At 38.6% G+C, this 144,179-nt stretch overlaps 5 protein-coding genes across 6 annotated transcripts in view; 2 read left to right on the top strand and 3 right to left on the bottom strand.

The window, feature by feature from the left end:
• The window catches only part of LOC140238659 (uncharacterized), a 5,341-nt gene extending 4,217 nt beyond the window's left edge, over window positions 1–1,124 (bottom strand). The window contains exons 1-2 of the mRNA XM_072318559.1: window positions 1,104–1,124; window positions 44–271 (exon numbers count right to left, since the gene is read on the bottom strand). Coding sequence (XP_072174660.1) covers window positions 44–271; window positions 1,104–1,124 — 249 coding nt within the window. The remainder of the gene's footprint in view (window positions 1–43; window positions 272–1,103) is intronic.
• A 13,398-nt stretch (window positions 1,125–14,522) lies between these two features.
• Window positions 14,523–19,669, top strand: LOC140238658 (uncharacterized). Its single transcript, XM_072318558.1, has 5 exons — window positions 14,523–14,543; window positions 15,898–16,083; window positions 16,810–16,956; window positions 17,697–17,807; window positions 19,538–19,669. The coding sequence occupies exons 1-5, from the start codon at window positions 14,523–14,525 to the stop codon at window positions 19,667–19,669; spliced, it is 597 nt and encodes a 198-aa protein (XP_072174659.1).
• Window positions 19,670–45,787: 26,118 nt separating this feature from the next.
• LOC140239229 (ryncolin-2-like) lies at window positions 45,788–58,995 on the bottom strand. The gene is made up of 6 exons (XM_072319107.1): window positions 58,899–58,995; window positions 55,862–56,050; window positions 50,754–50,855; window positions 49,888–50,027; window positions 48,788–49,049; window positions 45,788–46,389 (listed from the first exon to the last, which is right to left on the bottom strand). Exons 2-6 carry the CDS (start codon window positions 56,019–56,021, stop codon window positions 46,154–46,156), a joined length of 900 nt encoding a protein of 299 aa, XP_072175208.1. The 5' UTR covers window positions 56,022–56,050; window positions 58,899–58,995; the 3' UTR covers window positions 45,788–46,153.
• A 3,708-nt stretch (window positions 58,996–62,703) lies between these two features.
• LOC140239157 (uncharacterized) lies at window positions 62,704–113,556 on the bottom strand. 2 transcript variants are annotated; one of them, XM_072319041.1, is made up of 6 exons: window positions 113,218–113,556; window positions 80,166–80,310; window positions 79,684–79,787; window positions 74,579–74,734; window positions 73,102–73,252; window positions 62,704–70,730 (listed from the first exon to the last, which is right to left on the bottom strand). In XM_072319041.1, the coding sequence occupies exons 2-6, from the start codon at window positions 80,245–80,247 to the stop codon at window positions 66,532–66,534; spliced, it is 4,692 nt and encodes a 1,563-aa protein (XP_072175142.1). In that variant the 5' UTR covers window positions 80,248–80,310; window positions 113,218–113,556; the 3' UTR covers window positions 62,704–66,531. The 2 variants fall into 2 exon arrangements, with proteins under 2 accessions (XP_072175142.1, XP_072175143.1); XM_072319042.1 differs by lacking the exon at window positions 113,218–113,556 and adding an exon at window positions 112,580–112,865.
• Window positions 113,557–134,194: 20,638 nt separating this feature from the next.
• The window catches only part of LOC140238904 (phosphatidylinositol N-acetylglucosaminyltransferase subunit P-like), a 12,593-nt gene continuing 2,608 nt past the window's right edge, over window positions 134,195–144,179 (top strand). Inside the window, exons 1-2 of the mRNA XM_072318802.1 lie at window positions 134,195–134,333; window positions 142,616–142,688. Coding sequence (XP_072174903.1) covers window positions 134,255–134,333; window positions 142,616–142,688 — 152 coding nt within the window. The 5' untranslated portion in view covers window positions 134,195–134,254. The remainder of the gene's footprint in view (window positions 134,334–142,615; window positions 142,689–144,179) is intronic.

Here is a 144,179-nt window from a genome sequence, read left to right as displayed (position 1 = left end):
TACACGAACGCAATCTTTATATTGATATCAAACTTATACTAACTGCATCATGATCAAGGATCTGATCGTGAGGGTGACCACCGTTGGTTGGCTGCTGACAGTTAGGACCCCCTTTGTGGACCACTGCAGTGGTAATGGCGCCGGCCACAAGAAGAGCTGTAACGAATACAGCGGTACAGGGAATCCTCCAGGAGGAGAAATGCGAGGCTCTTGGTGGCGCCGTATCTGCCCCCATCTCGGCGTATGCTGGTAGAGCCGAAGAGCTGTCGTACTGAGGTATGATAGGCGAAAAAAGATTTGAAATTTGAAATGCTGAGGTGTGAATATTAACTGAACAGGATCAAACCATAGGAGCTTTGAATGCACGAAGATCTGAGATGTCGAAAAATTACCAGTGTCGATCTAATTTCATTGTAATGGATGCAACGGTATATTCGTCATTAATTGTCATAACTGCCTTCATTAAATTTGTGATAGTTGGGAGGAACTGTTTATTGCTGCTGTTTGTATTTGGGGAATTATCACGAAATCCGACTCGCAATGAGGACACACTCTTCTAAATGTACATGTTAAAGGGATGGTAAAGTATTGGTGTAGAGAAGAATTAGGCTTTAAACTTTTTGCGAGATACCAAGAAAACGCTTATGATACAGAACAGAGCATACCATTTTAAGAGGAATTAAGTTTATTTGATGAAATAATCGGGTTTGGAATGACTGAAACATTGAAAAACTAAGTTAAAACAAAGCGATTGTAAAAAAGTGTGGGTCACACACTTTATTAGAAGTGCTCTTTTTGGATATCTCAGCTATTTCAAAACCAATTTTCTTCAAATAAACGTTGAATTCCTCGTAGAATTACATGCTCTTTCATATCTCTTAAGAGGTTTCTCATTATTTCACCAAAATATGTTGGAAACCTGGAATTAGATCTCAACCAAAACTATACAATCCCTTTAAGGTTTGTGGGATATTCTGATAAATCATCTTGCATGCACATCAAAGCGGGAAAATTTGCAATGAAATCAATATAAAACAAATTTGAAAATACAAATAGTCATAAAGGTTTATTGCTATAATGTTAAGTTAGTCTCGACAGCTTACCTGTGATCCTGATTTCTTCATGGTTGATTCGTAGTTGATGGAAGACTGTCCGTGGAAGAGGTTACAGTAGAAGTGAGTTGTAATTCTGCTCACCTGTCAGTCGCCTGATGATGAATACACTGCTGGTGCACATAACTTATAGCAAAACTTTGGGGCGTGGGTCAACACGTATCCACTTTCGCACCGGAAGGTGGTCTAATTGGTAGGATCAATTCAAGGGTGCGCTCATCTGATTCTGGTTTTCATTCAATGATTGTTTTTTACTTTTACTCTATACTGTCCTTTATAGAAAAAACAAAACAAAACAAAACATAGACGCATAGACGCCTCCTCTTACACAACTTACTTCCAAATTTCATCATCATTCATTTTGTGTTGTTTTTCTCTGTTCTTTCCTTCATTTCTTTATCTTATTTCTTTATCTGAATAAATTTTGTTTTTGTTCTTTTAAACAATAACAAAAAATCTCATGACAGTTTCCTTGGTTTTACTCTCTTTTTTTTTTTTTTGCCATAATATCATCTTTACTTCAGTCATTCATATCCTCCTACAATAACCACCGAATATTTTTGTAATGTTTGTAGTATCACATATCCCCACAATGTATATAGTCATGAGCACTAAATTGAACCAATTCATCAATTTCATTATTTGAACTCTATGTCTTCACTAACTGCCAAATTGACGTCAAATTGTATTACTTCGTTCAATTGAAGAAGTACAATATCCAGTCAAGTGCAATTCCATATCAAATTTCATTTCATTCAATTTCATTCTAATTTTCCATACCCAAATAATATTTTATCAATCATGCCATTACACAATACTCATGTACGCAAACAGGTATGAATGTCAGTATGAGTTTACAATCATGATATAGTTATACATAAATTAATCTGCGTGTGTGTGCAATTCATTTGTTACAAAATCATATGAACAAAAAAATGGTTGGTCTAGAGTTTTCATCAAAACTTGAAGAAAGAATGTTAGAAAATTTGAAGTGCTTCACACGTTTTCCACGAGATACAATGAGTCATGCAAATTAAAGAGGCGATGTCATCCCTTCACCTCTCCCCTAATTATTCTTATACAAAATAAGCATAGAAGCATATCTTTGGTCAATGATTTAGCGTTTTGTTAGTTCTTTCCCCTAAAAGTCATTGTTAGTAGGTTATATAATTCTACGAAATTATTTGGTTTGAAATGATGCGTCTAAATTTAATAGATTTCTATTAGATTCCTATCTAAACATAACGCACATTCTATGCATCGGTGGTAATCACAATGGTCAATTGCTAACGTCTTTCTTGTCACTCCTATAAATATCAGCAACTTTCAAACTAACAGAACTTAAATCTATGAGACATAGTCTGGTCCAAACGTCTGTAAATCATTGCCTACTGACATAAGAACTATAACACAATTAAAGTTCATAATTCATACAAAATACCTGTGAAAAACATATTGCTCGGTTGCGATCAATGTGTTGCCATCAGTGACATGCACGGTGAAACTAGGTAAAGGACATATACAATGGAAATGCATACTGACATGGAGTTTATTGATATTACCCTGATCATCACATGGTCACATGAATATCTACAATTGTATGTGTCATACATAGTTGGATATTTTCATTGTTATATTTACGAATAAAGAAAAAACTCCGGTCAAAAAATCAATTTCATAAGAAAGATGAAAAATTCCCTGCAGAACAGTTCACAAAAAGATCAAAATTAGAAGAGAAATAAGGAAGTTGTGATATTCTGAAATTTCATTTTTTCGGAAACACGCTGCTTGACTAATCGGAATGAAAATTCAAATCAACAAGTTAATAATGTCATGCCCTGCATTTTTTTTTTTGTTCTTTTCATATACATAAATGACAAAAATATTTTAGCTGTATGAATACAACACTTGCCTTACAACCACCCAAAGTAAAAAAAGAACAAATGATATATTCGGATATGGGAATATGCTTTTACTAGTATTGGCTAAAAATATTATTTTAAGGAATTTCATATATAACATCATATGTATGAAAAATTACAGGGTATGACATCAACTCGCTCATTTGAATATTCAAACGAACTGGTCAAGAAGCGTTTTTAGAAAAGATGTTAATTTTTTTCAAAATATCATATCTTCCTTATTTCTTATCAGATTATTGTCATTTTTGGAACGCTTTGTATGGAATTTGTCTTTTGTTTCTTTTGGAGTTAATTTATTTTAGGGAGGATTTAATCTTTAAAAACGGCATTGCATGGAAACATGTAGTGAATAGTAAGTTGAAGGGAAGGTGTATATATTCCATTTTCTTTAAAAAGACAAATCCTATTCGTACTGCAGCCGTGATTGGCAATATTTCCATCGACAAATTCTTGGTGTGAACGTGTGGGCATAACATCCACGAAATCTCGAGGAAAATTCAAAATAATTGTCAAGAATAATAATGAAACACGGGAATACTTTTTGGGGCGCATAAGTGCTGATCAGGGTGTCATAAATGATTACAAGTCAATAGGTATTTGCATTGCATACAAAGGTCCTTTGATATGGCCTTATTTGAATGTACTATGCGTCCTGATCTTTCATCACTTTTTTTTCAACCGGTAGTTCTTTTAGGACAAGGGCGGCACTCTCATCAAGACTTCCGTCAGGCATAGTCATTCTGTGCATTGGACGTTTTCACATTCAGTTGAACTCTTTAATTCAGATTACAGAAATCATGTGATAATTCCATTTTGATTGAAGCATGTTAATAATGATGATACAGAATCTGGTGAATCTAATCAAATTATACCAATATCAACATAGCCCTAGTTTTCACACTTAATAAATCAATAAGCAATTCAGGAATGTCTCAATATTGTATAATTCATGAAACACGCAGAATGTCAGAGCAATATAATGTGTACACTGGGTAGACATGGTTACTGAAGATTAGAGTCGGGCGATGTTGATTTAAATGATATCCATGTGATTATACAGTACTACCAGGTACAGGGGTATACATTCATTTGCTCTTGTTTAGTCTTCTGTTTCAGAATAGAAGTATGCTTTGCATAGATCATAGACACCCCTTTTAGGCAATTACTTTAAAATTAAACGCATCAGGTTTTGACAGAAATTGGCAAATCTAATCACAAACTGCCTTGAACAAGTACCAATATACAAGAAAATAAAGATGTGATTGATAGGTGAATGAACTAAGTTTGTGTGTGAGAGTTACCAAAAACACTTCATCGTTTAATAATAAATGCTGAATAAGATAACAAAATAAACATTGAAAGTTTCACAAGTGATTTAGGACGACTTTCAGCACGTAGGAAATAAAGGGAAAACCCCTTTCTACTTTCTGAAATATTTTTACATCATCCAGTGTCGAGGCTGTTCAGGTCGATGTACTCTGTGAAGAACGTTGTTGTCCAATCAGTTTTGCAGATGGATGGTTTTGATATTCGTAAAGCTGATCTTTGTCCAAAACTCGCTGCTAACTCTGGAAGCTGAATTTGTCTTTTAAGGGCAAGTCCATCTTCACAGACATGTGGATTGGGTGATTGCAGCAATATCACTAGACCATATCAGTGAAAGTTTGTGGAAAATCGGATAATCCCTTCAAAATTTATGATTTTTTTTTTCTGCTCAGTCTCTGCTGGATTAGAAGAATACCACAGCTTGTGATGGCTTGCATGTGTAGAATGATACAAGGAAAAGATAAAGAAAATGCAACATAATATTATTTTCACTTCTCTCACATAATAAAGGAACACTTGACTTGCCTCTTTCAGAAGGCAGAGCGAATGATTTATATTACCTTAACATTATGTCAGGACAAGTCGAGGAAATGAGATGACCTCTGCGCACTTTAAAAAATAATGATTAATTAAATTTGGGGAAATTCTTTTTAGCACGAGTCAACTGTAATAATCCAGCAGTGTTTTAGAAAAACTCCTCAATACTCAAAACGCTCCATTCAGATTGTTCATCACGTTAGATAACTGTCAAATACCAAAGATATATTCTGTTATAGCAAAATTTGAATAGTCTGCGATTTGAGAATATTTTAGTCATGAAAGTGTAGTTGGAAGGTTGGAATCGAAAAGACAATAATTTCCCATGATAGAATCACTGTAAACTTTCAATTTAACGGTCGAAGATCGCTTCACTTTTTTCCTAGGTCTATATTCAGATAGGACTATTTAGAAGTAATTTTGGATAAGGTGAAAGTGAATGGCCAATTAACTTACATGAATGTGGTGTTGAAGTATCGAGCTCGAATATGAAATGACAGGGGTTAAAGGTCAAAGGTGAAAAGCGATAAACTGGAAAATGTTTCCTTTGTCCATGCAGGGTTAAATGGTAGTAATTTGTCAGCGGTCAAGATCAATGAACTTTGTCTAATGGAAATACCGAGACCTCTTGATATATGAGAAATTATGTCCGACTGTGAATGCGTTAGAGGCCGCCTAGTTGTTTGCAAATAGTCCAGTCAAAATAGGGTTTCACCCACCACTAATTGCAACAGTAGGAATTCCACTGCAGTGCAACTTGTTATGGGCTCCTAAACACCATACTAAAAGTCCCAAGAAATCCAGTGGGGCAAAGTGGCTAAATTTGCATAATATGCAAATTAGCTCCATAATGATAGAAATACAGTGTTTCCATGAAAACCAGGTTTCTAGGTTTCAGATTGGAACACCGAAAGTTTTAAAATCTATGTTTACAATGTCAATTAGTGCGATGGAAACATTTCTGTGTACATAATCTAGGCCTCATTTGCATAATATGCAAATTAGCTCCCATAATGATAAAAATACAGTCTTTCCAGGAAAACTATGCTTCTAGGTTTCACATTGGAACACCGAAAGTGTTGAAACCTATGTTTACAATGTCAGTTGGTGCGATGCAAACATTTCCATGTACATAATCTGGGCCTCATTTGCATAGTATGCAAATTAGCTCCCATAATGATAAAGATAGTGTTTCCATGAAAACTATGCTTCTAGGTTTCAGATTGGAACAACGAAAGTGTTGAAACCTATGTATACAATGTCAGTTAGGGCGATGCAAACATTTCCACATAATCTGGGCCTCATTTGCATAATATGCAAAGGGTACCGAGCCAACAGAATATCCAAATGCATAAAAGTGCCCGATATAAGCATTTCAAGAGTGTTCAAATAATAATTATGATATTTCAATTTCTCTTCACCAAAAACAAACTTTACAGCATTAGTTAACCTAGCATGATAATATTATGCAAATTAGAGTTTGTTATCAGACAGATAATGATAACTTATCCATTGATTACGTAGAATCAATGTACGAAATTAAACAAGTGTCAACATCTATAACTTGTCCAATTTGTAATTAATGAACTCTATTTGGAGGGTGGTTTATTCGAATCTTGATGATTCAGCTCTTGCATCCTTGAGGGTTTTGAGATATCGAAGATGGTACAGTCAAAGGAAACCCTGTGGGTAGTGCCCAAAGTTACCCCTATCGATCATGTTATCCCCACGACCATTTACAAAACATGCATCAACCAACGCGATTTCCGTTGTTCTAAGCGTACAAAATTTTTGATTTTTTTTTTTTAGTCGTTTGGCCGTTTAACAAAGACTCTTTGATTTCCATGAAATAGAATTGGCATTGACAGCGGAGACATTTTTCTGCAATGTGTATGTGGTGCACAGTCAAAGCGACTCGCAGGGAGGACTGGTACCCGAATTCATCCCTACACCATCATGGCCCGGTACAAAACATATTAAATTATACACACGTGAATACAGCTGTTTGAAGCGGAAAAACCTCTCTAAGGTCTTTTTCGTTTCATTTCCATTAAAATTCAATGGAAGTTAAAGAAGAATTGTTCTACAATATCTATAAGGTGAAAATGGTTCACATACGAAGGCAACCACGTGGAGGGTGCCCAAAATTAACCCCCCCCCCCCAAGGCAATCTAAGAAATGCAATAATCATGTACCAACGCAAATACATTTATGTTCTATGGGTACATGCCTTTAAACAGTCCTTCTGGTTTTCTAGCAAAGAAACTTTTATTTAATGAAATTAATTCAATGAGGTTAGCAGAAGATTATATTGCTCTGCAATTTTAACTTACACTGACATAGTTAAAGTGGTGATCATTCGAAGGGAGCCTACTATATGGGAAGTGCCCACATTAATTGCCTCCATACAAACCATGACCCTTATAACTCAAATAACAACGCAATTACAGTCGTTCCAAAAGTGCATGTCTCAAAAAAGGTCGTTCCTTGAGTTTTATGACTATGTGTATAATTAATGTAAGGTGTTACAATCATTGTACATTCTTTTCATCCTCATAGTTTTACGTACCTCATTTTTTGTTCCACAAAAAAAAAAAAAAGTGATGTCTATATGTTCTTGTCGAAAATTAAATAAAAATTGAATTGAATTGTATTGAACTGAATTCCTGCCATATCAACATACTTTTATTTCTACAAAAATTGCCGGGGTAAAGATAAAATAACAAAATTGATCTACAATATCTATACAGTCCAAAGGGTTCACTTGCAGAGACCACCTTGTGGGAGGTGCTCAAAGTAACCCCATGCATCCTAAAGGCAATGAAAAACATGCAGTGTATACAACCGCGAAAACTATTCCATGGGTACATGCCTCTGAAAAGTTCTTCCACCTGTCTAGCACATACGCTTTTATTTTCGCAAAATGCAATTAAGGTAATATAGGAGACGTTGCTTTACAATATCTATTTTGTCAAAAAGGTGGACATTCAAAGACAAGCCCTTAGGAAGTGCCAAGATCACCCCAACCCCGACCGTCGTTGTCCCAAAACAGGTTAACAAAACATGCATTATATGCCAGGGCAAACTCAGTTGTACATGCATGTAGAAAGTCGTTTTGCCGGGTGGTAAATAAAGACACTTTATTTTTCATGATTTTTAATGGTAGAGACACTGCTTGAATATGTTCCAATTTTCCATGTCTTCACATAGTCGTAACGGTTGTACAGCAATTGCCCTTTTGTTTTCAAGAAATGGAATACAATTACAAGAAGAAAAATTTCTGTGCACTAACTAAATTGTTAGAAGGGTGAACATTCAAAGGCAATCCCCTGTTTAGGAAGTGTCCGAAATTACACCTCCGCTCAAGCCCCGTAATTACAACACTTTCATACTATGAACGCAAATACCGACGTTCTTTCGTGCATGGTTTTAGAAGTAGTTCCGGCAATACAGCTACACACTTTTATATAAATGAAGGTCGCGGAAATGATAGAAGAAGCGTTGCTTCACAATATCTATTCAGTGAGAGGATGCACATTAAATGCCAATCCTGTGGGATGTGCTCCAAAGTACACCACCCTCATGGCAATATAAAAAACATTGAATATCATTAACGCGAATATACTATATATGTTTCAAACGTACATGTTTTCAAACTTCGATCGTGCCGTACATCAAGGGCACTTTTGTTTTCAAAAATACATTGCAGTTAATAGAGGAGACATCGCTCTACAATATCCATATTGTCAAAAGGGTGAACATTAAAGGACAATCCCTGGGAAATGGTCCAAATTTACACCTATGCTCACGCCCCTTAAGACAAAACACAGATATTTGCAACGCAAACACCGTTGTTCTAGCGTGGATGGTTTTAAAAGTAGTCCCGGCAATACAGCAAATACACTTTTTATCGATGAAAAGTAATGGAAATGATAGAATAGACGTAACTTTACAAGATCTACACAGTGAAGAGGATGCACATTAAATGGCGACCCTGCGGGATGTGCCAAAAAATATTCCATCCTCACGGCAATATAACGCGAATATATACATGTTCCAAACGTACATGATTTCAAAATTCCATCTTGCCGTATGGCAAAGGAGCTTTTGTTTCCAAAAAAATACAACTAATTAATAGAGGAGACATTGCTCTACCATAACTATATTGTCAAGAGGGTGAACATTCAAAAGTAATCCCTTGGAAAGTGTCCAAATTCACACCTACGTTCACGCCCCCTTATTGCAAAACAAAGATATTAGCAATGGAAATACCGTTGTTCTAGCGTGAATGGTTGTAAAAGTAGTCCCGGCAACACAGTAAGTACAATTTTCATCGATGACAAGTAATGGAAATGATAGAAGAGACTTAGCTTTACAAGAACTTTGCAGTGAAGAGGGTGCGCATTAAACAGCAAGCCTGTGGGATGTGCCAAAAAATATTCCACCCTCACGGCAATATAGAAAACATATAATATCATATAACGCGAATATATATATATATATATATATATATATATGTTCCAAACGTACACGTTTTCGAAATTCCATCATGCCGAATAGCAAAGGCACCTTTGTTTCCAAAAAATGCAACTAATTAATAGAGGAAACATTGCTCTACAATAACTACATTGTCAAAAAGGTGAACATTCAAAGGTAATCCCTGGGAAGGTGTCTAAATTTACACCTACACTCACGACCTTTATTACAAAATATGGATATTAGCAACGCAAATACAGTTATTCTAGCGAGAATGGTTTTAAAAGTAGGTCCGGCAATACTGCAAATACACTCTTATATAAATGAAAAGTCATGAAAATGATAGAAGGAGATTTGCTTTACAAGATCTACACAATAAAGAGGATGCTTATTGAAGGGCGATCCTGTGGCGTGTGCCCCTAAAATGCCCTTTATCCTCTTGGCAATATACAAAGCATATAATATCATATAACGCGAATATATATGTTCCAAACGTACATGCTGTCAAAATTCGATCGTGCCTTATAGCAAGGGTACTTTTGTTTCCATGAAATGCAATGTAATCAATACAGGAGACATTGCTTTAGAACACTTATATAGTAAAAAGGGGTGCACATTTAAAGCGGCCCCTTGGGAGGCGCCCTCAACCCCGCGTTCCCATACGCAAAGCGTGCATTATGCCAACGTGAGTACTGTTGTTATGAATGTACTCTTACAGTTACCGCTAATTTGCATTTTATGTAAATTAGTTTCGTATGACCAATTCGAAAAGGCATCCATTGTGTTCATTGACCTACAAAATATAAGTTTATATATTTAAATCTTTGAAATTGGATAACGGGAAGCTGAGATCTGTCAATTTTCTCTCATTACGGGTGCTAATTTGCATATTATGCAAATTTTACTATTTTGCCCCATTTGATTTTTGGGGACTTTTAGTATGGTGTTCAGGAGGCCTCAACGACTTGCACTGCACTGAAATTCCTACTGTTGCAATTAGTGGTGGGTTACCCCCTAAAAAGCGCTAGATTGACTGGACTAAAATGAATTGCTCGAGTTAAACCTTTTCTGTGGAAAATGAGCACAAATTTCACACACAAACCTATGGATGAGAAACTAATGTGGCAGGCAGAGGATTAATAAAGAACGCATGCAAATTATTTTCAAATTTGTGCGTTTGAATTCTAGAAATTAGTCACACTGAGTACAGAATTTCAGAATTTACAGTGACCGTGATGAGGAATAAGGATATTTCAAAAATTTATAACAAATATTTCAAGGGACAAGCGTGATGAAATAGCAATTTCATTTGCCAAATTCAAGTACTTTACAAGAAAAAAAAAATAGTTAGACAGGTTGACTGTGATTTGTAATCTATTTTTCCCCATTTGTCGCATATTGTTTCAAGTAAACATGGACAGTAACAGTGTAGACGACATGCTTGTCTCGCCATTCAGGGACGTTACATGCGTGGCCGCAAGTGGCCGCAAGTGGCCGCTTCAGTAATAAGCAATTTTGTGACGCAAAATTTGTCCTTGTTTGAGGTTTGCTGCTCCCCATCATTGGTGTTTATTCAAAGGCAGTTAAGTCTGAAAAGGCAACTCAGCCAAATATCATGACCGAAATGACGGAAACTGTTCTTTTGTCGGTGACGATGCACGATTACACAACCGTCATTGTCCAAACGTCTGAATGTACTCATTAAGATGCATATATTCAGGTAGCATTGGATCAAAGAAAGGCCTCCGTTCACAGTCCATGGTCCATGCTCCTAGCTACTAAAACGGTATACTACACCTAAAAAATACAATTTGTTGTTTGTTCCCTTGTTTGTATTTTACATTCCCATTAGGTAATGCCACGCGATCTTCCTGTTCTCTGGATATTGACGGGTTCTGTTCTGTATGAGGCAGCGCACTACAACCCTTGTCACAAGGCCTGCTGGTTCAACGGAAATGATACTTCATTAACCCTGGACTGAAGAAAAAGGTACACATGGGGGAAATCCCTCCATATTCATTCATCATATTCGACCCTGCCAAATTACCAAGGTCAAACAAGTACAGGTATATACGTTCAGAGCTTTTGTACAGATAAATGAGAACGCTCAAACTAAATCTAAGCCAAATTGGCCGAATTTTGTCAAAAAAAAAGTGTAGTTTTGAAACTGTATACAGATGACTAGATCTTATGAAACGATGGGGATCGCATGAAAATCAAATCTCACCTTTTTATGTTCTTTTGAATAGAAATCATTGCTGAACTTAAACTTCTTTGATCCTGACAACAGATCTGACCAGTGTTACAAAGAGCTAAGCTACGATCGGTCATGGGTCCAGTAAATTAATCACCATGCAGTAATGTCTTTAGCTAGAAAAGATCAAAGAAATAAAATAAGTAATCAATGACAGGTATTCCACCTAAAAAATAACAACCGTGGATTGGAAATGTGTCAGTAATCATTGTTACTTCCTTGTGTCTTGCGGAAGCGTTTACTGGCAGCCAATGGTCTTTTGGCCTTCAAGTCAAGTACACGTATCTATGAAAGTTGTTTTTTGTTCTCAGTGCCAACCAATCAGGATGCGCTGATAGTGCGCAGAAACTTTTTTTAAAGTTCACAGTGCGCAAGAGAGACTCGGTCATATCAGTGATACTCCTTCTATCGCTTCGTGATTGGAGCGCACCACGGACTGTCGTCCGAATACCGTCATGGGCATCGCAATGTTTCATTTTGCAATTAAAGGATAAATTTACCCAAATATATGTGTGGATTAAGTTAATGCAACAACATTAGTAGAACACATTTGTAAAAGATTTGTGGAAAATCAGACAATCATTTGTAATTATTGTTATTGTTATTGTTATTATTTTATCATTGTTTTTATTATTATTTTATTCGGCATTTCAGACATTGTACATGTACATGGGTAAACACATTAACATGAAAGAAAAAAGACAAATTATAACACAGAGACAAAGCACAAATGAGAAAAAAAAAAACTAGATTGTGACATAGAAAACCGGGCTGCCAGGGGCAAGAAAATGTTAACTTAACCATGACCTGCAGGTCTTCTACCCCACACCCCATAAACTATGTCAAAATACGTACATAAAATAACACTTACATTGTATCAGTCACAGTAAATCAAACATGCAGTCATACAGGAACAAAATGGGGATATAAGGAGGCAACATAATTATGCTGTATTAATTGGGTTTTCATGACCGTCACTCTCTGGAATGATATCTAAACTACAACTTAAACCCTCTATATACAGAATTGCACTTTTAAGAACTTGTAAAGTATGTGACATATCTCCATATACAATATCGATTCTCTCATCTGAAGAGAGGCTTTCCCAGATTATTGGAAACCTATGGATTGCTGTTTGTCGTAACTGTTCTGTTCAGGCTTTGAGAAAACGAAATCTGACATTGTGCTCTACATAATATCGTTCACGATACAAAAGTTATGAACTTTTTAAGTTTCAGTGGCGCAATTGCTGAATTCGAATCCGAAGACTGCAACAGTTTGTGAGATCACTTTAGGACAGAAAAGAAAATATGAAAAGAATTCTACAGCATCTCATTTTTTTTAAAATAAAAAGTACACATTCCCTCGATTTATTGATGACACAGAGAGTAACATTGTTCCCCTGCTTTTTGAATGAGGTCAGTCAAGTAAACTTTCATTTTTTTAAAAGAAATATGAGAAAATGTTGAATTCTGTTTACATTTTCTTAATATCATTTTCCTGTAGTGACGTCACAAACTTCTTATCCAGCGATGGCAGCACTGAAATTTTGGAAATTCATAACTTTTGAACGGATTGTCCTTAAACTTCCATTTACGCGTTCTACTATTAAAGGTTGATACATTCACTCAATCCACATGTATATTTGCGTGAACTTGTCCTTCAAGGCGTTGTGTTTGCTGCTCGCATACACTAACTAATTAACAGTAACTAATTACTATCATTACATTTTGTGTGTGATGAAATCTCTTCTTATCTTATCCGTAAATGGTTGTAGTCTGGTAACCTATTATTGAAGGCCAAATATCCAAGCTTCACGCACACACACACACACACACACACACACACTTTTATATCAACAACAGCTATACGTCCCGAGTATTCACCAGACTCTCTCTGAATTAAAGATCAAAAGAGTTTTCTTATAAAACATATACTGCCTATAATTACGCAGCGCCGTGATAACATTTTGGTTTTACACATGTATGGCTCAAATAATGTGTTTTTGTCTACTATTCTTCTCAAGAATGTCATTGATTTTATTGTTTTTATTGAAAAGAGTTTTCGGTGGCCATGTTTGAAAGACGGTAAGGACATTATTTTCTTTATTGCATTGATATGAACATCTTAAAATATCCCAATAAAGAACTAAGAAAAGATGAAGCTCATATGCAATATTTTACCAAAAGTATTTCTGTGAAAGGAACAAACGAATGATACGAATAGTGTAACATGTGGATGTTAGATCATTGGAAATGAAATCATCATTCTCTATGTTACATTATCTCGTTGAACGCTTCTTCATAGCAATGTTAAAAGTCAGGACGTTTGCTGTCATTGCGTAAGGGGACAGTTGGATAATTTCGCTTACTGTTTTTATCCCCGATCATTTTCATCACCTGGTTAGTTTCCTAAACAAGAGTTGTGCCAACTGATGGTATCAACAACAATATCAAAGGATAGTAAAAAAAAAAAGAAATTAAAAAAAAACATATACCATAGGGGTATCAGAGCAGAATGACATCCATGCGAAATTATTCCATTGAGAAAAAAAAAACCACAATAAGTTGGTATTGATTTGTCATGGAAAACTGTCCAGTTATATCACGCGAGACTAAATGAGCCAATTTTCGAGTGGCCTTCGAATAAAGTACACCTTTTAGTATGACATTGTTGATTTTGCACTCCGTGCCAACCAATCAAAATGCTTCTGGCCGAGAATACAGGCTGCAATGCGTAAAACCACGCTCACGTTTTCTTTTATAAATAACGTTAACCAATGGCTAAACATCAGGCATCGAACTCCTGGAAGAAAAGTCCGCTCTTTTTCAGAGGTCTTCGATAGAACCATTATAGACTTAAAATCGACAATAGTCCCCACTTTCGCCTACAAGAATGGACAAGTCAGCACTGCTGGTAAGTAAATTACTTTTCATAGTAACTTTCATATTAATGGAAATTAAATATGCCATAGGGAGTATTGTTTGATTAATCAATGATTTGATTCTCAGTTGATTTGTAATTATATTCTTGCAATCCTATCGGACATAAACTCTTTGGTATGTGTTAATGTGCCAGATAACTAAATAGTACACAATGTCATACCGCATATTATGACTATCATTTCTGAAATGTTTCAGAGCAGTCACGAACCTTTTATTATCCTTTATCTCGGTGAACCCACCAAGAATAGTGACAGATTCCCTTTAAACGGAATACTAAATCATTTTTTTTTCCATCCAACAAGAGAATATTTTTCTTAAACATTTTCTCATCTGCGTAAGTTCAATTGGATCGACGTAGGGTTCATAATGTAAAAGACCAGAACTTTATAATCGCTACCTTTGTTTTTTCACGTTACTGTTTAAAAGAATACAACATAGCGATTTTTGAGATCTATTCTGAACATGATTATACAAACTTACTATTAAGATTCGATTAGCTTCGTCGAAGTTACAGTCATCTTGGTATATTGCGTGCTTCTCTAAAGCAAAATTCTTGAACCCGTTACTTAAACAATGGACCCTGTCCAAAATGTTTGGAAATTTAGAGACTTGTATTGATGGATCAGCTATTTCGTATTATTATGTTTCTCTTTATCTCTAAACTTTTCTCTTCTGTTCGGTCTCTATCTATATAAAAGGTGGTTTGTAAGTAAGCGGCATAATAAGCCCACAACAGGTTTTTAGCGGGAAACATGTTTAACACGAGCGTCTTTCAAATTACCGAAAAGCTCTCAGATCCTGATTTACACAAGGCAACTCAGGAAAGTCTTCAGATTCATTTTCTCCTCCAAGAACCCCTATAAATCTGAATATTGATTGTCAGTTGTATAGATATGTTCGGTTTGGGTGCGGGTTTTTTTATGTTAATGTCTTTTTCAGCCATAAAGGGGGGGGGGGACTTCAGGATGCCTAGCAATACATGTAGTTGATATATACACTATGTACGCGCAGACACAGCAATGCACCTGCCTCAATGCACAAGCAGACAAAGCAATGCACCAGCCTCAATGCACAAGCCATTGAATCATCTGTTCTTATTTCGAAAGGCACCAGTAATGGCCGACATAATTAAGTCAAAGTGTTTTGAAACCGAACAGGTCTGTACGCCGCGCGGAAAAAGAAGGCACCTTACATGTTGATTTTGTGTGTGTGGGTGTGTGTGTGTGTGTGTGTGTGTGTGTGGAATTTCATGCCTTTCTCCAGGTCCCTCCTCTCTCTCTCTCTCTCTCTCTCTCTCATTCTCTCTCTGCACTTACGAACTGCAGTTTGACAACGAGATGGCCCTCAAAGTATCACGTGTGCGATCCTGCACTGCCATCGTGGTCGCAGCCCTGCTGGTTGGCGGCGCAGTCGCAGTCACGCTCATCATCCACAGCGACCACCGGGCGACAACCATGTGTCCCACCTCTGACTTGGGGCACACTGGAAACAGAATCATGGACACTGACGTGGTAAGGAAGTAACAGAGGAGATATTGGCCCAAAATAGATAACAATGATGATGATAATAATAATAATAATGAGAATATATTAATACTATGAAAATACATTATTATACTAATGACATGATAATGGGGAAAAAAAACATCAACGAGTCCATGCATTGTAATGGTTATCAAATACGTTAGTCATGTTGATAGTCGAATGCATATTTGAATTAATTTGTCTACTAATTTTTGCTAGACCTCAATTAATTTTGCCATTTTGCTGTAGGTTGTGCCTGAGCACGTCTGCTTGCGCTTATGTATAAACGGGGTGTGTTTAAACAAAGAGGTTTAAGCTCTCGGTTTAAATTTCCGCTTCCTTACAAAACAGACATTTAGATCATAAAACATTAGTTATGACGGATTATCCAATCCTACTAACCTGTCTTTGAAATGTTCTTTGGCATAATCTTTTTTTCACGCCTCTACGTTTCCCATCAATCAATTTCCACAAATCCCGATTTTGAATGGACACAAGTAGACGTCGTAACTCTCATGCATCATGCCATAATAAGTTTGTTGAAATATTAGTGCTGGTGTTATTACATTTCTCTCGACATTTCGTTCAACTGACAAAAAACAGAACAAACTCGACTCCTACAAAGAAGCAAAATATAACATATTTGATGGTGACTTATCGTGGCAGACCTTTTGCATTATGAACATTGTGTTTTTGTCATCAACCTTCACATAGGCCAAAGACCTGGAGCTCCGAGACGAGACCGGGAAATCGACTTCCGAGACACTGACTTACAACAGCGCCCTCAACACCGTTCTCCTCAACTCACCGGGCAACTTCAGCGTGGGACCGGCCGCAACCATCGCGATCGACTTCGATCGTGTGAGTATTTGACGTTCTTCTTTCTTTGATTTAATTTGAACCGCGATGACTTAGTCGGGATCACTCGACAACAATAATTTTGTCCCGATTAAGCAATTGTCCCAATAATGACATCAGAAACATATAGGCCTAATACGCCATTATGCCGTGGGCCCATCTTGCCTATCGACTTTATAGGACGCTTGCCATGTCATGCGTTGTCCGCGCTACTGCTGTATATGCCTTCACAAACGTAGTTCACATGGCTGGTAACAGTCTTTATTATGATACATTTTTATTCCCATGTCAATATCATTGTATCTCATTATGAAACAATCCTATTCCTTCCATGTCACGCACTCCTGTCTGTGTATGTGTGCGTGTGTGTGGTATAAGTATCGTCCTCTCTCTCAATACAGAAAAAAAAATCATTCAATAATGTTACCATTGAAATATTTATTGAAATCGGACTATTTAAAACAAAATAATAGGCCTACATTTCTGTCGACGGTAGTAAAACACTTTGTTTGAATATTCCTCTTGTCAGCACCACCTAAAATCAATACTTGAATGGCCACCTTAGACAATATAAAGCAATGAAACTTATTTAAGCATGAATTGACATAAGGCTCGTTTTCATGCGTAAGGGGAATTCTGCCTTGTAAATAAAGGTTTTATCTTATCCTATATAGATAAGATTACGCATATGTTGATTATGTTCATTGCATCACACGATCTAATACTGGGGCAATCTTTAACAGTCTGTGGTTGTGCTGAGTGTCCATGAGGATCGGACGTGCATGGTTTTCGCCCTCCAAGAAGAGCTGGCGGAGATGACTAAGACCTTGGTGCGCAACGACCAACGACACCTGGTAAGTGGTGGTATCGTTAGAACTAACATGGGATTATGTAAGGTGGCAGGAAAGTGATAGTCAGGGTAACGATATGATGAAGACGACGTCAAAGAACAGTACTGGAGAGTCATCATAACCATGATGGTGATTACGTAATATCCAACCAGGGAAATGTTACAACTGCTCTTCCAGAGAGCTCTTACATCATATAGGCATATGATCTACAGGACCGTCGTTGTCAGATACCCATTCTTCCCATATACGCCACATTGGGTCAAACACGTCAAAAGGAACATCGGGAATAAAAGCATTTTTTTTTTCACAAATCTAGTGTAACTTCCCATTCCTTGCATAAATCAATTCGGTATATTGGGCCAAATATGTGGAATTCTCTGCCTCCATCTTTACGCAATATTCAATTTATGAACTCATTTAAAACAAAATATAGGTTTCTTCTTTTGTCGTTTTTATATTTAACGCAACCTCCTGTTAAACATTTTGTATTCACTCACATTCACACACACGCTCACACACAATCACACATTGAATATTTTTGTGCTGTAGTTATTTTTATGTCATATAATGGGTATATCTACCTTTCAAGCCTTATAGGCTTTTACTGATATATCCTATTTCATTTTTCTTTATTATAGTGCACTCTGTTTGTTCTCTTTGCTTCTGTTCGCTAAAATACTTGTCAACATTTTTATACCTGTACATAATATATATGAATGATTGTTACTTTCCAATTTTTATCCGAAGAATGAAATAAAACGAATGAGTGAATGAATGTATCCATGTAAAAATTATCATTAAAAAAATAGTGGTACGTAATCCGCGATTCTGGTCATGTCGAATTTACAAATAGTTTTACGAAATGCGTAATCTTCAGGATACGCATTGTTGCATCATGTTTACACCATACATGACACGCATTGTTCACTCGTTGGTATTCTCATTGCCACGCAAAGAGATTTTACCCAGTGACGATATGCATTGTACTGTGGTTTTGTTTTATTAGTCACGTGACTTGTTTCAACTGGTTTGGTTACTACGCACTCTGGCCAATGATGGCGCAGGAACGGAAAGTTTGCGCATAGATTGCGCAGTGGACGAAGGACTCTTCGCATAGTTCACGAAGGGTTCACGAAAGTTGCCCAAAAATGTATTGATGCCAAAGTTTCAGGCTAGTTTCGAACATGTTTTCACTTATTTCACGCATTGACCGCATTGGCCACCATTCTCCCCGCACGTTGCCACGAATGTTTCCCGAATTGGCACGGAATAGAACGTGCCAATGCGCAAACCATGCGCAAACCAAAATGCGTGCAAGTGTCAGAGTGGGTATTAAAATACCGTATGGATTTCCGTAGACGTAGGCCTAGACGTAGACGTACAAGTTGTTAAAGTTCCATGTTTAATGTTCCAGCCGTGATATCGGTCACAGTCATACTTGAAAAGAATTTGTGATCACCTAAAAGGTTTCACACCGACTAGCAAACATTCACTGAATTTTCATATGATGAAAATGGCTCGAAATGTTAGAACCTTTACTGTAAAATACTGTATAACTATAACGAATTAGTGATGATGATTTTCAAAGACAGAATTGCAAACTGATTTAAAAAACAAAAGGCATTTTATTGAATTAGTGTACATAATAACGTTCTCGCCGTAAACGATACAGGTCTTCGACGTCGTGTCAGATACTGCAATGACTTCCTATGTCGCCGTTGGACCTATTCCAGACGGTTACTTCCAGAATTCAAACGGGCCAATTATCCGTGGCCTCTGCTCGGGCCGTCGTGCTCAGTGGATGGAGATTAAGGCCGAATCAGCGCATGACGTGGAAAAAAGAGGATGCCACCAAGTTTGTTTGAATATCTTTTTCGTAATAAACTTGTGTTGGACATACTGTGATTAGTTTAGATCGGAATCCTTTGTCATACAATGAAACTGAGTATAGAGACCTCTTGATTTGTAGATAACGTGTCGACGGACAAGTTGCATTTGACCCTATTTTAAGGGGTAACTTGGGTCTCGAAATGAATGAAATTGTTTTTAGAATGAAGCTACTTTTATACCAACCAGAATTGAAAAGTGACAAGAAAGCTGATTTGTGGCTCATTTAAATTATTGCAAGGGTATTTGAATTCGTAGCTTACCTTTTTTAACCCATGCATGACCTTATAGACAATCATATAGGCCTATTAAAGTATTGTGACGTATGCTAGCTTTAACCATACTTGATTATGATCTACACTATCGGAAAACAGGCGTATGTTTCTGTATTGTTTATATTAATTTAGAAGCGTATCATAATAATTCCACTTAAGAGGTTTCTTACATAACTTGTTTCGTCGTTATTAATATAGCTATTTCCTTGGTGATCAAATGACTGCGTTGTTATTTTGGCAACCTTGAACGGGCTTGTTTGTCTTTTATGAGACGCATACATTCTATAAAGAAGAACAAGAATAGATGTAAATCTCGAAACATCAGCAACAGCTTCATATAAAACATTGAAAAAGATCTTTGTGATTTTACGTTACGTTATGACTCTTTTCTATTGTTTCTCTCTTAAAACGCTGCTACCAATAATTGACTAATTAATTGCGGCTTGCATGCTGTGGAAAAGGGCAGATTTTTGATATAGTATAATAGCGAACACAAACTGATTACGTTCATCCCTGTCTGATTTCATAGGCACCAGACACAGTTGTTGAATCAAGAACGGTTTTTTATGTGCACTTACGCCAAGCCCTGAAGCTGTAGCAGTTGGAAGCAAATGGGAAGAGATATTGCCCTCATCTAAATTCTTGATAAAATACCCTAGGGCCTGACCAACGCTGTTGTTCATCTCACTTCCGTGTAGTCATGACATATCAATTGAAAACATATTGCATATGGATTGCGATGATGTAAGACAACTTTAACGACAGTAGTAGCAGTAGTATATAGTGTCATGTTATACTCAGGTATAAGGATGATAATGATTGTAAAACAGTCACTATGATATATAGCAGTACAATCAAAATTACCTGCAATGAATAATTAAGTAATAATTCGCTGGTGTAACGATTCGCTTGGTCTGAAAAAAAAAAAAAAAATCCTCTAGCCTTCCTGAACAGTTTGTTTGTAACAAATCAAACGGTTGGCAAAGACAAACCATTTTAATTGCAGTGTCTTTTGAGTGAAACCTGATTAATTCATTGTCAAAATTCGCAATGTAGCACACTGTTTGACATTCAAAAACAAGAAATGGTGCGTAGTATTCAAACACATTGCTCTATATTCACTAATATTCAATGTATTATAATTTCAAAATTTGAAAGTAAAGAGTGATCGCCTGGTCAGGTATCATTGTAATATTTTTATACAAACTTGCAGTTATGCAGTAAGTCATGTGCTGTTCATTATTCCTCAATGGACAGTAAAAAGAGAGACATGCAACATTTCAGCATTACTAACACAGAGGTGTCGATAACACTTTCTCCTATAGTTATCGTTCACGGCGATTAATGTCAAACTCCAACCTCATTCTTTTTAGAATCAAAACACATCTCTCTGTTTGAGCCGTTGTCCATCACTCCTTGTTAAAGTGGCTTTCAATTTGCGTTTTGAGATTTATTTTTGTTTTTGTTTTTGTTTTTGCATACGTATATCGCAAACAGCTTGAATGCACAGGTTAGCTACATGTGGCTGTTTTCTTTTATTGTCAGTACACAATATCATACATCCCTAGAAAATATACCGCAATAAACATTTATGTTACATAGTAAATAGTTACAATGTATTGTTTTTTTATTATAGTCAAATGCCACGATGTCCAGTCATGTGTATTTCGTTTGCAATAAACAAAGTCAATAGATAGTGTTTGTTGTTGTTCAAATGTGAAACGAATGAAGTCTTTATTCATGTTTGAATAATTGAGAAAAGAAATGGGACGTTACACACAAGCCTGCGATGTTCAGTGTAAATAAATTACGCAACATATTTTCACACAAGCATTAGGATTTCAACCTTTGTCTGTTTGGCATTGATTCAAACCGGCTGTCTTGATCAAAATAACTGAAAAAAAAATACCCCTTTGCAAAGAAAAGAAAAATAACCATAACGAGGTGATTCAATGTGACAGCATTTGAACCAACCTTTCCACAACTACTCAATTCCTATCTGATCATGCTTATCCAGTATCTTAAGAACTACAGCACGAGTGATAAATAAAAAAGCACAATCAAATTGGACTGAACTGAATTGAATCGAATAACGGGTTCCCTTCGTGATAGAGAGGCGTGATGTGTTATTGCATTTGTATCATTGTAAGGAGTGAATCAAAGGTGTATATGAACAGATTATTAAATTTTAGCACGGTAGACATAAGATATTGATATAATGTAGACTCCACCTCTGGTAGGCAGTGCGTGCGTGATTGGTTACTTAATTCCTAATATTGTGTTAATGTTTATCAATTGAATATCTGAATATCAAAACGACCCAAGTCAATTACAGAAAATTTAGAACAAAATATAGAAATCCTTAAATAATTTCCCAATATCTTAATTTTTCTATTGGTAAGGTATTTTTTATACAAATTCAAATGTAAAACATTAATATGAGTGGTTATCTTTCTTTGCATGGCTGCGTGAAGGGTCTCCAAAGGAGATTGCCAAATTTGGATTTGGCTCGTTTTTATACTCAAATATTCAATTAAAATATTCCAATAATAAACCTCTAGCACTGTGTAAAATGCATACAGAAAAAGTTTCAAACAATATTGATTACTTTATTGTCCGCACTGATAATTTTTTTTTTTGTACATTGGATATAACAACAAAATAAACATCAAATAATATACGCAGGTACACCACAGACATTTCTGCGACTGACAGACATATTGCAGAATGCGACTGAAACTATAATTCATATTAACATACAATATCATATTCACCAAAACAACATAATACCATAAACCCAACATTTACAACTACACCATCAACAAAATAGACCAGTATCACAGTTTATACAAATATTCAACTCATAAATGTATTCATTAATATCATTTCCTGCGTCAGCACTATACACCAAACAAACTTTATCACCTATACATAGCCCACTTTATAATTATGTTTCCCAATTCTTTATGCACTTCATTTCATTTAAGGCCTAATGAAGTCTTGTTCCTGACAAAATAACATTGAGGGATCAATTAAAAGATAATAATGATAATAAGGAATATGAAATATGGGTCTGTAAAACAAAATAATGTCATAAGAAGATAATGACTGTTAGTATTGAAATGTAAAGTGTTGCATGGAAGTGTCCTAATAAATATTTGAGAAACTCACTGCTAAGAAGATCCAGCAAATAGCGTCAGGTTTTGATATCATAACGCAAAATGCGATCCATTAGACATCCGGAACATGAAAGCATGAAACATGAACATGAACTAAAACATAACTTTGTACATAATGAAGTACATGTACAATCTTCGAGAAGAGTTCAACACAATACGATTTTTTTTTCATATGAAATACAGTCTGTTCGTGTTGCATTTTCCAGGTACTAATGCAAAAGGAGCAAGATTAAATCCACCTCACCCTGATTGCAAGCTTTTTAAAGAGTTAGTATTATTGACTTTGATATTTCATTAAAAGGAAGACGGAAATACAATTTCTTGCTACAGAATATTCCTTCCCCGTGGTTAAATGGTCTTGACACAATTTCATCTGAAAAAGATATTCATCTTGAAATTGTGCACAAAATAACTGAAAGTAAGAAAATTATTAGATATGGATACTCTACACTGTTTGATGAATGTGTGCCGGACAAACACTCTCTTTTTAGAAGGATTCTTGTCCATCTCCCGTTAATTTCACTCTCGATTGGCAAAAAAAATACTCATGCTGAATTTTAAATGCACTATCGATAGTCGTTTGAGATCATTTTATTTTAAAAATTTTCATAAGACAATTGCTTTTAATGCGTTCTTATTCAAAATAAAAAGGAAAGACTCTCCCCTCTGTTCATTTTGTAATAAGGAACCTGAAACGATTGTTCATGTGTTTTGTGAATGCCCAGTGGTAAATCTTGTATGGGATGATCTATTGTTGACAATAAATAGAAAACAGTCCTCCAATAGAATCATCTCCTCTTTTGAAAAAAATGTTTGGCATTCAGGCTGACACATTTTTGACTTTTCTATTTCTTGTATTTAAGTATTATATCCATTGCTGTAAATTTAGTAGTAAATCGCCTAATATTGTGGAATTCATAGCTTCACAGAAAGGTAAACTCCCATTGCTTTTTAAGAAATGGAGATTTGATGTTTAGAGTAATTTTTTTGCTAGTCTTTCATGTCTCTGCTAATCTATCATGGGCAATACCGTGGAAACGTACTACTTATTACAATACCCTTGGTGCCGTGAGGTTTCGTTTCTCATATTAGTTCTTCTGTTTCATAAGTATACAGGTATTTGTACCAATACGTATGGAAATGGAGATCATTTCATAGGGACCAAGGAGATAGACTGACTTGGTCAGATTTTTGTTTTTGTACATGTATCTCTGATTCTTGTGTTCATAGTTTCCACTATAGAACAGTCTGGAAACATTTCTTGTATTCATGTGAAAACTGCTCTATCTAATCCTGTAAATATTTTGATTCTGTATGATTGATTTGTTGATTTGATCAGTAAAGACTTAAAGAAAAAAAAGGAGAGACAATCAAAGGGACAAACACAGTTATACAAATATCGTAAGTATAGCATAACCAACGACCAAGCTTAAAAGGAGTAAAGAGACGGCGAAGGAGGGTATATTTATTTATATGTAGTCATTTATTAATTCAAACATTTATTTATTGATTATTGATTCAAATGATTATTGATTAATCTCCTCAGTTTTCAATAAACCAAAACAAGTACAAGGATACACAATGTACATGATGTATTTCAAATATCAAAGACACTGGACATGCTGGAAACGCAGAAAACAAACGTTATACGAATGAAGATGAAACAATACATCGATAACTTAACACTCTAGGCGCCTATATAAAAAGTGAAGAAGGAAAACATCAATGAATAAATAAGTTATCAACCTTGCAGTGTAATCTTACGGAGTCAAAATGATTGACCCCATTTGGAATAGTTTTGTCCGAGAAATCTTCAATCAATTCACAACGACTGAATAACCAGAAAAAACCGGGTCAATGCGACCCCTCAAAATCTGTTCGGAAATTAAGAATCCTGTTAGACGGTCATTACGCATACTATAGTACATCTTTATGGTATCATTTTGATAGATCAAATGATATTCGTTGAAGAAATTGTTTTATAATTGGTTTAGTAAACCCTAATGAATAGAAGAAAAATACCAGACAGAACGATAATTTTTTTCTTAGACCTAGACCTGTTTGTCTTCTCTTACAAAAGTAAAATTATAAGGAAAAATGCACGGCTAGCCATTTTACAGCTAGCGCGCGAGGATCCATAAGTGTGCACGAGTACTCGGGCCCAGCGCAGAGAGAATCGGTACGGATCGGTATCGTGCAGAAGATATTGGGCGGGATTTTCGATTTTGTATGGTAGGCCAGGCGCTAAGCCAGGCTAGGGTGGTCTGCTCGTATTGTTTGGCGTTTGCAGCAAAGGTTTGCAGTATGTACAGTGCGTGGCGGACGGGCATCATCCATGTATACACGTACTTGACAAATTACAAAGTGATCATACGATAGCATTTTCGATCCTCATCGTATCGTATCGATCGCAGACTACAACGTCATGCATTCATGGCGGAGTCATTGCTTGCCGAGTGAAGATTTGGAGATTGCATTCAAAGCTTCAAAGCAGAGTTTCTTTTGACGAGTGCTTATTAGTGCGTTGATCTTTAGCTAAGAAGGATGCACTTCTACAGAAGAAGAAGAAGATTGTTCCCTTGCACATTTTTTTTCAATGTCAAAAAGGATATGTACGGGGTTGCCCTAAACCACACCGGCGACCCGAACACGTTGTACTGTTTAATGCACTAGTAATACGCTTGTGACCGTGCATCACAAAACCAGCATGGTCAGCATAGTCAATCCTGAGTTGTTTTTTTCTTCTTCTTTTTTATACATGTACAGATTGTACTTTCTGAAAGTGAAAGACGCTAGGCCTACATCATGTTAAAGTTTAGGATTAGAAAATGAATGGGAATTTGTCCTTTAGCAGTTTTTCCAGAAAACTATTTTGGGAGAAGAGAGTTATCCGGTGTATCTGAGTCCCCTTTTCATTTCTTAAAAACCCTTGTTGGTCCTACGCACTCTTAACTTTTAACTCTCAGCTTTTGAAAGGATAATAGTGTCTATACTAAGTCTATAGGTCTAGCGGTCTAGCGGTCTAACTTTGGACGTTGGTATTGATAAGTATATGGGTAGAATGTGTTGACTGCGTGATCAATTTCAGCTTAGTAATATGATAATCCCTTCACTGTTTATGACATGCTGCAGAGTTTCACATCCTGTTTTAGTCCCTTCCACTGCACAGCAACCAGGGGTTTTTTTTTTTTGTTTGTTTGTTGTTTTTTTAGGTTGGGGAAGGCATAGTATTTGTATATGCTGCAAGCCCACAAATTTTGGTAATTCATTTTTTTCACCCTTTTTTGCTAACTACCACCTGTAAGGGGTTCTGTCCTACATGTCCTGACAAAAAAAAAAAAAAAAAAAAAAAACATGGGAGGGGCATTATGTACCACGCTCATCGAAAGCACCTCAAAGTAAATGTACAGCGGTAGTCATCTTTGTGGGGGGGGGGGGGGCATTCTATATTCACAAGGCAATCGCCGAATTGTGTCTCGCCCATTCGCGTACAAGGAATTAATATTTTTTATAACTCCCACAAGTTAATTGACCTGCTTATGACCTTTGACCTTGTGGTGACCTTCAACACCCTAAGGGACATTCACCATCCAAGTTTGGTCACAAATGGACAAAGGGATCAAAAGTAATGAGCCATAATCGAAACGCGCCATAAAAACTTAACATTGGGCCCTAAATATTTGTTGACCCCTTTCTGTGACCTTTGACCTTGTGATGACCTTTAACTCCCCAAGGGACATCTACCGTCCAAGTTTGGTCACAAACGGACATAGGGATCAAAAGTTATGAGCCACTATCAAAACGCACCCTAAAAACATAACATTGGGCCCTTAAAGTTTGTTGACCCCTGTCTGTGACCTTTGACCTTGTGACGACCTTCACCTCCCCAAGGGACATCTTCCATCCAAGTTTGGTCACAAACGGACAAAGGGATCAAAAGTTATGAGCCATAAACGAAATGCGCCCTAAAAACTTAACATTGGGCCCTAAAAGTTCGTTGACCCCTGTCTGTAACCCTTGACCTTGTGGTTACCTTCAACTTCCCAAGAGACATCTACCATCACCCAAGTTTGATTGCCATTGTCGCAACATGTGCTGAGTTACGTGTGATAAGAGAGTCTTGCAAGTAAACTTTAACGTATGACCTCAAATGACCTTTGACCTTATCATGTGACCTCTTACGGCACCATAACATGAAGGTACCCCCAGTGCATCCATCACCCAAGTTTGATTGCCATTGTAGCAACATGTGTCGAGTTACATGTGATAAGAGAGTCTTGCAAGTAAACTTCAACGTTTGACCTCAAATGACCTTTGACCTTATCCTGTGACCTCCAACGGCACCATAACATGAAGGTACCCCCAGTGCATCTATGACCCAAGTTAGGTTGCAATCCAAGCAACTTATGTGAAGTTATTTGTCAAAAGAGAGTCTTGCAGGTAAACTTTAACGTAGAAAAGAGAGTCTTGCACATACTCTTTAATATATGACCTCAAATGACTTTTGACATCATCACATGACCTCTGACAACACCATAACATGGAGATACCCCTAGTGCTTCTATCACCCAAGTGTGGCTGCCATTGCCGTAACAGATGCCAAGTTATGCATCATAAGAGAGTCTTGCAGGTAAACTTTAACATTTGTGACGGACGACGGACGGACGACGGACGGACGCCATTTGGATCCGTTAGTCTCGCCTTCACCTCCGGTGGGCGAGACAAAAATGGCAGAGATGTGCTTTCAACGAACACAAATGGTGGTAATTTATTTATTTATTTATTTATTTATTGCAATTCTTTATCCAGAGTAGCCTGATCAGCATGAGATATATAAACAGGATAAAATATTACATTTCAAAACAGTATAAAGTAATCACACACATCATTTATGGAGTGTTGCAGGTTAATAAAACAATTGGGGTCAAAGGGGACTATGCAACTATTAAATCCCTAGCCGAAAAGGGGGTCATTGGGGGGCATAATAAATACCGGTAAATAATTTGTGGCTATGAAGGGGGTGGGTCATTTTCTAAGTGCATGTAAAAGTGTATCAGTAATGAAAGTGCACCCCCCCCCCCCACCCCACCTCAAAAACCCGGGATTTCTTTCCAAACTGTGTAAATTTCTTTCCCTCTCTCTCTCTCTCTCTCTCTCTCTTTCTTTACCAGATTCTGGCAAGTATACCAGCGGCTCACCAGTTGCCTGTCCCCCCCCCCCTCCATCCAGCTAACCTCAGTCTGTAGAGGGTAAGTTATTTTCTTATCGTCACAATTTATAGAGTAATACCATGTACGTGTGAAGTTGATATATTTCTTCGTTTTTCTTTTTTCTCTCTCCATTCCCCCCCCCCCTCTCTCTCTCTCTCTCTTTCTCTCTTTACCAGATTCTGACGAGTATACCAGCGGCTCTCCTCAGTCATCCTTCCCCCCTTGCATCTAACTTGCCCCCGTCCTCAGAGGGTAAGTCATGTGATATTTGCATTGTCTTAATTCATAGAGTTATTATAAAGTATGTATATATGTTTCGACTGAAATAAATTTGCAATAAAATGTTTTCAAAAATAAACTATCGCATAGCTGTAGATTTGAATGAAATATTGTTTCAAGTAGAATTGCATTAACAAACTTTATTTTTTCCATTTCTTACAGATTGAAATAAATCCTGCAGATTATACAGGTAAGGTTTTTTTCTGTTTTGTTTTGTTTTTTTGTTTTTTAAATTTCATAAATCCATGGCTGTTATTTTTCACATCCGCCACCCTCCATTATTATTTGCATACATTTTCACTTCCCACTTTTGTTTTCCATTTTATTTTGCACCGTTGCTGCACATAATTTATTTTCCTGTCACCATATCTATCCTTTCGTTTATTTTTTTTTTCTTCTTCTTCTTGTATTACAATGTTATTTTGTATGTTTTGTACGCATGCCTACATGAAAATGTAGTTTGGAGGGGTTTCTTACAACCAGACTAGCTATGGCTGGACATGGAGGGAAACGACATATACAGTACAGAGCTTGGTCGCAGGATGACATGAATGCTGCCGACTATAATGTCAAAGACAGGGGCCTACAGATTGCAACAGATGCAAGAAATCACGACGTCCCAAGAAAAACATTGACTGAGTCCATGGAAAGGTCCCTCTTGATGCCCTCTGGGGATCGACCGCGACTTACTGTCATAACGTATATGGCAGCAAAGGCCGTAACACTAACCATAAACCAGGTCATGACATACGCGTGGATTCTCGACAAGAAGTGTGGGGGAAGGGAAGTTTGGGCCGAATGGTCCAAGCTATAGCTGGTGACTTCGTTTCCGTGAGGCCTACCATGATGAGGTGTTGAAGGGCAGGCGGGCCGACAAACTAGATCGATGCCGTGTCACGTCTTCGACAGTTGACAATATCAGAAAGTATTTCACGCTTCTCAGAGGAGTATTCGATCGCTATGACTTTCACAGCATGCCAAAGAATATTCAACATGGATGAGACATTGGTGGACTTGAACAAGTCTACCCAGCGTGTTGTTATCCCGAAGAGGTAAAAGCATGTCCACGCAGTGACAGTGGCTGGCAGCCAACACGTTTCTATGCTGTGTGTGTCTCCGCCTATGGAACGCCGATGCCACCCTTCATCGTATTCAAAGGGGCGATCCCAGGCGGAGACTACACTAGAGGAGGTCCGGATGGATGCCTCTATGGAAAGTCCGACAGCGGCTTTGTGGACGGGGAACTGATGGTAGGATGGTTCAAAAAGATATTTCTGAAGCACTGTCCTGCGGATCGTTCGGAGGCCAATCCCGTTCTACTCATACTCGATGGCCACGCCTCACATGAGGATACCCGGATGATTCTGAAAGCCATGGAAGAACACGTCATCATCTTGGAACTTGTGCCGCACACCACACATCTGTGCCAGCCACTTGATGTGGCTGTGTACAAGTCCCTAAAGTTTCACATTGGGACTTTTGTGAAGAAAGGCCAGGCATTCCGCAGTTCACCGTGGATCTCGAAGGAGATCCCGCGAATGCTGAAGATATACCGTTTGAGGCCGCAATGTCGATGCACAATATCAAGAATGGCTTTGTGAAGACAGGGATCTTTCCGCTCAACCCAAACGCCGTGGACAAGGAGCAGTTGGTTCGCTCACGGACAATCCCATCGGCGGATGTTGACCTCGCAATTCCTCCACAGTACCGTTTTGCCGACGTAGCGGTGCAAGCTGACACGGCACCTGATGGAGAAGACCCCCCCCCCCCCCCCGTGACAGTCGACGGACCACAGAACGAGGAAGACCAATCAGTGGCAACCGAAAACGAACCTCGGAATGAAGAGAGACCACAGGAACTGAGGAAGAGAGCTGTCCTTCAGAATCCGCTGGTTAAGTTCGATGTGGTATCAGTCTTCCTCCAAGAAGAGTACGTCCCTCCTGGAAGGAAACTGCCACCACGAGGCAGGAGTTCTGCAAGGATTCTCACAGTGGAGGAGGCAAAGGAGACTTACAATCTGCAGGTGAAGAAAATTGAGGATGAGAGGAAGAACAAAGAAGAAAAACAGAAAGAAGAAGAACGGAAGTAAGCAAAGAAGAAACAAGAGGAGGAGAAGAAGCAAGAAGAAGCAAGAAGAAAAAAGACAAGAAAGAAGAAGCAAAGAAGAGAAAAGACAGGAAAGGAGACATGAACAAAAAGAAGAACGACAACAAGAAAACGAAGTCGGGAATGAGAAAGTACGGTCAGGTGTACATGAAGCCGAGGAAGAAGTGGAGCCCTTTCGTTTTGCAAATCGGCGGACCGCAGTGGCTGATGTTCATGTTAATGCTGCAACAGAAGAAACAGAAGAAATGGATGTTGAAGAAAGTGAAGATGAAGACGAGTCAGAAGACCAAAAATGGGACACAGGAAATGAGGAGTACGATGAAGATTTTTTGTTACAAATGCGGATCCAACTAGTGGGAGGAATCAACATGGGACCAAAGAAAATGGGCAGGCTGCTCTTCCGCCGGATGCAGACACTGGTCATGCAAAGAATGCCTGCCAGAAAAGTTCAACTATGACGATGACTTCTACTGTGATGACCACAGGAAACCACCACACCAAATGTAGATACAGTATTGAGTCAGAATTACAGACACATGGCAGGGCCGCAAGACAGTTAATTTGTGTCCAGGACGAATGAAAAAAAAAGAAGGATTGGTTTAATTTACAAAAATACTCATCAATGCCGTGAGAAAGGTTTTTCATTAATATTCGCATATCATTTTAACAATGTTATCAGGCCTCAAAATAAGCCGTTGCCCGGTTGCTAAGGGCAACCAAAATGACTATTACGCAACAGCATCACAAATTCAAACTTAACAAAGGTCCAAAGTTGCATTCGGAAGAAAATGTTAATGCTCTTCTTTATTTTTTAAGTAATTCAGCTGAGGATTCAGCTTTTGACCTTTTTGCGAGATACTTGGGAATCACTCTACGAAATGCTAAGAAACATACAATTCTAGAAAGAATTACAAGTTTTTCTGACGAAAATAAGTTTTCCAACGGCTGAGATATCAACAAAACAAAAACAAACACAAAAACAAAGTAAAGTAAAGCAATCCTAAAGGTCTTTTATCTTTTATCAGGATCGCTTTGTAGTGAATATCTCAGCCATTTCAAAACCTTATAGTCATCAAATGAACTTTGAATTCCTCGTAGAAACATACGTGTTTTTTTATTTCCTAACATATTTCTTATTTTCACACAAAAATAGTCGGCAATCTGAAATTTCATCTGAACCAAAATTTTAACATTCTTTAATCTACTGCTTTCCTCTGAAAGAACACATTTAAAACAAAACCAACTGTCAATGTGCAGAAAATGAGTACTTGAATCAACAGATTTCCGTTAACACTTTGTAGTATGTAAACAGGTAAAAAGGTGATTTCTGTTTGCCTAACATACCAGGTAACCCCCCCCCAAAAAACACACACACACACACACACACACACACACACACACACACACACAATTCTAGTAAGAAAGCGGAGTCCTGTTATACGGTTCCAATAAGATACAGGTACAAATTTATAATTAATTTGGTGTTAAATGTATACAATGTATTACATTTTGAGGCATATTATACGCCGACACCGCTGGTTTTTTTTTTCTCTCAAATTTTGCCTAGGACACTGGAATCACATCATCTTATCAATATCAACAATGTAAATATTTTTAAGACTCCATGATTACGTTTGATTAGACTTAACAGTTTAAATTCCGGATTGTACATTACTTACACAGAAAATCAGAGTTTAAGTAGAATTTTTAAAGATTCCACTGTAAATCTGAATCACGTGAATTATATAGGTAAGAAGCTAAGTACACTGATGATAATTCAACACCGATAATTTGCCAAGACATATTAATCTGCAAATAAGTAACACAACAACGTTATGTGACCGACACAAAACAAGTAGACCTTCCTGAGATAGACTCACAGAAGTACAAGAAATAAAATACAAACAGCATAAAGAATAAACATTCGTAAAAATTAGGGGAAAATGGCAGCCAAAAGTTCAATTACAATCGTGTTTACATGGTATTTATATTATTTCATTTCGCTGAAAAATTAAGAGAGCAGAAACCTTAGGAATCGTTATACAGGCTGTGTAGAAACTGAGGAGGATGCCTCGAAAGGAATTGTACGAAATCTGATCAACGTGGAGGTCTCTGCGAAGTCGAATCTGGACCAGTTGAATCCCAGTAAGCCTAAGCATGGCGTGACATGGTAAACCTGTCCTACATACACATACAGGAGTAGGTCTATGTCTATGACCACTTACAAATTACAATGTTGAGAATTCCTCAAAACATTTATTTTGTATTCTATTACCTATATTGCTGAACAGGTCGTTGCGGCAGAGGTTTGAAATTCAAGCCCGCCAGGGAATATTTTTCCCTAAATGGAAACGCTATTGCACTCATCTTCGATTCGTGCAATTTAGGCTCAAACTCATGGAATATATCTGGTATTCCATGAAGTAAAACCATCCAATATAATTATCATTATCTTAACTGAACATAATTCAGAAGGCATAAACTGGGAAGTCAGATATCACGATATTGCCTGCCGTCTGCAAAGACACAATGCTCGAGCTTACAAAGTTCTTCATTCTCGTGCTTATTGTGACGTCACAAGTACCTTGTAGTGTGTTTTCTATGTTTAATAGGCCTACATTTCTAATTTTATACTGTATGAGGATTTCAATCAGAAAGCTTTTGAAACATGACACTTTTTACCATAAACTTTTTCTTTTTATTTAGGCTAATTAAGGTTTATTTTCAATTGGTCTAATGCCAATTCGTCCAATTACTAGTACCAACTCGTTTTGGTCTACCATCAATTCTAACTGCCATTTCACCATTTCGTCTAATAACCAGTTGAATATTTTGTTCCCCTCTTTTTCAGGTAGAGATGATGTATCCGATGAATGGTTTGCTAACCTTCACCCTGCAGAGCAAGCCGAGTTTCCTCGTGATGCTGACGACAAGATAGTTGCCTCTACATCACATGATCCTCAGATCGAAAAGCTTGACTCTCTTTCTTTGCAGAGGGATCATGATAATAATTTCCTTCACAGAGGAAAGAACACGCGGTCTAAGAGCCTTTCAACCAAGCTTGAGGATATTTTTCAAACCTTACGTTCCAGTTGCTGTTGGTATCTGAATCTGGATACATGTATAACCTACGTCATTGAAAATGTTACCTAGACTATATCAAAGATTGGGCTTTGATAAGGAAAGTTTGATGGCTGTTTAAAACTTGGTCTAAGACCATCTTTTGGGAAGATCGATTGAGTCGATGGATTAATCAATAGGTGTATATTTTCCATCGGTTCTCAATTCGTTTGACCTATTTTTTCCCTTTTTTTAAACTGGTCTGTAGACATCAGAGTTCCAGTTTGGCTATGGGATACGTACGATTAGCCTACATATGCTCAGTCAACATTTTAGGCATGTTCATTCAGGCTAATAGTTGTTACTGTAGGTTTATGCCTTAATATAGCTAATCAGCTTATAAATATACTGGTACACTTGCATTGATTGTCTCTGTTCTCTCATTTCAAGGGTCCATATGGGTGTTGGGACGAAGAGGATATGGGCATGGCCCTACGGCAGTATACAGATGAGGGTCAAAAGCTCACCACAGTCTGTGAAACATATGGCATTCCCAAAGCCACATTCTTGACACATTTTCGTCAAAGCAACAAATATGCAAATGGAAATGTACAACACTTCGATCATCCAACATTTCCTGATGAACTGGAAAAATCACCTTCGATGTCGAATATCTACTGGAAAGGGATTCGATGCTCTTCTTGTTTTATTGTACTATAATCTTCGTCAATATGTGCAAATCATTGTCTTCCTGTTAAGTAATTTTAATTTCATCTTTAGAATAATTTAAGTGGTAAAGAAGTGAAATGCATTGTTCTCATGCACACAAATCGTATTTTCATGAACTCAGGGTCTGAATCGAATTCTTAATTAAATTGGTAAAGAACTCATTTGATATGTACCGGATTCTAAATTCGTTCTTGATGAATTCTAACTCATCCTGTCAACTGTTACACGATTTATTTATTTTTTTTTTTTTTGTCGAAGAACCCATTTATGTGATTAACGTATATAGCCCAAATTTTGATGTTAGAGTATTTGTGATTATCAAACAGTTATCTGAAATCAAAACATTACATTTCTGACCTTAAAAGTCGCACGAACTAGAAATTACTGATAAACGCACAAACGGTCAGAGTAAGCCAAACATCATTGCAAATATCATATCATGAAGATTTTCAGAAAGTGGTTCTTTTTCAACAAGCGCTCCTTTATGGTAAAGGTGAAGTTTTGCGGATTGATTGAATTGACTTTTTATTCTAAGTGAATTGTTGGAACTGTTTGAGTTTGTCTGAATGGTTATACCTGAAATTTGGAAATGAATAGACATTGGTCCTATTAATTCTTCAATTTTTTTAAAGTCCTTTGATCATTACAAAATTGAAATTGGGATAATGTAAGCCAGTTTCAATAGTTGTTACAAATAAAGAGATGTTTTCATTATGAGTCACCGCTATCATTCTCTAAGGAATGTTTATATATAATTTGAAATTTGGAAGTTCCACAGAGCCAAACTTGCCTGTATCCCATTGAAATGAATACAAACTTCTTGACTCTTAAGATTTGACTCGAATAAATGTTGAGCATGAAATTTTATTTCTTTAACTGTTTTTCTCTTTATTCAAATATGAATAACCTAAAATAAAATAAGGGAAAAAAGGAGGCATATCACTGCATGATGTATTCATAGTATACCGAAGTAATGGATAGAAAAGGAAATTTAATTTAGGATATGACAAAGAACAATAAATCAACATTAAAAAAGGGGGATAGGCCCCAGTTTCAAACAATCGGGAATGGGGGGACTGAAACAGCACAAAGGGGGGTGGTGGTGGCAGCATTTCATGAACTCCGCCAATAGGGGGGAATGCAGTTCCCCCCCCCCAAAAAAAAAAAAATAATAATAATAATAATAATAAATACATACATACATACACAAATAAATAAATAAATAAAAAACATTAAGATTAAAAATTAAATTAAAAAAAAAAGAACTGGATACACCAGTGCCTGTAGTCAACCATGAACCAGAAGATACGGCCTTACTTTGGATGAAATGGGCTGCCTTCCAACATTGTCTGAAGTCCCCTTTATTGAACGGGATAGTCCCCTATATCCAAATGAACAACTGCTGGTAACCGAGCAGTCTGAATGCTCATGACACTATTTCCCGATCGCGATAAACATTATGAAATTGGAAACATTACAGATTCAGTCTGGAAGATTTAGTTTATAATGTCTCCATCGGTTTTATAACTCCACAGCCTAAGTCCTCAACCAAGCCTTTCACTATAATGAGAGGGGGAGGGGATAGCAGAGGCATTTTTCTCCTGCAACTAACTGACGTGAAGTTTCGTTTGAAATTCTCTGTTCACGAATGACACCACTGATTAATGCCCACCCGGGAAGGGTGTGGAGTGTGCAAATGAGTGAATTATAGAAATATATGTGGTCAACGCTATAATTTTCGCGTTTTACCGGTAACCTTTCTTTACGACTTTCCCCCTTTTTTGTATTCCCTATACCAGACGGTGAAGAAGATCCTCGATGACGACGGAAGGAAAACGCCCTTCAAAGACAACCTCCCAGGAAAAGATTGGCTGAAAGGGTTTAAACGCCGTCATCCGGACGTAGTATTCAGAACACCACAACTCCTTGGGAAAGAGCGGGCAGTGCTAACTCCAGCACGGATACAAGAATGGCACGACGAAGTGGAGCAATATTTGACCAGCGTCAATGCGGCTACCATACTGACAGGAGAGGGGCGGATGTTCAACTGTGACCAGTCGGGATTTGTTCTTGGTGTGGGGAGGGTGCAGCGCATCATGGCACAAAACCCCGGCGAGTGTGTTACAAAGCTCAACTATGAAAATGTTCATTTACAATTTATAAAAGTAGCCAGTCAAGTTTATATATGTCAATACACTATTTTCCCCCATTTTAGGTAACGGAAGAGATGATGAAGCGTTCAGGTTGCTCAGACAGCATGAATATATTGTTCCTGCGCTTTTTCCTCTCCTTGGAAAACGGATCAAATTCCTGAACCAGTACAAAGTACATTATCGTCAGGTTTTTATCCATATACAGGGAGTGTAATGACAATTTTAGTAAAGATTTTCTGCAAGATACAAGTACATTTGTACAAGTTAAATACGCAAAAGCTGAAGCCGGAGAAAGCCTCTTCATGGTCACAATGACGTATTTTACGTCTGGAAGCAGAGTTGTCAGTGGGATCACGTTACCTATGATGGTGTTACTTTGTTCTGCTTGTAACAAAGTGGTTGCTGGAGGGACACACAGGTTGTTAAACATTTAAGGGTAATGCACTCTCTCGTAGAGGGTGAACAACTGTGAGACAGTGCAATGTATGGGGGTGCTACAGAACATGTAAATACACATGGACCCTAAAAAAAAAGACATTTAGAATCCAATCACAGCACGGTATTTGATATCAATGTTCCTTTGGTAAATGAAACATTCCGAATGAAGAAAATGGAGAAGAGAACAATGAGCCACAAGTAGATGACAATTCGAAGGAGCTGTTTCTTCCTGAAGATCATAATGTAGATCTAGATGTGAACCATCTGAAAGAACAATGTGCTGAAATTGTTTACAAGTTGGGGCATCCAGCAGTACAGCAAGCACCGTAAATCTGGTGACACAACCTACCACAAACATGTTTACAGCTTGTATGGAGTACATTGAAAATACGATGAAAATTGTAGTCCCAGGAGTAGGAATCACTCCTGAAACTAAATCCGTCGTAAAGAGTCTGGTAGATGACATAAAGGAGTTTTTTGAAGGTTGATACTGATTATAAATTAATCAAATTTCTTGAAAACACTGACAAATTTGTTGCACCAGTTTCTGTACCACTTGGCATAGAATTTGTTCAGAAAACAAATCCACTGACTCGGTTAGTGCTACAGAAGGCCATGACCAGAACATATTGGATATTCCAATTGGTTCTGTGTTGAATATAGTGCTGCAAAGACCTGGTATACTTGAAACTAATTTTGAGCATCACAATACTCAAAGCAAAGATGGATTTCTGGTCGATTTCCAGGATGGAGAACACTGTAAAAGACATGAATTCTTCACTAAACACACAACAAGGATTCTTCTCTACACTGAAGATGTAGCAGTAACTAACCCTCTAGGAAGTGAAACTGGAACACATAAGTTAGGATGCCTTTATTACACTGTAAAGAGTTTACCCGCTATATTCTTGTTAGGTTTGGAAGCAGTGTTTTGTATTAGCACTATACAAAATAGCCGATGTCAAGCATTATGGACTACATGCCGTGGTTCAGAGAACAGGACATCAAAGTTCTGGAAGAAGGCCTTCAAGTCAAGCAGTGCTTGCACAGGCAGACTTCGCATTGCAGTTGCTCAAGTGGTGGTTGACAATCTCGGGGTGAATAGCATATTAGGATATACAGAGTCGTTTTCAGCCAACAACTACGTGTCGTCAATGGAAGGTGCAAAAAAAAAAATGTGTTGAGGAACCAATGTGTCGCAGATACTGCTCTAGAAAGAAATGTGCAAAACTATGATGAAGATGTTGCACAGAATGATGTACGCGAGACTGGAATTCGGAAAGCATCTATCTCGAATGAGTTACAAACATTTCATGTAACCTGAAATTATGCTCCAGATATTATGCATGATATGTTGGAAGACGTATCATGCATGTGGGAACTGAAACTAGTGACTAAGCATCTGGAACATTCTTTCTTGCAGAACATTCTCTCTTGCAGAACTCAATGAGAGAATAAGTTTTGATTACGAATTCCAAGACGCACCAAATATGCCAAACATCCAGAATCCAGTCAATGCTACTGGTCAAAATGCCTCTCAGGCTTGGCGCATTATGCCTCATTATTGTCTAATGATGCGTGATCTAGTGGAAGAGGACAATACATACTGGGAGGTAATAGTTCTGTTATTACAGTGCATGCACGTCATATTTTCTCCAAGGGTAACAAGGGAAGATCCTGAAGCATCTGATTAGAGACCACCATGAATTGTATACATCTCCATGTCTTTGAGGAGCACGTGAGATCCAAGCACCACTTCATAGTGCATTACCCTTTATGGGGTTTGTAGGACCATTGCGTCATCAGTACTGGACATTTCGTTTTGAAGCTAAGCATCATTTCCAGAAACATCTCGCTCATCTAAATTGCAACTTCAAATCATTGCAAAGAACAATGTATCTTGCAAAAAGACATCAGATTCAACTATGCCAGAACTCAATCACATAGCCACGAGTATGAGATTCATCTCTGGAAATTAGCCTGGATCAAGTGCTCCTGCTCATCAGCTTAGATAATGCAGAAGTCATGTCTCATGCATTGGGTGGATATTCCCTTTACGATGATCTTTTCCTTGCGAAAATGGATCAGATTTTTCGGAATTACAAACAGTAAGGGAATGACAGCAGCCATTGGGAAGACAGACATTGATATTGAGCCCGTCTTTGGCAAGATCATACATGCGATTTTATTGGAAGATTCACATGTAAAACTGATAGTACAAATCCGGTGGACAAAGGAAGGATTCTCTCGGCATCTACACGCATATGCCGTAACCTCAGGTGATCCCAGAGAAGTCATTGCTGTGGACATAAATGATCTGGTTGACTTCAATCCACTTCATGCTACTAAGGCATACATGCAAGATGGCATGTGGTACATCTGTCCTCGCTACAAACTGCAGATTTGGATCACAACGGGACGTCAAGGCAATGAAGGAGTGCTTCAAACGGTTGAAGATAACTGCGAAGGCAGAAATTTTTGCCTTCGTAAATGAACAGAAGAGGACTGGAGGAGGATCTCCTACCCCTGTGCCGGGGAAATGACGATGCGCATTTATAGGTATGTGGTACATCTGTCCTCGCTACAAATTGCGTGAAGAAAGATCCCACATGCATCCCTCCCCACTGTGAGCAGATTCTGTGGACATTACGATCTGACATGTACGATGATTTCTTTCCCTTTAAGGTATACTTCCTGTTGTGTGCCTGGAAGATGATGTCTTGAACTTCATGGCCCGTATTCTACTGTAGACCAAGCTAGGTTTAAACCCATTTTAGACTCACCTATGGTTTAGCTAGACCGAAGGTTTAATTTTGTATTCTGCTAGCGTGGTTTACCTAAACCTGTCTATCTCGGGTCTAAATTAAAACCGAGAAAGACCTTGGTTTAAATTTAGTTTAACTGCTCATGAATAATTCACTACGTGTCTGCTATTTATGCGCGTGCGCATTGTGACCAGAAGCAGATGTCTCTGTCGTCTGTTAGCAATGGGCGCCATCCGCACGGGCAAAAAATTGAAGCGTACCGATAGATGACGATCGATGCACGGGAAAGCTGGGGCATAGAGAGATCCGAAATGGCGACAGTCAAGCTGCAGCGGCAGTGTCGCGTGAATTGCACATCAACGGAGAAGGAATTCCTTCTGAGTCTCACAATAGAAAATGCTGACATTCTGCGGCAGGCTAAAAGTGATTTACACCTCAAACCTAAAAAAGCAAAGAGCCTGGGAGGAGATGCAGGGGAAATTTGCAAGCAGATTTGGATCACAACGCGACGTCAACGTCATGGAGGAGTGTTTCAAATGGTTGAAGATGACTGCGAAGGCAGACATTTCTGCCTTCGTAAATGAACAGAAGAGGACTTGAGGAGGAAATCCTCCCCCTGTGCCGGGGGAAATGACGATGCTCATTAGGTATGTGGTACATCTGTCCTCGCTACAAATTGCGAGAAAGAAAGATCCCACATGCATCCCTCCCCACTGTGAGCAGATTCTGTGGACATTACGATCTGACATGTACGATGATTTCTTTCCCTTTAATGTATACTTCATTATGATGAAGATGAAGATGATGTTTTGAACTTTATGGCCCGTATTCTACTGTAGATCAAGGTTTAAACCCACTTTATTTGGAATTTGAGTTTGGTGTGCACCCATGGAGGTTGCCCCCTTTATAGCTCTTTCTTGTTTGCTATTTGGTTTTATTGCGTGTTTGATTCTTTCAGGAAGGCACTTAAAACTTATCTGTTCAAGTATTGATGATTGTATTTATATGTTATGTCAAGCGCATAGAGAATTTTGTTATTTATTATGCGCTTTATAAATGTGAATTATTATTATTATTATTATTATTATCATTATTATTATTACTACTATTATTATTATTATTATCATCATTAGCAATAGCATTTTAGACTCACCTACGGTTTAGCTAGACCCGAGATTTAATTTTGTATTCTGCTAGCGAGGATTAGCTAAACCCATGTCTATCTCGGGTCTAAATTAAACCCGAGATAGACCTGGGTTTAAATCGAGATAACTGCTCATGAATAATTCAGTACGTGTCTGCTATTCATTATTTATTATGACCAGAAACAGATGTCTCTGTGGTCTGCTCGCAATGGACGCCATCCGAAAGGGCAACAACAAAAAAAAAAGATTGAAGCGTACCAATAGCTGACTATCGATACACGGGAAAGCTGGGGCATAGAGAGATCCGAAATGGCGACAGGCAAGCTGCAGCGACAGTGTCGCGTGAATTGGACATCAGTGGAGAAGGAATTCCTTCTGAGTCTCACAATAAAGATGCTGACATTCTGCGGCAGGCTAAAAGTGATTTACACCTCAAACCTAAAGAAGCAAAGAGCCTGGGAGGAAATGCAGGGGAAATTTGCAAGCAGATTTGGATCACAACGCGACGTCAAGGCAATGAAGGAGTGCTTCAAACGGTTGAAGATGACTGCGAAGGTAGAAATTTCTGGCTTCGTAAATGAACAGAAGAGGACTGGAGGAGGATCTCCTCCCCCTGTGCCGGGGGAAATGACGATGCTCATTAGGTATGTGGTACATCTGTCCTCGCTACAAATTGCGAGAAGAAAGATCCCACATGCATCCCTCCCCACTGTGAGCAGATTCTGTGGACATTACACTTTGACATGTACGATGATTTCTTCCCCTTTAAAGTATACTTCATGTTGTGTGCAAAGGCAGGAGGCAAATATTTCTATCCATGATGAATTAATTTTCTTTCCTATCTTCTAAAAAATAAAGTATGAGCTTTACAAGCGTTGCATATGCACACTCCTAGTATAATATAACTAAATGGCAAGGGTTCATCACAAATGCCAAGGAGGTTATAATTTCATTTGCGTTTGTTTGCTTGTCTGTGTGCAAAATAATTTAAAAAGTTGCGAACGGATTTGATTGAAACTTGCACGAAGCTTTTGATTTAAAAGGCACGAAATGTTAATACAAAAGCTTGATTATTATGAGAGAGGTCTTACATTAAAGTGGCTCAGAAGTTATTTGAATAATTGGACACAAGTTACATTATACAAAAACATACTTTATCGGAAATATGTGATGCATATTACGGCCATTCTTATTTTTGACATTTCACGTGTGGTTAAATCTATTTCACATGACGATGAATCTACTTCATTGATTTCTCATTTTGATTAAAATGAGTTGATAAGTAATTTGAATAATGAGTTATCTTAATTGTCTAGGTGGTTTTGTGATATTTCTAGAGGTTTATATGGACTTCAATTTGAATGGGAAAAAATCAAATAGCCATGATGAATAAAAAAAAATTCGAAAAATATTGGAGTAATTAATAGGCTAAAAGGTATTTTACTAACGACGGTTTTGATTTTCTTATATAAAAGTTTAATTTAATCTCATTTGAATCAGTGAAATGATGTATGGGCAAATCCCTCTTCAAGGTTATTTTATGTGAGAAGAAGGTGTTCATTATCAAATTGTGTTATTTCATGATTTAACTAAGTGATGCACTTATTTAATAAGTAATTGATAAATATGCACAATACTAATTAAGAACACGTTACGTAGGTCATACAATGTTTGGGCACTTTTCATTGCAGTTGTCTTTTTACAGTTAAGTGTCCACTGTAGCCTTAAAATCCCTGTTCAAGGTTATTTTATGTGAGAAGAAGGTGTTCATTATCAAATAGTGTTATTTCCTGTTTTAAAAGTGATTCACTTATGCAAATTAGTAATTAATATGCACAATACTTATTAAGAACGTATGCATGAATGCATTTTTATTGTTCGTATTATTTCCTTGTGTATCCATTTCTTTGTACTTCTGATGTACATGTATTTCTTTGTTTTCATCAGATATGGTTTGAAAAACAGCTTGTATCTGAAAAAAGTATTGTAGTCCCCGTTGACTTATGATAATGCAAAGAATGCAAATACATGTATCACATTTTTCTTGACATGCTATGTGAAAATGTAATGTAACTTTGTAGTTTTACAAGCGGGGCATGTAAAATAATTGGTGTAAAACTCTAAAAAGAAAGTCATGAAACGACAACGCAAAATCTTTAAGTGTTACAAAATAATCACAATTATGTGGAGGGGGTCTTTTAGCTCTCCCCCCCCCCCCTTTTTTTCATGGTTTAAACACACTAAATGTTCTTCTTCTTCTTCTTTTTTTCCTAATTACCCATGGCAAAGATAATATTAAGATTACATAAAAATCTTCCCAAAAATGCATTTCCGTGTTCTACAAAAGCATTATGTTTTGTTTGGAGGTTATGAAATAAAGATATTCCCACCCACTTTCATCAGCTTTTCATTCGGTTTAACGATGCGATCATTCAAGTTCGAATAAATTTGAATAATCACCGAGATTGACATCTAAGAGGCTAACTATTCATTAGATGTTAAGACTTATTAATATATTGCAATATCTTTTTAAACATGCTGAAAGTGTTGTACAATCTCGATATAAACGTATTCATAAAAAGACATAGAATGGGAGATTGGGAATTGATAAATACACGAAGAAATGAAAATGAAGATGACGGAAGAGCAGGTCGGAGTATGAGGAGGCAAAAAAAGGAGTAAAAATCCTTCCCACCCAATCATTCCCGGCATTTCTTTATGCACACTCCTCCAACTGGCCTACTTTGCAGGTACACTGGTCTATAAGAAAAGGGGAATCATAGGACATGCTCAACTTAATCGTGCAGGTTATCAGTCTCCCCCCCCCCCAAAAAAAAAGGGAAACAATAAGTAATTCGCAAGAGTGCCCCTTTTTCAGTTAAATGTATCCTTGTTAAAGGTTGTGCCTTTGCTGAATTAAATGACAATTTGTCTTTAGTCATTTGTCTTGTTGATTCTTAAATTCTTGAAAGTAATATTAGTCTGTTCACTATTCTTCTTTTATTTGTTTGTTTGTTTTTAGCCTGACGGAACACTCGATATTGGAAAGACACTACACGGATTTATCTTTCAATGAAGAGGCACATTTACGACTTGAATAGGAAATTTGTCCCCTCATTTATGTGTTCAAATAGGCGGCGAATGTGGGGCCCTTCCCACTTTATTGCCGTGGCCGTTGGGTTTTATAGCTGAATTGCTGCTTTCAAAATACGGTTGGGAGGTGGTGATAACATTAACTAATTTGCATATTTGGTTAATCTACTTCTGTTTCATGAAAACATTTCTACTGCAACTGATCGACAAATTGCAATTCATCAACGTAAATATACACCGATTATTCAACATAATTCATATTATATTATGTTCATATTCAGTATGAGCAACTCGACACAAGAATCATTAATTTAAATCATTTTTCAAGTTTTATGTATTTCGGTTTTACAATTCTGTTTGTTTAGCATTACTCTAGCTGTTAGCTGTTAAAGTCAACTTCGGTAAGGTTTATCATGTGTGAAAGTGTATTTCCGGTAGGTTCATTTGGTTCATTCGAGTCGATAGCTTTTTAATATAATGTGGATTAATAATTTATGTCCTGAAATCAGGGATATTTCTGTATCTTACTTCCCACGACTAAACAATACGTCTGCAGAACGGGAAAAATAAAGCAAAATTGAAACTGAAAATTCAAAGCACATAATCCAAGTTCAATATGTAGCTTAATCCACGCACTACAGTGTAAGAATCATGAAACAATAGCCTTACTACATATAAGACATATGGCTCTAAATAAAGCGTTGATCAACTATGACAGACTAAAAGATAAACAATGTTCTCCTTTAATAGCAATGATAATTTTAGACCGTCGGCGGCATATTACAGTAACGAATCAAGATTTCGTTTATAAACTTAATACTGCTATGTTGCTTGTTTAACAAGATGCTATAGTAAGATAGGTATACGGGGGATTTAGCGTGGATTGGGAATAGTGCACACATGGATTAGGAAAGAGTTATGTTTTCAACTCTGTCGAACAAGGTTATTCGATCACTGCCTCTGTGCACTACTTTCAAACGCTGAGATTGCCACGTTAGTGGTTTTAGAAATGTTTCCAAATGTCAACGAACGTGAGGAAGTTATCAGTCTACAAATGTATGCTCAGCTTCCCGTGACATGGCGCAGACCGGATGTATCATATGACTTTACCATAATCTGCAGAGTATATATATTACACCCATCCGACTACAAAATTCCAATGTCTTTGAGTGCCAGCTGGGCAAGCCTATTTCTCTGTACGGTCCCCCCCCCCCACCCCACCCCACGTGCACGCTCACATACACTCATTACCATCATCTTCACAGAATGGTGATGATGTTGCGGAGATTTGATAAAAGTTAACATTTTTTTTTTTTACAAAACTATTGCACATAAGAATGTAAAAGTATGTACAGCTACTAATATGACAGGGGCCGCGGAACATTTTCAGTGTGTGGGGGGGGGGGGGGGGGCTGCGGGACCGGGGGGAGGGGTGGCAAGGTCAAGACCCCCCCCCCCCCCCCCCCCCAGCTTAGACGGGAAGAATCTAAGGGCTGAATCTTTGGGAATTGAAATTCATGAGTGTTGTGATTTTTTTTTTCGATTTTTTTTTTTCGATTTTTTTTTTTTTTTTTTTTTTGACGAACCAAAAGTGTGGGGGGGCTGCCGCCCCCAGCCCCCCCCCCCCCCCACTTCCGCGGCCCCTGTATGACTTTGCACAAATAGGTCAAAAGAGTTTCTCTAAATGAGATTTGTTTTTGATAATCAAAAAAAAAAAATCAAAACTTGAATTTGAGTACCTTTAATTCAAGTATTGCATATTCCTTTCCAGAATTAAAGACCATCGATCTTTCCGGGGAGGGGGCAGGGTAGGGAGGGAAGGGAAAACAGTACGCGTCTTCATTTTCGAGGAAAGAGGTAATTTACAATTTGCAATTTGCATTATCATTATCATTTCATAATCATTAACATCATCACTATTATGATCATCATGCAACAACTTTGCAGATCTAGCTCACAGCTCACTAACACTGCTTGTGACGTAATGGTACGTGGTGCTTCAGCCACTGACACCGGAAGTAATTCGACGTTCAGTTAGGTCTGAGTTTCATGGATGTGGCAGCCATGTGCTCGAGATACCAGGATACGAAGGCCGATCCTTTCGACCCGACGCTGACCCTCTCATACGGTGAGTTCAGCGCTGCCCTGACGACGCTCCCGTACCAGAATCCACCCCGATTATCAACGGCGTACGACTTGCTCGAAGGGTCGTTGTCGCGATCACGGGTGCTAAACTCTGTGGCGTTGATGTAGGAAAGCGCGTCTCCTAGATTTGTAACCAGACAGGAAAAATCACGTTTTTTTACCGAGTTCTCGCTTTGTATATCAACAGAACAATGAGTGCTTTAAATCTGCGACGCGAACGCTCAGACGATGCCTCTTCCCAGTTCCCGGGATGTGCAATGGAAACTGCTGTCTTGCGCAAGGGAATTTTGTTGTTATTATTTTCATTTGTTTATTTACTTATTTATTCATTCATTCATTTTTTGCCTGAATAGTATCGTCTTAGCGTTTGTATCGCAGATCTAAGGCTCGGTGTTGTTGATTAATCAGAAAACCGTGTGTGTTGTTGTCATTGCAGTAATTCAGCACATGCTGTAAAGTCTCTCAGACGGCTTAGGGCTACAGAACATCACCATCTCAACATCTAAACTACCATCTCTCATGTCTCTTGTCATGTTTTCATGCTTGTCAAAGATAACTTTTATTTCATTTTCAATTGTCCTTTGTACTCATAAGAATTTGCCTTTTGTCGGTTCGTATATATCTTGCAAGTACATATGTATTTTCATGTGTATAGAGCCTAGGGTGTTTTCATTGGAAATTCAATAAATGAAATGAAATAAGATATGATATAGGATGTTGGTACGCATAGGCTGATGTAGATGATGTTGCACAGTCAAGCATGTATTATAGTTAAACAGGAGACTTAGAATATAGTTTTGTGAAATAAACAAAATCTATGAAGTATAAACTGATATGTTATAAGTATAGTGAATGGTTACTTAAACAGAGTCGAAAGTTCAGATGGGAAAACGCCCTGAAATAGACACGGCTAGATATTTTAACAACTAGTTAAAGGGTGTGTACAATTCTGGTCGAGGTGAGGATTTAGCTTTTAACATTTTGTGAGATATTCAGATGTCAAAGACCATGCAATTCTAAGGGGTATCAAAAGTTTATTTGATGAAAATCGGTTTTGAAGTGGCCGAGATATCCAAAAACAATGTGAAACAAAGAGATCCTAATGTGGCCTGTAGCCTTTCATTACTATCACTTTTTTGATATCTCAGTCATTTGAAAACCAATTTTCATCAAATAAACAGTGAATCCTTCTTGAAATTACAGGCTCTTTTATATTTCATAAGAGGTTTCTCATTATCTCACTCAGGAATGTAAAAACCATAAATCCCGACCTCAACCAGTACTGTACAGCTTCTTTAAGCGGGGAGTTATACCACAAATATTTAATTAATTGTTCTCAGTGAATGAAGAAGTACTAAAGGAACATAACTATCAGCAAAGTTTAAGGAAAATTAGGCATTCAAAAGTTATAAATATTTACAGTTTTGTTTAAATCCATGCACTGCCAAGTATCCGTTTTGTTTTGCTGTGTGGATAAGCAACGTGCATTGACACAGCGTTGAAGTATACAGGACATAATCGTGATCGAGGGTTATTCCTGGTGATATTAGTTAGTGTTCAAAGACAATATGCCATCGCCTGAGATGTAGATATGGGATGTTAGCTTTCTTTGCGTAAACCAGTCCTTCTCAGCATCGTTTTCAGAGAAAAGGAAATGTAATCGCCTAGAATGTAGGTATGGGATGTTAATTATCTTTATGTAACCCTTTTAAACATTGTTTTCAGAGAAATTCTTGTAAAGTGGCAGTAAAGTATATGTTTAGACAGATTGCCAACTTTTGGTAACGTATATATGTGTAGTCGGATCGGCAAGAAAGTTGTTTCATGAACGCAGATATGTCGCTTGAAAGGATCAATGAACTTATGAGACAATAGAGATAATTCTTCTCCTTGTCGCCATATCTCAACATCCCAAATACTGTCTCTCCTTGCCTTTTGTGCTGTTATTTTGAACAAAACAACAACAACAACAACAACAACAAAAACGAAACCGGTGTAACACACACACACACACACACATACACATATGTGTATAGATATATGTATGATATATGAAGATGGTCGCAAAAAGGGTTAATTATTAAAATTCGGTCATTAGATAGAACAAAATAACACCTTTATACAAATTCTCTTTCTCTCTTCCAATGGGGTAGAAAGACAACTTCCGTCACCTATGTCCTTGCCCTTTTCACATTACGATGGACTGCTCCACTTGTAATGTAACAAGGAATATCCTTGACGTCATAGTAAACAAAAAAAAAGATATTAACATTATCTTATTATTTTCTGTGTATGTAACAGCTCTAATAGAAAATCTCAACTTACCATGAATGGAGTTGACGCGTTTTGCGAGCAAACGCTTCATAAAAGAAAATAATGATAATAACAACAATGAATAATAATAAAAGTAATAATGATAATTGCATTTATATGGGTTTTATATGGCTTTTACACGGATGTTTTTAAGCGTTTCTGAGGTGTTTCTAAATATACCTAAAAAGAAAAAGAAAAAGGCTCACGTGCGTTCCCACCAAGACCATCAACAATGAGCCTGAAGTTGTCGGTTTCGTCGGCGACGTAAAATTCGGAGGCAGTCGAGTTGGTCGTCGAGCCAGATCGGGCCTCAAGATCGATCCGCAGCCCATAATCTTGCTGCTGGGCGAGGAGATGGATATTGTCGTTACCCAACCAGAACTCTCCCGAAAGGTTCCCGAAGCCCGCCTTGTAGTTGCTCCAGTCGAGGTCAAAATCGACGCTGCCGTCAAGGCGACGCTGAAACAGCTGCAAAGTACACAAATGTATACACGCCGAAGCCAGCTAAACTTTGTGGGTGTTTTTTTTTTTTTTTAAGGTGAATCATATTTGCAACTCTTAATTCATTGATTAACTGATATAATTTTTGAATTTTTATCCTACATAAATGAAATACAAAGCCATCTGAACGAAGTGATTGAGTACAACGTTGTTTGAATCTTATAGTTGAAACAGGTAAAGATATTGTTCCGTGGTAATACAAAATGAAGACCAGCAGGTGTTGTGCATGCGTATACAAATTTAAGAATCACTTGTACCTTCCGTTCAAAACTCGTCTGAGTTTATGACGGAAATTTTGATGAGCATTATGTCTTGTAACATGCTGGTATGCACGTTCATCTCCTGTAAATATTATATACTAAAATATCTTAGAGTGATCCGTGAGGTCACTTCAAAATCAGTGGAAATGAACATTTTCACTCAAAATTCACTCCAATTTTACTCTAAACTTACTATTTTGTGATATTCACTCCTTCAAGAGTGAACATTTTCACTTCTTTTTTTTTTTTAGACGGAGAGAGAGTACCCTGATGAATGTAATGTGGGATTACCCTCCCCTTCCGATATATTTCATGTTGAAGTTTAGACTAGTCAAAGAAGTTTCCAACTGATTCAATCACTTTAAAAATAAATCAATTCAAACTAAAAATATATATTATAATACTTACGTCCTGTTTGCATATTGCACGCAAACCGGTAAGTAGCTTCTATATATTTATTGTTGGCCTGCATTGACGTGCTGTTTTTTTATTCCTCTAAGTCCTTCGTTTACTTTCTTCCCTTCATTGCTTGTTCACGTACTTACCAGCCATCCGCCTCCGTCCAACACCATGTCGCAGTAAACATCGACGGGCACCATCTCGGGTCCGATGTTGACCGTGTACACTCCGCTCGTCACACAGCCAGCGTTCTTCATTTCAAAGCAGTCACGGTAGGTCCTGTCCACTGCTTTGACAATGCATGTAGAGGTGATCGGAATAAGCCAGTTCGCATTTCAACTTTTCCACTCCACGAAATTGCCCCATATACACTTACAGAGAATTTCACACGATATTTCTGGCAGAAAGAAAGTGCACTTGACTTACCTCCTTCAATATGGAGGGAGACAATATTACTTTTAACATAATACCGCTATCGATATGTAGAAATATGCAATTTTCATTGAAAATGGAAATTTTGTGAAATTCTCCTTATATTAGCTTTATATTGAGTGGGAGTAGATGTGGCCTTCCCTTCCAGGTATGACGGCACATGTTTATTATAATCAAAAGTTGTAAAAATTCATTGTTATCATTAACACCCAGTGCACATTTTCCTCAAGCTTAACCTTGATTTTTAAAGCTTATCTACATTCACCAAATCCATTTATGTTTTGGCTGAATTCCTCTCAAAACTAGAGTAAATCATATTGCACTGTCAATATTGTAATTCATCAAGATCATTTACTTCGCCGACACACATTCAATTCATTGCTCTCTACTAATCCCTCTTCGGAACTGTGACAACATTGATACCATCACATCCGAACTAAAAACCCGATTTTCAGAAAAAAAAAAATTCAGAAAAATGGGTGACATACTGTGGAAGCCGGGCGCCTTTGAGTGTTTTTTTTTTTTCAGACATATGACGCTGTATAAAGGCTGATCATCATCATCATCATCATCATCATACCTGGACAGTGAGCATGAGTGCAGAGTTCCGGACACAGACATCGGTGACCACTCGGGTGTTCTCGGCAAACTCCGCCGTCGAAACAGGGATTCTTGGCGCATTCTGAAAGCCAACAGCATAATTCAAGCAAAAAGTTAGTCAAGTAGCCTACAGTCCGACCTTTCTCTTCCGACCAAATCGGGACCGGCGCCCTCGGCCGAATATCATGGGAGAAGCATTATGTAAACATGCACGTGCAGCTGTCGACCCAATGGTCGTGGTAGTAGCTAAGTAAGTAGAACATACCGGAACAGTGGTGTAATCTATCCTAGCCTACTCAACAACTGCTCAAAATGATAACTTTCTGTAGAAACTGAAACATTTTTCTGTTGGGAATATTATAGGTAAATCGTGTGAGTATTGTAAGAATTCTAATTGAGTTTGAAATCACACTGTTGTCGTCTTCACTACGTGAACACATCCGGATGATAGCGAAGTCCGGATAAGAGATAGCTGGATAATCCAGGTCGGAATTATACTCTGGTTATCCGCCTTCGTATGGATCTCAATCTACTTCCATTTTTTTTTTCATTGTATCATTTCTCACTTCTTCGTTCTTTTGTTAAACTCGGAATGAGTCCCATTCAATTCAAGAGAAACATTTCAATTTTTTTTTTCCTTGGTAGATGTTGGCTGCTCGGTCCTTTAAGTTTTTAACTTGATATGATATTAATTTATTAGTATGCGTTTGTTATGTACAACGTAGGCCTCATCACTTTGGGTAACTTCCTACACTGAAATACTTAAAAAGAGAAGGATAAAGAGGCAAATTCCATTTTCGGCACAAAGGAAAATTTACAATTATAGCTTTCGTGCTTAAACCAGAGGGAAGGTAGAGAAGGACTGTTGCGACACGGATTGTCGCCCCTACACGGATTGTCGCCTCCTGCTCGGGGCGACAATCCGTGACGGGCGCTGGCGGCACGGATTGTCGCCCCCTACACGGATTGTCGCCTGGCGACAATCCGTGACGCTTGTGCAGTTCCCAGTTTTTGACCTCGAAGGCGACAATCCGTGTTGGCAAAAAAAAATTGTTGCGACACGGATTGTCGCCCCGTCACAGATTGTCGCCCCGGGCTCGGGGTGGTTCCTCCGGTATTAAGCTTTGGTGGGATGGGTATGACTGGTAAGTTAAGCGTATGTGTGTGTGTGTGTGTGTGTGTATTGTGAGCTGCATGATATGTGATGTGTATGATTTGTTGTGTATGTGTGTGTGTCTGTGTGTGTGTGTAAGTGTGTGTGTGTGTGTGTGTTTGGAGTATAATAATACAATATGTAGAAACTGTGCATGTGTGGTGGTCATAGTGGTAGTGGTTTGTTTGTCTGTGTGTATACGTGTGCCTGTATGCTTACGTGTGTACATGTGGAATATAGCGGCGCTACTGTGGCAATACAAACGCCTTCAGAGTGTATGAGCACGTGTTTAAAAAATTCACACCAGCGTTGATCTAAAAATAGTATGGGTGTGTAAACCAATATCAGCGGTGAGGCAGGCTAGGCGAGAGAGAGACCGAGAGAAAATACATACGAAGGAGGTACCCTCCCCAAATGTTATTTGTCTTTGTTCATTTTTCACTGCAGTCATTTTCTTCCATCAGTCTTATAAACTAGAACGTCCATACCACTATTCTTTGTCCCAGAATAGGTTTGGCATGCTTTATGCATGAGCGAATAATTTCCACACGCCGTAAAAAAATTTGTCAATCGTTAGTTGATTTTAGCACAAACGAACTGCCATTGCTCACCGCTAATACATACGTAATACAAACAAACACCAACAAACACTCAAACAAATCCTCACAATGCAAATAAACCAACTCAACACTTTTTTCCTTGATATTCATTGATTTCATTCAAATCATTCATAAATCGACTCATTCTGGGTGTAACATGAAAAAAAAAGTTACAAATGGCAATTCGAAACAGAAACAAATCCATTTGTCAATTTGTACCACAAATAATCTCACTTCAACATAGATAACTCGATTATAGACCAACCCTACTAACAATTTCTTCACGAGAAAGTTTTGACATGTAGGGCCCTACCAAACCTATATTCCTTGAATACATTGGTTTGGATCATGTAACACCTTCTTACTTACAAGGGCATATACATAAAAAAAAAACCACACACACAAATACATTACACGAATCTAGAATGAAATCAGTCATAAAAAACCCGACCACCCCCTCCCCTCCCCATCCGAAACAAATCTAGGGCCTACATCTATCCTAAATATTAAATCCTACCAACATCTGTCATACCATTTATAACTATCCTTCTTCAAATCCAATCCCCAACCCACCAACCCCTGATTAAACAAAATCTAAATCATCCCACACCCACATTCACCAACCCAAATACATACACACACACACACACACACACACACACACACACACGAAGGTTCCGTTATTCCGTAGTTTCGTTTTTTCCGAGGCTTCATTTTAATATCCGAAACACACAATTCCCTATATACCTAGAGGTTCGTTGATCCAAAAATGAAATTCGGAATAACGAACCTTCGGAATAAAGAGCCTTCGGACGAATGAGCCTTCAGAGTAAGAAACTTTTGCAATAACGAAATGTAACCCCCTTCCCAGATACCGACGCACACCCGAACCGATACCACATTCCTTCCTGATGAAACGATTTCCCAATGTTGATAAATAAGACATAATGGACCATATGCAGAAAAGCAGCATCTGCCCGCACGCAAGCTCCACTCCGAATTCATAATTATACAAATCTGCCAAACAAACTCATCAAATTCAAAGCTGCTGATAAAATCAATATCAACGTTTATGCCAGCAACAGCTTACTAGTTATCCCTCCCCACGCGCAGCTAAAAAACACATACGCAAAAAACTGACATAATAAACACATTCTTCCATCACACACACACACACACACACACACACACACGTACAAACGGACACTAAATTATCATGTGCACGCGCACATACACACTTCCTTGAAACCTCACCATGACTTTTTACATGGCATGTTTGCATGGATGTAGCCATGTAAGTTATGTGTTAGTATTTCAATGATTATGTCCAGAACGATATTACCCAGCAAAATATGCTTCGAGGGCGGGCGACAATCCGTGCCGCCAGCCCCCTACACGGATTGTCGCCAGGCGACAATCCGTGTAGGGGGCGACAATCCGTGCCGCCAACGCCCGTCACGGATTGTCGCCCCGAGCAGGAGGCGACAATCCGTGTAGGGGCGACAATCCGTGTCGCAACAAGGACTTTAGGTGAGAATTTGACAAGAAAGTATGCACGCAATGTATAAAACCATATATATGCATACGTTATAGACTCAATCTTTTGTACACATGCATGTATAAGCTTAATTCACTGGCTTCCCAAAATTAATGTTGTTTATAATGTTGTTTATACACTGTAAAAACATCGGTGTTAGATTTAACACCATGGGTGTTAAATCTAACACCGATCAAACTTCAATAGAGGACCACACCCACAGGTGTAGAAAATGTATTGTAACGGTGTTAAAAAGTGTTCGCCTGGCACTTCGTGGTGTTAATTTGACACTGTGGCTGGTGATATTTTTGACACTGCGCTAGAGTTAATTCAATAATGACACCGCATGGTGTTGATTTGATATTGGTGGTGTTAATTTCAATGGTATAACACCCGTCCAGCTTCAATAGGGGACCACACCAACTGGTGTTACTGTGGTGTAAATGTATTTACAGATTTTTTCAAAAATCAAGTACTTTATCGGAAAATTCTCCATCGTCTTGTTGAAGTTCAAAATTAACAAGAAGTGCAGTAACTAAGAAACTATTCAAAAAACAATTTTAAATTTTGAAATGACACCCGGAGGTGTTAATCTAACACCATGAATGAGCACCGGAAATTTAACACCAGCTCGGTGTTTCATATTTAACACCGGACTTTTTGCAGTGTAAATTGTTTATTTGGTAGATGTTTTCGGTTCATATGACTCGATCGTTTGACACAAGGTAGGAGAAACAAAATTGCACTATACATAATATATCGCTCCTGCGTGAGGAAAACTTTACGTCACTCCTATCTGATAAACAACGACGACTACGAAGAGGACGACGACGAAATATAGGCTAGTACCTGACCGTATAGCACAACATTTGACTGGGAGTCCAAATGCAATCAAATCTATGAGCCTTTTACTTTTATTTCATTGTAAGAAAAAGAGAAATAAAGAGAAAAAACACACTGCTGTCATTGTTGGGGTTTCCATAACTAAAATTGCCGCTATAACATCAAAATCTAATGTAAGTCTCACCGACTACTTAAAACCAGTAGTAAACTGGATTTTTTTCTAATCATTATTATTACTGTTATTAGAATGGTTTATTTGGTAAAAACATGCAAAATCGTAGCCCGAAGGCTAAAATGCATTGCAGTGACATATAAATACCTCCAAATAAAAAAACAAACAAACACACACACACATTGACCTACACAAAATATCCAAATTAGAAATCACATTTAAATATACATGTATTGCACAACACCACATATTTTACCAATGATATACGAGTATGACTATTACACAGCATCCTTCATAATATACTTATCAACAACAACGAAAAAGTCAAATGATATTCTAAAGATATACATTATACTTTACACAACACCAGAAAAAAAAATCACTGGACCGATACTACATAGAAAGAAAATATCTATAACCAAATCTATTCGTATATCACCATTGTATGTTTCAATCAATAATTCTGTACCAAGGAATCAGTAAAGAAATAAAAAAAAAAACATGGTTCTTTTGATCCAACCCATATTAACATTTAAAATTACGCTGACACAATCACGCATCCACACTGGCACCCGCATGCCTATACAGTCATTGCGGATCACTGCGGTTTACACATTAACTACCTGAGAAATCATGATGTGTATGATAATAATAATAATGACCGAGATATATTTATTCTGAGAAAAAACGATGTAACATTTCATGACCCAATTTCTTTTTTTTTCTTTTATTGGCTTGTTTGTTTGTTTGCTTTTTTGTGGTCAGATACTGGCTCTATGCTTACCGGGCACAACGCAGATATATTTCTTCTGAATCTTGGCCAGTTCTGGAAGAGCAGCCGATATGACTGGATGGTCACTTGTGATGAGCTTTGGGACGAGTTGAATGGGCCGGTCTCCATACCCCGGATAAACCAAAGACGGACAAGATATCTCCCGGATCATTGGGCACTCGTTATCGATAAAAGCCGATACTGTTGATAGATGCACAATAATATTATCCACCGGCCGATGGAGGAAAGAAGAACACACAATGAATATCGGCTGATACTCTGCGTGCATTATCATCTGTATTATTAATTCTTAGGCTTGATATGCACAAATTTAGATGTCAGTGATCGGTGATTATTTCCTGTAAAAGTTATAGATTTGATTTATTCCATTGCTCTTAATGCCATGCATGATATGACTGTATTATTGGTGATATTTGGTGTGAGGCTAATGTCTTACACCCAAAATGTGTTTCCACTTCATCATTTGAAAATGTAGTACACTCTATTTTGTATATTAAGCTTGAGAAATGAAATATTGTAGGTCATAGCCAATCATCATGCTTGTATTGATGAAGCATGAGAAAGTCCTGGCAATCTTACACACGGCTCACATGTTGCACAGCTGCCTTAAAAATTCTGACAATAATCCTCTTAGAAAACGATAGACGGCAGCAAATAGTTGTTAATGTTTCATTATCTCATCAGCTATAGCGAATCGTGGGAAAAACGAATATAAGAAGGCATGGGAAGTTTGAAAGTTTAAATTGTGTGAGCTGCTCTTCGATAGAGAACATATTGTTCATATCAAGTTAGTACGTATCAACAAAAAAAAAAAAAAAATGGCGAGTAAATCCCAATAAGAGAGCCCACGTCCATATTGCGTAAATTACCGGGAAAAAATGAGCATGCAAGCAATGTAAGTGAAAATTGTGGCTTGTACGAGTTTTGATGGGTATATATTCCTTGTGGAGTTACAAAAATTTCAAATGAGAATCGCAACCTCTCGAAGATTGATTTTTCCATTGCGAATAACATAAACTATCACCTATACGGTTTGTCGGTGGAGGCCATAAATTTAATGAACAATTTTCACGTCGATGATTGATATATTTATCCTACAAGTATAGAGATTGGACGTTACAAATTGATTTTCGTCTTGCATCGAATTGTGGATTGATTGCTCTTAATATTGCGCAAAAAATAAAAAGAAAGAAAGAAAGAAAGAATATGGTGTGATGTAACAGTATGTCGTGATATCATTGGGCCATGTTATGACTGAAAGATTTTCTAATACTTTCTCTCCATGTTGCCGTGTTCCAATTATTTCCTGCTGTCCGTCCTTGTGTGATGGCAAGTTCCCGTTTTTCGCTATTGTTCTAAATAATTGCCCGTGTCCAGCGATGATTTATGATACGTGTACATGTATAGCTAATCCAATTGCAGTTGAACTGGTTCTTCCATACAATCGAGAACCAATTAGAAATCTAGATCTTATGTAATATAGGTTTTCCCCATCCATTTTCGCACTTTTGTCATTCAATTTCAAAGATTTATTATTCAATTTCGTCCCGAGAAGCACGTGGAACGCAAATCCTAACTTCAATTTCGTCAATTGTCATTGTAATTCGTTTTTCGTCAAACATTTTCGAAGACATAGCATTCAAAATCGTCCATTGTCATTCAAATTCATCCCTCCCGCTGACGGATCGCAGAATGTGAAGATCAAATTCGTTTTTGTTCACACAATTTCATGAATTTTTTTCATTCAAATTAGCCAGATGCTGTCGTATGCGAGACAGTACGTCTGTTTGTATCAGTGTGTACTCGGATTGCTTGTGTGTGTGTCTGTATCTGTGGTTCTGTGTGTGTGTGGGGGGGGGGGGGGACACTTGTGTGTATGTTAACTCCTGAATGTAAAATGTGAACGGTTACAGAAAAAAATACATGAATGACTGGGAAATCACACAGGATAGAGATATGAGACGAATATGAATGAAAATTCAACGAAAATGATTGACAAAAGACGAAATCGATCTGGCTGTTTTGAGTACTGCGAGAGAGACTGACGAATTTGAACTGTAAATGACGAAGATGTATGCCAAATGACTAAATTGAATGGACTTTATTTGAAAATCAACGACGAAAGACGAATTTGAATGTAAGATTGGCCTATTCCCGACATCCCGCGACGAAATTGAAGTACAAGTTTGTGAACTTGAATGAAAGAAAGTTTGAAAATGAATGGGAAAACCTATATATATATATATATATATATATATATATATATACATATACACATACTGTATACTATATATAAACACAAATTTCGATCGGGAGAGAATCCCTTGCTGTTGGAGTGACAAAACCTTGCATCTCAAATCTGTGGAATTTCCAGGAGAGTGCAAAAAACATGGCAGCCAGAGCGTTATTGCAAATGGGATCGCCTTTCCTGTGACATGCCATGGCGGCTTCATCTTTTTCTGGGGGCAAGACGGCTATAGGTTTTGGACCGGACATCACTGATCATCTGGCAAGTAATCAAATGAAGTGATTTCCATCAAAATTTGAGATACAAGGTCTTGTCTGCCCAGCGACAACATGTAGACACAGATTACACAGTATATATATATATTTTTTTTTTTTTGGGGGGGGGGTACTTTCCTTCTGTCTGCTTCCTTTGACCATGCAAATTCAAAATTGCCTTCAGTTTTGGCTCAATAAGATCATCATTACACTGTATTTTCTTTCTTTAATTTGGCACATTTAAAGTCAATGAAAAAATGGCATAATTGAATATCATAGAATATGTCTTCGTTTCAACAGTTTGCCCTATTTAATTGGTGGCACCCCCTCCCACTTCCCCTTAATTCGTAGGGGATGAACATGACGTAGTTTAAAGTTACCGTTCTTCTTTACGTCATTCACGTTGGCTTTCTTTCCTCTATTCCGTTTCCAAAGGAAAATGCAACTTCATTGAAACAATTGCACACACATAAAACTGACTTAATCACTGATGTTGCAGAGGAACTATAGTAAATGTTTGTCTTACCTTCCTGGGTGGTATATGCTGTAAGAGTCAGAGAAATGGCACACAGGAATATCTGTAAGAAAAAAAAAAATGATACATTTCATGAGTACAAGCGTGTAAACGTGACGCAAAGGAATACGACTAGCATTACAAAACCGATACATTGCATGAGTAAAAAAAAAAAAAACTCAAGTGTGTGAGCTCGTAACATACGAAGATCTGCAGATACTACATGCAGCATGAATTGGTGTTTAAGCATTTGCAATTAAAATTCTCTCAAATTCATTGACTGGTTCACAGTACATTGTATACAACCTTTTTTTTAGTAAACCTCTTTTCTCTCTCTCTCTCTCTCTCTCTCTCTCTCTCTCACTGAACATGAAAATGCAGTTTGCCGGTTTGCATGTAGGTCCTACATTGCATTATCTTTATCTGTTACCTATGCATTTTTTTTTTCCAAATGCAATTGTATACCCAAGATCTTTGTTACAATTTGTTTTAAAACATGAAAATAAAATCAATTGAATTGAATTGAATAGTGTCAATTTAAAGTGGATATCTATCCGTATTTTAGTTTCCGTGTACCTCATTTCGGATTTGCAACTTTTGCTTGATAATTCTGACAATTGGGCCTGGATCTCTTTTTCTTTTTCTTTTTAATCGTGGCGTGGAAAGAGAAAACACAACCACCAGTATAACAGATCGTTAATCTGAACCTCGCAAAGATGAGGAACTACTTAATAATTCGTTGGCTTATTCATTAGAAAAACATAACATCAATTTGCTGCCAGATGAAGGCAAATTAACTCTTTTTTATAATTCTGTTTTGTAAATTGAATAGACCTACTGATAAAAAATAATGACCGACAGTTTATTGGCCAGCTACAATATACTGTCATTCCCCATCTACATGAACTGAACAAGTTTTATAAGAATCGAATCCGTTTCACAGTTCAGATACCTTGTGTGGTTTAAGCCGACCGTGGCAAACATCCCTTCTCGGTGACGATGTTGAAATCGAAATAAGTTCTTTATCATAAAGTAATACGGCGCGGATGTTATATCTCTTTTCTGCTGAAACCATGAAATCAAATTACCTATAGGATTTTTTTTTTCTTTTTGAGCAAAATGTTAAGATATTTGAAAAACACAAAATGAATGACTCACCATCATCTTTCCTTTACCGATTCCAGATTTTAATAAAACTGAAGATAAGATCCAAATGTACAAGAATCGTATTTTCTTTTACTGGAGAAGGATATCTCTACTCCTGTCTGCAGCGCTTCTGGTATTGGACTTGAACAAGCTGGCAAGCAGCAGGAGTAAATTGAACATCTCATTGATGAGGAGACCAATGCATTAAGTGTTAATGAACTTGCTAAGGCCGCGCTCTTATATCTCGAGATAGACCACATGAAGGGGGGGGGGGCAGAATAAAGTAAGCAGAAACAAATACAGCAATAACAATAATGACGTAGGGCACCATTATTCGACGCAAATTGATATCTGACGGAGCAGTGCCTTCTTTACAATGTATCATTGTAATACGTGTATAATACGGTATTGGGACGGGGACCTCAATAGCGATTATGTGCACGCTACGAAATGAATCGCTCCTATTGGTCCATTTAGAGTGACAGTACACACTTTTTTTCCATTCCTAAGCCAATACGATTTACCCTCCTGGCCGTCATAACTCGTCCCATTATAGAATATTAATGCGCACTCGCGTGCGCACTCTATCAGAGTACATGATTACACGCATATTCCTACATGCATAACGCGACAAATATATTCACTTGTACTAAGCAATGTAAGATAACCCAAGCTCCAAATACACTAAAGTTTTAAGGGTAAAGGCACTTTCGAATGCCAATTTCAAAGTCAATTCGGTATTCCATTAATTCATTTCAACAATTAATACTGATTAAATTAATGACAACAGCGAGGATCTAGCATGCGATTAAAATAAACGTAAGTTAATATATAATATATTAACTATAAGGAAATTGAAGTGCTTAAAATTAAGAAGTAAATATGCAGAACATGAAAACAAATTTAGACATACATGAACGCAATAGAAATGAATAGATTTTACGAATCTTTGTCTTGTGTTATGCACACACGTACACATGATGTACATGTACTTCATATTACATGAATATGGATGAATTACATGCATGAATTGTCAGCCTACGAACAGTGAGAATTAATCATTCTGAAAGAAATGTAGTTGTGAAATCATTTTCAAAAGAAAAGTAATCGAAAAAGTCGTTTGAATCAAAGTAATCTGTTCTATCGAAGTAACGATGACATTGCTATTGTAAAGGGCTATCATACGCGCATTATTTAAAGAGCGTGCTCTGCTCGGGCGAGGCGCCGCGCAGCTGGAAGCCGATGACGTCAATAAAACGTGGGAAATTGGGCAATTTTCAGCGTGTGTGCATGGGTTGGAATAAGCTGCTTGGCGGAGATCTGCGCTCTCCGAGTGTTGTTCGATTACCGATTTTTCATATTGACTGTCTAAAAACTTTTGGGAAGAATGGCGAGACTTCACATCAATACATGTATTTGATTGGATTTTCGTCAAATTTTCACAGCTGTACAATATTGTAAGACCTCTAATCACATTTCGCTCTTTCTTTTCAGAGTTCAGTACCCTTTAACTGGTCCAGAATTGCATTTTAAGTCAATTTTGAACATAGTATTACAACAAAATGCTCTCTTTGGAGATAAATGTCTAGATTTCATTCCAATGATCTCTACCCGAGTTTTTATCACATTTGTTCCTGCGACAATACATGTACATTGTATTGTTCCCATGAACTACGTATCTGCATGCTATAAGCCAAAACTATATTAATTCTACCCACAGATATAATCCCAACCCTTTTCCTAATCATAATCCTCACATCAAATTTAAAGGGATCGTATAGTTTTGGTTGAGACCTAATTTCAGGTTTCTAACATTTTAGGTGAGATGACAAACCTCTTATGAAATATGGAAGAGCATTTAATTCTATGAGAAATTCAACGTTTATTTGATGAAAATTGGTTTTGAAATGGCCGAGATATCAAAAAAAAAAGAAGAAAAAAAGAGCGATTCTAATAAAGTGTGGGACCCACACTTTATTACGATCGCTTTGTTTTACTTTGTTTTTTGATGTTTCAGTCATTCCAAACCCGATAGTATTCATCAAATAAACTTGGAATTCCTCATAAAATGGTATGGTCTGTACTATATCATACGTGTTTTCTTGGTATTTCGCAAAAAGTTAAAAGCCCAATTCCCATCTCCACCAATACTGTAGTATCCCTTTCACTTAAAACCCAACCACAACCCCAACCCTCATCCGATCCTTGGAGAAGATAAGAACGGAGCTATGGTCGCGGGTGCAAATGTCGTACCTTATCGGGAGGGGGGATCAATGTTCCACGCAAGCATTCATTCACTCAATCTTAACACCAAAAGTAAAATTCAGTTGCCCTGGCACACCGCGCAGCCCGGCGGTACAGGTTGAAAAACAATATGTAAATGTTAGATGTTTATAACCATGGACAGCGATGGGAAGTGGGTATCATAGGGTAAAGGTAAATTGCTCTGAATTTTGGACTTGATTAGGGAAAGATGTAGTAACAGGTACTGAAGTGACATTCAAATACAAATGTACATGTGAAAGACTTGAAAAATACATACATGTTTGGTCTTCGACTTTTCTTCTTTTTTTTCCCCATCTTAAACATTTATCTGCTACATGTACCCACCACGCACTCACAGAGTAATAAGACCAGAGAAGAAAATGAAAAATGTGTGAATATCATCAAATTCAATGGGCATATCATTTTAATCCAATACCTCGGAATCACTTACGACCTTTACAAACAACATAAACATAATGTGAAATACGAATGCGCAGTCACACAATGCGTTGGAAAACAGAAACAAACAGATTAACAAAAGAAAAAGTGCAGCGAATGCACAACACACTTTATTCCTCCCTGTATGGATCTAATGCATTTCATTCACGTGTTCATCATGCAGTTCCATTAATGGAAGACGATATACCACGGTACTCAAACACGAACGCTCAGAAACCCTCTATAATCGCAAATGATCTGTCATTAACTTCGTTTTTCATCACGATATCCGATAATATTGCAAGAACGTGTTCCCTTGCAGAAACGCTTCGCTCTGCAGCCACCTGTGTAAGATAAAAAGGAAAATAAAAACTACCAATACATCTACTTGTCAATGTCTACTTGACGTGTATTGAAGCTGGTTACTCCTGGTATGGATTATGCCAGTGGACATTTTCACACAACAGCAACTGTCAATGGCATGACGTACATCACTATAGATCTTCATAACAATTTTTAATTTAAACAATAAAGATCACAATTTGTCCACCCTTTGTCCGTCTACTGATAGAGCATCGAGTGCTTCAAGATTCCAGTGCTATTACTGATTATAGTGGCAACTCTTCAAATTTCAACGTTTGCTTCTCCCTGCTTGAGTTCACATGGTGCTTACTCCCAACACGACGACTCTTTCTGGTGGGATTGGCATGGGATGTCCTGCGTGGTAAAGAAAGAGGACTGGAGCACTGATAAGTTGGTGAATTAGCATTGTCAATTACATACGAAATGAAAAGCCATTTTGGAACTGCAACTGCATGATTGTATGATAAGCCACTCTGGGCGATTACTTTCTAGTGGTTCAGACATTTCGTATTGGTGCAAACCGTCTCCGCTCTGTTTCATATTACGGTATTTCACTCGACGTAAAACCACAGTACAAGGCGCCAGTTTATAAATGGAGTTAAGTACTTATTCAAAATTGGCACTCCTACGGTACAACTTTCTGTGACGGTGCTGCATGGGATAACATACAACGAATCCAAGAGGGAGGCAAACATTCATTTGTAAGACGTCATTGATACAGTCCGAGCAATGCAAAGGAGAATATTGTTCCCATTAAGTTCTTTCTTTGATAACGTTACGACTTTGCCGAGTCCTCAAAAAAGGACCACAGGAAAAGAACATGCTGTGCATCTTAAAATGAGAGCCATCTTTTACCCCTTGCTCGTAATACTGATCGCGTGCTTCTACTTTGAAAATCTGCCTGCAGAAACTTCTTCTCGTTTGTTTTTTATGTTCTTTTTAAAGTCTTTTCACAGCTTCTGCTCTCATCACTACTTCTTACTTAAATTAGAAAATAAATTAAATAAATAGCTTCATTTCACATATACACGCGACACCAAGCACCCTCCCGCAAAGTACTTTGAGATGGTAGGTTTTACTTCAGTAACAGTCTTAATACACTTCTTCCCTCTGGTGTATGCAGAAGAAAATTTCAATCGCATCTCAACAGAGTCTCATTTGTCAAAGACAATCACTAAAAATGCATTTATTTCTTTAATTTTTCAGAGCATCGTCGCTCCCCTTCGTACATTACAAACGTGATTGCGACAAAATGTTGGTGCTTCACACTATAGGCTGCCTACTACGTCCTGAATACGATTCTACTACTGTAACATCAATACATCATGCAAATGGTTGATAATATTTTCAACGCTTCCGTCGAACTTGACAACAACCTCAAAGAGCTGTCAAAAATAAAAATAAAAGGCATATCTATATATACACACATCCTCAATACACGCAGCCTCCTTGAGTCATAAAGTGCGTACTGAGAAATATCACAGCAAACGTGCAGCATTTTAGTAGTCAACCAGCCTGGCTGGTGAAGTACAGTGTACCATCTACCATAGTTTTAATCTGGCTAGCAACCCTCGTGTTAAACCTGCTTTCTCGTACACGAGGTTCACGGGGGGAAAACATTACAGCCTGAATTTACGCTAGGGTAGTTTTAACACAAATCCATGGTTTATATCCAGTCCACGGACTTCTGAGCATTCGCCCTTTACCGGATCTCTTATTACAATACTTGACATGTTGGGCCTTTGTGTGTAAATTGTTCACGGGTACATCATACAACATTGATCAGAGTCACCTTTTAGGACACGGGAGAATGAAATAACAAAGAGTATATATATGAAAATAAGCTAATAATGGTGATTAATCATTTGTGCGATGAAAATGATTGTTTTTTCTCGCCAAGTGTACCGATGTTTTACAGTGCACCAGTTTACATTACTTTTTTTTAATCTCATACATACCTCTTTCTTTTTCTGATACAAGTTGTTCTTGATCTTAACCAAAATGTGTGATTGAGACTTGCCTGACATATCACATAGCAATGCCCAAACGGGATTTCAAGTAATTGAAATGCGTACAATAGGGACATGTTTACTGAGTAGGCTATGGGCCATCACTACATAATTTGAGAGAGAGGAGGAATATCCATATGTATTTGAATACATTATTTCAGAAAACAGGATTTTGCACACCTATTTTTTGACAACCGATGAATTTAGGAGGAAATGTAGAACTCGGCAATGATTCCAGAGAATAAGTCCGGCTGAACTTTCAAGAGTATGCTGCGTAGGTTACTGCCTGACCAAAAGTATTGGATGAGTACAGCCTTGCAAAATTAAGATGCTATGATTGTGCAACCCATGTGCTTACAATGTGAATGCTTATATTTCTCACAGAGGACTATAAAAATATAATTTGAACAAATACAAATTAAATGCAACATGGCACCAGAAGATGAGTACTGTAAAATGGGGTGACCCAGTCCCATATATTCTACTTATGCTGTATCTCTTCACAGTATCTCTGATATTACTCATTATCTGTTCAGTCTTGGCAAACATCATCCACATACACCACAAAATTTAACACCAAATCCTTGAACATAACATACAACTTGAAGCCTGTCATCCCCTCACACAGTTCCTCACCTCCCTTACTACTCGTCATTCCAATAAAAAGGTGTCTTTTTTTTTTTCTTTTTGAAGATGAACCATCACAATCAAGGCGAAACTAGCAGCCACAACTTCAGAACACTATGTTACACTTTCTACCTGGCATTGTGCATCACTATCCTCAGGAGCTGAAAGTGTTGTCCTTCCCCACATACTTGCATTACCTTCCCCTGGGGAGTAGAGCAAGACACACGCCCATGTGAAGGCAAAAGTCATCATCAAATCGATGGACAACTTGATATCACTACAAAAAATGCAGCTCAGGTTCAACTGGGCATATGATGTATTAATGAATGAAAGATGAGGGAGCTTTGCAAAGAAAAGCTCTGGAGAATAAATGTGGAACAGTACTGATCACAAGAATTACCACCAAAAAAAAAGACTTATGATTGATTTTTTTTTTCAGTACACATGGATGGGGAGTGCATTAAGTACAAGCAAAATTTCAAAACATCAAGAACCTGCTCAATGTGCAACGCTCTGCAGTTGGGTTCAGTGACAGACGGTGCCCCAGTATTGCCATGTTTCTGGATTTAAAATGGCCCCATGATTGCCTGTGTGACATGACCTTAATAATACAAAGAACTTTGCACAGCATAGGCATATGTCCTACACTATTCTGAAATGAACAGCACCTGCAAAGTTATCATAGTAACAGTGAATAAGAATTGAAAACACCTTATTAGACTTCTCTCTGTGCACTTTGTATGACACACTTTTCAACTATGTTTTTTCTTTGTTCTGCCTAAAAGCCTCACAGTATATTAACTATCAGTCTGCCTGTTCTGTTCTTCTTCAATACTATCTCTTTGTTCATTTCCTTCTAGTTTGCTATCTGCAGTATTTTCATTTTTGCTGCTGTCACCATTTTCTTCGTTCTGCAAGACCTCAGCCCCTTGTTTCTCCCCAACTTCCATCCTGGTCGGGGTGTCACTGGTCAGGGTGTCACTACCTTCCTTTTCTCCATCTGCCAGCTGCTCCTCTTCCTCTTCTTCCTCCTCCTCCTCATCTCCCTCCTCCTCCTCCTCCCCCTCCATCTCCTCGCCATCATTATTTGGTCTGGATCTTGTTCTTGGAGATGCTGACCTCGACCGCTTCTTTTTGCTGTAGGGGTCGACCCTCCTCCTCCGTCTACGTGGTTTCTTGGGAGTGCTTGGAGCTACAGATGTACCATTTGCAGCAACAGCAGCTTTATCAGGAGCACCCTCCTCTTCAACCTTTCTTTCCACTGGAGAAGCCCCTTGAGAAGGAGGGCTAACAATTGGACTCTTCCTTTCTGCATTGGCAATCGTGGTGGTGCTGCCTTTTGGAGTTGAGACTGTGACGCCACTCTCTGCAACATGAGACACTGCAGTTGTGGGAGTTGACGATGAGTTTCCAGGAGAGGAGGCTACTTTTGTTGCAGTGGGTGATGTCGTTGATGAAGTTGTAACTGCTACTACCACTGCTGGAATTGGAACCGTTGTTGGTGCATCTGACGGTCTCTTGGGACAGCTAGAAATGTGCTTCTTGAGGCTTCTGAGGTAAACAAACTGGCGGGCACAGTAGGCACATTGATGATTCATGTTCCTCGGGGCCAAGTTGGGATTGGCATTCTTGTTGAAAAGTTTGTCTTTGTTGGGGCACAGTTTCATGTGCCTCTCCAACCCATTGATGAAATGAAATTGCTTGCCACACCCCTGACATGCATGCACATCATCAATGTTTGCACTTGCTCTTCTCCTAGTATGATTCAGGGGGTTGTACATTTTAAGTCCAGGCCTAGCTCTCTTGCGTTTCTGTGCTGCATCACTTTCGTCACTTTCATTGACCTTCTGCACCGCTTTCTTCTTGCTCCTCTTGGCAGCTTGCATCTTAAGTTTTCTAGCCCGTACATTTTTTTGCCTGGCTTCCTGCACCGCCTTCTTCTTCTCTACAGATTTCGGAGGGGTCTTAACAGGAGTTTTTGGCTTTGGTTTCGTTGCTGTGACAACTGATGCACATTCCATGATGTGCACATGCAAGTCTGCAGTGCTCCCAAAGACTCTGGCACACTTAGTGCAGCGATTGTTCGTGGCCATCTCATAATGACTGACATTTTTGTTGTCAGAGAGCGTGCTGAGGTAGCCAATCTCCCGCGCGTGGGCAAATGGGTGGTGCCTCTGGGGATTGCAGGGCACATCCTTCTTCCTGGTTGGCTGCTTCCGAGGGGAGGCCCCCTTGGCATCCTGATGAGCAGGTGCGCTGAAACGCCCAAACCTGGAGGGGCTAACCTTGCTCATTTCATGAGCGATGAGAGAGATTCTCTCTCTGGGCTCCGGTAGGATCGGTGGAGTTTGTATGGCTTTCGTGGGATCTGTGAAATTCTGCGGTCTGATCTCCTCTGGACCTCTCTCGGTGTAAGAGCATGCTTGGTCTGCATGCATGTCTGCCTGGTGTTGCTTCAGATTGGAGAGGTAGGCAAACTCCTGCTGACACTCCGAGCAGCAGAACATTTTTCCAACCCTGTGCAGGCCGTACCTGTGGGAGGCAAGCAGGTCCGTCGTTTCGAAGAGCTTCACGCAGAACTCACACTTGTATGGGAAGTCTTCCGCATGAGCCACCACATGCTGGGTAAGCAGCTTCATCGAGTCAAATGGGACCTCACACACATTGCATGTTATTGCGGCATCAAGAACAGAGAACTTAGTGGTTCTCTCCAGGTCCAGGGATTCCAGAGGATTGGCAAGTGTGGACGACTTCCAGCCAGTTGACTTCATGCGCGATGTGATGTTGATCTTTGTGATAGTCTTGACCTCCTGTGCTGGGACAGAGACTGTGATCTTAGGTCTCTTGGTTGACTGATAGGTGGGAATTTGGATCACAGGTCGGGAATGGCATGACAAATCTACAGGTTTCGATGGGTCAAAGACGATGGAAGAAGGATAGCCAACCTTCTGGGTGCCATCACTGCTTGATTTCTTCACCCTGAGGTCAAGAACTTCAACACAGTTCGATGAAGTGCCAGCAGAAGTTGAAGGCACTTCGGTTTTGTTGGAAGGGGGTTTGATGGGTATATACGGTCCCGGTTTGACATCACTCTGCCAAGGACAAATTATGCTGGGGACATCCTGGGGCTGTCTGGATGCAACTTGTTCAATTCTCTTGAAACCCTGCTGATGCCTCTTCACTGCCAAGCTCTTGCCTTGCTTCAGCGCTGCATGCAGCCTGGCTCTCATTCGCAGCTGGTCGACTTTGCTATCCTTGGCACCGATTTTCTTCTCAATCAGCATATTCTGGAGAACCGCCGTTGCATGCTTTCGCCTAATCATTCTGGTCATGCTGGCCAAATTTTTCATGTGCCCCTTTGTCTGTGCAGCACTGAACTTAGGCACTGTCAAGAGGCTTTCTTGTGAGACTGTTGGCTTGACCTCGATCTTTTCAGTTTTGACAGTTTGATTAACCACCTCATTTACTTCCTTTCTCATCATTTCTTCACTCTGATTGACACTAGCTGTCATGGGAGCACTGCTTTTCTTGCCAGCCTGAATGATGCCATGTCTCCTCCGTAGATGCCGATGAAGATTTGAGGAGGACACAAATTCAATGCCACACATGGTGCATGACGCCACCTTCTTCAGCATACCTTTCCTGCTGGTCACATTTCGTCTCTTTTGAGGCAGTTGTTCCACCTGCAGTAAGGTACCTCCACTAACCACCCCTGTGGATGAGGAAGCTACAAATGCTCTGGACTGAATAACTTGAACACTGCTTTTATCTAGCTTGGAGTCATTGACTACCTTGGCCGCTGCATCATTTGTGGGGTCACTTCTACTCTGACCCTGAAAAGCAGAGTCTGAAAGGCGAAGTTTTCCAGGAAGAATGTTCCCATTTGCCTCAAGCTTTGCACCTCCTTCACTTTTGCCTGGGATCTTCGTTCGGTGTGTGAGTCTGTGCTTGTTTAGGTCTCCCTCCGTCACAAACCTCCGGGGGCAATCAGAGCAGGTGAACAGCTCCTTGTTCATGTCTGCCTTGTGCCGCAGCAGGTGCTTGTCCCTCCATGTGGCGTACATGAATGACCTGTTGCACAATTCGCACATGAACATGCCCTTCTTCTGCTCCTTATTTGGTGACTTACTATCAGGCTTCACTCCCTGTGTGCTCTGATGGGAAACCTGATCTCCTGCTCTGCCTGCAGGCGATTTGCCATTCTCAGCAACAGGGCTCTTTTTCCTCTTCTTGATGTCACCTGGGCCGAGTCCTTTGCCCCATTTACTTGTGTTGACACCATCCACTGTGACTGTAGGGATGTGGTGCTTCAGCATCAGGTGTAACTTGAGGCCATTGGGGAAGCGACACTTCTTCGGGCAGAACATGCAGCCAAAGAGTTCTGACCCATCAGGCAAGACGCTGACGCAGTCTGGCCCTATCACGGCCTCAGTAATGCCATCTTTATTCACCCTCTTATCTGGCTGGTTGCTTTGGTACTTCTTATTTTCAAAGCCCAGAGGACGCTTCAAAGGAATCTTTTGTCCAACCCGGGCCTTCTTCTTGATGCCTGGCTGGGCTCTGATCTGCTTCTTGATGTCAGCACGACTCTTTTTGGGTCCTTTGTCGCCACTCTCAATGACAGCCAAGGAGGTGGTGTCTGGATCCACTTGGTCTCCACCCTCGGTCAGACTGGGTAGTAGATGGGCAGTTGCATCACTTGAAGATATGTCGGGAGCCTGAATCTGCACGTTGGTCTCTCCAATACCTGCCGCATCCCCTTCAGCCGTTATGGAGGCAAAGTTGGCAGCGTGATGTCCATTGGAAGGATAGATGGGTGAGATGAGTGGGGGCTCGGCTACTTTGTCATCAAGATCGTTCTCCATTGGCACATCTAAGTGGGCAGGCACTTTGGCCCGGTTCTCGGACTCTGTCGACATAGTGGAGTCCAGCTGAGACAAGGACATCTCTGGCATCTCCATCTTCTCAAGAATGGGCATCTGCCTGTCATCTCCTTCTGTACAAGGAACATAGACAGGGAAGACGTGATCAATGCAAGCAGGTAGCACAGGCAAATCCAGCTAGATATCAGCAATAAAAGCACAATAAAACAAGGTATGTGCATATTGACTCAGTTTTGTTGACTGGTTACATTTACTGAATCCATTTCAAATTTTTCTAGAAATGTTGCTATGGCGACTGGTATGCCTCCCCCACAATGTATGATTCTCCTAATAGGTCTATAGTACATATTGACAATGTGTGATGACAGTTTCATCTAGTTGGCAAAATATTAAAAACATGTTGTAACGTGTTGAGTATTCACTTTCCTTGAACTAGATTTAATTGGATGAATGGCTACACTTTCTAAGAGAACATTTTTGTTTTCCTCATGTGTTTTTTATTCTTTTGTCTTTTAATCTCGCCTTGTTTTGTTGACGTTTCCATTGTTTTTAAACTCACTTTTTGTACAATTTGGTCATATTCACATGTATTTTTATATATCTATATATTGAATCGGAAATAAAGATTGAATTGAACTGAACATGTATTTGGGGATTTGGCGACTTTCACTTGACTTTTGTTAACCCTTTTATATTTTGCATTGCATTAGGCAATTTCAAGGTATAGAGAAAAAGTGTAATTTCTGTCATAAATAGCAAATGCCTGGCCTTTGACCCTTGACCTTTGACACTATGACCTTAAAATTCTCAAGAGAATCACTGCCAGACAGAACATGCATAAATATTAGTTTCATGATACCTTCAGCCACTTCTGAGATATGGAGGAAGAAGTGAAATTTAGCACTTTCACTCGACTTTTTGGCCTTTGACCTTCTTGGCCAAAAAAAAAAAAAAGAAAAAAAAAACTTCCCAGAGAATCTCTGTTGGGTAATACATGTATACAAGTTTCAAGAAAAATCTTGCAGGCATTGCATAAATATGATGGAAAAAGTGAAATTTAATGAGTTGACCTTGACCTCTGAACCCCTGATCGTTGACCTCATAACCCCAAAATTCCCTAGATAATCACTGCCAGTCAGTACATGCATATGTACTATGTTCCATGAAGATACCTGGAACCATTTGCGAAATACTGAGAAAAAAAAATGAAATTTTAACATTTTCATTTGACCTTTGACCTTTGACCTCGTGACCAGAAACTCTCACTAGAGAATCTCAATTGGGTAATGCATGTATGAACTAAGTTTCAAGAAAATACATTTAGGCATTGCATAAATAAGGGGGAAATAGTGAAATTTTGAGCATTTGACCTTGACCTTTGACCTTGAGCATCTGGACCCAAAAGTTGATAGGCACAACTTCACCCTCTCATACATGTACACATGCCAAGTTTCATTAGGATACCTCAAACGGTTATTTAGTTATGCTGTCCACAAAATTGATTACGGACGGATGGACGGAAGGACGGACGGACGGGAGCGACGGACAACCCGAAAACATAATGCCTCCGGCGACACTTCGTGGCAGAGGCATAAAAATGTACTCTCATGGAATATGTCAAACTGTTCCTATGGAATTCTCTTCAGCATCTTCAATAAGGAATGATTAACAAGGGATGTAGCTGCAAGTGAAATCTTTAGACACATTCATTCATAAGATGAATAGATTGACGTTCTACCTGAAAATATGGGGGAAAAGAGTGAAAATCATGATAATAAATAGCATGTGGGATGTATCCCATTATGAAAAGTCACAACAACAAAAAACAGTGGTGTATTTCATGATCACATCACTTAGAAGCCAAAAATACACTTTGGAAGGTATCAAACAGCTTTAGCACATCAGTACATAGACATCTTGTCAAAAAAAAGATTGAGCAAGCCCTCCTTGTGAACAACTTTGGCATGTGCCTGGAAAATGTGAGCAGCATGTGTTATCATGCCAACCATGTAGAGTTGCATTGCCAATTTGGTGATTTTTTTTTTTTCATTCAGTTGCCAGTTTCATGTCTTTAACTCAAAACAAATAGTGTCATGTGGAGTTTCATGTAATTTGGAGAGGTTTTGCCCCAAGAGGACATTTTTTATCCACAAAATATCAATCCCACAGACCACCATGGAAAGCATTCATACGAGTTAGCATCTCAGTTTCCAATCTGTTATAGGAGGCGTGGCATGGCAGTTGTGCAAATAAGAAGAAAAATAAAGATATCTGGATATTCTATGATACATTTTGGGTAGATATACGCACCATACGAATAGTTCTTGCTGAAATAGGCAGCATGTCAACACAAATACTGTTAGTACACATTTGTGACAATACAGATGGGGGGGGGGGGGGGGAGAGACAAACAAAAACATGAACAACCTGAATGCTGTACACAGACATTACAGACAGATCCCAGTGAATGAGACTGAAGCACACCTGATTTTGTTGAATCCATATCTGCTGCCCCACTTGTCCCACTCTCTCCTGACGTATTGAGGGCGCCATCGCTCTCCTCCGTGTCTGTGCCCTCAGTCTTGGGTGGGATGTTCTTATACCAGCACATCAACTCTTCCCCTGGTAAAATCGCCTGCATTTGGTAGAATGAAGAACAAAGATGCGAGAAAAGCTTTTAAAGTAAAACTAGAGAAGCACTCTGAGAGCGCAGACCTCCACCAAGCATGCAGCTCATTTCCACCACTGATCTTGTTCTTCCATATAGAGATATCAGTGATTTCCACCCATACGTACATACCATTGTGTGCTGAGAGTCGCCCATTTGCCAATGAAGCCTTTATGTCATAAACCCTCAGCTGCACAGCGCGCCTTGCCCTAGGAGAAACTAGAGCACGCACTTAAGTGCGCGCATGCAAACCTCAAATACGCGCAGCCTGAACTCCCAAGTTTGTTGACCCTACCTGCCAAAATATCAAAAATCCTTCATAAATTCCCCAAAAATTCTCGGATCACTACCAAAAGTTAATCGTTTGTTACTTGTGTCATTCTCAACTTTTCCTGCAAGTTTCATCCCAATCCGTTAACTACTTTTTGAGTTATTTTGCACACGGACAAACACACAAAGCAACGGTAACGAAAACATAACCTCCTCCCTTGGCGGAGGTAATAATGATAATGCATCAAAGCAAAAGGGGGCATCTTCACTGCAGAATAGTAGCCTGGACACACTCAGAAAAAAATTGCATGGCTCACCTCTATGATATCATCTTTAGTGGTTACCACTGGTGACCCATTTGTTTGCAAACTGGTCGTGTGAGGGTTAATCACTATGACATCCTTCAAGCTTGCAGTATTGTTCCTGACTGGTGGCAGGCTTTCATGCCACTTTTGAGGTAGGTTTGTAGGATCAAAGTGGGACACATTCACACATCACATGAAAGCTTTGGGAATTCACCAAAATAACAAAATCATGAAATCCCTGATGATCAGCAATATCACCAGGCTTTTAGAGTCATGCATTACGTATGCCAAAATTGGGTAACATCAACCCAACTTAGTACGTCGCTTGAATTGTTAAAAGAGGGACCTCTGTTCTTAATCATGTCTTCCATTCTTTCCCACATGAGTACAAATATAAAGGGTCAGGAAAGGTGGGGGTAAAGGGAGACAGGGAAAAGATTGGAAGGACTTCATGTGAAGGCCAAATTAAAGAGCATCAAGGCATAATTTGACAAGAGAGTGAATCTGCTTGCTGCAAACTTGAAGAGTCCCATCGTGGATGTTCATTTTTCAGTGAGTGAATTTAAGGATCTTCATTCTGTTGATGTCTAGGTCTTCTGTACAGGTAAGGGATTGGAGGGAGGGAAGGTTTGATAATGATAGGCTGATGATTTTTATGTCACAGTGACACCACCACCTATCCCATGGAGAACAAGGAGAATCTTCCAGCTATACGAACCCGAAGGGTGCGGTAGTAAATGTTCCGCTTGTACTGGGTTGCGATCATGTTCTGCTCGTCATAGCTGCGTGCGCTCTTCACATAGCGCATCCAGTTGGCCTTTGTCGGGTCCGATGCATCGATGCTGTACAGCCGCACCCCCTTTGGTCCTCGAATCTTAACAGTACAAAAGAACAACAAAATGGTGGATTAAGATATTCCAAGAGCAGTTTCCTGGTATGATACATTAACCTTTCATCATGATACAAGTTTCCATTTATTATTACAGAAAATCCTATCCAACTATCAAAGTCTGAAAAGCTGACAAAAGCTACAATTGATGCATACCATGTATTACGCAACTGAAATATACTGTCCAAAATCACCATAAGAGGTTAATCATTTGTGTGACTGTCTGAACTTGCCAAGCTCTTTAATCTGCATTTTTTTTGACCTGGTTGTAAAGGGTGCGAGGCCATTCGGGGGGATTCATGAAGCTGTTCTTAAAGTTACGAAAGACTTACCCCGTCGAGGACAAGTCCCGAGTGTACTCGGACAAGGGTCTATGGGAAATGTGTGTTGTAGAGAATTCAGTCCATCCTCAAAGGGTTAAGAACTTTACTGGTGATTAGTTCGTGCTGAATTACAGTTCAACCTCTCGTATCCGGACAAGTCGGGAACGGGGCTCATCCGGATAAGGGATTTGGCCGGATACGGGAGACTCAATGCTTTATACATGTACATATACATACACATGTACTGATGAAGCCCATTGTAGTACCACATGTAGTAATGTGTATACTGCAACCTTTTCATTGTTACATTTGGGGATGTTTCGGGATGTTGAAATGTCTGAAGGTAAGCAATTTGGAAGGAAATTTGATGCAATGTATGTTAATCATATTGGAAGTAATGTGTAATTCGTGTGTGTTTGGGTAGGAGTTCTCAAGGAGTTGGGAATCCCCCTTTCTTCCCGTAATTATTAAAAAAATATCACGGCGAGATTGCGTCCGGATAATAGAGAGATCCGGATAAAGGGAGGCCGGATAATAGAGGTTCAACTGTATTGAAATTCTGATAAGTATAGCACATCAGCACTGATCACCAGTCATTGGTAAGTCGTTCGTTACTTTATGAGCAGCTTTTTGAAACACCCCAGGTGTAGTACGTAGTGAACCTCAGCCCAACATGGAGGTCATGGTGACACAATAGGGATAAGGGGGATTGCGTAATATCTATAGATTCATTGTCAAAAGTTTCCAAACATTTGTGCCACATTGGCAAAGAAAGCACAGTATTAGGGTTAAACAGCAGCATGACCAATCCCTGGAAACTGTACTGAGCAGACTTCTCACTGACAGTAACAAAGATGAGACCAATACTTTACAGCTAAATCAAAGACCAGACAAACTAACACACAGCTTGTGAAAGAGAACATTACACAGTGCTTCAAAACCTCAGTCCAATCTATCAGGTCCATTTTAGTGTGGTTGTCATAGAATTCTGGTTCCTTACTCTTCATAGCCCTATTCAAAGGTGGCAATTTTCACACGGTTAATCTTGCACACAATGCAATTGGATAAAAATTGCTTGTTCCTAATTTTACAGAGTGCTGACACTCTTCCAGTTATAATATCAATTAATTAATTTGCTTGTTTCCAATTAAGCTGAGTGCGGACACTCTGCTAGCAATGATAGCAATCAATGTTAATGTAAGATGAAAGGAATATGTGCACATTTTATATGTTTGTGCTGGTATCAAACGAGGCAATTTTTATCTGATCTGCATAATGCTTGCTCTGCATGAGAAATCTTGTATGGCACATGAACTCATAAAATGAATCAACAGCTCACAGCTTGAGATTACATCAAGTTTTGTAGATATTGTTCAATGCTGTATGCTTTTTCTCTCTCCATGTGCTATATCAGTAATTTGGTATTCATTGTATTCGCATTACATGGATGAGATCAATGCACTTTACATTTACAAGTCATTGTCACGCCACTCACACACTCACAGCACAATTTAATGTGCTCCCTAGGGGGAGCACTACATGACAGGGAAAAGCTAATTCCATCAACAATGACATTTTTAAGCTTTCTACCCATCACTCTTCTTTACATCTGTTTAGAGAGGAGCACTGAAGATAGATAAAATGGTTGGCTGAAGGCCACCAGTGCCACAGCGGGGTTTGAACCCTACACCCTCTGACTCACAGAGTAGCATGCCCAATCCAGCAGACTACAACGCCTCTCATGGGAATGTCCATTTAAAGGCAGCCGGTCGTCGCAGGCGATTCGCAGCTCAGTAGAAAAGCACGACAAGCTGCTCCTCCCGTTATTGTACCCCCGTACGTACCGAATACCGAACACGACGCTACGCAGCGCACCAGCGAAAACCTGATGGGGCACGAGCGCCGCGCGAGCTGTCCACTGTAATTTCAACATGGACGCCCGAATACCTACCGAATGGGGCCGAATGGGTGCATGCACAAAACCGCACAACAGCCATGCGCATGAAAATCTCTCCCGGTCCGCGACACAACAGGTAGTGAGAGCTGTAGGGTGTACGTACGTACGTATCTGGCTCCAGTCTCTGTTTATATGCACTATGGTGCCAATTTCAGCAATCTAGGCAATAATATTTAAAAATGTCTGAAAATATTATATAACGATATCATAAATTATTCATATATTACGTTGTTTGATATTTGGTATTTATAAATATGCTTTGATGAGGAAATATTAAAACTCTAAGCTTCATGTATAGCAAGTTGCAATGCATATGGCCATATGGCAGGTTGTTATGATCTCATCGTGCAATGTTGTCTGCTGCGTCAGCTGCATGTGTTATACGTACAGCTTACAGTACGTTGGGCCGGATCGTAACATAACAAAGTTGATAGAAAGTCGTCGGTACCGGTATGTCAGTATCAATATTGTGTGTGGTATGCGAGTACTGTTTGCAATAAAAAGTGCTGTACTGTTTCGGCTTAGCCTTGGCTTTGGTTTAGTAATGAAACCTCACAATGGAGATCAAACAGCCGTCCAACTCGAGGCAACGTATCTACTTGTTTGACGCTATCGACGAGTGCATGGAGAACGCAGAGAGACGTGTTCTTAGCTGGAGGACAAGTAAGAGACCAGAGGGGGAGGCTTCAGCGTCAGCGTGCCGATGAAAATTTAGCTTTCCACTTGCTGGAGTTGCATGAACAGTTTTGCAGGAATTTTTATTTAGAATGTGCAAATTCGTGTTACGACATGCACGGTGGAATTGTGTTGCCACGGCTTACGCCAATCAAGCAACCCCAGCTGGCCAAGTCAACAACTTCAAGGAATCCAGATCCAGATGATGTGTAAGTAGAAGTCTACACATGAATCAGTGATTGAAGTGGAATGACTTTTTCTAATCTAGTATCAGTAACTTTAGGGCATTTGCGTTTGATCGACAAGTAGGCCTATTTTTCTATGTGTAATTCCGCGTTCTCATTTATGTCAAATTATGATAATGCCGTAATTGAAATGACATTTGCTGGGTCAGTTTAATGTCACTAGTCCCATTAAATGAGAAGTTTTTCATATCAATCATGTTATGCAAATTCCCCAAGAATATGATTTAGGATTTGCAAATAAATTAAAAAAAAATGAATAGATCTATCGCAAGCTCCATCATACATGTAGTCTAACCCAATAGATCTGGTAGAACTCTAACGTTTAAACAGGGGAACTAAAGGTTCAAAGATGATAGATCTAATAGATTCTAGTTTAGGCCCTACTTCGACTTGAAGGTATGTCGGTTGGTGCACGGTCCCTTCTATCACGGCCATAGCCCGACCAGACACTGTTACGCTATGCGGAAACTCGACGTACCATGTACAGCGACTGGGCTGTGTATAGTTATCACGGCCACAGTTACACTGTGCAGTGCAACTGTGGCCGTTGGCCCTGCACGGGCACAGTCGCTTCCGGTCCCCGTCCTGAATTTACACACGCCAGGGCAAGTATGGTTGGACCTACTTCTAATCGACCGCCTAATGTTTATCTGCTTGATAAGAATATGTAACACTGAAATTCACGTAAAAAAACTTGACCTACGTGATTGAGAAAATCCAGCTCTATCAAATGCCGTTGTTCCGTTTTCGATTCGAAGTTTCAGTGCAAAAATATCGCCGACGAACTTGCGTGGCCTCGTTTCAGCTCCCCGCGGTAAATCGCGTTAATAGGATCGACCGCTGTTTTTGCATTGACAATGCACGCAAACCGAGTTGTATTGAACACCGTGTTGTACGAAGCTTTTTAGAAGCCTTTTAGAAACTTCCATAGACGTTACATTGTGCTATTGTGCTATTGCGGTGAAAATATTCATTCGAAATTTTGTCCTTGATTAAAACCATTAATGAACAATGAATTATCGCGTTTTCCCACACCATCCTCATCTACATTCAAAGCCAATCCATTTTTATGTGCTTTGCGCGCAGAGAAGTGCGTACTAAGTGTTCAGTGCGCGAATTATACGCGGTCGGTTTCAATAAGGGTGGTCGATATGTAGTAGGGCTACACAAGACACAGGGTCTCCGACCCAATCGTCCGCGTTCAGAATGGACAACTCGGCGGTAATATCCGCTACCCATGACGATGTGTCATCGTCCATGATGGCCACCCTACCTATATATAATCTGATCTGACGATTACAGTGTAGTTAACGACTGACGACGATCGACGGTGCGATGAAGAGAAGGCGTACATTGTAGTCGTACAAGTATAGGCAGCTAGCTACTATAGCTCATGCGAACATTGCATCACACAGTACCGTACCATACATTCAATTCACATTACACAAAACGTACTCCCCGCGCTCAGATCAATCAAGCGAGCAAACGAGATACTATAGCGCGATACATTGCTTTAGGGATGTCTTGCGCACACACACATTTCGCTTCGTAGCAACTTCGGAAGCGAGTTTACGTGCTGCCGCCCGCGGCTGAAATATGTCCATGTATCCTCGCGACTGGGTGTCTTTAACCCTCTCTGTGCCACGAACTTTGGACAGCATGAGCAGTGCTATGAGGTTTTCTGTTCTAATCGGCACTTTAATAAAGCATGCAAAGGGTTAAAAGTGCACTGACCTCCCAAGAGTAGGTGTCATCGGACACTTCGTTACAGTCTTTCTTCTCTCCGGCGAATGGGCCATAGGTACGCCCTTTCCGGACAGTTTTCTTTGCCCACACACCTGGAAGAAATCGAGGAAAGTATGAATATGAATAATAATTAGTGTATGACAGGATCTTCGTTAAAATGAATTAATCTTTCTTGCGGATCTCCAACCCCCTATAGATAGAACTACTATTTTTCAACTACTACAACAAAAATAACCTTTCACAACACATTCTAACATAAGTCTTTACATTTTAAAAAAATACATATTTGCATAGAATCATTACATTACATACTTATTCACATCTTTACTTATGATACAGACTGTTTCAGTCACCAAATAGCTTTCACAAAAATAAGCCAAAACAGCATTGTTTTTACAATTTCTGTTACGACCACCAGCCTAACTTGGCCTGCAGAACCCACTCAAGAACCCGAGTCACCACAAACTCACCGATTAATGTTGGCTCCATATCCGACTGGCGCAGCTCCAGCTCAGAGGGCGTCTTGATGCCCTCTGCCACTGTCTCCAGCATGGTGCTGCCTTGGCTAGGGTGGATGCGATTGTCATAGAAACTCACAGGCTAAACATCTGTTTCCTGGAATTTAATATAGAAACAAAATGGAAGGATAGGATCTAAAGACTGCAGGTAATCTGTTGCTGAGAGCATGTTCGCTTTAGTGTCAGTATATGTACACTTGTATGTTGACTGGATACACTTGCACTATTGTTTATTCACTGGGAATAAGTACAAATGTAGGCATGACAGTGATTTGATGGTGAAATTCAGTCTAACCCTTTTTGTGCTTAGAGTGCCAACTGGGTCAGAAAACCAAAAGCTTTGTACATACAGTTGTACTGTCCAAATTCCCTGACACAGAAAAGGTTAAAGCTGTTTTACTGAAAGAGATGATCAAACAGTACATAAATATGCCAATTCCCTAGACACACTGCCATGGTAACTTTGAACATAAATACCAGGCCCTTCCCCTTTTCTATTCCGTCTAACACCTTTGACAGCGACAGCAAGATGTGAGCCTAAAATTTTAATGAAGTACAAAAGTGTTCTCACCCTCTAATCTTAGGGTGATGCATTAACAAAGCTCCAACCACAGGCCCTGAATGCTTCATCATACACAGGGAGGTCTTTAAAGAAGACTAGCACTCAAGATAAAGGTAAGGAGATGTACATGTCTATATATCTACATAACTTTCTTTACTCTGAGATGAAAGGAGCAAATAAAAAGAGCTGTATGAGCAGTAACAAGAGCACTCTAGAAGTGGTAGGGGGAGTGTGTTACATTATGTACAAGTTCGAAGTTCCCATGTGCGCCATGGTTATTAAACATAACAGTAACCCACTTCATGTACGGTCTCAGAGGGCTGTGGACTCTCTGTATAATTAGCAGACTCAAAGGGGCATAGGTTGAAGTACTTTGAGAGTGCTGCTGTGCTGGTATTACAATGTATACGTATATAAATGGGAAAAATGTACCACATGCCCAAAAGTGAGTTTTGGTAGCGGGTTTGTAGCAACTTGCTACATACACTACACATTCAGCTTATTAAATGCTGATGATGTGATTTTTGCCTAGCACAGAAGATCCATAATGTGTTTTTCTTGTAAAGCAAGTGCAAAAGTATTTTTAAAACCATTCTTTGAAACTGCATGTAACATTTCTTGGCATTTACTGTATGGACAACATTGAAATTTCAAAATGTTATTCCCAATGTGCAAACCATTGCCCAGTAAGACCTGATGTAATGTCAAATGACCTTCCCAAGATCTTTAAAGCACTTCCAACTTTACATAAAACACTTTATCAAATACTAGGAGCAATTGTCAGCATTTACGTCAACTTTCACTGAATCCTCCATTTGACAAGTACTGATACAGTTAAGACATTCTGCAAATTTGTGTCAATTTAAGTGATTATCAAGGGGGGAAGTATTTCTAATGCATCCAGAGGAAAATCAAAGAATATAAAGTCTAGAAAACTTTATCTAGGTCATGAAACCCTTTGTTGTCCAGTTATTTCAAAGTTTATTTACTCCAAAGTAGCTGGTATGTTACATGTCCTATCTCCTTTAGAGGCCTAAGCTTTTATGAAATGTGGTCAAAATGGCAAGAAAGGTAATGTCCTCATTCAGTTTCAGGAAAATCTATCCTTAAACAATATGTTGGTCATGCGCAAAGACTTTTTCTCACTGCTGATGACGACTGATAATGGAGTCATGACTGCACAGCACACACTACTGCTCATTCCAGCAGACACTCCCAACACATAAAAAGGCATTATCAAAAGGACGGGCATCAGGGAAAACATACTCTTGACAACAGTGTTCTGGTTTTCATTTCCGACTGACAACGGTAGCCTGTTCCGTAGGTCGGGGCCAGGGCCGGTATGGAAGCAGAGCAGTTGCATGATATAGGCTCCAGTTGCTATTTAAGTACTAGTATTTACCGCCCCCCCCCCCCCACCCCCTTCTTTCCCAGTACAATGTATTTGTCACGTTATACTCATGTTGTCTCCTACTTATGTTGTTTATCTTCCAGTACTGGATACATGATTGATGTGAATCCAAGAGGATTAGGCCCTATGAAGGAAGCCATACGCACACACTCCATTATCTTCTGTGGGTATACGTCTATTGTTCTCTGAAGCCACAATAAACAAACACTGGTGGTACCATGTAAAATATAACATACTTCAAACAAAGGGTGAGAAGTTGAAGACAGCCATTCAAACATGTATCTCATGTATCTATAGCTAGATTAACAGTGGGAGGAGCATCTTACCAGCTTCATCCTAAACCATGCATGTTGATCAGCCTCCACATCACTTTTTTTTTTTATGAGCACCTCTCGTCCCCGCTGGGTCCCCCACCCCTAAAATCAAACAGACATATATAATATACACACACACATACACACACAAACAACTCACATACAATGTATCCTCCCTCATACACACACTTCCCCTCCATCTCTCTTCCTACCCCCCCCCCCCCCCCCTCTTGATCTTCCTCTCTCACTCTCTCTACCTGACTCTTGTACAGTCAAGGAGGAAACAGCTACAGGTGAAGTCGCTTGGGATATCTGGGGGGGGGGAGGGCAGAAGAAGACAGAAACCATATACTTCATACACCAATCCCAGTTATGGCCGCCTCTCACCCCCCCCCCCCCCCCCCAACCACCACCCCCATCCTGCCACGGCTCTAGCCAGTTGGGCGAGGCAGGCTGCGTGTGCGAGTGAGTCATGGGTGAGACGTTGGGTGACGTATGACTGCACATCGAGGCATGGATACACTAAACCTCCTCTTTGCATCACCGTACTCCACTGCTCACATACAGCATCTGTATATCTCCATCTAGAGAAGAGCACAACTCGCCAGAAAACTTGGCACGCTTAAACTGACTGGCCTTGCAGCGTTTTATAATTCCAATCTTCAGCCTCTCTGCTTCAATCACAAATATCCAATCATCCCAACTCTTTTTTTTCTTGGTTTGCTTTGTATTTGTCACATAATTCATCTTCTGATTTTGTGAGCATTGCAAAAGAAAGACCTGTATACACTTGCCCAATTGCCCTGGGCAAGTGGACTTTTTTTTGAGGCAAGTAACATTCATGTTCGGGCAAGTGTTCTGCAACAAGTTGAAAATCTTTTTGCCCGACCAAGCAAGTGGTTTTGAATTAAAAAAAAAAAAACAAACAAACAAAGTTACGTAGCACCCTGAAAAGTTCTTCGGGAAGCCAAGCACTTTGGGCACTTTTGATCAACATTCAATGCAGTAGACAATTCATGCATCAGATAAAACCCCACATTGTACAATCATATTTTGTGTTAAATGTCTGTGTCAAAATACTCAAGTAGATCAAATCAGTTGGTGCCGAGAAGTCTATACCATTATTATCTTTGCACCTCTTTGAAAGGACGATGACCTCTGGAAATTGAATGCACCCTATCATCCTGAAAAATATCAGTTAAATCAACATCACTGAAAGAATTATTTCAAAAGTAAAGAAAAATAAGAAGAAGAAAAATAATAAGAAAATAAAAAATTAGGTTGAAGACAAACACTACAAAAAGGGATCTCAAGCTTCTATACATAGTCGGACAAAAATGGTGAGCAATGTACCATGAAATGTCATGAGCCTATGAATAGCTCAAACTACTGTGAAAGCCACAAGCAGCAGCACAGTCACATCCAGTTTTTTGCTGTTGTTTTTTTAAATATGCTTCATTTGTTTTGTCCATGGAAGGTCACTCCCGTCACTCTTTGGCAGCTTTCACTATTTTCGGTTGCCATTTTCATGTCACTAATTCCGTTTCTTTCTACTTGATGCAGAATATACCACTTGTGACTACAATACAATGAAAGTGTAGAATCACCAAACTTTTGGTCTTAATGGGGTGTACGACACAAAGATGTTGTATTATGAGTCATTGCTTATATTTGATCCTTAAAACTCATCAAAAATCAATCCCAAACAGGCACTCCTCTATGAAACACTTTTTAGTACCATAAAGCAAGAAACGTTTGCAGCATGGAATTTTGCCAATTAGAGCCGATGGCCTTTTTCGCAGCCTGAACTTTGTGCAGATACCACTGGCATCTAATGCATTAAGGTAGATACAATGTAAGAGCAGATGTAGACATGCATTTTAATTTTGCGAATGTGGGCACTAGTGAAATTCGTGAAATTAAAATGTACACTAACATTTCTGGTTTTACAGTACGGTATCCCTCAATTGGCACTTAAAGATAATAAAAAGTTTTGGTACCTCAAAAGTTTCCCTGAATTTCCGTGTTTCAGGTTAAAGTACCTTTCATATAACTAACACTGTGAGACTTACTCGCCCCAAAGTGCTCTCATTTCTTAGTAATCATGCAATTAACTGCGACCAGCAGCCCCATACGCATAGCGTAATGGGGCTTCGCATTGTACCATTCAGGATCATGACAGATTTAGTATCGCGGGTAAATATCAACTTAAAATCCAAAAAATTCTTCAATTTGAAGACTTACAAATTAAGTTGAAGTCTTGAAAACAGGCTTCGGGCAACGTTTGGTTCTGCCAATAATCCCTTTCTGTTCGAATTGATGACTGAATGTGACTCTGTTGAGAGGACCTTGGGAGAGCTACATACACTGATTACTACGGCCAGTGCATACGCACACATCACATGCGAACAAATTTCAAATCCATGAACGGATAAGATGTTTGTGTGCGCATGCGCTGGCCGTCAATTCAGTGTAGCTCTCCCAAGGTCCTCTCGACCGAGTCACATTCAGTCATCAATTCGAACAGAAAGGGACTATTGACAAAACCAAACGTTGCCCGAAGCCTGTTTTCAATACTTCAACTTAACTGGTAAGTCTTCAAATTGAAGAAATTTTTGGATTGTAAGTTGATATTTACCCGCGATACTAAATCTGTCATAATCCTGTAAGCTACAATGCGAAGCCCCATTTAGCTATGCGTATGGGGCTGCTGGTCGCAGTTAGCTACTCAGTATGCGTATGGGGCTGCACGCTGCTGGTCGCAGTTATCATGCAATAATGGTTTCGTACAATACGTGTACTAACTACCTCGCCGCCGTACGGCGGCTCTGGTACGAAACCATTATTGCATGATTACTAAGACATGAGAGCACTTTGGAGCGGGTAAGTCTCAGTGTTAGTTATATGAAAGGTACTTTAACCTGAAACACAAACTAAGACAAGGAAATTCCGGGAAACTTTTGAGGTAATACCAAAACTTTATATTATCTTTAAAAGTTGCTTGCCTTCTCTATTCAATGAAGGAAACAGTGAATTAATTCACACTACAGGGCCATTTTCACTGGGATAGAAAAATCATACTAGAAATTCTGCAAAGTTCTTGTGAGAGTTAATACCAGAAACACACTCATTTTACAGTTGCATCTCCCACCCCCCCCCCACCCCCCCCCCCCCACCCCACACACACACACTCATACACACACAGAAACAACTACACTGTAGTGGGAGGGGTTCAGGCCATTATAGGCCTAAAACATGTATGTACCATAAAAGGAAGGGGGAGGGGAAACAGATGACATGAAAATTACAATGAAACAAAAAACAGATGCACACACACCAAAATGTGGGCTCAGTAAACCATGCCTTGTTGACACTCGTATGCGATAGCTCAAATTTGCACTCAGAGAGTAAATACAGGTTGGTGTAAAAATGTATGGGTGATTGAGTGAACTGTTAATGGCTGACACCCTCAAAGAGTGGGTAAGAGTATAATCTGCAATCGGCAAACACCACTGTCATACCATTTTGTAAACATTCGCCTCTCTGTGTGAAAAGCTGTGGTTTTAAAACATAAATCTGCGACATCACAGCGGTACATCCGTGTCAAGTTGCAGAGCACTGGTGAAGTTTCATTCCTACACACAGATCGAAACAAAACACCTTTTTGCACATATATGCATCGTATCGTACATTGTATGTGTATGTATGACAAAGGAAATGGAGTGTGTTTATTCAAGCCATTAAAACCATTCTGTGATGCATTGGCATCCACACTTTTCAAAGCTCATTCTACCGCATGTGTCATGCCTCGTTTATTCTGAAGCCACCATAACCTAATTTCCCACAGAATATGATAGCTAAACCATATAACGACTTCTACAAGCAAATTAGGTCTACATGTAGGCCCACATGTCCAATTCAGACCTCAGGGCATCAAAATATACTTCTTCAAAATGTCCAATTTGAACAGCTGAATGGACAAGGGCAAACTACTTTTGACAGGCAAGTGCTCCCTTCTTTTCACTTGCCTGTGCAATGCATGCCCAGGGCAAGTGACCAAGGGACTTTTAACACCTGGGAATTGTAAGATTTCCTCAGGCTATAATCATAGTATCACACATTCCACCAAGAAAATCACTCGCAGGATACCACAACCTAGATTCAAAATTTGTACTTGGCATGGTACAAAGCTCTCAATAGGCTGGTGCACACAGACAAAATTAGCAGGATTTCGATCGCCATCCAGATACCAAGATTTTTTACATTTATTCAGATGGGCAGAAATACGTACAAACCAATCTCTCAACTTGCCCAACGCGCTATTTCGTTGACAAAACTGCACATCAATACATGTACCTGAACTGTACCGAAATGATGACCCTTGCCCTTGTGTTCACACCCTGCTGTGATGTATGAATGATGGAGTCATGGTATACAAAATCTTGACATTATTAACTTGACATTTATTGCTCAAGCATTCAGCATGCAGTGCAAATTATCATAATAAATAATCAATCGCAATAATTCCAAAATAGTTGCAAGATTTTTTGCAATTCGGATCGGGATGCTCATCGCGCTATTGAGTGAGATTTTTATGTCTTAAAATGGCAAAAAAGGCAGAAATCGTAAGACATGAATGTGACACAAATCTAAAGATATGGATCCCACTAATTTGCATCAGTGTGAATGCACTATTACACAAGGTAAGACCCCAAGCAAACTGTAACAAGGCTAGGTGAAAATGTTACCAAAAAAACAAAACAAAACCAGAGCTGATTATGCCAAATATTCCTGTGTCAGAAACACTGTCAGCCAGGCTACTTGGAAATGAAGAATACTTAATGCCTATCAAACAGTACATTTCACTTTTTGTTTGTGTGCTTTGTGACTAACAGCGTAGTGGTAAAGTTTCATTAGACATTATTATACAGATTGTGGGGGGGTGGGGGTAGGGGTAGGTAGTGTGTGGATAAACTTGTAGTCAAGCACCGCAGACAAGTGGGTAGTTATAATATTATCACACTGTCTGTGCCCAACGGTTGAACCTACGAACACTCTAGGACTTGCCCCACTTGACTCTTGCTCTGACAGATGGTCTAAAAATAAAACGAGAGAGCTCTTCTGGATGTAAGCAGCACCCAACCCTCTGACAGTTCCATCTTCCCAAAGGACAAGTTCAACAAGTTTTAAGTTTCTGCACAGTCCCTCCTGGATGAGAAGACTACTACAGTGTATGATGTCACATGCACACAACAATATGGAAAATGAAAAGAGAATTTCATAAAAAATTTACTTTTTGAATAAAGTACACATATCTTCGACTTGTTACTGACGTATAACGGGTAATATTATTCCCCCTGCCTTCTGAAAGATAGGAGTGTTCTTTTGTTATGCGCGAAAAGGGAATATATGTTGAATTTTCTTAATTCTTTCATTATATTGTTGTACTCATGTGACATCACAAGCTATAGTAGTCTTCTCATCTAGCCGTAACTGAGCAGAAAGTTCAAAAATTCAGAACTTATCAACGGATTGTCCGATTTTCCTCAAACTCTCACTCATGTGTTCTACTAATATTGCTGCATTCACTCAACCCAAATGTCTATGAAGGTGAACTTGTTCTTTAAAGCTACCCCCCCCCCTTAACCCACTCCATACAAGAAACCTGGTGACCTGTATGCTAAGTCTATGGACATTTCAGAATTCAGTATGGAATGGGTTAACCTTCTTTGTAATTCTAGTCTTCTCAAATAATATAATGCTTCCAAAGCACAAGTACAAACAGTTTTGGTGAACATGCATATTTGGTTACAAAGTGTTTTTTCTATGAAAAATTACCATAAAATTTGCTCCAGATGATTCATTATGGGACACAATAATTAATGTTTAGATAGGTAGGGAGATCAAAGGATCCAATGCTGAAACTCAAGACTTGCCATTGTTGCAAAACTGAAAGGAATACTTTTTTTTTTCTTCTTCTTCTTCTTTTCCTTCTCCTTCATTTTCTTCTCTCTTTCTAGTGGCAGATACTATGCAAAGTGTTGACATATCATGGTATCACGTAGTTGAGATTCAGACTGCAACTTCATGTGGTACATGTCTGAGTAACAGGTGAAAGTTCCCACGCTTCACACTTGAAGCACAGCCTTGAAAGTCTTAAGAATATCTTTCCTGTACTTTGCACAAATGGCAAAACATCTGACAAGTTGAAGTTAATTGGATACCAACCTCTTTACCCAGCCTCTTTGTTGTTGTCTCTGTTTTTGCAAAACTAAAGGTCCATCTCACTGGAAGAGATGTTGCTGCAACTCATGCAGCTCTAAAGACCAAGAAATGGCTTGCGCTCTCACCAAGAGGGCAAGATATCTCCAAACAAGTTGGCAACTTTAATTATTTGACCGGAAGTGGCGGGAATGTCACTGCATCATTTCTGGGACATCTCAAAGATGTCTTCTCAGTTGCAAAGATGTCTCTGCAACATCTCCACATCATCGCCTGCAGGGAGCCATGGGTCTCCGCAAGGTCATGGACAAAATTAGTCTCAGCAGGGAGGTGGAGGCGAGTCCCCTCCCCGGTCTCAGCAACTTTGCTGCCAACTAAGGAGACATCACAGAGACAGCACAGAGGAGGCTTCAAGATGAGTTGGAGACTGGAAAAAGTCTCCCAAAAAATCAAGCATATACTGTAAAACATGATATATATTCGCGGCATGAATTTTTTGCGAATTGGAGCCGACGGCCTTTTTTGCAGCATGATATTTTCACGAACTGCCACTGGCATTCAATGCATACAGCGTAGACAAGGACTTTCGCGTTCATTTTAATTTCGCGAATCTTGGCGCTCGCGAAATTCGCGAAATTAAAATGCACGCAAACATTCCTCGTTTTACAGTATTCAATTCTCTCGGCACTCCCTACAGACCAGGTTAGTCTCCAGGAGATGTCTCCACGACCAGCAAGACTCCAGTTGGCCACCTCGTTTCCAAGCCCATGATACCCACTGAAAACACCTCTATGATGGGCGCACACATTCACAGAAACTCAAAACTGTAAGAAGAAACTCCCCAGGATGCATAATATCTCCTCCACAACTTATTATGAGCATAATTAGATTAAGATAACTCAATATTAAACTCCATAATCAAATTTTTGGCTGTTAACCCTGATAGTCAAATTGGTGGTTTGAATCAAGTTTGATGGTGCAATGTGTTCTAATACGGTGTAACAATGTTCCTCAGTTCAAGATGACACAATGGGGATTAGGAGAATATCTAGATAGGTTTCTGCTCATTGACAATTTAGTTTACTTCTATACCTGTGCAAATTGGCAAACATAGCACTTAATCATGCATTGCCAATTGGTGAATGAAGTGCAGTACGGGTTAGATTTATGAGCAGAATTTTAACAGCATACAATACCAACCTCCTTTCTGCATTTCACTGTTAAATATTTCAACAGATTTGAGGAGTTGTTTATTGAGAAATTTGCTTTATATGGAGTTTGACATTTTGAAGTGACCTATATTCTTTAAGAACCTAATCTTCTGTTTACCAAACCATATCTTTAAAAAAAAAAAAAAAAAAAAAAAACTCTATAAAGCCGTTTTTTCTAAAAACGTTGTTCGTCTCATGGCCAGCTTATTTCCAGTTTGAACTGACATAAAATGGGACAAACTACACTATTTATAACTCCTAGGAACACCTTAAAATCTGGATACTTCAAAGCAACAAATCAACAATGAAAATAAAAAATCAATATCACGGCTCCATTTCATAAAAGTTGTGATGAAAGCAACTATGGCTGAAGTGACAAATGGCATGGCAATGACAAGAATGCAGTTTCCTGATTGGTTGTTGCTACAGAATGTTGTTATGATTGCATTAATTCCAGCAAGAGTGACTATTTGATATCTTTCATGAACTGGGACCCTGATGACTTTGACATGGTACTGTATATAATATATGTAGAAATTTTCGCGGTACAAAGTGTATGTCATTAATTTCCGCATATTTTGGTGCTACATCTGGCTAGTACTAATTCAAGAACCCGCCAATGTGTTATGTTTTTTAGCCTCTCTGCGAAAAAAACAAACAAACCAATGATACTGATAATAATAATTACATGAAAATATTGACGTTTTCAGACAGTGATTGGAGTTTTGTGATTTAACAGGTCACATACATGTAGGAATCACTGCCAAATGGATAAGATTTGTCTTTGAAACTGTCAATCTTTTAATTTAATGACACATTATAATATCTTCATGACACAATTAAACGTGACCACTCCTGACCAAGGTGTAGTAATTTCAAGATCCTCTATTACATCTCCAAGGCACTTATGACTGAATTTCAGTCTTAAAGATGTCAAGTGAAATATCTGCAAGGGCTTTCATAAGTAAACAAAAGCTTGTTTGTAAACAAAAAATATATATCATATATTTTGTGCTGTTCAAGTTATTGTTTGTTTGAAAGTTTACATGGAAATGGATGCATTCCAGAAACAAGACAACATAAAACTTGTGTGAAACCTACACTTGTATGATCTCTACAACATGAATGGTGGAATAGATGGTACACCTCAAATACTCTACACAAGATTATGGCCAACTTGTGCTATTTGTAATGGTTAAATGTGATACAACATACAAATGTGACAAACATAAAAACTGAGAGGACATGCAGTCATACTCTTTATAATAACGCAGGGGTCATGGTTCATGTACATTTTATTGTGGCTTCCAGAATGCATTTGATGCGGGTCAAAGAGCTGGGTGTTTTGATTTGAACTTTATCCAAAGATCTACGACCCTGTCAACAATTCAGTCTACGATTCCAATAGGCTGTGTAAACATGACACTGTTCAGGCTGTGGCCCAGACTTTACACTTTTTACATTATTAGTCTGTGATTATCATCACTGGTGTGATGCGAATTTAACACACAGAGTGCAAAGCGAGCTCCTATCTGCGGCTGCAGCTATGGTTTGGGAACGCCCACACTCGCTGTTCACTGAATGGCTCCTATATCGCTGTGGATACAGGGATAACATCACAAAACAACTACGGTTTGTACTACAGCCATACTTGGGCAAGTGCCAGCCCATAGTGCATTGTACAGATGAATCAATGAAAGCTGACAAAGCGTATACAGACATGGATATCCTACTAATCACCACCACATCCCTAATAGCGGACAGGTGATGCATGTATTACCTCTAAAGGCTTTTCAACTCCACAAACATTTGATGAGGCATTCAGGCATACTGCTGTCAGTGACATTTTTTGCAGAAGACAAAAGTGATCTTATAGGTACATTTACAATGTAAACAAATAAAAAATGCAATCTTATTTCTCAAATCATCTTTGAACTTTGCCTCGGAAAACTTATAGGAAAAAAAAAAATCAGATATAGAACACAGCTAGTCCTGCATTGGGAGATATACTAGCGCATGCATTATGGTGTTTTGATCAGCATACTGTGTATCTGCCCTGCTCTGATTAGATTACCCTCCAGACCCCAAATGTATAAATGTATACCAGAGGAATCCTACCACAATCATTCAAAACAAAGTTGGCATGCTTTTCTGCAAACACAATATTTTGTTTATCATATGATCTGTTTATATCTAAACCACACGTCCAAGCCGGATGTGTACACGTCATGTCTCTGACACTGAGCACTGCTGGAAAGTGATTTTGACCTCGACTGGCTGGACATACATATTTCACCATATGTTGCGTGGTAGCCAGGGTTGTACAAAGATGAAATGTACATACGGACAGACTCACTTTGTAGCCATCAAAGCACCATACAGTGTAGATACACATGCATACAATATCAATTGTGCAACTATAATGACATTCAGTCAGCATAATTTATCGCTTTAATATCATCCTGATTTTGCATGCCTTTCCCTCTCTCTGACTTGTATTTAACCCGCTGAGGACGGATTGATTTTGCTATAGCACGCATTTCCGATAGACACCTACCCAAGTATTCTTGGGATTCGTCTTCAACAGGTTAATCTGCTCAGGCGCTTGGCCTTGATTTAATCTACTACTGTAAATATGGAAATTTTCGCAGTGCTGAAATTTTCGCACATTTCACGCAACCAGAAAGTAGCGCGAAAATAAAAGCATACGAATATTTTTGCTCGCCATATGTTCCAGTAGTTGTGATGTCTTGATTCAGCGGCATTAAAGGGACTGTACAGTACTGGTTGAGGTAAGGGATTCATGTTTTGAACATTTCGAAGTGAGATAATGAGAAACCTCTTATGAAATTTGAAAGAGCATGTAATTTTAAGAAGAATTCAGCGTTTATTTGATGAAAATTGGTTTTGAAATGGCTGAGATATCCAAAAAAGTGATAATGATAAAAGGCGACAGGCCACAACTTTATTAGGATCTCTTTATTTCACCTTGTTTTTGGATATCTCAGCCATTTCAAAACAGATTTTCATCAAATAAACTTTTGATACCCTTTAGAATTGCATGCTCCTTGACATCTCATGGAGTGGTTTCTGAATATCTCGCAAAACGTTAAAAGCTAAATCCTCACCTCGACCAGAACTGTACACACCCTTTAAAAACATGTGAAACTCTTCTTACCCAGCCGAGCGTGAAAAAATTAGTTGCACGAAAATATCCACTTTTAGTTTTACAGTATCCCATCAATGCAGTGGACTTCAGAGTACATCCAAAATAAGTGCACATACAGAGATGTAGTTTATCACTAGAGGGCATTCAAGATATCCATTTTTTCTTTATACTTTCTTTTTTGTTTTCAGCCACACACAAGCCCAGTGGCAATAGCCATAAGATAGCTACTTTGATTGCACTCTTCTGAAGTATGAAAGTCTGTGTCTGTCATTGCGTCTTATTGATACCCTCATATCCCACCTATCAATGTGTATTTATCCATTGGTCAGTGTGTCTGTAGTTGGAATTGGAACTCTGTGAATAATAAAGTTTAGTAAGTCTGTCTGGAGGTCAGTGAATGTCTGTCTGTGAGAGATCGAGAGATCTGTCTCCAATTCTATTGGGGCAGTGATATACCAGTCTGGATCCACTGGTCAATCCATTGATGGCAAATAAGTCTGCCTGTATATTAATACATGTACATATATGTGTCTGTCTGAATGTTTATCAGCCAGCAAATGTATGCTACAGCTGTAACATCTGCTTGTTGACGACAAACATACACAGATGTCTCTCTGTATCAGTCTGTTTGTTAGTCTGTCACCCAATATGTTCCCCTGCATTAACCTGTCTTTCCCTATAAAGACATCACTCAGCTGTATGCCACTCAGCATTTTCAGTTAATTGCATTCATTAAAGGCCCATTCTCAGTAAAAGCGTTCAAATACGGAATTTTGGTGTCGCCGACATTCTATGACAGTTTGCGGTTCCCTGAAACCTATTAGATACTATTTAAATGTTTATAATATATCACGAGGACTTTATTTGTTAAAAATAAACAAGATCAAATGCGGTTGTCTGCCTTTTTGTATAAAATTTTGCTGTTAAACTTCGTTAAGACCCCCAAAACGCAGTGTCGCCGGCTATTTCAGAATTATGTTTTATTGCTCCTCTCCGTTCACAAACACACTTTCCAAATATTATTTTCATGGACGATGAGCATATCATATGTGCTAATCACAATACTCAAAAAGTTCCAAAATTTTTATTGACTTCTTTTTTTATAGCCTTTTGAAACCTGTCGCCAAATTCACCGCCAGATACGTTACCAGTTTCTTTCGTGTCACAGCATTGCGAAAATAACAAGACTATGCAATGACCCTGTGTATATGAAACCCTGAGGATATACTTCATACATTGCAAGTACTTAGATTTTTTGTGCAACAGCTCTTTTTTGAGAATACGGTACAATGTTTCAAATATCGGTTTTCTACACTTTTATTTGGACAGATACGTGACATACTTTTCACGCCACCCACTGCGACAGATATTGCAATGTCAGACAAATTGTATATTATACATTACTCCTCGGAATGACGCATCGATTCAACATTAAAGTTTAGTACAAGTGAGAAATATTTGGTAGATATCGCTCTCATAATAATATGATCGACCATATACGTTACCACAGATACGTTACCCCAGATACGTGACCGAATTTTGATGATTGGTCTTGTGCTTTCTGGGGATCAAATCTGGTCAAAATTCATCCCTACACATTACATGCTTCGTTTTGTTGGACCTCAGGATTATATTCTTACACCAAAAGGACAGAGAGGTGAAAAGATCAACACTTCCACATGATTTTTCTTGCTGCGTCAATGTCTCACAACTTAATGCCAAGTTTTCCGACAGATACGTTACCACATAATCAAAATGCTGAAAAGAAATTGTAAATGTTTTTACAAACAAATCGTTGTGTGCTCATAAACTCCAAAGTTCTATCCTATAAAACCCCGTCACTTTCATATTCTATGGAACAACTTTGAACGTTTATTTTACAGGACGAAGCTAAGATTCAGCATATCAGTTTTTTGCTTTTCAGATTTAACAGATACGTTACGTATAATTCAGGGCACCCACGGTGGCAAATAATGTTATGTAAAACAAAGTGTTCATAAAACAATTCTGCATAGAATGACGCTTCCATAAAAAAATTAAAGTTATGTTCAAATGAAGAATATTCAGTAGAAATTGCTTTGTAACTTCACCGACAGATTCATTTACGGTACGCCAGATACGTTACCAAACTTTGAAAGAGTAAAAAGTAGTTTATGAAACGCTTCCGAGAAAAGTTTCAGTGTTCTGTTGCATATTATTCTAGTGTTTTTCAACATATGAAGAACTACTCAAGATTCATTGATAAGTTGAACAATCATTTATTCATTTTCATTAAAAGGGATGAGCCAAATACGTTACCATAGGTCAAACAACTGTTTAGCATATCGAGTTCATAGAGACTGTACCTACTTCCTTCTAAATGCCTGCAAAATATATTTTTTAAACCTTGCTTGCATTATCCATCAAAACTTAATGAATATTTATAGTCAGATGGATAAATACATTCAGACGTAAGATGAGAATATTCTGTGAATGAAGAAATCAGCTTTCACATTTAGGGCTCTTTTCCACTACATTTGATAGTTTAAATATTACGTACAATGTTTAAAATGGTTAATTTGGGCTTACATCATTCATTTTTACATCAATTCATGAGGTAAATAATTAAACAGGTGATAAATATTAATTCATACACAAATAAAATCATTACTTATATTTTACCAGATACGTTACCAAAGGTGATTCGATGTTTTTTAATAGTTATTTCCCTAGGAAAGCAATTCATATTTGTTTCCTGTGAAATTCCAGATTGGATCGTTCCCTTTGCATGATTTGTGGGATTCGAAACTTTATTTGTAAGCGAAATTTGCTAAAAATACAAAGTGAATCTTAAGGTTATATTTCATTTCAGCAAAAAGCATATTTCAACCTACCACACAGAAATAATTTCTACCAATTAGCAAGGGATGACAACATCTTTACCTCTTGAAAAACCCCAATATCTTTAGGGGGGACAGATGTCTTTTCCTAAACAGAAATTGGATCAAAACAATAAATTTAATTCAGAGTTAGGAGTCCATTACAACATGTAAATTTGCGGTAACGTATCTGATTGGTGATCAAAAATCATATATGATGCTCTATTTCAATTCATTTTTACTCAATGAATGGCCATCATTTTGAATGTTCCACTTTTTGTTTCGTATTTGACCGGTTTTGAAGTTTCCGAAAACACATCTTTGAATGTATTACTTTGTGGTTGATTTTTCAGTTTTACTCACATGGAATTGAACACTTAATCTGAGAATGGCCCTAAAGTCATGTCATGCCTGTGCATAGTGTGAACGACAACAGACAAATCTAACTCAGGTATCAAAATTTGACAGTCCTACACTTTTAGATATGTACACAAAAAATATGTCAAGTCATAAAATTCTCTTCTGGACTACAAATATTTTTAATTCACACAGACAATAATTAAAAATCACTGGGCAGCTCCGTCTTGCGCTTGCCCTGCAGTGGTGACAACACACCATGTGACACGCCCATTCTGGCATGGCACAAGGTGTACCAGGCATATCTCGCAAAAGAGATAGTATACATGAATGAACGCAGCCAGTATGTTGGTATCACTCATAATGCAAATGACAGCAGCTTTTCCGGGATCCCCTGCCACATCGTCGGCGTAAAAACCTCACTTCAGCTCATTAGCTTTAATGCCACGACGTTCCACGGAGGACTGCCCTAATCACAGTATAAAATCTGCCTACAGGTAAATGCAGTGAGACATCTACATGATACATTCACTGTGTTATTGTATCTGTATTGGACAATGGTACTGTACATTGGTCATGTACTGAATGTTGGTCAGTGTTCAGTGAAACACTGTTGATAGCATAAATTTAAGCAATGCAATATCCCACTACCAAAAAAGAAATAAAATCAATAACAATGATCAATAACATTAATAAGAAATGAACACGAAATAAAGTCTGAGAATTCAAAGGCATCCTGCACCCTAAAAAAACAAAAACAAAACAAAAAACACACAGCAACCTAATATTTCAACCACATGGTCTTCAAATCAAATCTCTTCTTTGATGCCTCCAACATACCAAAGCAAAAATAATTGCAGCGATAATGACAATAATAATAATAATCATCATGGTAAAGATGACAAAAATGATGATTATGATGATAACGATAATATTTAATAATGATATTAGGAAGAACTAGAGAAAAACTTCAGTTTCAGACCTGCGGCTGCCTATCAAACTAGGGGCATTCACACGACACCAAACTTCACTGAGCGTATTCAGAAGGTGACCCCGGCCTAAAAAAATATATATAAATTGTCATAGCCATATTGCAGAAATTGCCATAGCTTAAAAAACAACAATAACAACAACAAAGAAAATGTGCACACCCATATAATAAAGCGAACTTTACCAAACAAACACCTAACAATACTGAAATGCCCATCAGAGTATCTGCCCTTCAATCCTTCCCAAAGCGTTCAAAGAGATCAGGGTTGGGATATCACACTGCCCTCATTTACTAATACCTCCTCCAGCCCACTGACCTCAAACTCCACAGCACCTTGACACACTTCCTGAGTGCACTCTTGGTAATATTTAACCAGAGTTCAAGAAAGGAGGGAGTGGGGGGGGGGGGGAGGGGAGAACCCATGGTACTGGTCTGAGAGATGCCTGCATGTTGTGACTCATTGTTTGGTCATCTCTGTCCAATATCTGTAACAAAAGGCTACACTTATACAAAATAACAAGTCCTGCTCACTATTATGCATGTAATAGATGATGTGTACAAGAGTGTGGGGGGATGGGGGTGGGGGTGGTGGTGGGAAGAGTCTATGGTCTATTGATCATTCCTTCTGGGTTCTGCTATAAAGAGGCCCACCATACAGGTCTCACAAATGTAAATAACTCTCCATGCACTAGTGTGTTGATATAGAAATTTCATAAAATTTCATGAAATACAGTACTGTAGGCCTATTGCAAAGAACTGAATGTCTTTCATGTTTCATACAATGTACAACAAAAATGTAAAAGTTCCAAGCTAACTTGTTCTCTTCATTCAGTTCTGAACTTTGCAAGGAGTTTATCTGCTAAAACTCTGCTCAAATGTCCCCAAATGAAGACTATTATTATAGACTCGAGAGGTGTCTATGCATGCAGGGAGGTGGGAGCAAAATCAGCTCATCCTCAATGGGTTGAGGGAAGATTATGGTTTCATCACAACAAATTCGTATCTTTTGGGGATCAACGCTGACCAGTATGACTACACATGGTAGTCCCTCCAAATTTACCAGAAAGCATGCATGCCTACAGCACTGAGGAGTGATTTGTGGAGGAATTTGCCTTTACAAACCAAACCTAATTTGCTTTTATGAGGCTGATCTTGCTTGAATATCTTCAAATGACGTATCTTATCTCAGCATCTTTGGTATTACAAAGTGATGGGGTTCATCCCATCAGGATGGTTTAAATTTCACACTGTAACAATCTTGAATTGGCAGATGAAATGACAAGCTTGGGAGGATTCCAATGACAGAAATGGAGAAATAAAAGTATTAAACAGCTCTATTCAATCTTTGCAAAATTAAAATTGATTAAAAGAAATTTGTCCATTGCACAATGCTGCAGTAGAGCTGAGCACCATGCAGTCCCAACAACAGACTGGTTCAATGAACACTGATTGTTGGATCATGGTTAGTAATCACTTTAATACCAGGTTATGCACACCACCTTTATCTGGGAGAGCATTGTGTCTGATTAAGAACACCTCTTTCTTTTAATTCCTTTTCATTCCTGAGGAACAGAAAAGAGGTGCAGGCAGCAGGGCCCACTGCTCGGCACACAAACACAAGAGGGAGACCCAGAACAATGCCACCAGTGATGGATCAACCCTCACGGCATGGTCGTTGGGGCAGACAAAAGCCACCATCCTTGCCATGGCAGATAGAGCAAGCGGGCAGGCGGGCGGTACTTAAGTAGCGACCTAGTCGACACGGTGCTTTGACGGTGCTATTTTGAGGACTAGAGGGCCACTCTCTTGACCTCTGGATTAACCCTCAGACATCCAAGTTCAATAAACCCATGACATTGTGCATTGTTTGTCTCAAGGCAAGATAACCTTTTTAAGGCATCTCAAACAGATGAGGCTTAAATTTACCATTTCATGAGTCAAGTAGACCACAGTTATTTTTTTCATCTGTGGTGTTCTCACATAATGTAGGAATGTTTGTTGGGGTTTTTTCCCCTCTGTTTCTCTTATAATTCAAAAGGAACTACGATATCACTCTTAACTTTTAAACATGACCTGCAATTTTTTTTTCCTTCCATGCAGAGCAACGGCGTAATCTATGTTTAATTACATTCATATCAATGTCAAACCCACAGTTGATGTCTATTGGCATGGAGGCAATGACAACAAAAATCACTCAATCACAGCAGAAAAGGAAACAAAGACAGTTATCACTATTGGCAGAGTAAACTCATAATACGTCACAAAGCTACTCCACACACAGCACAGCACTCTTTCAAAAATCAAAACACTTTTAAACATGCAAATATTTGGTAATCATTAGCTTTGCCCAACCACTACCATCAAATGATTCCTTTTGCTACTAAAAGGGTGCAGGCCACATCATCCAGGAACACTGTATGCCTGGAAAAAGACCTCGTCTAACTTGTCAGAGGAGAAAAGGGGCATGCAATGTACAGTCTCCTAGGAGATTTCGACATGTGGAGCCTGTGATGTGTTTGCCATCTAGGCAGATTAAAATCTATGCCACCGTCTTCACGTACACGTGTAAGGTTGCATGCACTACCATTAGGTACAACGTAGCTGCCAAGTCGGACATTCACACTATTGAAACTGTGTCATCAGTCTTGTGGATGCAGATACCAGACACTAATTGCAAAAGCTTCTTTAAAAAGTTGATCATTGCAAATGTTCATTCCTTACGGAAAATTTAGCTGGCAATTTCCACCTTTCAGGAAAAAAGAAGATCTTCAGCTGGAACATATGATTAGATTGACTGATGTGTCATGGGGGGGGGGGGGAGAAGACTTCTTCAAAACATTACTTAAATGAGAGTTTCAAAATCTCCTGATTAAAGAGGAAAAGATCAAATGCAATACAGGAAGGAACTATGCTAAGCCAAAAGGGAACAAAATTTTAGACTTCAGTCAGAACGCATTTGGCAGCAATGGCTTGAAGACAATATATAAAAATAAATAAATATGAAAATATGTTTAAAACTCAGGGATGGAATATTTCTTTGGCCTTCTTTTTGCAACAATACTACTGAAAGTGAGGACCCTGGGCTGACGAGAGAAAACCCAAGTCACGTATAGAGAAGATCCAGGAAACATTAACATTCAGGCTGCTCCCACAGACAAACACAATCGTCATCTATTTAGTTTGGACACCATCAACGATGTAGAGAAACCCACAAAAAGCAGAGAAGTTTGCTAGACCCCCTTCTCAAATCAGAATCGCTAGATATGATTCAGTCAAAACTGGTTCAAATGCAATGCCATGCCCTTTTCTCCTCTGCAACACAGGTAGCCATCGACCAACTGAAATGACTGCTTTGACAATGACGTCAGAGAAATTCCACTTGTACTGAAAACATCAACAATGTATGAAGTATCCACTATTTGCCTTCTTACAAAGCTCTACCTAATCTAGGTTGGGTGTTACTTCCTCCATTTAAGTTTTTCTTCTTGAAAATTCCTTTTGAGGACAAAGATGATCTAAAATATGATGAAAGACACATACAAGGAATAATGAGAGTGAAAAGAGAAGAACAGTTTTGTGTTCACAGATGTATGGTAACTGTGGATCTACATGTACAGTAATGTCAGTGTGTCATCTGAAACAGTGTCCTATAGATACAAAACACAGAATGCTGAAGCTACATGTATTGGGTCAGGTGACATTATGACTCTTTAGTTACAATTTCAAATCTTACCATTGCTTGCAGACAAATTATACCAATGATGTGACTTTTCTTTGAAATATGCATGCACATACAAGGGATTGCATCAGCTTTCATTCTTTACAGATCTGAAATAATGAACATATTTGACCTACAGTATATGGAGCATCTCAGATGAGGATGATTATAGCACATGTATGTGTTTCCTCAAATTGGCGCAGTTTTCTGCATCATAACAACTATGAAGTGCAATGAATTGTACAATGTATGCAATGCAATGGTAAGTTTATGAACTAGAAAAGTGTTCTCAAAGTCACTTCTCAATGAATGAATTTTGATGACTAGTGACATTTGAAAGCAAACAACCTTCCCAACACTGGTTCCATTTTCCTCTGATTTTCATGATGCAGTCATCAATACACGCCATGGATTTCATAGGGGTTGTATTTTTGCAAATTTTGCAAGATAGGTGCTTTTCATGAATTGTGAACTATCAATTATGAATTCTGATCCTGACAGGAATGCAGCAAGCATGCATATTCTCCTTCCATTGCTGTACTTCACAACTGAATTTGTGCAAAATTGTCGAAAAGTCCTGATTTCCCCCCACCATCCCCCCCCCCCCAAAAAAAAGACTGACTACATACTGTATACAGCACATACTGTAATTGTTTCATTGCAAGTGTGGAACATCACCTCCTTACATCACACATCTCTCAGCCCCCCCCCCCCCCCCTTCATAGTTGTCATTTTCATAAAAAGGATGGCCTGGACTTGGGTGATCTACTGTCTGGTATTTCAGCCATAAATGTTAAAGTGACCAGTATGGTCACTGCATTCTTCTACAGGCCTCCTTCCTTGATACAATCTGTCTGGGGACCTGCATCAAGCTGCTACCTGCACAACAAATGCAACACTACCAGTATTTTCTGCTTCCTTATTGTTAGAGTCACAATATATCTCAAGACCACAAGTAGGGTCAATGACAAGACACAAAAACAAGATCAACACCAAAAAAAAGTTAACCCATTCCATACGGGAACCTGGTGGCCTGTGTATTTAGTCTATGGGGATTTCAGAATTCAGTATCGAACGGGTTAAGAGAAAATAGTTATTTTCACTCTGGGGCCAGCAAAAACATGGTATTGTTGTTAGTTCTTCCACCCCACCAGGGCTGTAGGAGACTCTGTTTCAATGGTCAGAGTACATATCAGTTCAATTCAGGGATTTCTGACATCAGTAAACCAAAATGGGATGTTGCCGGGATCTTGCCTGGCAACTTCCTGCCCTCAAAACGTTGAAGACGAGTCCAGAGTATACTTGGGCAAGTGCCTATGGGAAATGGGTGTTGTAGCAAAATCAGCCCGTCTTCAACAGGTTAAAGACCAGGTAGCGTGGGGACACCCTGGAGTGGGAAGATGGACCCAGCTTGGATCAACATGTATTCAAGAATCCCCTTAATGAATTGTGCACAGCTTTATCACCTGATTTCTATATTGTAAGTACACACACAGCCAATGAATCCCAACTGGGGTTGACCATTGAGCCATTGATCAATGAGCGTACGCTTCAATGCACATATTCGCTGACCAGTGCTATTCATGGTTTTTTAATATACCCTGGTGGCCAGTGAATGATTCCGGCCATCCACGAATCCCCACAGTACCAGGTCTTTAAGAAGATGGATCAAGAGCCGCATTCTTCACAACCTCATTGCTGCGTGGCCAACATGTCACAAGTGGATCCATGACATTAATAGTTGCCATGAAGTGCTGCATGCCAAGCCAAACATAATTTCTACCAACAAACAAACGAAACCCTAAACTCTAATCCTAATCCTCACATTAAACTAAACCTAAAACCTTGATCACAACCCTAACCCTAAAGTCCTTGGGAGAAAATAAGACCGGAACAATTGTCGCAGGAGCGAATGTCATGTCACCATCACAAGTACCCCCCAACAGACAGAAGAGACATAAAGGAGAAGGGAGAGGGAGACAGGTAGGACGATATCAGCCAGGAGTTACACCACTCCTCCCTAGGACCATTGCCACAAGGAAACATTAGCTACATCCACATGTATACGACAGCACATTGGGTCATGCGCTTTTATGACGTGAATCCGATTACCGACTGTGTTGTATTACGGAGCTACCAGCTCCTTGGTATGATCTGCACTAATGACGATGTGAACCAACTCCCGACAGTGCACACATGGTACATGTATGTAGCATGTGCAGTAAGGCTCACGGATTTCACAGTCCTGTTTTATTCACTTCCTGCTCTGAGGACCGGAATACTTCCTTGTTTCTTGGATCGTTGCACTTACACTTCCCTCTGGCTCTGTGCAGAGACAGAGCGTAATCTTTCATTCTTCCCTTCTTCTCTCTCTCTGTACAATAACATTCTCATTCAGGCAGCAGCAGGGCTTCATGTAGTCTCTGTCTCTGTCTGTCTATCTGTCTGCCTTTCTCTCTTTCTTTCTGATAGGACTTCTAGGACAAAGACGCAGCCATTCTTTCTTCTTCTCCATCTCCCAGTGCCGTACATAAATAGAGTCTGGACAACTAGTCTATTGGACGCCATGTCGTTGCTCAGCGTATTACGCGTTATACAGGGTTAGCGCGTACGCTCAGAAATAACAATGAAAACCTACCAAATACGAGGTAGTGAACAATGCATGGACACTGCTTATGAGTGCACTTTGGTAACGACATGGCTCCACAAAGATCATGGGACCCGCTTTGACCAATCACAGGCTTCAAAACTCACAAGCCGAAAACCCAGTTGTCCAGACTCTCGTTATATACGGCACTGCCACATCCTATCCTACAGTGTCCTCTTTGTTCAGTCTAAAGAGTCATCAGTGCACCTTTACCCTCTGGTTCCTAATGTGACATCTGAACTTTGGTGTTGGCACCCCCCCCCCCCTTTCCCAAAGTGATGCTACAAAGATCCCTGTTACACATGAAAGGCAGCTTGAGGTCTGCTTTTGTGGCCGGCCTGAGGCTGCTTTGCGGACCATTTATACATGTGAGCTTTGATCGGGCCAGCTCGAGCAATGACGCTTTTCATGGACCCCGTTTACACATGGGCCGGCCTCACGCTGGCCTAACGTCGCCTTTCCCTACTCTGCCATAGAAGCGCCCTTTTAGGAAACAAACATTTCAAGCGATATGTTTGGTTGCAATACTCTACCGTGCACTCGCCTCAGCAGAAGGTCATGTGACCAGTCAATCACAGCTCCAAAAGCAGGCCTTGGGCCAGGTACCATTTACACACAGCCAGGGCTGGCCTGAGGCCTCAGACCACCTCTAGAGACGGCCTGAAGTAGATTTAGCCAGAGGCTGGCCCGAATTTTGTGTGAACATTTACACGTGCATGTACATGAGAAAGCCGACCTGAGGATGGCCTGAGACCAACCTCAGGTCAGCTTTCTTATGTGTAACAGGGGTCTAATTTGACATGACACTGTAAACCCCAATAATTACAATAATGGCAGCACCGTGATATACTTTAGTATGCGACATAGGAGCTACAACCAGGGAGGTGAGTCACCTACAACAGTATGCATAGAATAGAAAAAGCTGTATCCAGGAACTCTCAAAAGCAAACTGCATGTGATGAATTGGCAATTCATTCTGAAGTGTATCTTCTATCCCTGCACGCATAATATTTGATGATGCAACCACAGTTCCTCAAACGTGATCATACGTTTGCAAATAGAGCAAGGACCTACATGTACATGTGCATGCAAGTAGAGCTGTTCAGTGAAAGTTGTTCTATTCTGTTGCTGGAAAGTGCAGAGAGCACTTCTAAGCTGATGTCTCGATATTCTTTCAAGTCTTGAATTGGACTTTTGCAAATAGAACTCAAAATATTTATAAGCAAATTGCAACACAACAAGTATAAATAAAGGCCCCCCAATAACACACACATGATTCATCGATCCCCCCCCCCCCCCACCCCTCCCATCTCTACTTCTGTGAAGTGAAACAATGTCATTGTCAAAGAGGCTTTGGTACTATAGTGAAGCAGCTGAATAATATAAGCTTCCTTAGAATCAGAAATTTAATACAAAGACATTTCATGAAGAAGATTCTGTTACCTCCTCAGAATCATGTATAAAAAAAATTATAAAAAAAAAGGTAATGGATATATGCAAATAGGATGCAGGAGTTGCTTAAAGGGATGGTAAAGTAGGCCCCATTGGTTGGTGTGGATTCAGCTTTTAACTTTTATAAAAGATACACTTGTACTTAGCAACCACTTGATCCAATAGGAGCATATAATTCTAAAGGAATTCAAAGTTTACTTTATGAAAATTTGTTTTGAAATGGGCGAGATATCCAAAAACAAAGTAAAACAAAGCGATCCTTATGAAAGTTTGGTCCCACCTTTTATTAAGATCACTTTGTTCTGGATATCTCGGGTATTTCAGAACCTTATTTCATCAAATAAACTTTAAATTCCTCTTAGAATATATGCTCTTTCATATTTCATAACAAGTTTCTCATTATCTCAAAAAGTTATCATCAAAAGAAGTTGGAAACTTGAAGCTCCATCTCAACAGAAACTGTACTACCCCTTCAAATGTTGTCACCCCACTACCCTATTACTGAATTTTAGATAAAAGACAATGTCATTGATTCTGTCCATGATACAATCAACTACCATGTCTTACCTCAAAAAAAGCCACCATTGTCAAAAAGTTTGATGTGAAAGAGTATGATCGAGTCTAATTTCATTTATCAAGAAAAAAAAATAAATAGGTTAATTCTAGAGGATCTGTGAGCAGGGCAACTTAAGATTGGTGGGGTAACAACATCATTACTTATCATACTATGAAGTACATTGTATACTACATTTTGCATTGAGACCTATTGTAGTCAGTCCTTCATAAATACACTGTGTATGTCAAATTCCACATATTATGATCTTTCTTACAGTGTCTTATTCAGAGAAAACTGCCATACATGTTGTTTTGTTTGGTTCTGGTTTCTCTTTAGTCTTTCTCTATTTCAAGAAAGTCTGTGTCAACAAAAGTGTCATTCCACATTAATTGCCCTTCACAGCTCTCTTACTACATCTCCATCCTCTCTCTTTATCTAACTATCTAGATCTAAACAATCTATCTATCTATAAACAATCTATCTATCTATAAACAATCTATCTTACTATCTTTTTATCTATCTATCTATCTATCTATCTATCTATCTATCTATCTATCTATCTATCTATCTATCTATCTCGTATCAGGGCAAGGTTGGATTAAAGATTAGGGTTAGTGGTAAGGTTGGAGTAAAGATTAGGGTTTACAGGGTTAGGTTTAGGGTTAGGAGTTTGGGTTACGGTTAGGATTAGGTTCAGGATTAGGATTAGGGCCAGGGGAAGGGTCCAGGGTAAGTGCCCTAGACCCATTTATCTATCTAGATCTATGATTCATCTATTCATCTATCTAGTATTTATATAGTATCTAGCTTGTATCTTTCCAGTATCTATCTAGTATCTATCCCCTACCTAGTATCTATCTAGTATACTATCTAGTATCTATCCAGGGCTGCACATTAACATTTTTTTTCTACTGGACTTACCTGTCTGTCGGACCAGTAGGTACCCAGCTTTTCAATTTTTTACTGGTCTATATTCCTGGTTAAGTATACTGGTCCGACAGTGATTTTTACTTGTCCTGGACTGTCAGATCAGTGCCAGTGTGCAGTGTCGATCTACATTAACTATCCACCTACATGTAGTATCTATCTGTCTGTCTATCTATCTATCCATCTGTCTGTCTGTATGTCTGTATATCTATCTATCTATCTATCTATCTATCTATCTATCTATCTAAAATATCTCAGTCTCCTCCCTATTTCTCTAATCCCTCTGTACTCCTTACTCTTCCCCTTCAATAAATCCTGGTATAAGACCACTTCCTTCACATGTTCATTTCCTTCAAAAAGAATCCTTCTTCCTGGGAACAGTTCACTTCCTCATCTGAGTTTAAAATCATCCAGTTTATGTCCCCTTTTCTTCAAAACAAATCACAAAAATAAACAAAACTTCCTATAAGTCCCCTACCTGATACCACTTTTTACACCCAATTCTGCAATTTCTAGATCTGATTTTCATAGGTGGGAGTACAACATTTTTTCTCTTGATGGCTTGTGAGAAAAGTCTCACTGCCCCAAAATACTTTATTTGTGAGGGGGGGGGTGATTTCCAATGATGCCAAAATTATGAATTTCTGAATAAGGTTTGACAATTACATACACTCATTTCAGGATTTTACATAAAATGGACAAGTATCAGTTAAAAGCTTTGTGGTATCATAGCATTCTAAACTGCATGGTTTCAATCTGTTAATTTTTTGCCATGGTGACAGTTTTGTCAGTCCACATAACATATGTTCACCACTAAATCTAGAAATTTAAGGGCTGTTGTTATATTTTCTCATCAACATTAGGCCATTCATTTGAAACAGAAAAAATTTTCAAAGGGCATTTATTATATGACCTTCATATATTTAGTACAAGATATCAGTCCAGCGTTTTGTATGTTCAACACATTTTTTTTTTTTTGCATAAATTCTAATATATTCCTTGTTTGAAGATATTTGGGGGCAAAGCTATCATTACAGTGTTCTCTATAAAGATCATATTGTATTGGGGGCTAATGCACATTGTGAAGAGAAAATAACCTGACATCCATGAAATGTACCCTTTTACCTTGGAAATGCCCACTTGCAATTAAAGGCTGCTGCAAAGCTTCTAGATAGAACATAATATTACAATCACTCTGTTGTTTTCTTTTTTTTTTCTATTCTTCTCCTCCTCCTCCTTTGTTATCCTCCTCTTCTTCTTCTTCTTCTTCTTTTGTGGTGGTGATGGGGGGGGGGGGAGGGGGCTTCTTCATGCCATAGTAACTGATGCATGTCGTGCATGGCTTTAAACATGTTCCTGTTGTTGCCCCATGATAACCCATGCACCCGAACATTTGCAATTTTGTGCACTACTGTAAAGATGTGCATGTGTGTGCACAGCTACAATGTAACAAAATGAACAGTTGCCAAGTTGTCTGAGGCGATGAAAATTAATCAATGCCTGAATTTGGCAAAATACTACTCTTTCCTGTCAGGCTAATCTAAATAGGACCAGGAACTGTGATCTTTTTTTTTCTGAAAGTTAGTACTTACACTGTTGTGCAAAGTACTCAAATGACAAATTATAGAAGTGTACAAAACGACAAGTATAAACTTCAGGCACTTTCTGACCGAAATCTACCAATGAGCACTACTAACATGTAAGGATCAGTAGTTGTTGGAGTGGGTATCAACCCATCATGTACTGGGCTAGAATCTGAATGCAGAAATTGTCATCTTGTCAACATTAAACTGGCACAGGCTCTGAATATCAACTATACATATGTCACCGGGGAAAGATAAGGAACTGGTGAAGGTCATTGAATACGGTGTAATCAGAAATCTTGACACAAATCTTTAAAAATTTGACAATTTAAGGAAGAAAAAGATTTTTTTACTTTCTATAAAATGTTAGCATCCATTCATCAATCAGAGGACTAAATTTAACAGTTGAGAAGACCAAAACAGTAATGATCAATAAAAGGCTGAAGCAAAATTTGTCCACTCTTCATGAAACGATAACAATACTGATTAGACCAACCGTGCACAATGTAACAAAAATGAATTAACAAACAATCTATAGAGTGAATTTAAATGAATAATAATATACAGCACAAGTCTAAAAAAAAAAAAAAGATTTCTTGGAGTTGATGAGTCAAAAGTATTTCCCACAATCATATAACAGATATTAGTATACATTTTCTGTATAATATTCATATTTCACATGTGCATTCAGACAACAAGAATGTTCGCAGAATTCAAAGGCACCTTAATATTGAAGAAACAACATTAAAGGGCATCACAACATTTTGACTGAATCTTTGGTTACTTTTCTCTGATCGCCATGGCAACCAAACAAACAAGTTTACAGACATCAGCAGTTTGTATGCAAGAACAGCTTGGCCCTTATCACACACTTCTGAAATAAACAGTGGACTGTGCAGGCAATGTACAACTGTGATTAGGAACATGTGAAAAGACTGAGGGAAAATTAACGACGTTCTTGCCGCAAGAATTGACCCTGGGCATACAAATGTAGGATCCTATAACATACATGTAACATCTCGTCACACTGCTCATATCATCTCTACTCACACGTGTACATACTCACTCTCAAGCTAACTTTAAAAGGGCTATTGCGCATTTCATGGGCGAAGGTCATTGACCCCTATCATTCACACTAAATAACTAGATGTATTTTGTTTTCATACCATGCCATAATGGTTTTCATGGTCTATGGCCAAATTATTGACTCAAAAAGCCAATATGATTAAACCATTACTCTTCTGAATTACATGACTGGTTCAAGCCGTTTCAAGCCCAAGATGCTTTACAAACTTGGAAGCCTACAAGCGTCTGTAAACTTCACTCCACCTCCCTGCTCTCACGGTGTGATTCACATCATATTCTCATAGACTTCCAAGAAACAGAATTGAATCCCACTATACATATCGATACAATAGATGTTGCATTACAATTTGACAACTACTGTAGAATGAGGTCATGGGAGGTGTACTGAACTTTCCTGAATAGTGGTATGTTTGTCGAAACCAGGTATGCAAATCAGGAGAGACCATAGTGTCAACAACTGACAACTGTTCCATCGGTTTTTTTGTTGTTTAAAAAAAAAAAAAAAAAAATATACATATATATATATATATATATATATAAAATATATATATATATATATATATATATATATATATATATATATATATATATGTTCAGTGCTCTTCAATAACCTAGCAATGTATCTCCCTTCTTTAAAAAAAAAAGAACAAAATATAATGTTGCCTAGACATCACAAGACTACAGTGCTATGATGCAAAAGACACAACTTATCATTGCATGATTGTGATTTTTTGTTTTAAAAAAAAAGAAGCTTTAAAAAAGGGATGATATGAGACTTGTAAGGTGACAACATCATCACCGCATCCACTTTTCATATATTTAGAAGGATATCTGGTTGCTACCATTATCAATCTAGTGGAAAAAAAGAATTTTGGCAAATTTACAATTTCTTAATCCCTACCACTAGTACCAGTCTGTTTGTCTGAGAGGCCATGTGAGCACTTTTAACCATTGAGGATGGGCTGATTTTGCTATAACACGCATTTCCCATAGACACCTGCCCGAGTATTCTCGGGAATCGTCCTCAAAGGGTTAAGATTGAAAGATTTCACATGATGCCATCATCTCTGCGTCTTGATGATAAAACTAGCTCCAGCAAAGTTCAATGACCTTGAACATTATGCCAGCTTTGCCCAGAAAGTTAGTTAGCCCATACCGTACTGAATTCTGAAATGCCCATAAGACTTTATACACAGGCCACCAGGTTCCCATAAGCAACGAGTTAATATCTCTTTCCTTCACCCCTCCCCCCCCCCCCCATAGGCAAGGAAAGATGTTATAAACATTGTCTTGACATATTTCTTCAAAGAAAAGCTCATTTATCTTCCCCAACTACCAAAAACAGATGCTGTCCACAATCAAGAAGAGCTGACACCCATTTCACATGAGCTCTTGGAGTGTTCCCTTCACTACAAGCCTGTACTTCACTCCAACTGTTACAAGCTGGTGTACATGCACATCTCCAGCCAATTTCAAGGGCATCTTCGCTTCATCGCCTAAACACTGGAATTCTAAACCCTTTGCATGCTTTGAGTGTTGACTGGTAGAAGAGAACTCCATAGTGTGGCACCAGGGAAGTGGAAATTCCATCTCCCTGGTTGTATTTTACACAGTCCAAAGTCCCTGGCATGACAGACAAGGCCTACACTTTTTGCACACAAACGGGAAGAATACTGTTAACATCAAATAATTAGAACACTTAACAGTGGAAAGATGAAGAGTCTTAAGTTTGCTCACACCAAAGTACAGTGTATGTAATTCAAAATTTCCTGGTATATCAATATTGCTGGATATATTATGCTTTGTAGATTTGGTTTTGTTTTGTTTTGTTTGTTTTTGTTTTGTTTTTTTGTTTTTTTTTTGGTTTTTTGTTGTTGTTTTTTTTTTTTGGGGGGGGGGGAGGTTTGCTTTGAATTTGACAGCAAGCAATCATGCCTGAAATTCATTCATGAGTCATTATCCAGGCTGCATCTAAATGACGAATGGTTATCAGAAGAAAAAATATATATATTCATAAATTATACGTGTATGTATCTGAGAGGAAATGAAATTGAGTTATAGGCCTATACCTGATATGTACAGATCATGTAACTTTAATCTTTAAAAAAAAAAAAAAAAAAAAAAAAAAAATGTGGTCTTGTGCCAAGAGGGATTCAGCTATGAAACTTATTTTGACATGAAACTTATTTTGACCTGAAATCTTGGCAGGGGAAACAGGGGAAACTTCTACAACCTCTGTTTTACTATCCATCATGTGGCATCATAATAGGCCTACCTGTATTTTTTTTTTTTTTTTTTGTTCAAAGAATTGATAACTATGCAACCTTCAAATCAAAAACCGTACAACAAACTCTTTTCTTTGATCTCGTTTAACCTTAGAAACTCAAACTACATGAATAGCATAGACTCATATAGATAGTAAAACAGCAACAAAGGCCAAGGCTTTCATAACTTATTAGTAGTAAACATAAGAGAACAAAAGTTTTAAACCACCACACTTTCTCTTCTTATTCCACACTCCTGCAATCTCATTAAAGGGGTAGTCCTACCGGTATGTGATTCAGTTTGCTGTTCCTTAGAATCAACTGCCACAAATGTACACACTACACTACCACTACAGTTCTGGTAATACTGGCAGCAATGCACCAATGAAATACAGTGCATGTTGGTAAGAAAATATTAATTTTCCACTGATGTCAGTCCCTGAGCAATAGTTCTTTCACTGAAATTATCCCGGCATACATCAATTAGTGCTTCCTCGTGAGTTTGACAAACCCATACTCTAAAGAATACTCACGTTCCAGCGGTGTGAGGTCAACCACAACACAGTGCAAAGTTCATTGAGCATCGCGAGTACAAGATTCACACCTCTTCTTGTATCCTTTTAGTCTTACCACCAATGAAACTTATTGATGAGGCACCTAGTGTTCCTTTTCAGCTCAAATCACCCAGAGTATTTGATAATATGGGGATAATGCCCATAAACAGAATTAAGGCATTATATTCAGGTAAAAATTAGAGCTAGACTATAAAAGATCAGGCCCGACTCCGAGGTTGAACTCGTCGCGCGGTATATAACACCGCGTTGAAGGACAAAAGCTTGTGGTAACAGAAGCATGTGCCCGCGCTGCCAAGTACTCACAAAGACCCATTAGAGAAGCCTTGCTCGAATCTCGAAGTTTAGAGATGATTTCAGCTAATGACACATCAAAGGGTGGAGTATACATACAAGCACAACAGTTTCTTAACATGAAGTCAAAATTTGTTGTCGAAACAAACGAAATCAAAGAGGAGAATCTTACCGCAGCCAACACTTTTTTTCCGTATCCATGCCCGCCGCAGCACGCTCGAATCCTATAGTTATTAACCTAGCAAAGCCTTATGTATTTCCTAGGCGAGACGTGTATTAAGTCTATGGCGATCCCTCCGTACGTGGTGTGGTACCTTGTGTGATGAGTTAATGACGTGTTAACTTCAACCCGATTCCGTAACCGTCCAGAAGATTTTGGATGAGGAGAATTATCATCGTCCTAACGGAGTAAGACAAAATGATCGTCCTCCGAAATGAAGGATGAGACTACGTAACAGACAGGGTTGAGGCACAGAATCTTGCACATCGAGATTGTTAGGGTAAACTTGCCTCTATTTCCTACCTTATTGTTCGAGGAGAATTCGCAGCTAGGACAAAAAGGATCGCTCGCGCGCTCAATAACGTTTGATGCTAGTGTGTGTGTATGTGTGTGTATCGCCGCAGCACTGTTCATCAAAGGCATTTAACGACACACAGGCATCGCGCATACGCCCAGTATGTTACCAACCAGTTTGACTATTTTCCCTGTTAAAGAGCGAGGGACATTCGAAAGGTTTCCAAGGCAAAATATTTTGTTCTGCGCAAAAGTATTAAACAAAATTGGTATGAGATGAAAGCTTAGAGTCTCACCTTTCCGATTATCGAAAATTTCCCCTCAAGAACGGCGAAATCAAAAACGCTGGGTCCAAGTTCCTTCAGACTTTCTGCCTCCGATCGGAGTCGCCGTATGGAATCCAAAATGGCGCTCCGAGAGTTTGAGGTTATTGCAAAGCGGATCGTGTGCGACGTGCGCATGCCATTATTGAAACTCAAGCGACCTCAATGAACGGGTTACCTATTAGGCTCATATAAAAAAGAGTAAGCAAAGTTTTTCCACATCGCTGGTAACCCACTGGAATGCAGGATGACGACGTTCAACTACAGTAAATGAGAGAGATGTTATGAGCATCCTCTTTCACACCGTCCCTTCGGAATATTAGGAGTTTGAAAAGACTTGATCTAGTAGAAATAAAACCGTTCAATGTTCGACGGGGTTTTAAAAGTCGACTGGCTCTCGCACGGGATTCAATTGATGATGTCATTTTGCACTCCAGTCGGCAGTGTTCACGCAAGATGCCGAAGGTCCGCGTTTTATAACGTGGGTTGCAAGGGTGGTCTCTATTGACCGACACATCAAAGCAGCTTAACGGATTCTGAAGTAATGGGAGGTTATAGGTGCTGGTATATTAATGTTCGAAGCTTTCCCGGGTTCAGGTATAGAAATTAGCAGTTTCCATTTTCTTAGTGTTTGTTTCCAGTTGTTTTTTCATCTCTACATATCAGTTTCTTATGGAGCCCTATGTGCCAGTCAACATCTGAAACAAGTACTAGTATTATTTCTCGGCAGTTTTAATCCAACCATAGACCTACATGGCAAAAAAAAAAAAAAGTTATAGAAGAGTCTATGTAACAGAACGGTAATTATTTTGTGTGATTGCAGTAGGCATGGCAGGGCATTCAGATTAAAAAGCTGGTATGGGAAAGATAATCCTATATGGTACCCTACCTGCCGTGTACCTAGGTATCACAGGTATTAGGCCCTATATACTAGTACACCACCCTTGTTGCCTACGCAGTATTGTTGTATTTGTAATACACTCTATAAAAGAAATGGTAAATCAACATGTATGTTGTCACTCCTCAGATCTTTAAATAAGATGTTAAATTCAACACTCAAAACTTAAAACTACAATTTCAAACATGGTATAGGTGTACATATAACATTTTGGGTAATAAAAATGTACACTTTGTCAAATGATCAATTTCAAACCGAAAGTGTTGAACTATACCATTTCAAAAATAGTAAATCTAACATTCAGAGTGTTAAACTTAAAATTTACAATATTAGGTTGGAGGAGTGAAAATGTTGATTTACCCTTTTATTTTCAGAGCAATAGCTGCACTTGTATTTGGACAGAATCGATAATCATTAACCAATGTATATCAATTCTATATAGACTTGTCACCATTGCGCCAATACTAGTAGGAGGCCTAAATGAGAATTTGCATCTATAACCATTAAAAAATGTATAGGCCTACCATCAGTAGATTTAATCTCCAATAACATAAAACATTTGGAAATTAAAGAGATGAAATTTATTCGGAAATGGCTCAGATTCCCATAGCAGAGAAATGTGAGCAAAAAAAAAAAAAAAAAAAAAAAACTTTAAAGGCGATATTTGTTGATAATTATTATATACTTCCAGTGTCACAAGGGCCTATGCGCTTAAAGAATAAAACATTTTTATCTATACTTTCTGCAAGGTTTACATCTTCACTAGTAAACAACGACGACGTTAGATAATAATTAGCATTCTGATAGTGATAGGCATTTTTTCTAGCATTATCATTTTCGACCGTGGCGTTTAATCGTGGATGCATCAGAGGTTTCAGTAATCATTGCAAAGACATAAAAAACACTTTAAGTTCCTCCGAATGTTGAGTGATGATTATTTTGAACATTATTGATTAATGGTCAATGTTCTCACAAATACAGCTAGATTCCTCTGTACAGCCAGTCGTCATGCCTATCAATAACGCTAAACTTGCACAATCTTCTGAATGTCTATACTCTTCACAACTCTCTTTATAGTGGAAATGAAAAGATCATGAATTTACAATGAGGTTTACTACAAACAGAATTATCGACTTGTAGCTTTAGAAAATCATAATAATTCCCATCATCAGGTCATGTATACATATATATATCATATCGAAGAATCAAGAAATAAACTGGTAATGCATTTTTTTGCCAATAAAGAATGAGTTTATTCGACTCGAATTTTCGGTGGCCTCCACCTTCTTCAGGAGTCTCGACAATGACGGTACCAATTTGTGTTTTGGTACCGTCATTGTCGAGACTCCTGAAGAAGGTGGAGGCCACCGAAAATTCGAGTCGAATATACTCATTCTTTATTGGCAAAAAAATGCATTACCAGTTTATTTCTTGATTCTTCGTTATATTGGAGCCAATACCTGAATTTTCAATATGTTTATACATATCATATAGACATATAATATATGTAAATTATGTATATACATTATTCAGTATAATTAATCGCCGTCATAAATACTTGCTATTGCTCAAAACTGGCACTATACTCTTTGTCATTTATACATCAATGCGGTTATGAACACTCCGTTTTTCTTCCTTCCAATTTCTCATTTGGTTTTCTCATGACCCCACATGCATACCTTCGGAATACTATCACTTATCATTCTGTATAATACTATTCTATATTCTTTGGGACCTTGTTCAACAAGCTGCAATAATTATGCTTTACTATGAGATCCCTCACAACATTCCATGCATAAACCTGCTACAATTTTGTAACCGATGTATGTGATGCAGGCCCGTAGCCAGGATTTTTCAAGGGGGGGTGCGGTCACTAAAAAAACGGACCTTCGGTACCAATACCAATGATGAGACACACACACACACACACACGCTATTATATATATATATTTTTTTTTTTTCCTTTGGACGACCGAACTACAAAAGTTGTATAAGAATTTGCGCGCGAAGCGCGCCGCAAATTGTGAATTTTGACTGTTTTAATGACGTTTTAAAGTCTCGAGGAAATTTGTATTTTTGTCTGTTGCATGCAATCGCGTTACGGTATTTCATCTAGGAAATAGTAAAAACTCAGTTTGCCAGGAAGTTGCAAAGTTTAATTGTGTTCGAGACTCTGCGCGCGTAGCGCGCCGCAAAATTGAGAATAGTGATTTTCCTGGTGTTGTTTTAACTTTTATTTTTTCTATTGTATACCCGCGTTAGCAGGCCTGAAGCCTGGTATGCGAGTTTGTCAAAAACGAAAATAAATAAGAAAATTTTTAAAACAAAATGAATTGTAAATGTGAACCATTTATATTTTGCCTCCTTGTGGTAGGATATTTCCAGCATTTCCGAACTTTCAAATAATCATTTTAGATTAATAATATTAAAGGTAGTAGATCCGATTCGCAAACATCTCCAATATCAGTCAAATGTCATATTAACCATCATGCTAAGAAGGTTTTCTTTGTGAAATTTGGAGGTCAGTGAAATTCAAAAATTAAACATCCGTTAGCCATTGGAAGAAGTTGAGTGCAAATTCAGACCTCAGGCTTAGTGCTCAGATGTTTTCCTATTTGATTTGATCTGTCTTACTGTGCACACTAAGATACATACTGGAATGGTTATTTCTTATCTATTAAATTATAGTAGGTTATTTGGTTACTAGCTGTCTCTGGGCATTTTCGAATTGGGCTGCAAACAGTGGCGTATCTAGGGAAAACGGCGCCCGGGGCAAGCACGAAAATTGCGCCCCTAATTTCTGAAAAAAAGTGTTCAACCCCTACCCCATCCCGGTAGGGACTTTAAACAAAGTCCGCATGATGCTTTTTCAAGCACTTAAAAGGGATCTTTTTGAGGGTGATTTAAATGTAATGAATTTTGATAGATTTTGGCGAGCGAGCGCAGCGAGCGAGCCGAAAATTTTTGTATTTCAGCTTACAAAACATGGAATTTTTGTCATTTTTTGCTTACCAAATCTTACAATTCTAATCAAGATATAGTGACAGCCTTATAGATATCGATTTATACCAAAAGAACTGAGGACTTAAAAAAGTACTCTAAATTAGTGCGCGCGAGTGTGCTGAAATTTGTAAATGTCCTCGTCATCATCAGGTATTGTTCTTATATTTTTTTTATATAAATTTTGGCGAGCGAGCGCAGCGAGCGAGCCGAAAATTTTTGTATTTAAGCTTACAAAACATGGAATTCTTGTCATTTTTTGCTTATTAAATCTCACAATTATAGTGACGACCTTATAGATAACGATTTATACCAACAAACTGAGGACTTGAAAAAAATACTCTAAATTAGTACGAGCGAGTGAGCCGAAATTTGTATATTTCTGCGTCATCATTACGTTTTTTTTTTCTTATCTTTTTTGATTTTTTTCTTGCGCCCCCCTTCCCCGTATGTTCGAAACCGTTGGCGTCCTCTTTTGATCCAATCGGCGATCGCTTCAGAACGAATGAAATTGCAGTCGCTGCTCCGTGTAACATTTTTCCTGCTAAATATAAAATGACATGAGTGAACACAATAGACATTATCATTTTGTCCGCGTCATCGTCACGTTTTGTTCTTATCTTCTTCTCTTTTTTTAAACAAATTTTGGCGAGCGAGCGCAGCGAGCGAGCAGAAATTTTTTGTATTTCAGCTTACAAATCATGAAACTCTTGTCATTTTTTGCTTATTAAATCTTACAATTCTAATCAAAATATAGTGACGGCCTTATAGATAACGATTTATACCAACAAACTGAGGACTTGAAAAAATACTCTAAATAAGTACGAGCGAGTGAGCCAAAATTTGTATATTTCCGCGTCATCATTACGTTTTGTTCTTATCTTGTTTGATTTGTTATTGTTTTTTTTTGCGCCCCCCCCCCGTATGTTCGAAACCGTTGACGCCCTCTTTTGATCCAATGGGCGATCGCTTCAGAAGGAATGAAATTGCAGCCGCTGCTCCGTGAAACATTTTGCCTGCTAAATATAAAATGACATGTGTGAACACAATAGAGACTGCCATTTTGTCATCATCACGTTTTGTTCTTACCTTCTTTTTTATACAAATTTTGGCGAGAGAGCGCAGCGAGCGAGCCGAAAATTTTTGTATTTCAGCTCACAGAACATAGAATGTTTGTGTGAACACAATAAACATTGTCGTTTTGTCCGCGTCATCATCATGTTTTGCTTTTATCTTGTTTGATTTGGTTTTCTGCCCCCCCCCCCCTTACCATTCTCCCTCCCCCTTCCGGGCGAGTTTTTTCTTCTTCTTCTTCTTCTTTTTCTTTTCTTTTTTTCTTCTTCTTCTTCGTTTTTTTTTTCTTCTTCTTCTTCGTTTTTTTTTTTTCGTTTTTTTTGCGCCCCCAAGGAGTGGCGCCCGGGGCACGTGCCCCCCTTGCCCCCCCCCCCTAGATACGCCACTGGCTGCAAAGAGATCCACTACCTTTAAGTTAGAAGAGAGATAAGTAAATAATGATAAAATAAACAAACAAAAAAGAATGAGTTTCTTTTGTAATACTATCTGACAAACTTTTTACTTTACCATTTTACTTCATAGCTCAGCACTTTCCATTCTCTCTCATACCCTCTTACCCATTACATTTAAATGAAATACAACTAAAATGAGTTTGCGTGCCTGCATAATACTCTTTGGAAATTATAAGTGAAAATTTTTTTAGGTTTTGGCTCACTTTAAAATGAGAACCAATAGAACTGTCACAACATGAGAAAATGTATAAGTAATAATCAACACTACATTTCCGAATTTGGCCTGCAAAGAAATCCGCTACCTGTAAGTTAGAAAAGAGATTAGTAAATAATGATAAAATAAAAAAGAAAGAAAAGAATGAGTTTCTACCGCTGTATCTAGAACAGAGCCTGAAACGGTGCAGGCTCAAGAAATCGTTTGTACTATAATACGTCTTGAAGTACTGTGTGATACTGTTGACTCAGACTTCTACAAAGCTGTAAGTGAGAATTGTAATCCAATCCGACTCATTTTGTCTCTCCTGATCGTTCGTAAGAAATGCTAATTCATGACCACCTTTTCACAATTTGATTGGAGCATGCATTCATAATGGAAAATAGTTGACATAATAATCTATCCCCAGGCATTATCATGCCAACATGTATACATGTACTATATCTTTGTGAGACGTAGATATAAAATGTCTCAGGTTTTCGATTATAGTTATAATTTCGAGGAAATTTCTTTAATTCTTATCATAATAAAAACATTATACGTAAACTTGAGGCTATTAGATTTTCATCCACTTACCTCTGTTCCTGTGAAAAAATGCAAGTGTCAACCTCAATGTCATCCACGAATCGCACGTACTCGGGCGGCCAGTGGAAAAAAAAAAAACACCGGTCACACGCGCCAAGGGCCATGGCATGCAGTGCCAATATAATAATAGCTCGCACAAATTGATACATAACATTTGTGTTTGTGTGCATGGGGACGATCCGATGGTTCATACAACAAAAGGGTTTCGTACAATTATTTTTAACATTGTTAAACGTACTCTTCCACATTTACGTAGCATAATAATGTGTCTTTATATTTATTTGGATTGTTATCTTGAGAATTGCTAAAAACCGTTATTATGAAAAAGTGGACCTTTCAGAATTTGGGGGGGGGGGGGTGCGTACGCACCCGACGCACCCCCCCCCCCCCCCCCTGGCTACGGGCCTGTGATGTACATAACATGCATGTTAATTCCAATGACGTAATTCCAATAACTTAACTGAACTGAACTGAACGTGTAACGTACCAAACCTATGTGTAAATGCTACCTAATGTGATTTTTTTTTTTTTTTGTGAAGATAGATAAACTGAAACTGAAATTGTTTTGAGAGACGTCGCTATAGGTCCTGAACTGATTTTAGTTCACGAAAGGTACAATAAAACATGGTTACTCATGGCACATAATAGCTTAACCAATGCTTATAGTTATAGGGCCTTTGTTTTGTTTCATGTTTGTGTCGCATTGTTTCATATCATACTCTATTGTCTCTGCTGATTTATTATTTTATACCCCTTTGTTGTGAAACATTGCTTTTCGTAATGGTGCATTGGACTGATCTATTACTGTACATATTCCGAGATAACAATCATCGAAACCGCTATTCTATCACTTTTCGCCCCAGAAAAATTGAAAAATACTCATAAAACGTAAAAAGTACCGTGTAACTCGACGGCAATTCAAGGCAAGAAATCGCTATTAGCATGTATTTGCTTCTTCGTTTAACTTCACTTAAGAAATTATTAAAGCCTAATGCCAAGTAAGCTACAAAAAAATCAATATAATTGTTCTTTTTCTTTGTGCAGGGGCATACGTTTAGATAGAGCAAAGGTTAATGTGTTTGGCAAGCATGAAGTCAGTTGCAGTTATAGGAGGCACATGATATTGAAAAAAAAAAATCCCCTCATCCATAAATGTGTCACTTAGGAAATAATAACCCTATAAACTTTTGGCTTTCGTTATTTGTGGCGACACAAAGCTATATGTTGGTTGGCTATAATGATTTTATATCAAATGTCTGTAAATATGATCAATGATAATGGGCTTCACACCAGACTTACACAAAAAGGCCTATACCGAAATTGCTCATTCGAAGTCATTTAGACGGAAGCTAGACAGTGACTGCAAGAGTAAGAAATGAAAGTGCAGGGGTAAATCCTTGGATCGAATCTCAAAGGATTTTTCGTCGTACATGCCTAGAGTAGCGTATGTCATTGCGTAGGCATTGGCATAAAGTAGCGTGGTGTTGCGTATTTTATACTGCGTAGAAATAGTGTACAGTAGCGTGTAATCTATACGTAAAAACTGCGTATGTCTGCGCCCTATTATTTACTCCAAAACTACGCGAAAAGAAAAACATGTTAAAATTTTTGCCTATTCCCCGCGTACCCCTTTGCGTCGCTCGGCGTATGGTTACAAAGGCTGGCGTAGACACAGCGTAGGGTAGCGTAAGCTCGGCGTAGTCGGTACGTAACACTACGCAACCTGTGCAAGCCCGTTGTGAAAACCCCCTTTAGATCCACATTTCATTTATCCAATAAGAAGCGGTTTAAAAAAAAAAACGCGACACTTTTTCTTGGACATAATTTAGCTCTTTATTATACACTCACCACAAATGATTTTGAAATACATGTATCATGTATTTTTTTTCTTTCAAAATCAATTTGAAGAAAAAAAATTGATTATTGAGAAAAATCTGTCTAAGTATCCTCACGAAAATTAAGTTTTATATGATAATTTCATCATAATGAAATCGTAAAGCTGTGCTGATCTTTTAATGATTGCAAAAGAACCGGGATATCAAACTTTCTTTTCTCTTTATAAACTTTATAATCAAGAAGTTATTGCTGAGCGGCTCCAACCATCCATTAATTATTTATAATCCTCGACCTTGTTATCTTCACAGAGTACACCACATACTTAGTTTCACACACACACACACACACACACACACACACACACACAACACACACTTTCTCTCTCTCTCTCTCTCTGTCTACCTTTCTTCCTTCTCTGCTACGACAGCGACTTAATCTGGGATTGTCCGTGCAGGGTGTATAATGTTTCGGGTTAGTTTCCATTTAGGTGGGTTTTTTTTTTTTTTCGTTATTTCATTTTTTGTATATAATAGCGGTATATTAATTTTGTGATTTGTTGCATTTCGTGCAGGAAGAATTAATGCACCATTTATACAAACATTGCTCTTTAGCATTCTTTCCAACTACCAGCATTTCCGTATACATTTTGCAAGCTTATACATTTCCTTTACCATATTCATAGTGATGTAATTTATGCATTCAACTCCTGTAAAAGAAAAAAAATATGCATATGTTTTTGCTGAAAATGGGAAAAAAGTTTGAATTTAAAAAAAAAATCATGTTTTGTTGTTGTTGTTTAATAGGCTCTTATGATACATAGCAAAGAATTACTAAAGTATATACCCATTTAGAGGGAAGTTTACCCAAATATATATGTGGGGTTGAGTGAATGCAACAATAGTTGAACACATTAGTGAAGTTTGAGGAAAGTAGGAAAGTTATGCATTTTAAGCGCCGGAGCCGCCATCGTTGGATGAGAAAACTACAACTTTTCGTGACGCCACGGCAGAACAAAGATGTTCAGAAAATATTAAGAGAATGCCGCAAAATTTTATCTTGCTATAGCGCAATGAAAGAGCAATTGACTTGACTCTTTCAAAAAGTAGAACATAAGTAAAACAAAAAAAAAGTAAAACATTAAGCCAAAGGAAGGTGTATCTATCATAAACAATGACATTTTGTAGAATTCTCTTGATTTTCTTTATGTAAGTATTCTCATCCATGGCGACAACAAAACTTTAAAATTCACAACCATTGATTGGACAGATTGTCCGATTTATCTTTCTAATACTACTAATGGTGCAGTTCTGCTAATACTGCTACATTCACTCAATCCACGTGTATATATGCATGTGAAAGAAACTTCCCCTTTAAACACCTGATCGAAAAGGTCATTACAAGTACAACACCATTGCACAATACATGCATCATGTGCATAGCAGTGTTCAAACTAGGACTTCCTGTTAGCGAAACAACATAGAATCAGTATAGATACATCTAGTTGTTACAACTGTCGCAGTACTGCATAATTATAGGAGCAGCATTTTCTCTGCGTGGTGTTTATTGCAGCATTGATTGCGGTTGCAGAAGACTATAGGCCTAACATTATAATTATGTATAGGCTTACATGCTGTGGACATTTTGAGCCGTGTAGTGAGTAGCAGGAGACTCGTATAAGTAGTAATGTGGTGATGACAGTGTGTCGGATGGTTACGAAGGAGCAACGTGCAGGCCTGAAAGCGCCAATCAAGTTGTGTTGGGGCTTCCCCAGATATTTTAATCAAATGCTTCTTGTTATTTGCTGTGGCGATGATCCAACGGTATTGCCAGAGCTGTGGCCCGTTGCATAAAACTTACCGTTGAATTTCAATGGTAACTACCGTCAAAATTAGGCGTCACAGCCAATCAGCATCAAGGATTATAAGCTTTACCGCTGATTTGAAGACTTATCGCTAGAAAGGAGCGGTAAGTCCAGCGGTAAGGGTTTTATGCAACAGGGCACTGGTGTTGATAATCAGAGGCGGATCCGGGATGCGCGCCCCTTCTTTGTTGTTTAAAAACAAAAAAAAAAAAAAACAAAAAAAATGAGACGAAACCCGGAAGTACCACCTGAAATATTGTTTGCGCCCGCCCCCCCCCCCCCCCCCCTCTTTATGGAATTCCTAGCTGGATCCGCCCCTGATAATGGTGCTGGTGGTTTTGTCTGTGCAGGGAGGTGAGAGGAAAACTCACCTCCTTGGTCTGTGGTGGTTCAATGTGTTGTGGTGGTGATGTTGGTTGTGGTGGTGGTGATGCATGGTGGCGGTACTGGTGCTGGAGCTTTTACTGTTGGTGCTGCGTGTTCGTGCTGATTGTGGCTTCATGCCCTGCTGGTGGTGATGTTGCTGTTTGTCTATCACTGTCGCTGATACTGCCATTTAACAGAGTGCAGAGACTGTTATGATTGGGTTTAATCGAAACAAAAGTTTCGATCCCTTTCGTCTGACTCTGATGAAACAGTGCTCACCATGCACGGCCACAAGATAATTAAAATATAGGCCTATAGTACATAATTTAAGTCATCAATGCTTCTGTTCCCTCATTCTTTCTTCACAGACACGAGTTTTGAAGTTGTTGTTTTTTAAAGCAGTGTTATCACTGACAAATATTAATTGTTATACACTTCAAGAGGCATAGACATATACAGAAATGATGATATAATACATGTTTTGTTTTGCTGGGCTATTTGTGTGTGTGTGTGTGTGTCCACTTGATTGGTTCTGTCTAGCTTACTATCAATTTGTGATAACGCATCGAACTTCATAAGACAGAACTAACACTACAGTTTTGCATTTGAAAAGCAAGTATCTTGTCAACAACGTATTACATCCTGACACCGCGTACATAAAGAGTAAAATTCATCGTGATCTTCGAGCTATATAGCTGACGAAATTATTCTGAGGAGTTTGTCTGAATATGATAAGAATGAACTGGAATTATGGGCTCAGACCATTACGATTGATTATTATGTTTGGTTTAACTTCTTAAATGACGAAAAAAAAAACAGTCGGCAGCTGTTATAGCTCTTTCTTCCATTGACTGATAAAATTGCCTTTGTACGATCCATTTATGATCCGATTGTTCTAATCAGGTCTTATCGTCATGTCTGGTCATTAGCAATGACACTCATAAATCAGTTTCAGTATGGTATACTGGTATGCCTTTGATATTGCTTTCATAGTTGGCTGAGCGAGCTTTCCCTGCTGTATGAAAAGTCATCAATTGTCTCAAATTATTTTTTGATTATTATTCAAAAAGAATTATAGTGACGCGAAACACAAATAAGAATCAAGTGACACTTTGTTCAGTTTGTCGCCACCATTGGTGTTCTTATTCAATCTTTTCAGTTGCACGAATAAAAGGAGTATTGAGAAAACACAGAGCGAGAGAGACATTTAAAGTGTTTACGAACTAACTTGGTAAGGGCCTTACGTGAACTAAATAACATTTTCTATCGACGTGATAAAATGACCTTTCCGACCTGACCGACAGACAACAACATACCTGGCCATGACCTCCTTTTCGCAGCGAGTATTTGTGGGTCTGTTTTGCTTGTTTGCATGTTTTTGCTGTTGCTGTTGTTGTTTGTTTGCTTGTTTGTTTGTTTGTTTGTGTTCTTGTGTGAACGATCTGTTTTCTGTGCACACACTCGTCAGTCTGTGATAAGTCCCCAAATTTAGGTATAAATTCGGCAGAAGGTCATCCATTTCAATACTTTCCTGAGTATAAAAGCATACAACCGTGTCTCCAAAACAAGAGCACAAACACAGACAATATACCACATTAGGATAGAGACAAGATACCATGGGGGTCAAGCAAAGGTGACGTATTTAAATATACAAAGAGGGGAGACGTATGTGATGATGGTACATCAAAAATAACGCAGACACGGTATAGTTTTGGGAGTGTGATTATCAGACTAAAGGTATTGATATTCATGATTTAAATTCTTGTACATGTACTTTGTAATGGTCCCATCATCTGTGCATGTGTTGTGTTCTTCGATGTGTAAGTGCGCGCTCCCGCGTGCACTCTTTGTGTTTTATGATCATACTTTTCGATCTGAATCCTTCGATCGAAGTTGTCGGTTTTCGACTTTCAAGGAGTATACGAGCAAAATGGAGACGACGAATAAATGGGATAATAATTACCTTTAAAAGTCTGAAACGAAACCTAAGTAAAGGGAAACTCTGCTTAATGCTCGAACTAATTCAATAAGAAGAATAAAGTCAAATTCAATTCGATAGACGTATCTTGAAATCTGAAATCAGAAAGTTATGGCGTTTAAGTTGAGTTTAACATTTTTGTACGAATTTAGTAAAGTCGGTTACACAGGTGTTATTTCATCACTGAAGAGCATCAGAAGTTGATAATTTCATCGCCACACAACTCATCCATTGGAGAGATATCATCATTATGACCACAAAAAAAATTAATCCTGAAATTCAGCATCTTTTAATCCCCGCCCAATACGCACTCGTCATTGTTATGTACTGGAGAGATCGTTCAATTTCTAGATCAAAATTTTGATATGCAACATGAATGTTTTTCCTCATTATGATTTATTGAATTACTGAAGCTGCACCTGTCTTACACTCATTTCAATTCAATTCAATTCAATTCAATTCAATTTATTGATTTCATAAAAGCAATACAGCCAATATTTTGGACAATACTCAAATGTCGAGGAAACCACGAAAAAGCCAGTGGCTTGAAGATTGTGATTACCCTATAAAGAGTTAGATACCCTATAAAGACAAAAAACACACATAAAAACAGACAGTACATACAAAAATACAACACGAAAGAGAACGTCATGAATGTACATTGCTCCAATACCTTAATAAAACATAATTACTCATAAGATTCAAAAAGATATTCAATATCAATTTTAAATATTTAAAATTATAATGCACTTAAGATTATATTCCAATGAATTCATATTTTTGCACCTCTGTATTACAGTTATATTTTATCTTAAATCGGCATAATGGCAAGACAATTTTCTTATAACGTGTATTAAAATTATGACTCATAGAATGCGTTTTAAAACAATCATTAAAAATACACGACAATATCGAATGTACATAATTATTTAAACATAGAAATAGTCGTTCTATAAAAGATTCTATCTTTGAGGGATAAACAGCCTACGTCTTTGAAAAGAATAGGAGTGTAAGCGAGACACAGTGAACAGTTCCATCACATTTATTTTCATATTTCTCTTGACATTGATGTTATACATACACTAAGCAGAAACAGACAAACAAACAAACAAATAAGATACAAAATATGATATAAAGTTGATGGGAGACAGATAAGACTATCATGACACCTAATCTCTAAGAAGACTGTGACCGATTTGTCAAGAAAAAAAAAAAGTATATGAAACTTTATGTCTCCATAATAAGAACGTACCTGATAGTTTTCGTAATTTTTTCATGTAGCTTTCACTACTATCCATGGTCATGTGAAAGGATAATGTGCATACCTGGATGTGGAAAAGGAGACAGATAATTTTGAACGTCTATACACACAATTCCGAGAAACCTCCGGATATGTGCACCCCGGAGAACATCTCACGCTCTCATCTCATCGATATGCCAGCAAATCGTGATTTCATGATATTATCGTTCATGCAAATAATGATAATCGTATATCTACTGATTCTGGGCAAAATGAAGACAATGTAGGGCGAAATCACTGTAGCTGAATGTGTTTTGTTAGATGAAAAAGCGTGGTCTTTGCCGTGGTAGAGCAAAAGATATAGTTGCATGCGCGTGCGTGCGTGCGTTGACCATGCAGATCCATGCGTCAGCTTGGAATCAGTGCTGATGGCGTCAAGCTGTGTCAGCTGAGCAATGACGCCATAATAATTATTGTTATACATGATCTGTGGAAGGAGCTTAAGAAAGTGGTGCAACGGTCTGATGCAATGACATACCATGACGCAAGTATGTATGACTTCGGATCTTGACGGAGTAGACTCAGCATTTCATGTGCACTTGATGCATCAGCATCAAGAAAATTAGCGCGCCCGCCACTCCCACATGACTGACATTAACTTTTGTTGTTAAGATTTTTAACTGTATAATAGTTGTAAGGCATATAGTTGGGTGAAGCAACTGGAGGGGGTGGGGCCAAAAAGGGATTCGGTTCAAAACGGCATCGTTGTCAGTAACTTGTCAGTAATGTAGCTAAATATAAGTTTTCGCGATGACATTCTAATTGTCATAATCAGAAGTATACGGACAAGGAAACAAAGCAGAGGAATAGTTTCGATACAAACTTAACTGCACAGCAACATTTTATCGGAGATATACTATTTTCGTAAATATTACAAACATTGTGAGATTGAGTAGCTGGGAATATTGTGCTTACCTTCAAGACCTGAAATATGAGTACAAACAATAACCCTCTGAACACTCGGGACGATCAAAGATCACCTTCTCATGCGGGAGGTTTATTGTATTTAAAGAGAAATAGAGAAAGAGAGAGAAACAGTGAGAGAGAAAGGATGTACCTCACTTTATGTTTCCTCTTATCATGTTTATATACCTGTTTTGGGATGAGTGGAGAACAGATACATAAAATAAAATCATGATAATTCTGTTGAATGCACTCTCACAAGTGCTATGATATAGCAACATTTATTATTATCATTATACTGTAGTTGATGTTTTTATAATATAAATAATCGTAATTCTTGGCATTATTTTATATGTATTATTATTACTATAACATTCATTAGCATTGCTATCCAGAGTATCACTGTTATTGATGTTGCATTTCATTCTATCATCATTCGTTTTTTAAAATCATAATCGAATATTTTCTACTCACTCATCGCTACATTTATCATGAAGCATGCAGCTCTCCCTACAACATAAAAGTGATAAAACTGGAATGAAAAAAGTCTCACTCAACGTTGTTTGTAATATTTATAGGAAAAATAATATATGTTGAGTTTTAACGAGGAATGATGTGTTACAATGATTAGTTTTAAAATAGATTGTAATCGTCATCAAGAATTAACAACTTCCGAATATTACCGAAGGGGATTATACACATGTGTATTTTGCGGTGTTTCTATTTAATTATTTTCAAGATTTAGATTGATATCCGCGAAATAAACAACTTTCGAAGATGCCTCCCAAGCTATAGGTTGCAGCAGAATATAGCCCGGTTCGGATCAGGAAGTAACTTTTTTCACAGTCCCTGGTCGGACACTGCTTCATTTCTTCAAAAAAAGCATTTAGTGAGGTTCTCGATTGAGAATTCAACTATACTCGCAAAGTTTACCCACAAGTTCCAATTCGCGGAATATTCTATACTCTGTAAAACACTTGGTGTTGATGTTTATATTAACAATGATTTACTATCCGGACGAAAGGAATCCGTAAATCTTGGCAGAATTCCATAAATACAAGAATATCTCATGACACTTTCAATTGCCCTTGGAGTACAATCTCAGCACACACTCACACACACACACACACACACACACACACACATAGGCCTATAATAGGCCTACATACAATCATCGCATTTTGTTGTAACAATGATTAAAACAAAATATGATAAATGAGCCTAAACGTTGACCATGTAACATGCACATGTTAAAAAAAAAACAAAGAACAAACAAACAATAAACAAACAAACAAACGATCATTAATTACCCGTTGTGAATATTTAGAAAGAATAACACTTTTCTGTTTGGATTACCAGAGGCACTGTGGTTTCTATAGGGAATGGGGATTAGTGTCCTTAACATCTATTAAATAAACACAGCGGATTCATATTGAAAAAATCCAGTATGCCAGTCTTTTTGTATGAAAACGTATCTTTAAGTCAAATACAAACACGACTATATCAAGTGCGAGGAGTATCAAAATCAATAAAGGTCATCGTGCATGGGTTCGCATGGCCTTAAAATGTTAAAGGAACTATAAATAACCACGTGTAAACTTTGCCCTGCAAGTGACTGTACAAAAACCAGTCCGTCAGTTCTCCAGTGTGCATGATACTTTATTCTTTAGTCAAAACCCACGTACCATTTCCTCGTTATTGAATTGAAAGCTAACGATGCCTTGTGCGTACGGGTTATTTAGGCCTACCTGTGTATATTATCCACAGTATTACAGCTCTATTGTCTGCACGTGCTGTTTTATGCACACGCATTCATCGTAGTATCTACAAAAAGTGTATCAATAAAGTCTCTGTCACCAGGAATGCGAAACCTTTCGGAGCGCATCACTGATAATTAGCATGCAACTATATAGACATGCACGACGAGAGTATCATTAGGCCTACATTATATTGTTAATGTATCTTGATTTACAGGGGCCGCGGAGTCCATCCCCCCTCCCCCCCCCCCCCCACACACACACACACGTATTTATACAATTTACGTCTTAATAACAGGAAAAATTATAAGTATAAGAATAAACACAAGTCATGAAAACCCATGAAGTTCGAACGTTCCGCCTCTTTAGTATTCACATTAAGTGGAGGGGAGGGCCCGGAGTTGACCACCACCCAAGTGCCCAACTAACCACGAGCACCCCCCTCCCCCAACACACACACACACACACACACACACACACACACACACACACACACACACACACACACACACATATTTTTAATTCTTTATTCAAATTTCGTTCAATTTCATATCACAAAATTCACGTTCACAGAAACAACAAAGCATTATACAAAAACAAACTGCATTATACACAAACATTGTACAAAATGATGTATAATACTACACTATACAAACACAAAATGCAGTATACACACACACGCACGCACGCCCAAAAACAAACGAACAAACCCATTCCGCGCCGTCTGATATAGGCAACTGGTAGTTCATTTCATTTGATTTTTCATAAGAATTATAACCACTTACATGCATATTACAGAAGGTGCCACACATTCATTTCCGACGGTATAGGTATAAGCTGTTTCCAGGATCTTGAGTTTGTGTAATGATATAGACTGAATTCCCAAACCAGGAGAGTTCTTATAAGTCTTGCTCTTGAAAGCCTGGGGTATTATCGCCTGCTATTTGAATGCCCATGCATGCGTGTGATGCAAGCATTTTGGGGGCGATTTGAGGGTTATTTTGGGATTATCAACGTACACTTTGAGACATGTTGGGTTTGATTACTTTTCTCGTAGACTTTTACTGAACCGTACTCTTTATAAAAAAAAAATTCGAGTGAAAATATTCATTCTTGAAGGAGTGAATACAAAAAAAAGAGTGAATTTAGAGTGAATTTTGTGTGGAAATGTTCATTTTCACTCTTTTTTAGAGTGACCTCAGGGATCACTTCAAAATCTTCGAGTGATCCCTGAGGTCACTCCAAAACGAGTGAAAATGAACATTTTCACTTAAAATTCACTCCAATTTCACTCTAAATTCACTCTTTTTTGTATTCACTCCTTCAAGAGTGAATATTTTCACTCGATTTTTTTTAGAGTATTATAATTTTATATTTCAGGATTATTTTGGAACTGGACTACGTCACCTCAGGTGTTTTACATGACATTAAGCCTATTGTGTTGTTTGGTGGTAGTTTTAGTAGCAGTTCTGGTGACGGGGAGAATATGGCAGTCGTATAGAGCCTGAGTTGCAGTAGAAGTATAGAGATAGTATAGAAGCAGGCCTATTATTGCCTTGCGCGTTTGTGGATTATGGGCAGAGATGACTCCAAAATTGCACTATTCACGGATGGACGCAGCCCCTAAGCAATATGAGGCACCGAGGCCCATAGTTTAACCAGAAACTCGAAATTAGGCAAAATATATTTGTTTTATTTTTGCAATAAAAAAATTTCAACAAATGAAAGGGAAACGGGGCGAGAAGTCGAGTTGTGGATGCAATTTGTGCATGGAGGGACCCTAGAGCGCAACCGTACGAAGCGACGTACTTTGTCAGACTTGCTTTGTGATGTCACAATCACAAGAGTTTATTACATTAAAAAAAAAAAAATAGAAAAGCACTCTGAGAGCACAGACCTCCGCCAAGCAGTTACTTTCCACAGATGATCTTGCTCTTCCCAAAGAGATTTTTCTCCTCTCCAACACTGGGGAAAAGCTCTTTGGGCTCTTCCATAGAGATCAGTGATTTCCATCCATAGATATACAAAATGTCATGCTGAAAAATAGCCCTATTTCCCAATGTAGAAGCCTTTGGTACGTCATAAACCTTCAGCTGCACGGCGCGCCTCGCCCTTGCAAAATTAGAGCACGCACTTTAGTGCGCGTTTGAAAACCTCAAAACTGCGCAGCTTGAACTCCCAGTGCTTCTTGGAAGTTCATTGACCTTACCTGTCAATTATCAAAAATCCTCATAAATTCCCCCAAAATTCTCGGATCACTACCAAAATTTAATCATTTGTTACTTGTGTCATTCTGAACCTTTCATGTAAGCTTCATCAAAATCCGTTAGCTACTTTTGGAGTTATTTTGCACACGGACAAACAATCATTCCGAAACCGACTAACGGTTGATCACAGAGGCTAGTTATTTTCTTCAAATTTTCTATGTGCTTGTAAATATCTGTAAATAAACTGTATTATAATGTGAATAGCACAGTCTGCAAGAATCTTCAGCCTCTTGAAGGAGGCAGACTTAATCAGAAGAAGAAGAAGAAGATTGAAGAAGACAAACAAACGGTAACGAAAACATAACCTCCTCCCTTGGCGGAGGTAAAAATGACCATACGAAGCAGCGCGCTATAACACGTTTCTTTTGTGATGTCACAATCGCTTTGTGACATCATTTCACAAAATAGTGTACAATACAAATTATGGAAATTGTCACAAAAAGTGACGTAATTTTCCAAATGATATATCATTGAGTGTCAAACATGCCACATTCTGAAATAGTCGAAAATACTTATAAGCACGTGAAGCTCTTCAAACAAATCACCCAAGAATTATTATTTTTTTTAAATCCAAAATTGATTATGATACAGTATTTTCAGTAGTACATGTAGTATAGTCGGAGTAGTAGTACTAGTAGTAGACGTAGAAGGCAGGCCTACTTGTCATTAAAAATGTAGTTATTGCTTGACTTGACCTGATTTATTTTTGTTTGGCGTACCCATCACTATAGGAAACAATAAATGCTTGTAACCAAGAAACCATGACACCAACAGAGGTTTTATAGGCCTACAGGCGATGACCCCTGCCCCTCGGCCTTGCCTATTCCAGTCTCTGCAATGCTCGCATTTTTTCCAGGTTGTCAGTGAGGTTGATCTACTCTGTTAATTGGTCACTTGTTTTGTGGTTTGGGGTCAGTGGCGATCATTATAATGGGCGCACCTTTCCGATCTCCCAACTTCACTCTTGAAAGTAGCTTAATGTTCTGGGGTTTTGTTTTTCTGTATTTTTTTTCTCCGCTGACTTCCCTTTTTATGTTTTGTGATTTTGTTATTTCAATTGCGCAAATCATTAGTATATAAATGTGATTCTTTATGATTGTTCTAATAAACCATAAATAAAAAATAAAAAAATAGGCGATGGCAATAACAGGGATTCCAATTACCTCTCCCACTTTGAGGCGTATATAATTATTAGCAAAATGTCCTGCTTGAGTCTGTCGAATTCTCCAGCTGTGTTTCTCCCCATGCCCATCAGGATGTGTTTCCTCTAGCTTCTCCTGACCAACTTCAATTTTGTAAGAATATGATTATATATATAAAAATAAATAAATAAATAAAGGCCGAGCTATTAACTGAGAGCGTCTCACCCGAGAGTCAGTTCCATCAGGGGCGGGCCTCGCCGGTCTCCGGCCGCAAGGGAGTAAGGGACGTCGCGCTTCTTTTTCGCGCGACCAGAGTCTCCGTTTTCATCACCAAAATTCATCACCACGATCATCCACATGGAATAAAGATAAACAAGACAATCAATGGAATACTAGTATGTGGATTTGTCGCGTTGAAGGAGGAAATCCCATAGACTTTGTCAAGAGCATTAAACTTATGGATGTCTATTTTTTCACTGCAATTTTCATCATCATCATCATCATCATCAGCATCATCAGCATCATCATCATCATCATCATCATCATCATCATCATCATCATCATCATTATGCAGTTCACCATGAAAGGTACATTTATAAGAAAGAAAGAATTAGTTGCATAAATCATTATCATGCCCGGCCCTTCGAGCTTCGTCCTCGCGGTGTGAATGACTGAGCTATAAGTAGGTCTAGCGAGTATTTTTGGAAATACATGTACATACAATGTTTGTGCATGGGCATTCAAAATCTTCTTTAGAAGTCTTTGAACCCGCATAATTTCACGAAGTATCAAATGGATGAAGTGCGTCACTCGAAAAGACGAAATCAAACCTACACATATAATGTATTATGGGTCTCCGCGGCACGACTGATAAGAGATTGCGCAATCAGTGACCACACATGTACGACTGAGTATTTTGTATTGATACGCCTACTTGCTAGCGGCGGAACCCGACATGCATGTATAGGCCCCTATTCGTATCTGAAAGCATTTTGTCGGGGCGCATGCTAAAGATTTGGAAGTGTACAAAAATAGACTGGGTTGGGTCTGCCTGTGCCTCCCTCCACACTGGTCATCCATCATACTGAGCACTAGTATTCGTGCAATGACCGGCTAGCCTGCCTGCCTGTATCATCGACCTCCGCCCGCTGTGTTCATCCGATCAAGTGCATGCCTGGGTGCGTGACTCGACGACACTCTACCTGCCGCGCGCCGGGGATCACAGGACTGGCCCGCAGCCGCTGCCCGTGCGGTGTATGCGAGATGAAGAGAGCGAGAGACGTGTCGAGAGCTAGTTTGACAAGACCAAGGCCAAGGGGAAGAACTACACCAGACAGTTTACGACGGTGCACTTCAGAGCAGAACAGCTGATAGATCATGACGAATAATCCCGCACCCACGCCAGAAAGAGCAATATATGGATTTGTGTTGTATTTAGGATCAATAATTGGATTTGGTAAGGTTTGTAACATCAAATTCGGTTAAGAAACCCGTCACAGTGTCCCGTATTGAGCTACCGAGATGTAGTTAGTCCCACATACCAGTTTATGTGTAGGCTTGTACTTTCTTTGATTTTTTTTTCAAACATCTAGCACATCACAGTGAAAACAAAAAACAGTAGACACATGTGAATGTGAGTCAGATCCAAAATAGACACTATTATGTCGCTATTATACACTTGAGGGTGATAACAACCCCCGGGGCGTTCCTTAAGTTGTACACAGTACTCGGTAGCTTCGCGTTCGCGTTTCGCAGTTAACAATTATAATAACATCTTTCTTATCAATGTTATCACCATAGCATGGTCACCCATTCACCTGTATTCATCTGTATTCACCTGTCTTGTCGGCTTCTGGAAAGACAGTACATTAGTAGTCTTGTAATGCCCTCCCACTTTCAGCAGGTTTCCACTGTATATCAAACTTAAATGCTTCGTCTTGTTAATGTTATTGCAGTATTATGACTGAGCACTACTATTTGAGATTATAACTCTGCGGAGAATGTGAACTTGTACTTCTTTGACAGGAATGACTTGAATTTGTTAACTGTAGTTATCGTAGTGACAGAATTGATCAGATAAATTGTTTCCACTAATCTAAGTTGTAGTGTAGGGACCAAGTCTACTTCAGTTAAACACTACCATCCCAGGCAAGGTAGCGAAAGTTACTTTTAGTTTTGAGAAAATGAGATAGAGTAGTAAATCATCCCTGTTTGTGATAGGGTTCCTGTTTGTAGCAGGGGCAGTTTCATTCATTGATTGAAAACAGCTAAAGAGTGTCATGTGCTTATAATTAAATTACATACATAAGTAGTTCCACTTCAGAACCAAAGCGGGAGTTACTCGTAAGTTATGGGAAGTGAGAGTACTCTGACCTGCACACCTGATTGGTCCTATTTATCAAAGAATGTAAAGACCCCTGACGCAAATGCACACCCTGTCACAAACAGGAATAATTACTCTATGTGTAAAGCTGCTTGGTGTATGTTGTTGCTTGGCTGTAGGCGATGGACAACCAACTTGTGAGCCTCAAACCTGAAAGTAGTAGTAGTACTACAGATGTCTGGAAAACTTGTCCCTGAAGCAGGCACTGGTTGTGGCTTATAAAAACTAATGAATTCTGGAAAGACTTCCTAATGTTCCCCACCCACCCCCAATTTTGCTTTACCACTACCAGGTACATTAATATACTTACTCTTGTTAGCATACGCATGGATGAATGCATGCACACACATAGGATTTGGCAAGTGGTTTGGTCTTGGTGGGGGCATTTATAGAAAGTCCTGCCTGAATTCTGATATTCAATTAAATAAAAAGAATGATGGTGTTAAAAAGCAATAATTTTCAATGGTGTTTGCTTATAGCATTATTTCCGGACCACATGAAAAATGCCACCAGCACATAGTCAAATCTGATGACAAAGAATTACCCTTCATGGCTTTCTGTCGAGAATGACGAATGACCTACCATCCCAGGATAATTCTCTGTATGAGCTGCTTATTGAGATTGAGTCGTGCAGTCATGTTTTATCTAGAGATTTATGATATCAGTATCTGTCACTTTAATGAACTGTTGAGTGTCAAGGACATTAGGTCAAGCTTATCATCTATTCTTATGATATTGCAGGGCTCACCGGCCCATTCAAGCAACTAAAACCATTGAATAAATTTGAAATGTTAGTGGCCTGAAAAGGAAATACCTTGCACTACCAAAAATGAAATATAGTAATCTGTGTAGAATCGCAGTTGCCCAATTGGGCTGCCTAAAGATTGTTTTTTGGTTTTTTTGAAGTTTGATGGTCTGACATAAATTTTTAGTGACCCTGAGTCACTGATGAGCCCTGTCTGATATTGTGTAAATGAGCATGCTGGTTTGTCAGTAAATAGCCTACTGGTATAAACATTTTTATACTATACCCCTTTCAGTAACTTATGCATTTTTGGCCAGCTCCTGACCCGAGCTAAATTGGCTTATGCCAAGCAATAAAAATTGTGTTCAGTAACTATGGTATAGCAGAGCCGCGCTACTTTTACGATGACCCATTCTCGAAACTTGGTCACGTAAGGGATAACTACCGTGGTAAATGAATGCACGCTCTGGCGGAGGCATGGCCAGCTGTAATTGTGACCTTTGACCATGCAAGGAATTTGGGCCCGAGCCTGGTGCTGCTATCGTTCATAAACTCTTTGATCGGTGCCAGGCCCAAGCCTGGCCCACGCTTGGCGCTAGCTTACAGCAGTGCCAAAATAGTCCTAGCCTGGTGGGGGCCACTTTGGCCCAACCCATTCATAACCTCAAAATCTTACGACTTGAGAGTTTACAGGAGAGTTGCTACAAGGGGTATTAGTGTCATAAATTTTATTTTGGTTTTATGTGTGCTCAAAAGAAGTAATCTGTGGGCAATTGCAACTAACCAATGAAACCTGAAGTTATTTTAACCCACTGAGGACTGGCTGTTTGCTACAACATGCATTTCCCATCGACACCTGCCTGAGCATACTTGTCATTCTCCAATGGGTTAAAAGTCTCCTCAGAAGGAGTACAGTAAGCCGTTGAAATCAAATATGCCTTGCCTGTGATGTGGACACTAGTTGCTGCGGCTGCCAACAGGCTTGCATTGGGAACCTAAATATTATTGAGGGCCTGAAGGGTACCCCAACCAGCCTCACTGGCACTTCCTGTTGCCAGTATGGGAACTCACAGAGAGCCTACATGTTTATAGCGTCACACCTCGATCATTACCTCCACCAAGGGAGGAGGTTTGTTTTCTTCAGCTTTTGTTGGTTTGTTTGTTCGTTTCCAAAATAACTCAAAAAGCAGTGCACGGGTTTGGATGAAACTTACAGGAAAGATTGAAAATTACCCAAGTAACAGATTATTAAATGTTGGTAGTGGTCCAGCAATTCTTTGTAAGATTTTTAATATTTTGGCAGGTAGGGTCAATGAATTTGGAAGTTCAAGCGGCGCATTTTTTAGGTTTTCATGTACGCACTAAAGTGCGTGCTCTGGTTTCTGCTAGGGCGAGGCACACTGCGCAGCTGGAGGTTGATGGCATAACAGAAGGCTTCTACATTGTTGGGAAATCAGGCGATTTTCAGCATGCATACGTATGGATGGAAATCACTGATCTGTATGGAAGAACAAGATCAGTGGTGTAAATGAACCGCTTGATGGAGGTCTGCGCTCTCAGTGCTTCTCTAGTTACCTCCGCCAAGGGGGGAGGTTATGTTTTCGTTACCGTTGGTTTGTTTGTTCGTTCGTTCGTTCGTTCATTCGTTTGTCTGTGTGCAAAATAACTCAAAAAGTAGTTAACGGATTGGGATGAAACTTGCAGGAAAGGTTGAGAATGACACAAGTAACAGGAACTGGAATTCCCTGTCGTCAGAAATTGTTTCAGCGCAATCTGTGGGATCATTTCGAAACCGTCTAACGGTTGATCACAGTGGCTAGTTTTTTCGTCAAATTTTCTATGTGCTTGTAAATATCTGTAAATAAATTGTATCATAATGTAAATAGCACCAGTCTGCAAGAATCTTCAGTCTATTGAAGGAGGCAGACTTAATCAGAAGAGGAAGATGATTAACTTTTGGTAGTGATCCGAGAATTTGGGGGGAATTTAAGTAGGATTTTTGATATTTTGCCAGGTAAGGTCAATGAACTTGAGAGTTCAGGCTGCGCGTATTTGAGGTTTGCATGCGCGCACTAAAGTGCATGCTCTAGTTTCTGCTAGCGCGAGGCGTGCCGTGCAGCTGAGGCTTTATGACGTATCAAAGGCTTCCATATTGGGAAATCAGGCAACTTTCAGCACACAATGCTATAAGTAGGTATGGGTGGAAATCACTGATATCTCTGTGGAAGAACAAGATCAGTGCGGGTGGAAATGAGCTGCATGCTTGGCGGAGGTCTGCGCTCTCAGAGTGCTTTTCTAGTTATAATTAAGATATAGATGAAGATGCTCTTTATGATGCCAGCAAAGTATGGGATGAAATACATACTGTGATGTTAAGTGCAGTTTCATAGGGATAGCCTGGAATTACAAAACCAAATCACTGCAAGTAGACAGAATATTATTGTGTAAAAGTCACAGGCATTACCTGGAGTTTTTTTTTTAAGTATTATGTGAATACTTGTGTTAAAATGTTATTAAGAGATGACTGTGCAATTAATTTTGAACTGAAAGCTGAGAACAAGATTGATTTTGTGCACATGGAAAGGTATTCTATTTGACAAAACAAAAGCAGGATAGATTCTTGGCATTGAAGAGAAATGACAGTTCATGCACAAGTTGATTGTATTGAATGGAAAGTGAAGTGGGACTGGAAAGAAAAAAAAAATACGGAACTTCAAGACATTCAGACTGCATTATTGTGCTTTAACCTATACTGTGCTTTGTTCACTAATTGGCAAACATGCTGGAGTGTGGGCTTCAATGATTGTCACAGCCATCTGAAAACTAATTGTCAGTGTCACGAGATTACCTAAATCCCCCTAATCCCTATTGTGTCGCCATGGCCTCCATTGTTGGAGTGAGGCCTATTACTACACCTGAGTGGGCTTGGTAACTCAACAAGGAGGTCAAGTTTGGAGGGATTACCTGGTGCTGCTGATAAAAAAAGCTTGTCAAGTTAAGGGGGCACTACACCAAAAAAAAAAAAAAAAAAAAATGAAAATGACCAACAACAACAACAACAAAAAATCATATATTTTTGCATTAATGTCATGAAGAATTAATCAAAACTCCATAAAACCATATATGTACATGTTGCTAGAGATGTCAGCAATACAATGGTATACATTGTAATGTATGATATTGTGCATGGTTACCATGGTAACCAGATACCTACAGGTGATTGGTTGCCACAAAAATGCCTACTACTGCTGGACACTTTGGTATTTTTTGTTCATATTTGGTCAATACATGCAACGCCAAAAAACAAACATTTTAATTGACTTTTTATGCCTCCGCCACGAAGTGGTGCCGGAGGCATTATGTTTTCGGGTTGTCCGTCCGTACGTACGTCCGCATTCGTTTACGCGATAACTTGAGAAGTATTGACTGGAATTTTACCAAACTTTGTCCAAGTATAAAGTATGATGGGGCAATTACTTGATTAGATTTTGGGTGAAATTGGCCAAAGGGTCAAGGTCAAGGTCAAATCATGACATTGTATCCGTTTACGCGATAACTCAAGACTGGATCGAGCAAATTTTACCAAACTTTGTCCAAGGATGATGTATGATGGGACAATTACATGATTAATTTTTTAGTGAAATCGGACAGAGGTCAAAGGTAAAAGATCAAGGTCAAATCCTAAAATTTATCTGTTTACGTGATAACTCAAAACTGGATGAAGCAGCTTTCATCAAACTTGGTCCAAGAATGATGTATGATAGGGCAGTTAGTTGAGGAGATTTTAGTGACATTGGCAAGAGGTCAAAGGTCAAAAGGTCAAGGTCAAATGCTAAAAATGTTGATATTTCCCCCATATCTATGCAATTCCCAAAGGTATTTTATTGAAACTTAGTGTAGACATGCACTACTACGTAAAGATTCTCCAGAGAGAGTTTCATGTCATAACGTAAAAGGTCAAAGGTTAGGTGAAAATGTTGCAATTTCACTTTTCTCGCAAATGGTTCAATATATCTTCGTGGAACTTGGTACATATGCATGTGCTGACAGGGATTATCTATGGAATTTAGGGGTCATGGGTCAATAGTCAGGGGTCAAAGGTCAAGATCAACTCAAAATTTTACTGTTTCCCTCATATACTAGTATATGCAATGCTTGCATTATTAGTTTTAAAACTTGATATATACATGTATTACCTAATGGAGATTCTCTGGGAAATTTCCAGCCAGAAGGTCAAAGGTAAAAGGTTAAGGATCAAAGGTCAGGTTTAACCCTAAAAGGGCCGGGGGGGCGGAATCCGCCCCCCCCCCCCCTCGACGTTTCACGCTATAATTCTGTAACGCGAGAAGGCCTCGTCGCGAGGCTTTTTGACTTTATTTGTTCAAGTCTCGCGCAACTTTTGAGAACAAATTTGCAACGTCTGCGCATACTTTTGCGAAGCCACGCCCATTTTTGTAATGGAATGTCGCCCCAAAACAGGCACAATTTTGTGATTTTGTGTACATTTCCTATGGAAAACAGTGCTCTGTCATGAAAGTCATAAAAACCTGATTATTTTTACAATTAATCACTTTCATTTATTAATTTTGTGCTAATTATGGTAGAAAAATGGTCAGTGACAATTTCCAATGAAAAAACAAAGAAAAAACAAAAAGTTGAAAAACAAAGAAATACATAAGACATTCTGAAAACAATAAAATACATAAGAATTGAAATGAATTTTGGAACTTTTTGTGATGTAAAATTGTTGAATATGCTAAAGCAGATACACAGATCAAAAATTAGACTCTCAATTCTTTTAATTAGGCTAAAATATGATCTTGAGCTTAATTTGCATAATTAATTAATTAAAATTAGAAATTGATTGTTTCAAAAAATCTTATGACACAATCTTGTAGATAATGACGTGGGTCTCACGCATGCAAAATTTCATCGCGATCGTACCACCGATCGCTGAGATGGGGGGGGGGGGGCGGAATCCATTCCCCCCCCCCCCCGGTCTGAGCATAGCCAAAAAAGCCCGGCCCCTTTTAGGGTTAAATGAACAACAACAACAAATCTACTTTGTACTGTAATTACACCTTGAAAATTACTCAATGCATAAACTAGCTTATCACAGGGTCGGTCAGAAGTCAAGTAAAAATCCTCAATTCCCCAAATATATGTACCTGCACTCTAGACAATTATAGCAAACCCAGTTTGAGGAAAGTGAACATTCAAGACATTTCTGACAAACCTGTCATATCAATATTTTGCCAGTTATGTGAAATGTCATTACACATTGTGAAGACATTGTACTACATGTATTCACCTATTGGGAGAATCATGCATTATGGCGGAGGCATCACTCGCCATAGCGACATTTCTAGTTTTAAAATGTTTTTTCCTATGGCAACCGTTATTAACAAATCAGATTTCAGCTGTCAATAACTTAAAAACTAAAGCCCATAATTTCAAAATGGTCAATTAGATTATTAAGCATGTCCTGCATAAGTGTACCAAATTTAGGAAGAAAATATTGAAGCATTCTCAGGTTATGATAAATTTTGTAGACAAAGGTATATAAAAACACATTTTTAGAAAATGGCCATTGAAAATGAAATGTCATTTTCAAACAATACATTACATTAAAAAGTTGCATTCGCTGTACTTTCAATACACATTTTAACCTTAAAGTAAAAGCAAATGTCATTTCTAGCAGTACCGTATATAGACATAAATTTCCCTTCAAAATTATACACTTAATGCACTTTCACAAACATATTTTGTCAAGAATTATGATTTGAACCCACAAAAACTCAGTATAATGATCGTGTTCGGTGTTTATCACACTGTAGTCCCACCTGTAGAGTTTTGAAAATGCGTTCCTCCATTGCAAAGATGTGCCTTCAAAAGGGTATTAGAAAAAAGGAATTTTAATCACTTTTAATGCATTTTTTTTAGTGTAGAAGCTACTGAATATTGAAGGTAAGAACCTAAACTGTCACTTAAAAGTAAAAACAGAAAATTGGAAAAAAATTTCAACTTTTGGTGTAGTGCCCCCTTAAAGGGACTGTACAGTACTGGTTTAGGTGGGGATTCATGTTTTGAACATTCCTAAGTGAGATAATGAAAAGCCTCTTATGAAATATGAAAGAGCATGTAATTTTAAGAAGGATTCAATGTTTATTTGATGAAAACTGGTTTTCAAATGGCTGAGATATCAAAAAAAGTGCTAATAATAAAAGGCGACATGCCACAACTTTATTAGGATCTCTTTGTTTCACCTTGTTTTGGGATATCTCAGTCATTTCAAAACCGATTTTCATCGAATAAACTCTTGATACCCCTTAGAACTGCATGCTCTTTGACATCTCATAGAGTGGTTTCTGAATATCTCGCAAAACGTTAAAAGCTAAATACTCACCTCGACCAGAACTGTACACACCCTTTAAGCTAAGTGCCTTGACAATATTTGTATTGCTATATAAATTTTCATCTTACCACAGATTTCTTTTCCTCTGCCATTGAATACCGTCTTGTGTATGTCTCTACTTGTTGCACTTTTCTGCATAATTTTCCCTTCAGCCTTTCAGTTCTCTCATGTTGTTCCCCTGATTACCCTGTATAGTTCTGTACCTGATATGGGCCTACATCCCTGATCAGTGGCTCTACTCCGTGGGTCTCACTTACTGGCCTCAGAAGTAAGTTTTTGATGGATTTTGTGTGTCATACTCTACGTAAAGATGTTGAAGAATTGGTTCCTGAGTCGAATGCATGGATTTTTACTTGATAATTTGATGATTACCCCTACAATACTAATCCCTCTCCTTCTGACATACTGATCTCTTTTCGATGTTTACCACCAAATTCAGTAAAAGAAAAAAAAGTGCTGGGGCCCGTTGCATAAAAGTTACAATTATGGTAACTTTGCCATCCAATGGTAACTACCACGGAAACAATACTCAGTGGTGGATCCAGGGAGGACCGCAACTGGCGCACACCCCCCCCCCCCTTTATTTTTTGTTGAAACAAAAGAAATAAAAAGATAAAATGGGGGGAGGGGTGCGTGTGCCCCCCTTTAATTTTGTAAATGCGCCCCCTCTTTACGGAATTCCTGGATCCGCCCCTGATACTCAACAGCCAATCAAAATCAAGAATTCCATGGAAGTAACCATTGGATGGCAAAGTTACCATAATTATAACTTTTATGCAACTGGCCCCTGGATTGTTTAAATCATTTCAGTACTGGATCACAGAGAAGTCAAGAACTTGTCAGTTTGAAGCATTATCCTCTTTCGATATGTAGTTGGGCCACGACAGTGACACGCAAGGCCTCAAAAAGAGTGATTACGTGAGAGCTAAAAACAATAATGTGTTTGGCCTCCAGTGGTTGTGATTTGTCTCAGACTCCTGTTTTCATGTGCTCTTACAGTCTGTTTTGAAAACCTTATGAACAATTATACGAAGTCTGGACATCAACAAATCGCCATTACACGTCTGTTTTCTTAAGTTTGAGTGTTGATTTCCTCAGTGTCGGTTGCAAAAGAAAAAAAATGAATACTTTTGAGGGCTTGGATGTAAGGTTAGCATGTGCTTTCAATGTATACAAAATGTATACTGTGTATTCACCTTGTCTGTTCTAGCTACACTCTCATGGTACGTGACTATTATGTGAGAAATAAAAGGAGAATATTAGGTACAGTAGATAATGCTATTTGTCAGTTTTGGTAGAAAATGTTTATATGCTTTCCCCTTTTCTAAATGTATGTTTGGTCATCTTTTTTTCAGCAAAATTTAGATAATGTAATTTATTTGATGTTGATATATACATGTATTTTAATAGAAAAAATAAGAAATAACAAATTGATATCCTGTGTGTGCAAAGAATGGTAAGAACATTTAAGAATTATATTTATAACGAAATTTGGTAAGCATGGTTAATATACATAGCTTTAATGCATGTTTGCTACCTTTTGCACAACTTTATTGTCATTCATATCTTTCAGTAATTTAAGTACCTGATTATATTCTCTTATATTCTCACTCCTGAAATATTCTTGTATATGATAAGGAGTAGCATTATGTAGCGTATATATTTGCATCAACAGAAAGGAGTAGCGTTGGGGATTACTAACATCTCAGCTTTCCGTGATCACCCTCTAAGACTTCTCAATACTATTTCCACTAGGGAT

This window comes from Diadema setosum, chromosome 15 (genome assembly GCF_964275005.1).
Source record: "Diadema setosum chromosome 15, eeDiaSeto1, whole genome shotgun sequence".
NCBI classification, from domain to species: Eukaryota; Metazoa; Echinodermata; class Echinoidea; order Diadematoida; family Diadematidae; genus Diadema; species Diadema setosum.
Note: the sequence above shows the minus strand (reverse complement) of the source record. Positions and strands in the feature narration are given on the sequence as shown.

What these genes read in the sequence shown, in the direction of transcription:
- LOC140238658 (XM_072318558.1), top strand. Translation starts at nt 14,523, where the DNA reads ATGGACAAGTCAGCACTGCTG. An exon ending in TGGACAAGTCAGCACTGCTG is followed by an intron (nt 14,544 to 15,897) that starts GTAAGTAAATTA and finishes TACGAACTGCAG; the next exon opens with TTTGACAACGAGATGGCCCT. An exon ending in TCGCGATCGACTTCGATCGT is followed by an intron (nt 16,957 to 17,696) that starts GTGAGTATTTGA and finishes AATCTTTAACAG; the next exon opens with TCTGTGGTTGTGCTGAGTGT.
- LOC140239157 (XM_072319041.1), bottom strand. Translation starts at nt 80,247, where the DNA reads ATGCTGGAGACAGTGGCAGAGGGCATCAAGACGCCCTCTGAGCTGGAG. An exon ending in TATGGAGCCAACATTAATCG is followed by an intron (nt 79,788 to 80,165) that starts GTGAGTTTGTGG and finishes GATTTCTTCCAG; the next exon opens with GTGTGTGGGCAAAGAAAACT. An exon ending in TATGGATTCAACAAAATCAG is followed by an intron (nt 70,731 to 73,101) that starts GTGTGCTTCAGT and finishes TTCCTTGTACAG; the next exon opens with AAGGAGATGACAGGCAGATG.
- LOC140239229 (XM_072319107.1), bottom strand. Translation starts at nt 56,021, where the DNA reads ATGATCCGGGAGATATCTTGTCCGTCTTTGGTTTATCCGGGGTATGGA. An exon ending in CACTCATGCTCACTGTCCAG is followed by an intron (nt 50,028 to 50,753) that starts GTATGATGATGA and finishes TTGTCAAAGCAG; the next exon opens with TGGACAGGACCTACCGTGAC. An exon ending in TGGACGGAGGCGGATGGCTG is followed by an intron (nt 49,050 to 49,887) that starts GTAAGTACGTGA and finishes TGTACTTTGCAG; the next exon opens with CTGTTTCAGCGTCGCCTTGA.